The sequence below is a fragment of the Oncorhynchus clarkii genome, chromosome 25, assembly GCF_045791955.1.
Source record: "Oncorhynchus clarkii lewisi isolate Uvic-CL-2024 chromosome 25, UVic_Ocla_1.0, whole genome shotgun sequence".
In the NCBI taxonomy this organism is placed as follows: Eukaryota; Metazoa; Chordata; class Actinopteri; order Salmoniformes; family Salmonidae; genus Oncorhynchus; species Oncorhynchus clarkii.
Window position 1 is genome coordinate 22048143 of NC_092171.1, and position 120974 is coordinate 22169116.

At 44.4% G+C, this 120974-nt stretch overlaps 4 protein-coding genes and 1 pseudogene across 4 annotated transcripts; 2 read left to right on the top strand and 3 right to left on the bottom strand.

Moving 5' to 3' along the window:
- Positions 1-13261: 13261 nt before the first annotated feature.
- LOC139384037 (homeobox protein six1b-like) lies at positions 13262-15478 on the bottom strand. Its single transcript, XM_071128669.1, has 2 exons — positions 14718-15478; positions 13262-13985 (listed from the first exon to the last, which is right to left on the bottom strand). Exons 1-2 carry the CDS (start codon positions 15275-15277, stop codon positions 13691-13693), a joined length of 855 nt encoding a protein of 284 aa, XP_070984770.1. The 5' UTR covers positions 15278-15478; the 3' UTR covers positions 13262-13690.
- Positions 15479-21704: 6226 nt separating this feature from the next.
- On the bottom strand, positions 21705-28816 carry LOC139383826 (homeobox protein SIX4-like). The gene is made up of 3 exons (XM_071128402.1): positions 27901-28816; positions 25405-26084; positions 21705-24361 (listed from the first exon to the last, which is right to left on the bottom strand). Exons 1-3 carry the CDS (start codon positions 28626-28628, stop codon positions 23733-23735), a joined length of 2037 nt encoding a protein of 678 aa, XP_070984503.1. The 5' UTR covers positions 28629-28816; the 3' UTR covers positions 21705-23732.
- Positions 27722-89273, top strand: LOC139383827 (MNAT1 component of CDK activating kinase). The gene is made up of 9 exons (XM_071128403.1): positions 27722-29084; positions 29483-29573; positions 34050-34202; positions 34488-34561; positions 35027-35130; positions 35315-35455; positions 39300-39428; positions 51036-51157; positions 88892-89273. Exons 2-9 carry the CDS (start codon positions 29485-29487, stop codon positions 89010-89012), a joined length of 933 nt encoding a protein of 310 aa, XP_070984504.1. The 5' UTR covers positions 27722-29084; positions 29483-29484; the 3' UTR covers positions 89013-89273.
- Positions 89274-90153: 880 nt separating this feature from the next.
- On the bottom strand, positions 90154-91200 carry LOC139383591 (tRNA (guanine(37)-N(1))-methyltransferase-like; annotated as a pseudogene).
- Positions 91201-91698: 498 nt separating this feature from the next.
- On the top strand, positions 91699-106266 carry LOC139383387 (solute carrier family 38 member 6). Its single transcript, XM_071127912.1, has 16 exons — positions 91699-91999; positions 93464-93594; positions 93739-93812; positions 94144-94196; positions 94400-94439; positions 98444-98522; positions 100555-100640; positions 100735-100793; positions 100877-100942; positions 101456-101512; positions 102467-102546; positions 103225-103325; positions 103583-103707; positions 103925-104069; positions 104294-104388; positions 104631-106266. Exons 1-16 carry the CDS (start codon positions 91907-91909, stop codon positions 104712-104714), a joined length of 1368 nt encoding a protein of 455 aa, XP_070984013.1. The 5' UTR covers positions 91699-91906; the 3' UTR covers positions 104715-106266.
- Positions 106267-120974: the final 14708 nt, after the last annotated feature.

Below are 120974 nucleotides of genomic sequence, written 5' to 3' on the forward strand. Positions count from 1 at the left end.
TTACAAACATTTCTAAAAACCTGTTTTTGTTTTGTCATTATGTGTGTAGTTTGTGTGTAGTTTGATGAGGGGGGAAAACAATTTAATCCATTTTAGAATAAGGCTGTAACATAACAAGGGGTCTGAATACTTTCTGAATGCACTGTATAACAGACATGACCTCATCCATAACTTAAGGCTGGTCTGACGTCCAATCAGGTTATCCTCCTGCAACAATGCTGTTATTTAGATCAAACATACAGTTAGGTTGACTTATTACATCTGCTAAGGTTCAAAGTTCAAGATCAGGGATTATACTTAATTTTACCAAAAAAACTGCATTTACATATATTTAAAGTGCTCCAGTTTATTCTCTTACTCTTCACATCCACTAAAATTACCACACACAAGGCATGATAGACATGAATCATTTTGATGATATAACTTGAGTATGTGACATCAAGTTTAGAATTAAGGGCATATATAAACTGCAAAATGCCAGTTTAGATTCCATGATTCATTAAAGAATGCATAAATGTATCTTTTGAAACGGAGAGTAGAACAACAAAGGCTCGTGTGAAATATTATCACCCACTAGATGGAGACTGTGACTATAAAGATGCATCAAAGAGAACATGCTTTGTTCCAGTAACAGTAGCCTAACAGTGACATCACTGATTCAGGTTCAGATTCAGAAAACTTTAATGTCCTTAGAGAGTCAATTCATTTTGCAGCGGTCATAAAACCATATCACATATAAACATTTCAAATAAATAGCAACGGATATTTTCAAGCAAATAGGCAGGGTACGTGCAGTTTCATAGCGCAAGTGTTAAGTGCAATTAGTCCAACATTTTGTTGAATTGCAGAATTGCATTCGGAATAAAAGAGTACTTGGCCCTATTTTTTTAACCTTAGGTAGGCTGTACCTGTGTCCAGAGGGAAGGAGCTGGAATTCGGAGTGGAGTGGATGGGAAGAGTGACCGCTATTGTATTTGCCTTCTGGTGGGCTCTGCCCAAGTAGAGAGATGACAGTTCTTGCTGTTGCTGCCCATGATTTTCCCACAAGTCCTGACTATCTTGCCCAACCTATTTTTCTGTGCAACCTTGATATTCCCAAACCAGCAGGTCAAGCAGTAGGACAGAATGCTCTCAATGAATGATATACAAGAGAACCAGGATGATTAGAACAACTGATGTGTGATGTCTCTTGACTGTCTGTTTTATAAAGGGTTACCTTGTTGTTTGAAATTAGTAGGTGTCCTTAACTAATTTCCAGTATTCTCTGTATTATTTATTATTTGTTCCCACTGGGCACAGATGTAATTTCAACGTCAATTCTACGTTGGTTCAAGGTCATTTCATTGAAATGACATGGAGACAACGTTGATTCAACCAGTGTGTGCCCAGTGGGTTGTTTTTTTAGCACTATTTTTCTGTCAATAAAGTCTCTGTCAATAAAGCATGGATTTCAGAAAAAAAGGGTGTGTCAATCACTGTGTCATCATGGTGTGTCACTGAGCTCACACTTGTGCACATCTTGATGAGTACACGACTCCACTCATCTTGAATTAAACACTATGTATGTGTATGTTAAGTATGGGACAGGCCACATGAGCTCTCCAGGTTTTAGGTCCATGTCCAGTAAAAACGTCTTATCTTGCAGTAAATCAACATTGCCACATGGTGGCGAAAAAGACCGGTGTTATATGTCCTAACTCAGTCAGGGATGAGCAACTCCAGCCTCGCTCAAAGGCTGCAGTGCCTGCTGGTTCTTTCTTCCCCATTACACTTTATTTTATTATTATTTATTTTTTTTTTAATTTTACCCCTTTTTCTCCCCAATTTCGTAGTATCCAATTGTTGTAGTAGCTACTATCTTGTCTCATCGCTACAACTCCCGTACGAGCTCGGGAGAGACGAAGGTTGAAAGTCATGCGTCCTCCGATACACAACCAACCAAGCCGCTGCTTCTTTAACACAGCGCACATCCAACCCGGAAGCCAGCCGCACCAATGCGCCGGAGGAAACACCGTGCACCTGGCCACTTTGGTTAGCACACTCTGCGCCCAGCCCGCCACAGGAGTCGCTGGTGCGCGATGAGACAAGGACACCCCTACCGACCAAGCCCTCCCTAACCCGGGCGACGCTAGGCCAATTGTGCGTCGCCCCACGGACCTCCCGGTCGCGGCCGGTTACGACAGAGCCTGGGCATGACCCAGGGACTCTGATGGCACAGCTGGCGCTGCAGTACAGCACCCTTAACCACTGCGCCACCCGGGAGGCCCCCCCATTACACTTTATTGATCCATTCATGTCACTTATTGTTCAGAAAGTGCACACACATGGTTTTCCAGTCATTGATTTGAAGGAAATAACCAAAACCAGCAGACTCTGTGGCGCCCAAGGATTAGAGTTGCCCAAAATCATAGTTTGAAACAATTTTTACCCCTTTTTCATGATATCCAATTGGTAGTTAGTCTTGTCCCTTCGCACAACTCTCCTACTGACTGGGGAGAAGCGAAGGTCAAGAGCCTTGCGTCCTCCAAAACACAAGCTGCACTTGCTTCTTGACACACTGCTCGCTTAACCCGGAAGCCAGCCGCACCAATGTGTTGGAGGAAACACCGTCTAGCTGGCAACCGGAAGTCCGCTTGCAGGCATCCGGCCTGCCACAAGGAGTGGCTAGAGCGCAATGGGACAAGGAAATCCCAGCTGGCCAAACCCTCCACTAACCCGGACAATTCTGAGCCAATTGCGCGCCACCTCATGGATCTCCCGGTCACAGCCGGCTGTGTCACAGCCTGGGATCGAACCCGGATCTGTAGTGACACCTCAAGTGCTGCGATGCAGTGCCTTAGACCCCTGCACCACTCGGGAGGCCTGCCATTGCAGATTTAGTCTATTTTGTCTATTACCCTCTTGGCGCCAACCAGCTGTATGGGGCCATATTGGGCATGATTCACATGGCCATATCTCATAAATAATTGGTACATACAGCCCAATGATGGCTCAAAATGTTTGAGGGGGTCTGGAAAACACAGTTTTCATGGCTAGTGTAAACACTCTAAAAGTTATAGAAATGTGGCAGGAATCCTGCCCTGTACACCTCACTTTCTGTGAAATCCCATAGGAATGCATTATGTCCAGCAAAGCGAATGGTAACACATTTTAACAAAATAGTTTTATGATGAGACCTTTCAGCCTTTACACAAAGTAAGTAACATTCAAAATAAAGATGTCAAGCTATAGTGCCATTGCAGATTGAACCTATTGTACTCTAAATTACTAGTTTTCCAAAATGACTTCCAGCTCCATAGGGCCATGTTGGGCAGGATTCACATATCTCCATAAATAGTTGGTACATAGAGCCCAATGAGGGCTTAAAATGTTTGAGGGAGATCTAGAGAATACAATAAAATGGCCCTAGTCAGCCATATGTATGTATCCTTAAAGATTTTGTAGAAAAGTGGCAAAAAAGTGCCCAGAAACCTACCTAAATTCTGATTCTTGAACACACTTTCATCCTAATTTTCAGCATTTTACATTTAAACACTTTTAGAAAAAAAAGAAAGAAAAAAACGGTGAAATGGGTGTTCCCTAAAGTCTACTAATTACAATGATATATAATATTATATTCTGTATTTTGTCAATTTCTAGAAATATGACAAGAAACCTTCCCTGTATTTACTTCCTTGTACTTAGAATGTTGAAAAAGGAACCACAGACAAAGCCATTCCTATTTAAGCAATCATTGGGCTGTATGTACCAATTATTTATGGATATATGGAGCTACGAATCCTGTACAATTAGAACCAATGTAGCTGGTTGATGATGATTTTGGAAAACTGGTCCTTTAGAGTATAATTGGTGAAATCTGCAATGGCGCTACAGCTAGACATCTGTATTTGGACTTTTACTAACTTTGTGTAGCCTGAAAGGTCTCATCATAAAATTCTGTCAAAATGGGTTACCTGGGACCTCCCGAGTGGCGCAGCGGTCTAAAGCACTGCATCGCAGTGCTAGAGCCTTCACCCAGGCTATGTCGCAGCCAGCCATGACCCATGAGGTGGCGCACAATTGGCCCGGCCTCTTCCAGGTTAGGGGAGGGTTTGGCTGGCCGGGATGTCCTTGTCCCATTGTGCTCTAGCGACTCCTTGTGGTGGGCCAGGCGCATGCACGCTGACTTCAGTCTCCAGCTGTACGGTGTTTCCTCTGACACATTGGTGCGGCTGGCTTCTGGGTTAAACGAGCAGTGTGTCAAGAAGCAGCGTGGCTTGGCGGGATTGTGTTTCAGAGGACGCATGACTCTCACGGGAGTTACAGCGATGGGACAAGACTGTACCTACCAATTGGGGAGAAAAATGGGTACAAAGTATTGGGTTACCTGCCTCTCTGCTGGACATAATGCATTCCTATGTGATTTTACAGAAAGTGACGTGTACTGGGCAAATTTCCTGTCACATTTCTTAAAATTGGCACAAAACAGAAAATCACGTTATGTATCATTGCAATCAGTAGACACTCATATAATTTCTTAGAGCATTTACATGTAAACTATTGGAAATAGCCATTAAAACATTTACGGAAAACAATAATTTGGCACTCATTTTCACCACCGTTCTACTTAACAGGATACATACATATGGCATATTTTGGCAATTTTGTTGTGTTTTCCAGACCCCCATACAACATTTTAAGCCATTATTGGGTTCTATATACCAATTATCTATGGAAATGTGGCCAAGTGAATCGTGTCCAATATGGCCCCATGCCGCTTGTTGGGGGCCATATTGGAAATAGCCACCATAGGGGTAGTGGACAAAAACTGTGAGGGCAATATAGCCACAAATAACGTACGTCTTTAGACATGCCGTAGCTGTGTGTGAAATTTGGTGGCTCTATCACAAAATGCACCATTACTTTTACGTAGCAGCTCGACTATGCTCAAAATGATCTCAAGACAAGCCCCATGAAGGTCTTAAGAGTATTTTATGATCAGAATTATCGTCTACATTATCTGCTGGGTTTATTTAGTGGGTAGTTAATATTACAAAGTCATTTTGATATTGTTTGGAATGATTTTACCCTATTTTCTTCTCACAGGAAATCCAAATGGCAGCGGTATGATTAAAATGGCCACCCTGGTTGACTGACAGGCTTCCAGACTGCCGCCAAATGTTTGAAATGTTCCTTATAGTATTTAGTATTAGTGTACCAAGATTGATAATTGTATTATAAAATGCATGACTATTTCACCTGCTGGTGGACTAATCCATGTAATCTTATTCATGCACTATAAGATCAGCACTCCTACTCTGAGACGCTTTATTCATATGGGCCCTGCAATTCAAATTTAAAATTTAGTTATGAATATGAGGCAAAAGTACAAAATGTCACCTTTAGCTGGACGTAGTTTTATGCTAGTTTTCTTAATTGAGCTTAGCCCCCCCTTTCATAAGTATTTGGACATCAGTTTAAAATAAATGTATGTACTACAAAGCTTAGTATTTGGTTGCAAATCCCTTGCCAAAATAACTGCACCAAGCCTGGCTGCAACCCATTTACTTTACTGAGGGCTTGTGACGTATATGATTATCATGTCATGATATTAGATCTCGTAGCAACACCTAGCTTCACAAATCATGATGTTGAAAGATGGAACTGTTTCAAGACTACCAGATTGTCCCGAGAAGCACATAACACAAAGGAGCGAGTCAGGGCTACCTCATCTGTGTGTCTCTGTCTTTTGTGTGGATTACTGTGTGGATTACTGTCTGCATGTCTGTATAGGGTAAAGCAGGTGTGTTTGCATATGCCTTTGTGTCGATGTCTGAAGTCATGCATCACTGCATGATAGTACTCTATGTCAATAAATATGGTGCTTTACTATCGAGCAGCACACTACAGTAGATTATGATTATTATTGAGTGAATTATTGAGTTTTAATGTATGACTGCTTAGCCTATATCACTGTATGCACTGTATCATGGTAGTGGGTGTGAATATCAATGTGTAAATAAGTGTGTTGAGAAGTGCAAGTGCTCCAGTTGGGGTTCTATATTTAAACACTTTGGTCTCTAGTTTCTGCAGCTGTCACCAAGTTTAAGCTCAGCACCTTTAGCTTTTCTCAGACTGCTCTTGAGTTAGAGTTATACACCTGCCAAACCTTTAAGAGAGAGTGACAGTGAGGGACTCTCTCTTACCCTTGAGGCGGTGGCGGTGCCCCCTCAGCAGAACATCCCTGTTGAACATGTCATCCCCCTGTGCACAAGTGACTCCCATCACACACAGCTGCTGCCGCGAACCACCAGTTCTGTCAGCTAGTTGTACCCAGCTTTAAGTCATTGAATAAAGTTGCATTAATACCACTTAGTTACATGCAGTGTGATCGATTAATTAATGTATCTGTCTGCAGAACATGCATGTAAGCCTACTCAATTCTCTGACTCTCAACTACATATTGGAACTGGTTATTGTAAGTAGGTAATTCATTTGACCAGGGACAATAGCTAGACATTCTAGTAAGAGCGGTGTCTAACACATACCGTAGACAACTCTTTCTTACCTGATCACTGTAGTCACCTTTCAGGGAAGGGTAGAATAATGCACCCGGATGAGGATGAGGATGAGGATGAGGAAAAGTGGCGCGGGTGTTTACAGAGCGTTCACATTTTATTGGACTTAAGTTTCTTTGGAATGTGAATGAGATTGTCTTCAGGTGAACACAACATAATCCTGCGCACACAATGTGTATTCATTTGTAATCTATTTTATTTATGTTGAGATGTTTATTTTTCATTTAAGGCTAATCTAATAGATTTAGCAGCATCCTTCTCAAACTTGGGAGTGGCTTTACTGTCTGGGGCGTTGGTAAAACAAATGTAAACACCGCACCTGTTGTTTGCGCATCAGCATTTGTTTCACAGCCATTAGAAATCTTGACCCAATGCCCGTGCTTGCCTAGGAGTCATATTAACAACGTTTCCTTATTATCTACCCATCAGGGCTGTGGTGTAGGATGTAATGCTGTGTCTGTTTACCCCTCATTGGTTCTCTATTGGCACACACACACACACACACACACACACACACACACACACACACACACACACACACACACACACACACACACATGTTGATTTTACTATCCAAGTGGAGAACAATTGCTTTTTCATTGAAAATCATATTGTCCCTAACTCTAACATTAAACCTACACCTAACCCTTAACCCTTAACACTAACACTAATCTTAACCCTAAACCCTAACCTTAACCTCAAACCCTAACCGTAAAACTAACCCTAATCCTACCCCTAACCCTAATTGTAACTCTAATTGTAAACCTAACCCTAATCCTAAAACAGGACCTTTCCTTTTGGAGACAGGTGAAATGTCCCCACTTGTCAAATTGACCTTGTTTTCCTAAAAGGATAAAGGATAGTAAAGTTAAACCACACACACACACACACACAAAGCCTAGGTCAATTACATTTTCATTCGGTTGGTTTTATGGTTAGGCTTGGCTAGGTCATGATGACAGCAACAGTTCCTTTCTGCTGTTCTCCACTGTGCCACAGATATGCTGTAGTGCATACCCAAAGGAGTGACATTGTCTGCTTTTGAGCCTTTGAGCACATAACAAATATCTGCATCTAGTGGTAGACCTATAAACCAATGCTCTGTAAGGGTGGTCTTCAGTCCCTCTGGCTGCTGTAAGTGGTGTGGAGGGGGGGGGGGGGGGGGGGGGTAACCCATGGAGAGCGCTGTAATTACCCATGGCCACTGTCACAATGCAGCGAATGCACAGGACATCACAACCAGGACATTTTTAACCCCTTCTCATCCCTCTGCCTTTATGTCCCTATCAATGAGGATGAGCTGTTGGTTACATTGGTGAAGTGTATTATACTCCCAACCGTATACCTAGCCATGCCTGATCATATATGTATCCCTCTACCTAAGGTGGCATGCTGTCAATAGCAATCTAGCAATGTTGTCTGCCTTTAAAGATGCTCATAAGGATTCCGTCTTCTGTTACAGGTTGAGAGGTCCATGTTCCATCTGTGAGGTCAGGGAAGGGTGCAGAGTAGCTTGCCACAGATATCAGGAGAGTAGCAAGACAGATGAGGTGGGAGTGGTCAGAGGTAAGAGGGGAATGCATACATTTATCTCTGTTCTTGAAAGAGGTCTTTCTCTCTCGTGCATGTACACAATCACACACCCACAAACACACACAGAAACACACAGTAGGTTAACATAATATTTTATCTCTCTCTCTCTTCTGGACTCACTTAACTAGAGCATAACCAGTGAACCTCTTATGAATGACGAGCCACAAAGGCATTCCCACAAGAGAGGCTTACTGGCGATATAGGACAGGAATGAGAAGTTTATATTCCTTAGTGCACGCATATCTGCGGCATAGGGGTCCTGTGTCCAAAGTACTGGTAACGGTTTCCATCCCCCTCTCTATCCTTTTCCTTCCCTCTCCCACCTCCCTCCCATTCCCTCTCTCCCTCTGTCATCTGCAAGCTAAAATAGCCTGAGCAGATTTTTCTTCTCCCTTTTGTTCCTTCTCAGGGAGATGTTTGGCACACAGACGATCGTGTTCCAACTTTCATTTCCTTAAATATTTTTTGGAGGACCCAACAAGGGTATTTTATCCTGTGCTGGCATATGGGAATGAGGGGCGAGGGGAGCGGGGAACTGGATGGAATCTAGATTTCTGGGACTTGTCTCTCTCATGTCACCAAACAAACACAAACTACATTTTGCACCGGAATCTGGGGGGGAGGAAGGGGTGTGATTTAGGGCTGGGGGCGTCACATAAGCTGTTTGTGAACCCCTGGGGTAGGTGCGTGACGTCCCATGGGACAGTGGGGTATATTTCATTATCCCATATCCCATAACACTTCCTCCTGTTGTGTCTGCCTGTGCCCCTTACGCCCCTGGGGCCATTGCATGCAGCCAGGTAACATTAGCTCCATCAGGTCTCTCTAGGGATGGATGGTTTACTAAGGATAGTAATATTTGTAGTATTTATATTGTGGAATAATGTTATTGCTTTTTAGTTTCATGCTTTTCTTTAGTTTAGTTTAGATTAATGTGTGGTGCATGTGTATATGTACATGTATTTGTATGTGTGTGCGTATACCTTCTCTGAGGCACATCACAGTAGTGCGCTCCAACTAGAATTGGCACAGGATAACAAGAGCTGTCAACTTGTGGAAATATTCAGTTCCAACATCCCAGACTGAAGTCACTTTCTTGTGTTCAAAATTTAATATTAGAAAAAAATATCTACGTATCGCTTTTCCTACTAAGGTCCCAAAATACCGATATCTGATTCTGAGAAACCTAGCTTTCTCTGTGAGGGTTGGTTACATGAGCCCAGGCCTTCCAGCTATATTTCTCTTTACAAGCTTTTTTCAAAGGCGTCAGAATCGAGTTCCATCTTGTCCTCCACCTTTTCTATTTGTAAAGATATTAAAATTCCCATTCATTGTCTGCTCTACTTGACACATTTCATTTGACACACAACATGCTATCTTACACAATAATAGCTTGGGTTCATAGTCTGTGCTCCTCCTTGTCTTTGAACTCTGGGTCATGCATCACTCAGCATAGTGAGATAGAGATAAATATTTCTTTCACCAACGCTACTAGGAGCTTCCTGTTGTACCAGAGGCTTCCTGCTGGACCACTCTGAGAAGAGACTTTCTATGGCGCTCACTGTTTGCATTGAACAACACACACGCAATATTTACCTAGAAACACTACGGAGAACAGCTGTTTAAAGGTTATAGCACTGTATTATAGTACACACTTTCTCTCTCTCTTACACACACACAAACACACATGTTTGTTCTACTATCCTTGTGGGGACCAAACAATTGATTCCCATTCAAAATACCATAACCCCTAACCATAACCTTAACCCCGACCTTAACCCCAAACCCCTAAACCTAACCCTAACTCTAATTCTAACTCTAACTTGCAATTGTAACCCTAACCCTAAACCTATCTCCTACGCCTAAAATAGCCTTTTTCCTTGTGTGGAACAGCAAAATGCCCCCACTTTGTCCTTGCTTTACTGTCTTTGTGGAGATGTCTGGTCCCCACAAGGAATGTAAAACCAAAAACACACAAACACACACACACACAGTTTTAGTCTGCCTCTGGGGCAGGCCAGGCCAGGCTAGAGCGTTGTCAGATCCATGCATCATTGGTAAGAAAATCTCCCCACAAGCCCGTCAACCCCCGCCCCACCTCCCTCTCTGCGGCAGACCTGAAAAGATCCTTTTGTCCCTCATCACCCCCCTTCTACCCCCATCTCCCCAAGCCCACACCCCTCATACAGTCTGTGGTTATGGATACCTGGGATTGTCTCACATGATGCTCCCATGTGGGGGTAAGGTTATACCTGCAGGCACTAGACCTGAGAAAGCCAACCCGAGACCAAGTTCCTTACCTTTGGCTTTTGTCCTCATTGTATATGATTGTTTTACTCACTCTGAGTTCTTACCAAAAAAATACATACCAGACCCCTCTCCCATGCTCTATAGCAGACTGTGTACATTAGTTTACTCGTCTTGATGTTTATTTACACCTGAAAAGGCCTTTCCTGACATTGATTTAATGGGACTGCAAGTTATATCCACGAAAAACAAAATGCCCTTGTGACTTCTCTACTGTCCATTAGCAGCTGTTGTTACTGACACCAGTCAGCTCACAGTAGACCTGATGCCACATCTCATCCAGGCCTAGTGCAAAAGGAGCCCAGTGGCTAAGGCTGAGGCCAAGGCTACTCCTCATAAACATGCTGCACTGCTGCACTTGTGGAATTCTCTGTGTGCCAGGTAGAGTAGACTGACATTTTCTGTGTGTCTGTCTTAACTGTCCAGTGTAAATGCACAGTGTGTTCAGTTGGAATCGGAAGTGTGGGATTCAGGCGTAATTAAAAGCCTTGTCCGAGTTTCCGCAAGGGATTGAATTGATATTCTATTTATACCCCCTGTAGAGGTGACATTGATGGCTGCATTCCTGTATGGTACATAGTAATCTCCTGTGTATCTGTCCTTTACCGGACATATTGCCCTTAGACTTAACTTGCATGTCTGCTTTGGTCCCTTTGTTATTACCTGTTAGCCAATTACCTGTTAGTTTTTCTCTGCCTGCAGCCACATGGGAGATTTCTTGTAATTTGGTCTGAAGTACCTATTTTGTTAGTCAAAGGTTTGCTGCACATTGCTTGTGGGTGGGAGGTAGAGTGCAGAATATTCCAAACCTATTTTTGAGTCACTTAAACTTTTTTAAGACATAAACTTGTTTATGTGTCTCCTGTGAATCAAATACACTGGGGTTCCTGATTTTTTTGGAGTTCAAACGAGGTCCAAACGTTCCTTCTTATAAGATTTAAAGGATACATGTACATACAGGGAATCCTGAGGCATTGTGTCAAGTTGCCTTTTGTAGTAGGGTAGACCTAGGGCTAGTATAACATATAATGGGGCACACTCTTTTCATGCCACTGATAAAAAATAGATTTTTGTAGCAGGTTAAGAGAGCATTTTTGCTAACCCTAATCCTTTTCCTAACCTTAACCTCAGTCTCCTACCCTGCTACATGATTTTTCCTAACCTGCTGCGTAAGATCTCCTAACCTGCTACAAAAAAGTATCTTCCATATCGAAGTGGCATGAAAAAGAGTGTTTCTCAACATATTATTGGAAAACTACTCAAAATCTAACAACCGCATCACTTCACAATATGAAATGCATAGCTGTAAGTGGTAAATATTCACTCCACTGTAGAATGCATTTGTTAATCATAACTGAGAAACAGTCCCAAATGACAACTTCCTCCGGGATGCAGACTGCCCCGGGCCAGGGTTCCTCATGCTACAGAGGGGCATAGACCTGCAATCTTCACAATCAGGCTCTAAAGCTAGCAACAACTGGTTCAGATTAGGCTCAGGAAATCCTTGGTGCTCTATGTTCAAAACAATTCACCCTGACATAAGCCGAATGGGTAGGGGGTGGGGGACGGAGGAGGTTACCAGAATCTTTTCTAGTGCAAGTGAGAAAATCAGTTTCAAAATATGAGCAGATATTTGGTTCAGGCAGTAGGCTATAAATGTTATTGTCCATTGACGATTGCCATATGGGCTAACTCACGCTACTTTAGACCCTAGTAATACCCTATACAAATCAGCCTTGCAGCAATGATTCTTAATATTATTCTAGTAGTGTTATTATTAGTATATTATTAGTATTATTGTTAGACAAATATAGTAACATGCTAATAACTAATAACAACAACAAAATTCAGATTAAGCTACTGTTGTTATTCTTGTTGGTGATGGTGGTGTTATAATTAACCATTCAATTTCCACAATTATTATAGGACATTTAGACTATAACAAGAGTGATACCAGGGTTATACCAGGGTTCAATATTAATTGTATTGTAATTCTAACATTTGTGCATGATGTTGAACATATCTGTGTAAGAATGAAATATTACAAAAATATACATGTATTTGTTCTTCTTAATAGGCCACAGATTCATGTAAGATCATCGCGTGAGCGCGCCTTTCACAGATGGTGTGGCTTTCCGGTGGCCCAGAACCGACAGAACAAACACTTGGAGAGAGCAAAGTAAACACTGCAACACAGACGTAATGATCCGCAGCGCGAGAACTAGGCTTCGCCTTAGGCAAAACATGGCTTTAAATATCCTCAACAAAACTTCTCTGTTGTGCATACCTCATGTCATGGCCCTTTTTACCGATTAGATTTTGGGCCCACATTTTAGACGTTCCCTATCCAGATGTTTTCTAACGTTAGTTATTCTGGATTGCTCATGTGTTTGGTTTCAACGCCTTTAGCATCTCTGAAATCCCACGACATTGAGTAAAAATTAAAGCAACAATTTCCACAAAATATGAAATATGTAGTTTTGGTCCGGAGAGTTGAACAGAGAACTTCATCCAGAGTGACACACACCAATTCCTCACTATCTCACCCATGTAGTCAGTGATCAGTGGCAAGTGACATTGACGCCTAAGTAACAGCATTTGCTTTTCGAATAACTCCGTCTACAAAAGTTTAACATATATATTTTTTTTTATTGTTTCCTGCCATGGCTGTGCGTAACTGTAGAGGCCTCAAGGCTACAAAATGGAGGAAAACCTAACCAATATGTTTTGATTTATTTTAGCCCATATTTTTTTGCATGCCCTAAATATATTTGAGGAATTAATTAATATATAGTATATGAATATATAATACTATTTATTTTATTGAGTGGATATACAAATAACACACATGAAACAAATGTGACGTCTTTTTGGTTTTATTGGAAACTCATTATTATGATTCTAATGAAAACGTTGTTTCTTAGTTTCCATAGCAGGAAGGTGCTATACATTTAATCCGAACAAAAATATCATAAATTAAGCAAAGGGCAGTCCAGTTTAAGTGTCTCGTTGACTTAAGAGTTCGTAAAAGGGGGTTGATTGTATATTAACGGGCAGGAGGGTACCTCCTAAATCGGATAAGCGCATAAAGGAATTGCGTTATAGTTGTAACCAAATTTAACGACAGACAAAAGTCAGTCTAGTTATAAGTTACCACAGTTTAATTTCATATATGTAGGCCTATTCAATCTGGTAGAGTTATCAGTCTTTTCAAAGATAGTATCAGTTTGCCTTTAGGAGCCTAGATCCACAAGGCTCGACGTTAGAGGTCCCAGCAACGAGTCTTGGAGTTGGTGCGGGTGTCCGTGCATTCCATGCAGCGGCTGTGCGCCACCGAGGCCGGTCATAGGGTAAGAGGAGACGCCGGGGTGACTCATATTTCCCTGGAGCAAAAGCAAAGAGTTCTGATCAGGGCTTTGTGGTGGAGAGAACTCATCTTCCGAGCTGGACATGAGCGACTTGCCGCCGTCGAGGGGAGACAGCTGGTTCTGTTTGTTGTTACCGGAGTTATTGTTTTCGCTGTTCTCTCTGAGAAGGGAAGATATGTCAAAATTAGTGATGAAGGCCTTTTGGACACAGGTTTACAGAATCTATAGTCGTATAGGCTAAAAACAAGCCATACATTTCAATAATAAGACAACAACAATCCAATACAATATTGGTTTAAACTTTAGGAGAAAGCAATTTACAAAATATTAAATCCGTTTGAATTATTTGTACATTTCAATTGCGAAATGTAAACTTTTGGTCACATACTTTTAATTATTTAATTAGAATAATATATCTTATCATACTGATTCCATATATTGACGACTTAAACGCGTGACCTGTAGCTCCAATTGTATATGTAACATTATCTAAATAGCTATAACTTCTTCAGATGCCAGAAATGTTTAGAACACTATCGAAATAATGATAGTCAATAGGCTGTCATTGGTTCCATTGCATTTCATTTCATTCCATTTGCAGGCCATAGGCTTTGTTTAGGGTTATCACACTAAATGTTGGAAATGTAATTTACTGTGGATAAATTCTAACTTACAATGGACAAATCATTCAGCATACATTTACTCTAATATTATTTGGGCCATCTAAAAATCAGCAGAAGGACATGTCACTGGAAATGAATTAGAAAGTTGGGAATTTATTCAACGATATTCCACCTGGGAGATTACGCATGTGATGATGTTCCGTTTATTATATTCTACTATTATCGTATAGGCCTATATGGCAACATTTTACTTTTTGATTTAAGCATACCTTTCTTTAGCTTCTGCGGCTCTGTCTCTCTGGCGTCTGTTTTTGAACCAATTGCTGACCTGCGTAGTGGTCAGTCCCGTGGCCTCGGCCAGCTCCCTTTTCTCTCGCGGGGAGGGATAGGGGTTATGCGTGTACCACTCTCTCAGAACACCCCTTGACTTCTCCTTAAAGCAATAACTGGTCTCCTCGCCGTCCCAGATCGTGCGGGGCAGAGGGAATTTCCTGCGGACCCTATACTTCCCCACCGCTCCAAGCGGTCGGCCTCGCAATTTCTCCGCCTCCACGTAGTGCGCTTTCAGCCACAGCTGCTGCAGCTTGGGATGGTTGTGCGGGGAAAACTGGTGGCTCTCCAGGATCTTATATAGCTCTCTGAAGTTCCCTCGGTGGAAGGCGACCACCGCCTTTGCTTTCAGTACACTTTCATTCTTGTGGAGGTGGTCACACGCTGGGAGAGACCAGAGAAAACGACCGAGCCTCTCCAGATTCCCTCCTTGTTGCAGGACCTCGCAGACGCAGGCTACTTGCTCCTGGGTAAACCCAAACGAAGGTAGTATTGACATGATGTCCGGTCCCCAGCCCAATCCAGAAGGATGATGAGAGTCAAAATATTCTTCACTGTTATTCTGTTCCAGAACCCTGTACAATCCGCCCGGGCAATATCCACTCAACCCCTGATGCGCACGGGAGATTCGGATGTTGATTGTTGGGACAATTTGTTCCTGTTGGAGATATGTCAGGCTTAAAGAGAGCGCTGCGCGATTCGTTGATTGGCTCTTCCACTGCCCTATACCCTGGCAGCCGAGCAGAACTGAGTTTGCAGCTCCGTTTCCTCCCTGGAGGGAATACGTCAGGGGCTGAAATTGGAGCCCCCCCCCCCACCCTGTACTCCTCTCCAGCGTTAGCGGAGGGAGCAGAGGTACCTAAATGCTAATCAATTATTACAGACCGCTTAAAGGGCATTTTTATCATGTCCTCGCCATGTTTTTGGAGAGTTTCAGACAGGGCTTGAAGTTAAGTAAGAGATCGATGGATATAGCTGAAGTAATTTATTGCATCACCATGCATGATTCATTATTGTCACTGTCAACCCCCCTCATCTTGCATTCGCGTTCATAGCACGCAGATTGTGTAATTCCCTGCTATTTTTCATAGTCTATTAATTATAAGTAGTTTATTTTATGAGGTGATATAATTTTAGAACTTCTTATGCTAGTTATACGTGTCATGAGTGCCTGCCACAAAGGTTGGGGCTTTCAGATAGGAAAGATAGGTAAAGAAACATCCCACTGGGCAAAAACTGGTTGAACCAACGTTGTTTCTATGTCATTTAACCCCCAAAATCTTTGTGATGACGTTGAATCAACGTGGAACACTTATTGGAGTTGCAAAAAGTCATCAACTTACAGGCATTTTAACTTAGATCCAATGACATGGTGAAAGTTTTTTGTTGATTTCAAGTTGAATTCACGTTAGTTGAAAACAACCAAATGTACATAATACCTAGACGTTGAAATGGCATCTATGCCCAGTGGGGTGCAACATTGTAAATATATTGTAAATAAACTGGCATGGGTTTAAAGCACCAATGCTATCCTATTTCAAAAATAACTTAGGATAGTTATTTGAAAGGCCTCTGTATGTAAATATTGCATGATGGTCTATTGATTAAAGAAACCTATAGGCCTATACCTTATAATGTAGAATATTAGCCTTATTACACGTTATTTCACTGAGTTTACAACGGACATTCTCCAAAAATAATAATGTGGTATAGATTATGGAATACATTTCATCTCCTTTTATTTAACGTTCAAATAATAGCCCTAATAAACCCAACGTTATGCTATTCAGTTTGTACATCAGTATTAAAGTAGGCTATTGCATTATATTTTACTGGTGTGACTCGACTCCTCTCTATGCACCAATGCATATGCCTACCTGACTGGCTGAACCTAAAAATGTGTTAGCACATTGATGGAAATGTACATTGATAAAATATGTATTTGAGGTTTTTTGCAACTTGTCTAATTCTTTCAATTTCCAAAAGCCTTGCCTACATCATTAGGCTCATATGTAATCATTAGGATATTCTGTTATATCTGTTTTTTTTATGTTGTTTCGTTACAATTCGCATTAGTCAATTTTAGACTGGCCTACCATATTGCACTAATTGTTAATTTATTATGGTGTGAAAATTTGATATTTCTATGAAATGATGTATTCCGGGCTCTCCCAAGGTTATTTTCTTGGAAATCGTCTTTCCCCTGCTGTCCTCAATGTTGTGGCGTGAAACATAACACCTATCCATTAGTACATTAGTGATGTGAGTCACAGGCTCTTGGTCGTTGAGTCGTTATTTTGAAGGAAAGATCAAATTCCTTATCTTTCCCAGGTTTTGCAACGTGACTCTCGGGCAACACGTTGAGAACTAGACACCCGAAAGGAGCATTTCGAGGGCAGCCAATATTATTTCTGCTGTCCTTTAGGCTACATATTTAACCAATATGTGATATTGCTAATGAAATATAGTCTAATTTACTGGTAACATATTTGGTATTCCATACACCACTGCCAGTTAAGGTTTAATCGAGCGTTGGTTTTATCAATTGTTTTTGTGGTCGCAGACACCTGCAAAAACAAACTGTAGGCTACCTCGTGCTTCATCAGTCTGGAAATAATGCCTATTACCATAAAGATTATAATATTGACTTAGGTGGACTTTTTGTAAATGAACCTTCCATCATACAATCTATTTAACAAGGGTATGTATGCAATGAATGAAGTTTAAGACTCAAATCTTTGCTGAGAACGTTTTATGATCTCAACATAACTGCCTCCTGATGAATTTACGGCCAGATATAATTGCTAGACCTTCCCAGGTGTACTGATTATAAAGGAAAACAAAATCAAACGAGCATCCCAAGTAGCCTAACGTCGGTTAAGAGATGTGCATTCTGCCATGCAAATCAGACAGTACAATAAGTTATGAATTAATGTGGGATAGGCTACAATCGAAAACAAAGGGCCCATCATTTTGCATTTAAAAAAAGGTGCATAATATGCGGTTGGCCTGCCGGTTCTCGACATTAGGCCTACCTATGGGGTGCGCTCCGCTCAGTTCTCTAACCCCATGCACCAGCAAATGAGCCACTCGCAGGTTTCTCTAATATCTCTACCACATTGCGCCGCGCCTCCTCCTTTAACCGGAGAAGCCAGGGGGACGTGCTCGATCTCAGGTCGTGATTATTTCAAGATGTGGACACCCCTCCAATGCCCATGAGAAACGATGACGACTGGCCACGTCTCTGCACACAACGAGAGGGAGAAAGAAACCGAGCCACAAAAACATAAAGCACTTCATAAAAACGTCACCATATTTCATATCAAACCGTCTATATGTGGCGTTTTGTGAGTGAAGCCTTTTCTTCATTAAAAGGGGAGAGAGTAAAATTATGAAAGTCCAGCAAAGCCGGTTTAACACAAACAATAGGCTAGCAGATGGGTTTCGCTAAATCAAAACTGCTATTTCAGCTGTTGAGTGGAACAATGCTGATACTGTTCAAATTGGCTGAAAAATATGGACTGTATGCAGTCCAGTGGCTTCCCTTAAGATATCCAGCCTACTTGGATAAATCAAAATAGTTCGAGACATAGACATATAGCCCAGGCCTAATAATTGCTGTAAAACGTTTTTCAATTAAAAAGTGGGCCTATGATATTTGCCACCCCGTACAATTCGTTGCATAGGCCTATATATATTCAAACTATGCAAAGTATGCAACAAGCATTCTTAAACAAACATGTATTTTGTTAGGTTACATCAAATCTGTTTTAGATTGTCTATATTTTTCTAACCCAATATAGGCTTAGGCAAATGTCGTGTCTGTATAAACGACAATCTTGTATTATTGTTATTTTTTAAATATATAATTGATCATTTAACTCACTCACCTGTGACGAAAATATGTGATTCATTAATTTCCACGACTCGGATTTGATTTATATTCTGTTAGTTTGTAATGGCCTATAGGCTCAGCCCAACATAGGGCCTATATAGTAAAAATACAAGCCTATTCATCACTTTTAGTGCAATACTCCGAATTAGTTACTGCTTTCTCAAAACACAACCGTTGACATGAATTAGTAAATCAAATTGCAGCCGCAATTATCATCGTAACATAGGATCCTATCATGTTAGAAAATTAGGCATTTTTTAAGAGCACTGCGGTCACCCCCAATCAAAATCATTACGGCTCACTTTCCTCGCATTGCCAACGCATAGGCTACGAAAGGTTATTATACAGCAGGTCAGTAAACACGCTTGTTAAAATATAATTCGATTAAGAGGCTTAAACCGTAGGCCTGTACGAGTTCTATGTATTAAAATAACCACAATGTTTTGTCGTGTTGTCCTTATTTTCTAAACCATTTGAAACCATTGGTTTCAGACAACGTGTAAGGTTATTGTCAGGGAGGGGGCGCCAGCTTATAAACGACAATCCAATTGCCTTATGCACAGATCGAGATGTGATATATTCACAATGCCTAAAACGAAGCCTCCGTTGAATTAGGCTACTTGGAGAGTAGCTTATCTTCAGTGTTAATGTGCTAAATTATATTTTAAATGAATTTAAAATGTCTGTGAGTGTTGGAAACACAACTAATAAAACATATATTGGGCAGGTGACATTCGGCATGGCGAAAGAAGCTGTCATGCTTTAATGGCTTTGAGACGAAGTCTAACTCCTCAATAGTCATATGAGTCTTATCTGCGTCGCTCCTGTTACAAAGTGGTGTGTTTCTCTGGGAAATACCATCTGACCCGTGTGGTGTGGAGATGATGCGGCCTCCCAGCTGTTGCCTCTCTCTCAACATATTACTGTTCAGTGGCGAACAACGTGTGTGTGTGTGTATGTGTGTGTGTGTGTGTGTGTGTGTGTGTGTATGTGTGTGTGTGAGTGAGGGGGAGAAAGAGAGAGATATAGAGATGGATGGAAACACACGGGCACGTGTAATCAGGGGACGTTTACTAGTGCACGTTTGGACCGTTTTCACGCATATGTTATTCGTTGCCCTTATAGTGCAGAACCGACCATTAAATCGCCCCAGGTCGCACCTTTCCCCTTCTCTTTGATTGTGGATGATGGACTGAACATGTGCAGATATTTTCTCACGCCTGATAACTCTATTATCGGAGGTCGAAGTTAAAAACGGCGTTGTAGTTTTGATGGTGAAAACAACTAGCCTAACCTCTGTCATTCCCAATGGATTTTACGCACAGACACATCTCACATCGTAAACGCCGTAGAATGCCCGTTTTCACCAGTGATGCATAATTTTACATATATTTACTAACTTTACTTTCATTTCTTTACTTCTCTCTTTCGGAATCAACAAATGAATCTCAGTGGGGAAAGTATTGGTGGTGGGTGGGTCTGTTGGAGCTGTGCGGCACCCAGCGACCCCTGGCCTCTCATTAGTGAGTGGGACGTGGATCAGCGCAGTACCGCGCTCCCCAGGTCATGTTACATATGGCTTGCAGTCTGCTGCACCGCATTAAATGTCATCTTTGAAACTATCCAAGAGATCAGAGGTCACCGTTTTTAATAAGGCCTCGGTTCTGGGGGGTTTCCCTTCTTTTACTGCTCGCCCTTGCATGTTTTACAGTGCACGTTTTAAATTGCGGAAAAAATGATAGGCCTACATTTTTTCTTCTACTTTTTGGTAACATTGTGTCGTTGGATTGGAGTGTACTTGATCGTAAACGATAGCTGCTGGATGCATTTTATACAAACAAGTGTGTAATTTTAAAAGTGAAATATTTATGGAAAAATAAAATATGCAATACATCTAACAAGGTTGCCTTGTAGGCTACTGTAATTAAAATAAAATAGCAATATTACAAACAGATGTGACATGTTCTTCAAAATAATGTTTAGTCTTCCATAAAATGGACTGAGTGTGGTGTTCATTTTTTTCCTATTCTACAGGCACAATAAAAATGTGCAATTTCGAGCTTTCTGGGGGCCCCACCCCGTGAGACCAACAGAACATGGGCTCCCATTGCCAATGGGACATTGTTCAGGGCTTCAACAAAGCCTTCTTCAATATTACAGGAGGTGTTACCTGATACCTAACAATCAGCTAATCCAATGCCTGTGGCAAGGTCACCTGTGCACAGGTAACCATACACCAGCAACCTGCCTCTCCAGCTCCTTTTCTCCCACTCTCTCCCCCGTCTCTGTCCGGGCCTCATCACCATTGAGTGAGCAGAGACAAACACCTTCTGTTTATTTGGGTCATCTGCATAGAACCCATAAAAAGGATCCACAAAGAGCACAAGGCCAATAGTTCGGTCTCTAAACCACTATAATTTGCCCATCTACCCATCCACAACCCCCCCCCCCCCCATCTTACTTAGCCTTACTTGGGATCCGATGGAGTGAATCAGAATTGGGTGGAAGATCATGTAAAATTCCTCTAAGCCATGTGAGCAGTTCAGGCTTTCTCTGTACAGACACACAGTGCTTGTGAGTGACAGCACTTCAGACTCATTCGTCCACTTGTGGGTTGGCTGAGTGAGCCAGGCAGGGCTTGCTCTGGGTTAGCCCAGGGAGAGGGCCCTGGGACAGGGTGTTTTGGAGCTGTAGACCCCCCACCCCTAAGAGCAGTACCTCTGGAAATCTCATTGCTGTTTATTTGAATTACGGGGGCTGAGATGAGAAAAGGAGGGCTAATGAACTCCAGGTTGCCAGGCATGTGCAAATGATCACTGCAGGTTTGCAGAGCGAGGTTGTAGGCTTGTTGGATTAGGGCACAACTGTTATACCCCTATCCTCACAGAGTTTGGCTTTTTAAGTCTTTTAAATATATAGAAGATGTATGCTTCCTGTCTCGAGAATTTAGGTCCACTGTAGACATAACATTAAACACGAACCCAACTCACGTTTAATCAAAAATGAATCGAGAAAAAAATTGAAAAAAGTGTAACAGTTTTATATTTTTATAAATATAAACTTTTAATGAAGTATGTAGATTTAAAAAAATACATCCAGATTATTTGAGATTACAAATGTACAGTTCAAGATCAAATACAAAACAATCTGTTTTACCACGTGCCTATGGCTCATTTTTCATATGTGACATCAGAGCAAGTAGACAAAGTTGTTCTGTAATGTCATCTTTATGTCAGTTTGCAGTCTGTTCATAGCACTACTCTGAATGGGGGTTTAGGTCATGGAACCTGACAAAGAAAAATGTACTGGCCACTCTATGTATGGATCTGTGTCTTACTGTCTTACTGTTATGTGTAAATGACATCTGCTGGTCATGACATATAATGGTTTTGTGTTGTGTGTCTGTGTGCTCCACATGTATTTGTTGACTAATGATGTCCACTTACTATCTACATTAATATAACAGGATATGTCTTCCTTATGCCCCTATCTGACAAAACCAGGAAATTACCCAAGGTGGAATAGCTAAGCTTTATCAGAAACCCATTAATGCATTGCATGTGTCACACTCTGCACCTACACATCAATCATAAAGTGTAGAGAACGTGTTAGCCACAGTCAATCGTATTTAAAAATAACAATTAAAAGTAAAAGGCACTAGTAGTAAGACATTCTAATATTGTTAACTCAGTTTGCCATGCAAAGGGACACAATAGAAATCCCTCTCCATATAAAACACATCAGACTGCATGTGGTTCTCCTCCATCAAACACAATACCCCCCTCCCAGTTTCTCATACAAACACACGAACAGGCACGCCGGTCTTACTTTGTAGAAAAATATTTTGGATGTATTTTTTCACAGAGACAGTTTAGGAGACATTTAGAAATGAATGATGGGACATACTGTTGCCAAACAGCATATAGAGGTTTTACTATGTTCATTTAGACACAGACTGGACTGTGTAACAGCCCTTTTAGGCCCCCACCCTGTCTCCAATAATGGTGGAAGCTTGAAATATATGAAGCTTGAAATATGTTTTACACATTATAACAAATGTCACAGTATTGATTTGCTAATGTTTCCCCCAGAGGACAAAGTATGTTCTTTGAAGCTACAATCTTATGTTTTGATGCTATAGTGCAAATTGGGAGAGGTCAGTGAATAATAATAATTGGGGGGGGGGGGGTCTTATATTTGTCCTGTTACACATGTGTGTAATGGAAATGTGGTTCTTGCATATCCCAACTCCCCAGAGACACCCACAGGGAGTGGGGTCACGACCAGGGTCACCATTGTCCAGCGCCCCTGGGGTTAAGTGCCTTGCTCAAAGGCATAGAGACAGAATTTTCACATTGTCAGCCCCAGGATTCGAACCGGATTGGTTATTTGCCCAACGCTCTAACCTTGAGGCTACCTGCCACCCATTTGAAGCCTGACATTTTACGAGGCAGAAATGTACAGTAATTTCTTATTGAAGGACTAAATTGCATAAATCCGCAACTGCTGTGTACAGTGGTTTCCTGTTATTCGTATGTGGTTTCATGTGTGGTTTTCAGTGCAGCGTTAGTGGTTTTAATGAACCTTTTCACAGAGACGCTACCCCTGCCCCTACTAAATTACCTTTTTGGTTTCACCCAGATGATGCACTTAGTTTGGAGGAACATCCTGGTCACATGACCAGGGCCATTCCAACACCTGTTCTGCAGATTAAGTCCACTCAACAGGAAGTAGCAGGTGTTGTCTTTAAAAAAATGCACACTTAAAATGTGGTTCAAATGCATGCAAGGGACTTCGAAAATAACAGCTAGTCATGCCTTTCTGCAAGGCATAGAGGAAAGATCGGGGGATTTTAAAATATTTAATTAGGATGACTTCATGGTGCCAATCCAAGGGGTTTGTATCTGAATAGAGTTTATTGTAAGGTAAAATGAACACAACATTAGCAAATAATTTAACAGTTAGAGGAAATGAATGGTAAAAAAAAAAAGAGTAAAAAGATTCACCACATCACTGCTTGGGCAGATATGAGTGCTTATGAAAGGTCATAGGTTACAGGTTAAACGTCAACCATGTCCTCGTCCATCTGCACTGTCTGTAATTTGGCCAGCTCCTTCTCCTCCCCCGGCTCCATTTCCCCACACATGACCCGCACCATCTCATTCACCCCACCGCCACTAGCGTCCACCTTACTCTCCGACACAGACATGTAGTTGTTGTTCATGCCAGGGCCCAGAAGGTGTGAGGAGGGGACATGTTGTGGGTTGTGGCCCCTGAGGTACTCCCCAGGCTGGAGTTGGTGTCCGTTAGGGTCTGTTTGGGCCATCAGAGGGGTGCTGACGGTGAGGCTGGTGTAGACCTCAGGCTCTGGACTGGAGGAGCTGACGGTGGTTACGTCAGAGGAGGAGCCCCGGCTGGAGGGGACCTCCTCTGAGGTTAGTGGGTCTGAGGAGTAGCTGAGCTGCCCACTGGGGTCCAGGTGAAGGCCATGGTGGTAGGAGTACACCCCTCCACCCCCACAACCCTCCAGGGGCTCCTTCTTGATGGAGGTCTGTCCAGCGTTGCCCATGCTGTAGAGCACCGTGCTGGGGTGCATGGGGGCCATGGCCAGCTTGTCCTGATGGTGCTGGTGGTGGTAGGAGTCCTCACTAGAAGAACTGACTGCTACATTGTTCATTTGGATTGTACCTGGGATATTCAAATGACAGATTATTAGACTAAACATTTTATACCTCCATCTAACAGTACTTTATATTCTAATCTCTGAACCACTATAACATCCTTGACTATAACATAGTTCTGTAAATCTTTGGCTTCACTTTTACTGTCCCTCACTCTTACTCTAACTTGCAACATAATTCCATCTGAAATCTCTGCTGTGTCTCTCTCACAACTCCTGGTTTTGGAAGCTGGCCCTGTGAGACCCAGGAGAGTCGTATTGCTGTAAAAGCCTGCTAGGGGCCAACAAGAAGGCTTTTTTCTTTCCATTTTACTTTCCTGTTGTCCTGGTATGAGTTCTCTGCTTTTTGTCAAATTAAGTGCTGTAATGACTCTCTCCTCGTTAGTACGTTTTTTCAGTCCTGTGATTGTCTTAAACAGATTATCCTCCTCTCTCCCCCTGAGGTCAGGAGGGTGCAGTGATGATGACTGATGATGACTTCAGAACCTGTGTTCCATTCATCTCTATAATTTTCCAGGACCACCATATATCACCACACAAGAAAATATGGATGTGTGTGTGTGTGTGTCTGTGTGTGGCCTTTGCATCCAGCCCCAACTCATTGCAGTGTAGTAAAAAGCATCTGCTAAGACAGCTCAGACATATTGAATGCATAACAAAGCTGGTGACTACACCCATTTCCATTTCAACCCAGGACTCAATTTTTTTTTTAAGGGGAGCAGGGTTAAGTTGCTCTAATATTTTAGATGTTTGAAAGGTTAGGGTCAACCACCATTTTACTGTAATGCACTCTCTCTTTCTCTATTAGCAGTTGGAAGAGCACCTAAAATGCTATAATACTATATATAGAACAGTCATTAGTTGTCACCAATACCTCGGAAACTGCTACCAGCAAAACTTCAATGTGGATTTTTTGTTTTAAATGTAGAATAGAATAAAATACAACATTGTTGTCCATTGGTTAGAAGGGAAATGTGTCTTCTGCCTTTCCCAACACCCCCTGATACACACACACCACCACATAGACAGATATGAGGTAAAGTCAACCCACCTTGTGAGAGTGATGAGGAGTCAGAGGGGAGCTGCAGAGGAGGAAGACCCAAGTTGCTGTTGAGCAGTGACGTCCCTTCGCCGTTGGATACGCCGCTAGGCACGTGGACCAGACTGTAACCGCCCAGCTGGAGCGCCCCTGAAGACGAGCTGAACGTGAGGACAGACGAGCCGCCGTTTTGAGCTGCCATGCTGTAAACCCCCTCCAGCTTCACCTCTGCTCCATTTACACAGCCAGAATAGGAGGTGTAGTCCACACTGGAGCCTGCCAGCCCCTTCTCCTGGCCTGCCTGCATCTGCATGTCCACACCAGAGCCCCCCATCAAGACCCCCCCAGAGGGCCGCAGGGAGTTGAAGGCCAAGGGCTGGATGCCCAGGTTGAGCCCATTGAACAGGATGTTGCTGGGGGCCTGGAGGTAAGACGAGCCACCGTTATGGAAGACAGTGGAGGGGTTACTTGTCACTAGGTTTCCGTTGAAGAGCACCTCACTGCTGGATCCAGGGGGTATCTTGATGTCTCCAATCTGTTGGATGATTACACCACTGTCCAGAGACCCTGTCTGCAGGGGGAGGACCCCATGGGTCATCGTCCCTTCAGATGAATTGGAGAGGGGGCGTGGAGAGAGCTCCCCCTGCCCTTTACTAGACTCATCCTCTGTGCTGTGGTTGCCATCAGATTCACTGTGGAAAAAATGCAGGGGGGAGAAGAGAGTGAGACATTGAAAGCAGCTCAGGGACTGTCTGAAGAAAATATGTCCTCTTCTTAACTCTTGGTAGACTTTAATGATGGAATTGCGTGAGGAAGAATTGAGCTCAGCGAAGTAAGTTGTCCTACTGGTTTGACTTATGTTGTTGTCATTGGTGAGTGCACAGGTTGAGTCTTACTACTGACAGAGTGAGTGAGAGACAGATTTTGAAACCGAAATAACCATAGAAAGACATTATTTGCATACAAAGAAATATGGCTGATATGTCAAAGCAACTTTGTCCATACCTCAACTCTCTTAGCCTATGAAAACAATGATACAACCACATTACACAGGCTATATCATTTTATTGGCACACAATATTTGTGGGCAGTGGTGATCAATGGAGATCTCTCAAACATGGCTTTAATGAGGAAAGTCGACTACCAAACGTTTTACCCCATGGAGAGTAAATTGGATTATAGCCCTCCTTTAGTTATACTCATTCAGGTCTACCATTTGGCGTAATAAATTCCGGGGTGACAAATGCAAGCGGTCGCAGCGTGACAACACATGGTCAAATACCTTTATTTGTATTTTCTTATGTGATCATTGGCATATAACGTCTTTTTATTTTATGTTTGCATAGCTTCACTTTTTAAATTAATAATGTTAGTCAAATATTAGGAAATCGAACAATGCCATCTGAATCGTATTTTTCATCATGAGCGAGTGACTGAAAAAGCTGCATTTCACTTGCTACAAAAAAGACGTGCTCTCTGAACTAAAGAGAAACGTATTCTTCATCGTCCTGAGGCCTGCATGCCAATTATTGAAGAAGCATAAATCCTATTCATCTTCTCCATAAATTAGCTCAGGCTTATAATCACTTATTTTGTCACTCAAAGCACAATAATGTTTAGTCAGTGGCAATATAATTATTGGCCCCCACAAACTGGAATGAAGTGGATTGCAAAAAACAAATGCCTTTGATCAATTTATAGCATTATTTTGGGGAAGTTTGTGGTGAGAGAGAGAGTACCCACTGGGCACAGACCTCAATTCAAAGTCTATTCCACGCTGGTTCAATGTAATTCCGTTGAAATTACGTGAAAACAACGTTGATTCAACCAATGTCTGCAGGGTGGGTAAGAGGTCACCTTCACCAGGTGCGCGCGAGAAGAAAACATAAAAAGAAGGGAATAATATCTGTCTGTCTGGGGGATTTTCTAATGAAGGGGAGGTGTTCTAATTCCCCTGGTTTGATAAGAGGGAAAGAAACTTGCCAAAGTGATTTATGTGGTGAGAATTGGATTCAGTTAATTGTGAACCCTAACATATGAACGGAGACTATTCATATGTATAGGCTACATCTATAAAAGCAACTTATTTATAACACAATCTAGAGTATAAAAGTTAAATTTGGAATAGAGTAGGCTTATGTTGGACTGGGGTCCATGCTCTTAGTGCCCTAACACGCAAATGAAACCTGATCTGGATGGCAACAGCCTCATATTTCAAAACATTAGCGGCGTGTAAGCTACCCTGCACAATTTTTTTTGTGCCTATATTATAATGTTAATGATTTACGCTGTCAACTCGCACACCAAGCTCCATGAGCGACTACCATGCAATCGTCAGAGGCTTCAGTCAGGTGTGCATGTACCATACAAGGCAAGCCTGCTCGACCTTGCCAGCAATAATCTCTCAAAATGACTCCTGGTAATGAATTTCTGAGTTTAATTTCTTAAACTATTATGCACACTGTGCCATTTGCGTAAAATCAAGCAATCAACGGATTATTGTCTCACCTTTTTGATTGTGCTTCGGACGGGTTTCTGTCCCTCTGTCTCCTGTTTTTGAACCAGTTGCTGACCTGCGTCAAGGAGAGTCCCGTGATTTTAGCGAGGTTTCTTTTCTCGGCTGGAGAGGGATATCTATTCTGCTTGTATAGATCCTTCAGCGCGTTGCGGGACCTCTCTTTGAAGCAGTATACTGTCTCTTCCCCGTCCCAGATAGTCCGGGGTAGTGGGTACTTTCTCCGCAGGCGATATTTATCCACGGCGCCCAGGGGTCTCCCCCGCGCTTTCTCTGCCTCGGTGTACCGTGCCTTATACCAGAGGTCTTGCAGCGAGGAGTGATTGAATGGACTGAAGTTGTGGTTCTCCAAAACACTGTAGAGCTCCTGGTACCGAGCTTGATGAAAAGCGACAAGAGCTTGGGCTTTCAGGATGCTTTCGTTGCCACGTAGCAGGTCACTCTGTGGTAAGGACCATAAAAACCTGGCCAGCCGGTCCACATTGCCTCCCTGCTGCAAAGCCTCGCAGACACACGCCACTTGCTCCGGGGAGAATGCCAGCGAGGAAGCCGCGCTCACCAGAAGTTCACTGTGGACTGCATCAGTGTTCGAAGTTGCGCGCTCCATAGACAACTCCGCGGTTTCCAGCGCTAGAAGCTTGATGCAATCTCGCTTGTCCGTCTTCACATTTTCCTTCTTTATGTTATTTGAAATTGTGACTTCTCCTGAAGAAGAAGACATTTTTCAAGCCTTCCTTGTAAGTCACTCCTCCCTGGTTTCGGCAAGCCTTCAGCCGATCAGGTTACCCCCTCGCCATGCGAACACGATCGAATGTCTGGCAGCAGCTGTAAATGGATAGCTCTCCCCTTTAGTTCCAATGTGTTTTTTACTCTGCGGGAACTGTAGCAAGAAGGGGCATTGGGGTCTGTCTGAGAGTCACCCAATTGGCTACGACGGGCTATACCAGGGAGGAGCAACCACGATCCAGAGACGAGTGTTTGGTTTGCATCTGTCACTCAGAGATGACGTACAGTATTTCAGAGGCTTACCTGTACAAGGTGAAGGTGTTTGGGATTTTGTTATGGGAGCGGAAAAGACTATCCATCTTGCCTGCATTATGGCATATTATTTTTTGATTGCACCAACTGAGCTATGTGACAATGGACTGCCCCTTTTAGAGAAAGAAAGACATTTTCGGTGAGATGAAAGCCTACCCTTGCCATTTTGCCTTCAATTCCACCTTCGATTAATGTAAAAAAAGTGAACTGATGAAAGTTAGGCTAATGAGTTACATTTTTTAAATACCGGTAGGCCTAAACATTGTGGAATTCTAAAATGTTCGTGTGTGTGAGTTTTTTCTTGTAATCATTGGACAATAACAATATTTATCACTATGTTGCATTTGTCCACTTTGTGCGATGCACTTTTGAGGAACCATTAACTAGGAAGCGTTCTTACCAGCGACGTTCTTATCGGGACTATTTGAAGGTGACACATTTGACCGCTTGAGTGAACTGTCAGGAAAGATTGCTAACTTATTAGCTAGCTGGCTAGTTCATTTTAGTTCTGTTTTCTCTAATTTCTGTGCTTTGTAGAGATGGACGATCAAGGGTGTCCGAGATGCAAGACAACGAAATACAGGAATCCTTCCCTGAAACTGATGGTGAATGTTTGTGGCCACACGCTGTGAGTAACGTTATCCATTCATGCTAACTAGCTAGCAAGCCCAGCAGTGTCCTGAGCGAGCTAGCTTCACAGATATAGCTGCAGGTTTTCAACCCGTTAAATATGTTATTTAGCCAGACCACTACAACAAGGAATATAAAATGTAATGTTAGCTAGTAGTACTTCTGCTATGTGACGTTAGCTAGTCGACTAAACTCAACTCGTGGAGTTTAATCTGTTGGCGTTACTATGTAGCTAGCAAAGCTGAAAGTGAAGAACTATGACCTTTTAGGTGCACGATGTTTGTTGTTTTTCATCCCTTTCTATCTGCAACATAAACACTTCCCCTTGTCTCAGCGCTTGATTACAAGTTGTACAGAATGCACAAGTAAATGTTTTCGTCTCTGGCTTAACACCCGTGCCAATATATCCTCAAAAAACCGTCTTCTCGGGCATTAATCACTTAAATAGACAACGCTGGCTTGTTGTTTTATTGCAAGAACATGTGATACTGAAACGTAACCATATAGCTATCAACTCAGGTTGATGTACTGCCTCAGTCTCTATGGAAGTAAAATAAAAAGATAGCAAGAAAGCTGTCCTCAATCCTCTGTTTGTAAGCCCAGACATCCTCCCAGTCTCCCTGATGAAGGAGAGGAGACGGGTTGATTTTTATGGGTGTTGTTATGCAGTGACAGTGGGTGAGGAAAATGCTGGTGTCTGTTGGCGCATATGCTTGACCCTGTTTGTTTATTATCCGTACCATCAGGAAGTGGCTGTGCTTCGTCATCAAGTCAGCACACTCATAACTCAGGGCTTCTGTTTTATCTGGATGCAGATTCACACTGGGAGAAAATTTAAATAACTTTGCAATAAAGCAATTTAGAGGATCACCCTTCCCTAGCTCTGTTCACCTTGATCTTAAGAACTGTTTACCAGATTATTTGGGTGCTGCTAGGAAACTGCAACCACACACATTGGTAATTGTTTTTGACTGTCCTGACTACTGGTCATTTGATAACTCATGATTTCAAGGTTTGGTGTGCTATTGTTGATGCACAATATTTACGCTATCTTGGAACCCAGAACCAAATTTGATCTGTCACAAAAGAGCCTAAACTTGACAAAAGTTTAATAGACAATGTGTTGATTATGATTCACTATGTTTGAATGAAATTGAAGAAACAAAAATATCCTGTGCCGACCAGTTTATCTTCCTGTCTGTCCGTTGGTCTGACTGATGGTTTGTCAAACTGTGGCAAGGTCTTATCTGCACTGGGGAGAGAGTCTTGCTGACAACGCTATGAAGCCATTCCGGTGTAGGCCGTCCCACACGCTATATGTAACCGCTCCACCCTGTGTCTAAATTTAAATCCCACAGCAGCACATTTAGTGTCCCCGTCGCCAGTAACACTGGCCTTATGTTATTTATTACCTACACACCATGATGCAGGGCCTATGTCCTTTGGCATTTGGAAGCAGGGACTGGGCACAGCACAGATGACGGTGGGCCAGGTACATTAGGGTGGGTATGTAGAGATTGAGGAAGGAGTGATAGGGACACTTCTGCAGGTGGAGGCTAGGTTCTTGTGTGTCTGTCAGTCACCTACCCATTAGAGGGCAGATCGGTGTAGTTTATTTGAAAACTAATTTAGGAAGTTTTACTCTTTCCCATGCTTGATAATGTACATTGTAATTTATGAAATTCCTCTTCCCATTTAGTTTTAAGAGCCAATCAAGTGTCCCAGTGTTTTCTGGCTGTGGCTCTGCAGGTGGTGGGTGTCACAGGCAGGAAAGGGGCGTCACAGCAGGTTAGCAGTATTTGATGATTACTACAGGTGATTACTACACAAAGGGATCTCCTGTCTGGGCCTAGGCCCAGTCCAGAGCATGGAGAGGGCTTCATGGGAGAAGCGGGTGAACCAGCCCCTATGTGGCTGTGTTGTACTTACCTTCTCTACTGTAGAGGAGGAGGGAGGCAGGCAATGTCACTGGCCCTTGGGTTGTGGTGGTGGTGGTGGTGGGGGGGGGGGGGGGGGGGGGGTTGTTTTTGCCCTGCCAGGCCCCTGTTTACCTCCCCCTGACCTGCTGACAGCTGCAGATGGGAGAGATATGAGCCAGGAGCTCTGAACAGGACAGGTGAGGGCTGGGGGTGCAGGGCTCACTCACCACTTTGCTGCAGTGAGAATAGCCTTGGGAGAGAAGGAGAGAGAGCATATGCCAGAGAAACTGTGTATGATGCTAGACATATGGTCTCTCCCTTGCCCTTATGCCCAGAAGCAGGAGAAAGGCACAATCAGAAAGAGGGTCCTATACAGATGGCTAGCCTAAAGATGGCAAGTTCACTTTGAAAGTCTCCTCCCTTCAATCTTCTCATAGCTTCACCTCTTCGCTCTAGAATTACACAGGATTTCCCCTGTGGAGGGTCTGTTGTGTGGTCCATTTATGGGGCAGGGGGCAAGCTATGCCCCACTCCTGGCCCTGCCTGATGAATGGGCTCTTTGTGGGCCTGTGGAAACAAGCAGCACCCCCCCCCCCCCTTCTACCTCCATATGGCCAGGCCTATACATCTCCTGTAGCCTGGGGCCACAGTGAACATCTGCCCCCACTGGGCTGCACTTGATCAGAAGGCTCTCTCATGGTCCCGGGGACCAACCACGTATAGGATAACTTTTGTTTCATCTATGTTTTTGTGCTAAATCCAGTGGTTGTTGAACACTAGGCCTGTTTGTGAATGTTTTGTGAGCTCTGTTCTATACTAGAGGGTGTTTTGGTGTTAATTATCTTTTGGCAGGTTTGCTTTGATTGATCCATATCTGATATGTAAACAGGCAAAGCCCTGTAGTTTCTGCAGTTTCTCCCATAACTGCTTTTTAATTGAGAATCTTGCTGATGAGGTGACAAGGGTTTACTGCAACTTGGCCTGAAGGACTTGCGTTCTAAAGAAGTTTTGAAAGCAATGTGACTTTGGAAACAAATAAAAAAACATGGAGACACAAGATTCCCTCCAGAATTTCATCACATTGAATAAGCAACAACATTTTGGGGTGAAAACGGCAGTAGTAACCCTAGATGTGGCCATTTGGAAACCAGATGTTGGGGCTTGCTTTTGAAGGTGGGCAACTAGGAGCAGGAAGCCTACAGAAGGTGAATTCCAGTAGAATAAAGCTTCTCAGAGACTTAATTAAGAGTGGACTGTGCAAATGTTTATTCAGCCCCCCTGCTCGCCTCTCCTGCCGCCTACTTAGGGAAGAATTAGGGCCTTTTCCATTGTCTTCATGGATAAACGCCTACCTGCTCAAAGGTGTGATTGATTAGTAAATGTTGCTCGGTCCAAAGTTGGCTGTGGTCGTTGCCAAGGCTGTGTTGTCCTGATGGTTTGTGGAGGATCGAACCTGCTGCATTCGAATGCTTTCCTTTTGGTCGAAATTGACTTAATGATGAGATGGGATTTGTGTATCATGCAACAATAGTAGTCAAGTGGTTAGACTTTCTTTATCGATGCAGTTCATAATGCCTTATGATGTATTCAAATCAAATCAAATTTTATTTATTTGTCACATACACATGGTTAGCAGATGTTAATGCGAGTGTAGCGAAATGCTTGTGCTTCTAGTTCCGACAATGCAGTAATAACCAACAAGTAATCTAACAATTCCAAAACTACTGTCTTATACACACAAGTGTAAGGGAATAAAGAATATGTAGCCTAATGTAATTTAGCCTAAATCTACTATAACTGTTTTGCAATTGTTTTGATTTAATTCATATTAGGTCAATTGCTAGAGCACTTTCAAGGTCATTTTAAAAATGATTATAATCCTGACAATGTTGAAAGAACCCAGAGCCTTTCAGGGAACTTCAGGATCAGTGGAATTTGAAATGGTTTAGTGATGAGAGGAGCTGTGGGTACATTGCTGAACTAGATTCTATATTCTATGCAACGTGGCATGCTGACTATGAGTTCCTTTGAAATGAAAAAAACAACAACTGTTTTTCCAGTGCAGACACAGTCAATGGCAGGGGTGTCAGATTAATTTCCGTGTTTGTGTGTGTGTGTGTGTGTGTGTGTGTGTGTGTGTGTGTGTGGGGGGGGGTAAATCAACATTCCATTCATGATTCCTACTGTAAAAATACAAGATGGCCATTATCATGTGCTGTGAGGCTGATAACTCAGACAGACAAAATATACAATTTAAATATACCACCAGGCCTTTGCTAAGGAAAAGTGCATTAGACATGCACATACAGTAGGCAGTAGTTGACATGCATGCTCCATATAATATAGTTTCCTCTACAGCTGTGTGTGTTTGCCACAGGGTTTCCCAAACTTGGGACTCCAAGGGGTGCACGTTTGTTTTTTTGCCCTAGCACTACACAAGCTATTCAAATAATCAATTCATCATTAAGCTTTGATAATTTGAATCAGCTGCGTAATCGAGGACCAAGTATGGGGAAAGGCTGGTTTACTATGTCTGTGTCTCTGTCTCCTCTCAGATGTGAGAGCTGTGTGGACATGCTGTTTGTGCGCGGCTCGGGGAACTGTGTGCAGTGCGACACGCCCCTGAGGAAGAGTAACTTCCGTGTGCAGCTCTTTGAAGACCCTGCCGTCGACAAGGAGGTGGAGATCCGTAAGAAGGTGCTCAAGATGTGAGTGAGGGGCACGGGGGAGAAGGGTGTGTCTCTGTGTGTTCAGCCCACTCCTCCCTCTCCCTAAGCTGCCTTTGTCATTGTCATTATGCTGTTTGTTTTGTAGACAATGGGCCCCCCAGGGTTTGCTCGAATAGGAAACCTCTGCCATACTTTTTCCTCTCAGCCCCTCCTATTCCATCCATCCCTCATCTTTATTTCTTTAGCTCTGCTGTTTCAATGCAATGTCTGTAAACAAGCATTAAGCCTAATGCATATAATAACTCTTCGCTTTCTCCCTCACAGTTACAACAAGAGAGACTTTGACTTCTCCAACTTGAGAGAATACAATGACTACTTGGAGCGAGTGGAGGAGATCGGTGAGAGGAGGCGGGGGGAGAGAGGGAAGGATGCAGCCTGATTGATCTGGCCTTGCCTCTGGATGTTGATGTTTTACAGGCTTCAGTGCCAGGGTCAGAGACACACCAGTCTCTCTGTGCCAATTGTCAGAGATTTCTGTCAGATGGTGTTTGCACTGTGACAATGTGTTGGACCTCTCCTACTGTCCCCTATGCTTACATCGTCAGAAACATGGCTAATTACTTTTAGAGAAATGCACTGGCAAACCCTATGTTTCTATTGTTTATTTTAAATAGGGATATATACAATTTCAACATTAAACCTTAATTCAATGTGTTTTGATTAAATAAGTATCTAGTCAGATGCTTTGCAACATCATAATTCAGCTTGTGCCAAATCCGATTTCCAGTATCAGTCCTAAATCATTTGAAGTGAAGTCCATGCTAGTATGTTGATAGAGGGCTGCCCTGCTCCCTTCTCTCCAGTCTATAACCTGACCAACAACCTAGAGGTGGAGGGGACCAAACAGATCATGGAGGCTTACCAGAGAGAGAATAGAGACATCATTCAGAAGAACAAGGCCAAGCTGGTGGGTACCTGTAACCCCACACTGACTCACTCTGCTTTGCCTGGTGAAACGCATCGCTTATGCATTATTCTGTTGTGCTAAATGGTCAAGCTTCCTCTCTCAACCCCTGTCTCCTCCTCTGCAATACTCTGTCTACTATGATATTGATTGTTTTCTCTCCTACTCCTCTCCCTCTCTTTGTCAGACTCGAGAGCAGGAGGAGTTGGAGGAGCTGCTGCTGTTGGAGCAGCAGGGGAATGAGCAGCGCAGGCTGGAGACTCTGCAGGAAGAACAGAGACAGTTACAGGCCAAGAGGAAGAGCAAGCAGGCTCTACTGGATGAACTGGTGAGAGACACACACACACTAATAAACACAGATTGCCACATAGCACCACACATGCAAATAGAGAAAACAATCAGGTGACATACAGTACCAGTTAAAAGTTTGGACACACCTACTCATTCAAGGTTTTTTTTTAAGACATTAAAACTATGAAATAACACACATGGAATCATGTAGTAACCACTTATTTTTTTAAACAATATATTTTAGATTCTTCAAAGTAGCCACCCTTTGCCCTGAGGACAGCTTTGCACACGCTTGGCATTTTCTCAACCAGCTTCACCTGGAATGCTTTTCCAACCGTCTTGAAGGAGTTCCCACATATGCTGAGCACTTGTTGGCTGCTTTTCCTTCACTCTGCGGTCCAACTCATCCCAAACCATCTCAATTAGGTTGAGGTCGGGTGATTGTGAAGGCCAGGTAATCTGATGCAGCACTCCATCACTCACCTTCTTGGTCAAATAGCCCTTATACAGTCTGGAGGTGTGTTGGGTCATTGTCCTGTTGAAAAACAAATGATAGAGCAAACCAGATGGGATGGCGTATCGCTGCAGAATCCTGTGGTCGCCATGCTGGTTAAGTGTGCCTTGAATTCTAAATAAATCACTGACAGTGTCACCAGCAAAGCACCATCACACCTCCTCCATGCTTCACAGTAGGAAACACACATGTGAAGATCATCCATTCACCTACTCTGCATCTCACAAAGACACGGCGGTTGGAACCAAAAATCTCACATTTGGACTCATCAGACCAAAGGACAGATTTCCACCGGTCTAATGTCCATTGCTTGCGTTTCTTGGCCCAAGCAAGTCTCTTCTTCTTATTGGTGTCCTTTAGTAGTGTTTCTTTGCAGCAATTTGACCATGAAGGCCTGATTCACGTAGTCTCCTTTGAACAGTTGATGTTGAGATGGGTCTGTTACTTGAACTCTGAAGCATTTATTTGGGCTGCAATCTGAGGCTGGTAACTCTAATGAACTTATCCTCTGCAGCAGAGAACTCTGGGTCTTCCTTTCCTGTGGCGGTCCTCATGAGAGCTAGTTTCATCATACTACTTGGTGTTTGCGACTGCACTTGAAGAAACTTTCAAAGTTCTGAAAATGTTCAGTTTTGAATGACCTTCATGTCTTAAAGTTATGATTGACTGTTGTTTCTCTTTGCTTATTTGAGCTGTTCTTGCCATAATATGGACTTGGTCTTTTACCAAATAGGGCTCTTATGTAGAGGTCGACCGATTCAGATTTTTCAACGCCGATACCAATTATTGGAGGACCAAAAAAAGCAGATACTGATTAATCGGCTGATTTTTATTTTTTTATTTGTAATAATGACAATTACAACTATACTGAATGAACACTTATTTTAACTTAATATAATACATCAATAAAATCAATTTAGCCTCAAATAAATAATGAAACATGTTCAATTTGGTTTAAATAATGCAAAAACAAAGTGTTGGAGAAGAAAGTAAAAGTGCAATATGTGCCATGTAAGAAAGCTAAGTTTCAGTTCCTTGCTCAGAACATGAGAACATATGAAAGCTGGTGGTTCCTTTTAACATGAGTCTTCAATATTCCCAGGTAAGAAGTTTTAGGTTGTAGTTATTATAGGAATTATAGGACTATTTCCCTCTATACCATTTGTATTTCATTAACATTTGACTATTGGATGTTCTTATAGGCACTTTAGTATTGTCAGTGTAACAGTATAGCTTCCATCCCTCTCCTCGCTCCTACCTGGGCTCGAACCAGGAACACATCGACAACAGCCACACTCGAAGCAGCGTTACCCATGCAGAGCAAGGGAAACAACCACAGGCTCAGAGCGAGTGACTTTTGAAACGCTATTAGCGCGCGCTAACTAGCTAGCCATTTCACATCGGTTACACCAGCCTCATCTCAGGGGTTGATAGGCTTGAAGTCATAAACAGCGCAATGCTTGACGCACAATGAAGAGCTGCTGGCAAAACGCACTAAAGTGCTGTTTGAATGAATGTTTACGCGCCTGTTTCTGCCTACCACCGCTAAGTCAGATACTTAGATACTTGTATGCTCAGTCAGATTATATGCAACGCAGGACACGCTAGATAATATCTAGTAATATCATCAACCATGTGTAGTTAACTAGTGATTATGATTGATTGTTTTTTATAAGATAAGTTTAATGCTAGCTAGCAACTTACCTTGGCATTCACGTAACAGGCAGTGTCCTCGTGGAGTGCAAAGTAATCAGGTGGTTAGAGCGGTGGACTAGTTAACTGTAAGGTTGCAAGATTGAATCCCTGAGCTGACAAGGTAAAATTCTGTTGTTCTGCCCCTGAACGAGGCAGTTAACCTCTTGGATCTCCCCATCCCGGATCCGGTATCAGGAATACAGACTCAAGCTCATTACCATAACGCAACGTTAACTATTCATAAAAATCGCAAATGAAATGAAATAAATGTGCCATCTCTCAAGCTTAGCCTTTTGTAAACAACACTGTCATCTCAGATTTTCAAAATATGCTTCTCAACCATAGGAAAACAATAATTTGTGTAAAAGTAGCTAGCTAGCGTAGCATTTAGCGTTAGCATTAGCGTTAGCATCCAGCACGCAACATTTCAACAAAAACATAAAAGCCTTCAAATAAAATAATTTACCTTTGAAGAACTTCTGATGTTTTCAATGAGGATACTCTCAGTTAGATAGCAGATGCTCAGTTTTTCCAAAAAGATTCTTTGTGTATTGGAAATAGCTCCGTTTTATACATCACATTTGGCTACCAAAAAAAACCGAAAATTCAGTCCTCAAAACGCGAACTTTTTTCCAAATTAACTCCATAATATCGACTGAAAACATGGCAAACGTTGTTTAGAATCAATCCTCAAGGTGTTTTTCACATATCTCTTCATTGATATATCGTTCTTGGACGCATGGTTTCTCCCCTCAATCAAATGGAAAAGTACAAGCAGCTGGCAATTGCGCACCGAATTCCACGCAGGACACCAGGCGGACACTTGGAAAATGTAGTCTCTTATGGTCAATCTTCCAATGATATGCCTACAAATACGTCACAATGCTGCTAAGACCTTGGGGGAACGACAGAAAGTGTAGGCTCATTCCTTGCGCAATCACAGCCATATAAGGAGACAATGGAAAACAGAGCTTCAGAAATTCTGCTAGTTTCCTGGTTGACGCATCATCTTGGTTTCGCCTGTAGAATGAGTTCTGGGGCACTTACAGACAATATCTTTGCAGATTCTGAAACTTCAGAGTGTTTTCTTTCAAAAACTGCATAGTCGAGCATCTTTTCGTGACAAAATATCGCGCTTAAAACGGGAACGTTTTTTATCCAAAAATTAAATAGCGCCCCTAGAGATCCAAGAGGTTAACCCACCGTTCCTAGGCCGTCATTGAAAATAAGAATGTGTGTTTAACTGACTTGCCTAGTTAAATAAAGGTGTAAAAAAAAAAAAAAAAAAAAAAAAAAAATCTGTGTCCAAAAATACCCATTTCCGATTGTTATGAACACTTGAAATTGGCCCTAATTAAATCGGCCAATACGATTTAATTGGTCGACCTCTAATCTTATGTATACCACCCCTACCTTGTCACAACACAATTGTTTGGCTCAAACACATTAAGAAGGAAAGAAATTCCACAAATGAACTCTTAACAAGGCACTCCTGTTAATTGAAATGCACATCTCATTTACAGGTGCCAGTCTTTGAAGCTCCTCCCATCTTTTACTTGGCTTAAATACAGGTTTTGCTTGAGGCTAGATCATGGCTGGTCAGTGGTTTTTGAAAATGCGCACACACACAAATACAGGTATGAATATGTCATATTTCTATGTTCCCCTCCAGGAGCGCTCTCATGTCCCCGCCACCATCCTGCTGGCCCAACACAAGGACCGGGCCGCCCAGCTGGAGACCCAGATTGAGAAGCAGAAACAGGTGGTCAAAACCACCATCTTCTCCACCGGCATCCCTATGGTGAGTACCGCACGCCACATGTAAACACGCTGACTGTCCTGACTGTGAAGGATGCTTTAAGCCTACCGCATAGTTAGCATACAAACAGCACCCACACAGAAATGCTAATGAATGTCCAGCATGCACCCTGGGTCGGCCTATTTTAGCTAGCTTTAAAGCATGATAAGGTCATACGAACACTCTGCCTGCATGATTTCACTCAATAGTAACGCATGGTTAGCATACTTAAACAGAGCCCAATGCTGGCTAGCTTAATGGGGCACACACACTGCCATTTAGGTAAATGCTAATTCATTGTTAGCATATTACAGTGGTGGTCAGTTTAGATTTAGCTTAATGCTAATGGTTGAGGAGCCCCTGAAGTAGAGTGTTGCTTCAGTGCACTGTGTCCAATCCCTTAGTGCGCTTCTCTGCCTGGTGTGGGAACAAGCCCTCATCTCATCCATAGTTTCATCACATTCCTACCTGCAGCTCTCAGAGACAGAATGAGGGCTCTGGCTAGGTGTTTTGTTGAGTTGTCAGCTTTGTTGTTCAGGGTAGCTGTTGAGGCCTCCTTCCATTTGGCAACGGCTATGTTTTCCTTCACACTAGTTTATTTTCATTATACCATGACGAGATAAAGCGATATCCCCACACCTTTCTCTCCACAAGCCCATATGGGAGGTGTGGCTGACTTCCCAGGGTGCAATGTTGCGTGGGAGAATTCTTGTCTTAGTGCTCAACTAGTCCCAAATCCGTGACAGAATTGTGAAGTCTCTCTCTGTCCAGCTGTCTTTCTCCACACACACTCGCATACCTATACACTAGTTTTGTTTGCAGAATCTAGAAACCTTTTATTCTGTCTCATCAGCCCAGCTAGCATGGGTAATCCTCTGGGCAATATATTTGTACCATGAGTTTATTTGATATCCATTTAAACCCAAAGACATGACCACCATCCAGTCTTCCTCCACCGTTGGAAAATGAGTTGCTCCAGTATGGCTGGCTTCAGGAGGATGTGGTTCTCTCTGACTGACTGGATATGCAGCATTAAGTGCTACTTGCTGATGGAGAGAAGGTTGTAAGATGCTGTTGCTCTTGGCTCGGACCCTGGCTTTTTACAGTCACTTTTACCCCTCTTTCTCCTCCCTCTGACTCGGGGTGGGGTAGAGCAGTTGCCAGGCACATCTGGACGCCGTGAGGCTTCAGTTCGGCTTCAGTTCGGCTTCAGTGTGGTTTTGGTTTCCCCTCACCTCAGTCCAGAAGACTGCTGTTTGACTTGGTGGTGTTTCAAGATGTCACAGTTGATTCCTGGAGAACGCCGGCTTATTTTCTCTTCATTTTTGGTGTCCTGTTGAAGTAGGATTCAAAAGAGATAAGGTGCAGAGTTATGTTGCTGTCATTTGAGAGCGAGAGAGCAAGAGAATTAACAGAAATGATCTTGCCATTAATCAATTATAGGCACCACATGGTTGTAAGAAGGGCGCTTCTCGCTCCTCTTAACTATCATATCCTGGAGATAGAAGCAGACACCCCTCTGGGGGTGTGGAAGCAGGGGGTTTGGCCTCCCACTGAAGAGTCTCTCCTGGCAGGCAGGCCAAGGTGAGCTGTCAGTATAGATAGGAGAGGAACCCGGTGTGGTCTTCTCTTGCAAGGATCGGCGAGTTGTGCATTCCGAAATGTCGTTCTGCACACAACTGTTGTATGGTGCCGTTATTTTACTGTTTGTGTCACGCCTGTTAGCTTGCAAAATTCTTGACATTCTCCTTCGACCTCCCTCATCAACGAGCTATCGCGCACATGACTGCTGCTGACTGGATGTTTTTTTTGTTTGTCGCACCATTCTCAGTAAACCCTAGACACTGTTGTAGTTGAAAAGCCAAGGAGGGCAGATGTTTCTGAGGTACTGGATCCAGCGCACTTGGCACCGACGATCATACCACTCTCGAAGTCGCTTAGGTCACTCATTTTGCCCATTCTAACGCTCAATCAAACAGTTACTGAATGGCTCGATGCCTGTCTGCCTGCTTTTATATAGCAAGCCACGGCCACGTAGGAACGCTGTATTTCTGTGAATGGGGTGGTGTACCTAATAAACTGGCCGGGTGTAGTTCCTCAGTAAGCAATTTAAATCTTTACGATAATCACCAATCCTTGGTGTGAAAGAACAATGGAAGTTATTGGCCTACTGCTGCATTGACCTATAGGCTATGAGTTCCATTTGCTAATTTCTTTAGCTGCCAATGGATCACGGTGTATCAATGTGTCCATATGGCAGAGGCTGGTGATTTCGCATAGTTGACTTTAACATTAATTTAGATTCAGATTTTTATGATTAGCACATGACAATTATTGAGCAAATGAAAACCGTTTTTGAAATTAAACTGTTTCACAAAAATGCACATGAAAAACATAACTGGCACGCAGAACGGTAGAAATGTCAGGATAAATTGTTAACTTTCACAAACTTTAAACTCACGTTCCGCCTATGAAGTCCTTAGAAAATAATTGCCTCCACGTTTCCATGGTTGGATTTAGTTTTTGTCTACTTTGAAGCAAGGTAAGACATTCCTCATAATATGAGAAATACATTCAGATTTCAAACAATTAAGTATGTTTTCAAAATGCATACGGCCTCCAGCTCACATTGTAAAGTGGTGACGCGCTGATAGCCTGTTGCCTGCACTTGAATGGTGATTGGGAGGCACGCTTCAATTACCAGTTGAGAAATAAAAATGGTAGCTATTTTTAATCATGCACTAAAACTGTTTTTAACATGCGATTGCCTTTAGAATTGTTGCGCAATGAATGGGTTGATTAAAAGCACGTTTTACTACAGCAGCAACCAGCAGAGGAGCAGCAGGAGAAGTCCCACAATAGATGGGCTCTGTTTGCTCTGCACATGTGATAGTTGTGCGGGATAAAGACCGATGGGCATGACGGTCAAATGTATTTCCATTCACTGGTATTTCCATCAATGAATAAAGAGCCTTTTTTTTTTTTGCAACAAAAATCTAAAATATCATGGTTTGGCCAGCATTATATATATTTGCAGCTTAAAAATAAAAATGCGGCCAAAAGCCGGCAACTGTAGGTTAATGGAAACCCTGCTTTACACACATGCACCCACACTCAAACAATCATCATATATGCTGCTGCTACTCTGTTCTTATCATACAGTGCATTTGGAAAGTATTCAGCCCACTTGACCTTTTCTGTATTTTGTTACAGCCTTATTAAAAAATTGATTGAGGGTGAAAACAACCATTTAATCTACACACACTAACCCATAATGACAAAGCAAAGACATTTAGACATTTTTGCAAAAAAAAAAAAAAACTTTATCACATTTCCATGAGTATTCAGACCCTTTACTCAGTACTTTGTTGAAGCACCTTTGGCAGTGATTATAGCCTCGAGTCTTGTTGCGTATGATGCTACAAGCTTGGCACACCTGTATTTGGGGAGTTTCTCCCATTATTCTCTGTAGATCCTTTCAAGCTCTGTCAGGTTGGATGGGGAGTGTCGCTGCACAGCTATTTTCAGGTCTCTCCAGAGATGTTCGATCAGGTTCAAGTCCAGGCTCTGGCTGGGCCACTCAAGGACATTGAGACTTGTCCCGTAGCCATTTTTGCGTTGTCTTGACTGTGTGCTTTCGGTCGTTGTCCTTTTGGAAGGTGAATTTTCACCCCAATCTGATAACCTGCTCCAGAGCACTCAGGACTTCAATCAAGGATCTCTCTGTACTTTTCTCCGTTCATCTTTCCCTTAATCCTGACAAGTCTCCCAGTCCCTGCTGCTGAAAAACATCCCAACAGCATGATGCCACCACCATGCTTCACCGTAGTGATCGTCCCAGGTTTCCTCCAGATGTTACGCTTGCATTCAGGCCAAAGAGTTCAATCTTGGTTTCATCAGACCATATAATCTTGTTTCTTACTGTCTGAGAGTCCTTTCGGTGCCTTTTGGCAAACTCCAAACGGGCTGTCGTGTCTTTTTACCCGAGGAGTGGCTTCTGAACGGCCACTTACCATAAAAGCCTGATTTGGTGGAGTGCTGCAGAGATCGTTGTCCTTCTGGAAGGTTCTCCCATCTCCACAGAGGAGCTCTGTCAGTGACCATTGGGTTCTGGTCACCTTCCTGACAACCCCTTTTTAACCTTAATTTAACTAGGCAAGTCAGTTAAGAACAAATTCTTATTTACAATGACAGCCAAACCTGGACGATGCTGGGCCAGTAGTGCGCTGCCCTATGGGACTCCCAATCACAGCCGGCTGTGACGCAGCCCTTCTCCGATTTCTCAGTTTGGCTTGGCGGCCAGCTGTAGGAAGCGTCTTGGTGGTTCCAAACTATTTCCATTTAAGAATGATGGAGGCCACTGTGTTCTTGGGGAGCTTCAATTTTTTTCGTACCCTTCCTCCAGATCTGTGCCTCGACACGATCCTGTCTTGGAGCTCTACGGACAATTCCTTCAACCTCATGGCTTGTTTTTTGTTCTGACATGCACTGTCAACTGTGGGACCTTATATAGACAGGTGTGTGCCTTTCCAAATCATGTCCAATCAGTTGAATTTACTACAGGTGGACTCCAATCAAGTTGTAGAAACATCTCAAGGATGATCAATTGAAACAGAAACCTGAGCTCAATTTCCAGTCCCATAGCAAAGGGTCTGAATACTTATGTAAATAAGGTATTTCTGTTTTTTTATTTTTAACAAACTTTAAATTTCTAAAAACCTAAGGCTGTAATGTAACAACGTGGAAAATGTAAAGGGGTCTGAATACTTTCCAAATGCACTGTATATCCTGATGCCTCGTCACTTTACCCCTATACCTACACTGTCTACCTTTATCACTCCAGTATCTTTGTAAACATGGCATTGGAACTGACCCTGTATATAGCTTACTTCCTCATGTTTATTTCTTGTATGTTTTTGTTCTACCTTACGGTATTTTTAGTATTACATTGTTATTGCTTACTGCATTTTTGGGGTCAGAGCTTGCTAGAAAGGCATTTCACTGTACTTGTGCACATGAACTTGAATGGTCCAAAGTCAGTCTGGGTAATCCCTGACTTTGTAGCACTCCACTGAACAAAGAGACTCTCCCTCCCTGCCTTGATGTCTCTCAAACACACACACACATCCGTGTACTCCACACACACACGTTACCCAGCCTGGGCAAACATCCTTCGAAGACCAAAGTGAAGCGTGTTCTCTTTTTAAAGTAGACATCTGTTGAAATCAAAAGAAATTGGATGTGTGGGAGGTAACCCTTCCATGCTGAAACTAGCTATTGATGATGGCTCTCTCCCTCTTTTTGTTGTAGTCTGATAGCTATAGTCTGCCATAGCCAAGCTTGTTTGTGAAATTAAACCTTGGTTAAATTGTGTTACATTAGTTCAATTATCCACTGGTTCATGGAAGTAGCCTAGGTAACTTTGTGTGTGTAGATGTCTGTTAAGTGTTGTGTTGCAGCTGTCTCACACACAGACCGACTAGAACAGTCTTCCATGCCTGCTTGCTGTTGACCTGTAGATAATCTCCACCGTGGTCCAGCTTTCAGCGTCATCTTAAATAAAACGTCCCACTGCCACAGGGGTGAGATGCACCCCTCGTGGCCAGCAGAGCAGCTGACATGCCTGACAAGGCTGACGTGTGCTCTTGATGAGAGCGCGAGAGCAAAACTAATACTTGGTCAAATGCATGTGGGAAGTTTATCCCTTAACACAGATGTGTACCTTGCTAAAATTCTCAGGGTCCTCTTATACTTGACTGGGCCTTAGTGAACACACATTCGGTGTGTTGCGCTGGCCTGTTTTTCATTGGTAGTGTGCTGTCCTCTGCAGTGACCTTTGTTGGGTAGTCATGCTCCTCATTCAAGGCCAAGCCAAGCTCTGTCTGGCAGACTGGCTCAACCTGTTCTACTATGGAGGCAGTCTGCTACAGCTACACCACACAGCTACTTTCCCCTCACTCTTTCTCTTTCACTCTTGAGTCTTAATCACGCGCTCCATTTCTTCTCTCAATGCTGTGATATGTTCCTCCTCTTGCTGCTCCACTTAGCCATTGCTCAGATGTCATATTTAGCTTTTAAACACTTCCATTATGTGTATTAACACGGGTCTCTAAACGTGTGGTTGTATATGTTAGTAGTATGTTTCCCTTTATACCCCACCAACGTGATTGACATTCATTTTGACTAGTGTGTCATTCCCATCTCAAAGCCTGGCTTGTTTTATGTGGGAGAGGGCTCGATCCTTCACCTTGCTCTTATATTCCATTGTTGGCACTGAGTCCCATGGCTGCGGGGCGGGGATGTGTGGGCTGGGGGTTTGGGAGATTACTTTTGGGGTAAAGGATAGTAGCCCCCCCCCCCCCCCCCGATTGGCACCATCTGTGGGCATTCATTCACACTTGTGCCCCTGCCTCTGGTTTGGCCTTGTTTTGCTTGGCCCCAGAACCCTACAGGCAGGCCGGCCCAGCCCAGAGGATAGTTGTCAGCTTTAAGGGCTTTGCGCTGATGCAGCTGCTGCCTGCAGGATGGTTATATTTAACCCTCCGAGGGAAGGGGAGGCACTGCAAAGGCAGGAGCGTTTACACTTGCTACTTGTGCTCAGTGGGCCAGAGGGGGCCACAAAGCTTTTTATCCACACAGAAGCACCATCCGTGACCGGGTAGGGGTGGCAGAGAGGGTGAGGGAGGCAGGAGGATCACACGTGGGAGGATTTGACCCTCTCGCTCGCTGGTGCAGTTCATCCTAACTCTGGTCATTAGACTTATCCCCAATACAATTCCACACAGTGGCCGTCTTACTCCCGCCACCTCACTCTGTTGTGATTGCAGCAATTATCACTGGGCCATTAGTGAATGGAGCCCCCTGTGGCTCTGCCTGGGTTACATAGAGCTCAGTTGAAGTTAGGCTACCCGTGGGGGGGTTGTCTCCAGCGATCTTGGGACGTCCCGCAGAGCTCCATAGTTGGGGTGATAGAGCGGGGCTGCTTACGAGAGCAAGTGTACTGTGTGTGGCGTAGGTAGTGGCTCCCTGGGGGTAGAGTGTGTGTGATTAGATCTCGTGCCTGGATGTTAATTAGGCTTGGCCTTGAACACTGACTAAGTAGCTCCCATGTTTGAATGTGGGTTGCTTTTCTACAATCATATGCTGGCTACAATGGCTGGCTAATTCAGTATCTTGAGAGTTGAATAAAGATGGTGTGATCTTAAACCTGATGTAGGCCTGACGTGGACCGTACCGGAGTAGGGATAACTAGAAGGGAGTAGTGAGGGACACTGTGATTTCCTCAAGTTATCCTCCCCTGCTGTTTTATTAAGATGGATGGTCCCAAGAGTTTTACTATAGTGTCACAGGGGACTTTTTGGGAATCTTAAACACACACGCAATTACACACTTTTTCCTTGGGTTTTAAGATTGGCCTCTTAATATTGTTTGCAGATGTTTGTTTTGGCCCTGTGGTAGTGGTGCTCTCGCTCTCTCTCTCGGACAGTCACGTGGGCCACGGGAGCCTAGATCTCCGAGTTGTTCTGCTGTGTTGACAGTGAGCGCTCGGAAAACAACCATTTAGACTGATCCACACAGCTTTTAATAGAACGTGATGAGTTTCTGCCACACATGCGGGAGAGATACGATCATTGGGACTTAACTGTTGTTTTTGTTTTACTCATTTGAATATTTAAATGCAGTTGTGATGCTACCTGTCATGTATGTGGTCATCATTCTCGATGTCTGGCAGTTGTAAACCAGTCAACACTTTGTTTAGGTATTGTTTTTCAATCCCATTGTACAATCTGCAGGCAGCTAGTGAATGAATTGGATGTTGACAATACTGATGTTGTGATGCAAACACATTTAACAGGGGAGCTCTGTGTGTGGTGTAGGGGTGAGCGATACAGTATGTGTGTGTTCCTGCCAGTTTTCAAGGTGCCTTTGGACAGGAATGCAACAAACTTCTCTGGACTGCTCTAGTTTGTCTGTCTGTCAAATTAGATTTACTGCCCTTTCACCATCTGTGACTCTTTCTCTTCTCACTTTCTGTCTCGCTTTCTCTCTCTCACCCCACCATCACTCTAGTCTGTCTGGGTGATTGGTGCAGGGGAGAGTAGGAGTAATACAGTGCTGAAAGAAAGACTGAAAGAAGATTGATGGAGAGCGGGGAGAGAGAGTGGCCGGTCTGGGTTTGATTAGCTTGTGTTGGGGCTGAAGTGTTGTAGGGATGAATGGGAGGGAAGAGTCTGCCTGGGTCACTGGCCCCACAGGGTTAAAGGTTTGAGTGGCAGCAGCAGAGAAATGTGTGCGTGGGAGGAGGAGAGAATTTTTGTTTTGTGGAGTGAATGTTTGACTGTCAATAACCAGATTTCCATCCAACCGTTTCATGTGGATGAATAACCTGACACATAAAGTCATGACAGGGCTGATGGAAACAGGAAATGATGGTGCAATTTCATAAATGTCGATAGACAATTTGTTCGTTTGACATGGGAACTTCTTGTTTCAGAAAAATGAATAGAGGTGATAATGCCAATATTGAGAATCACATCAGGCTGTTGTAGGCCTACCACCACGACAAGGAAAAGCAGTATGTTGAATAAGCAGATTAAATAAGTTATGAACTTCACATGCTAGTAAAGTGCACAGTGATCATGCAAATTGCCCATACGCTAAATATGGAGGGTAGGCTCTTATTTGATTGCTTGTGACATCACTCTGTTTCTCGATCAGTGCTTGGCTGCCAATTATCAAATAAAATGATCTTGCTCTTTTCCATATCTCATATAACACCCTGTGCACTTTATCAGCTAACTAGTTTGCTATTAATCAGACCAGTTGTTGTGACAAACCATCAGTGGAGTTGGAAATGCAATTAAACACATTTTCGTCATGGGAACTTGACTGCCAAAGTGCTTAAAAAAAAAATGTACGCTGCGTCATCACGCACAGGCCATTTTATCTGCAAAACAAGTCAGTTTGATGGAAACACACCTGGTCGGAAAATGAGCATATTGTTTTTATGCAGACTTTAGAATATTTTTCTGAAAATCTGTCGCCAGTTGGATAGAAACCTATGTTTGTTTTATTTGTTAGTGGCAATATCTTGATTTTTATCACATAATATTCAGATATTTTATATGGCCCCACACCACTGAATCATTGTTTTGAGCTGTGTGTCACACCGGACTGTGTTGCTTGTGTCGGCCCCAGCTTTGTTCATTCTATTGTGCATGATTGCCTGGCCAGCAGCATGCGTTAGAACAGCAGTCGGAGGCCAGGGGCCACATGTTACTAGTTCAGTTGGTTTTCATCAGCTCCCCTTTCACTGTAATGTTTATGCTCTTTGTCTCCCTGTTTCTCTCTCATACTTTTTGTCACTCTGTTTCTCTCTCATACTTTTTATCACTTTCTCTCTCTCATACTTTTTATCACTGTTTCTCTCGCTCTCGTACTTTCTATCACTCTGTTTCTCGTACTTTCTATCACTCTGTTTCTCTCATACTTTTTATCACTCTGTTTCTCTCATACTTTTTATCACTCTGTTTCTCTCTCCTTTTTATCACTCTGTTTCTCGCTCTCATACTTTTTATCACTCTGTTTCTCTCGCTCTCATACTTTTTATCACTGTTTCTCTCTACTTTTATCACTCTGTTTCTCTCTCTACTTTTTATCACTCTGTTTCTCTCTCTCTACTTTTATCACTCTGTTTCTCTCTACTTTTTATCACTCTGTTTCTCTCGCTCTCATACTTTTTATCACTCTGTTTCTCTGTTTCTCTCTCTACTTTTTATCACTCTGTTTCTCTCTCTCTACTTTTTATCACTCTGTTTCTCTCTCTACTTTTTATCACTCTGTTTCTCTCGCTCTCTACTTTTTATCACTGTTTCTCTCGCTCTCTACTTTTTATCACTGTTTCTCTCGCTCTCATACTTTTTATCACTCTGTTTATCTCTACTTTTTATCACTCTGTTTCTCTCATACTTTTTATCACTTTCTCGCTCTCATACTTTTTATCACTCTGTTTCTCTTACTTTTTATCACTCTGTTTCTCTCATACTTTTTATCACTCTGTTTCTCTCATACTTTTTATCACTCTGTTTCTCTCTCTACTTTTTATCACTCTGTTTCTCTCGCTCTCATACTTTTTATCACTGTTTCTCTCTCTACTTTTTATCACTCTGTTTCTCTCGCTCTCTACTTTTTATCACTCTTTCTCTCGCTCTCTACTTTTTATCACTCTGTTTCTCTCGCTCATACTTTTTATCACTCTGTTTCTCTCGCTCTCATACTTTTTATCACTCTGTTTCTCGCTCTCATACTTTTTATCACTCTTTCTCTCTCTACTTTTTATCACTCTGTTTCTCTCTCATACTTTTTATCACTCTGTTTCTCTCGCTCTCATACTTTTTATCACTCTGTTTCTCTCGCTCTCATACTTTTTATCACTCTGTTTCTCGCTCTCATACTTTTTATCACTCTGTTTCTCTCGCTCTCATACTTTTTATCACTCTGTTTCTCGCTCTCGTACTTTTTATCACTCTGTTTCTCGCTCCCTTCCTATATTTTTGTTTAAACATTATCTATGGTTTTTTAAAATTATCTTTGTTTCATTGTCATCCAAACTCATCCATTACCCTTCTTCCAGTCTAAATGCTTTAAAGCTAGACTGAAACTCAGTAGAGAACATGGCCGACCGGAAAGTCCCTCTGACTAATGGCACAGGCTGAGATCGAACAATGCTGCAACGTCCTGAAGAAGGATCATGTTTCTTGCTCAATGGCCACAGTCAAGGGCATTTTGACTGCGAGGCAAGGCAGACATTTGAAACCCCTTTCAACCTTCATGGATTGGAAGAGAATATGCAGATATCAAATCTGTTTCACAGCATATTTTCTGATTGGAGGATACACGACAGATTAATGTGGGTCGTTTGGCGTGCCGGAGAGCTTACCAAATGGCAGGGATGTCATTCAGGTAATTTGGTTGGCCACCCACCGTGCCATGATGGTGTTTCTGGATGAATCCACTTAAAGCTCCCGTTGATTGGAGTCACACAGACAGACGGACGGATGGATGGACAGACGGACGGACGGTTACTGCTCTCCTCCATGACTTTGCCTCCCTCCTGTAAAGTTAATTTATCATGAATCACCGGAGCCTTCTGGGCAGTCTGTGTTCTGTATTTCTCATCATTACTTACCTTGTTCTCCACAGGATTTATTCTGGGTATTTATAGTATTTACTTTGGTTCAGAACTATTTTTGAGTAGCTCTCTCTTGCTTTGTACAATTCGAGCTCTAGCATAAGCACAGGCTTTCCCTATCCAAATCACCATCAGAGGGTTTAACTTAGGGTAGGTTATTTTCACTATTGAGAAAAATAGCTTTGTTCACTGCTTAACTCTTGCTGTCTACTTTGGGGGCCGTTTTGGACTTGGTCAATGCTGTTCGATCTAGCATGCCTTTTTACGACGACATAGGTTGCCGACCACCGGTTGTTTCCTTAAGGATTTGGGTAGCATATTTGTTCTACAACTGCTAAATCTCTTTGTGGTGATTTATTAGTGATGTTCACACCGGCAAACATGTTTGACTGTAATGTGCCACTTCTCCTGTGCTACAGGGTCAGACTGTGTCGCTGCTGACCGTGAACCGGTTAGAAGAGGTTCTGTACCACTACCAGCCCATCCACATGCACACATACGGACCCCCCGTCCCTGAGCTGGAGCAGCTGGGGCGACTCGGGTAAGAACCCATCCTGTAACACACACAGCTCTGCACAACTGGCAAAGTTAGCTGCTGCACAAAATAATCTGGAGATGGCAGTGGTTTGATAAATAACTACAGGGGAAAGCACCACATTGCAAGGCCTTGCTTATATTGTTCAGTGAACAGTAGTGTAATCAGCACCTCCAAAGGTTGACCAGCTTAGTATAAGGCCTGGCCTAGTTTGCACAGCATATCTGATGTGGTACAGTAAGGCATTTAACTGGGAGTGAGGCTGCTCTGGATTTCTGTTTTTTTTTCTTCTCTGAAGTTGCCCTTGATTAGCTGTGAGAGGTGGGGGGAGGGCAAGGTTTAAAGGGGAACAGCCAACCAGTTCCCCTGCACCAGCCCTCTGCCCCTTCCCTCTCACTGCTTCTCCTGGACCTTGTTGTCTGTCAGCAAAAACAATTTGATTTGATTTGACTTGACTAAGGCCCTCCCACCTGCCAAGAGCCCTGATCTAATTGGTGGAAAGTGGCACATGGAGACGAATTAGAGCGCTCAGTGGTGTAAGGAGGTGACTGTTATTGTGACAGTGAAGCTAAAACTTAATTTGGCTCTACTCCAGCATTTTGTATTTGAGATAAAATTTCTCATATGAGGCGACAGTACAGAATGTCACCTTTTTTATTTGATGGTACACTACCATTCACAAGTTTGGGATCACTTAGAAATGTCCTTGTTTTTGAAATAATCACTTTTTTGTCCCTTTTTTAAAATAACATCAAATTGATCAGAAATAGAGTGTAGACTTTGTTAATGTTGTAAATGACTATTGTAGCTGGAAATGGCTGATTTTTAATGGGATATCTACATAGGTGTACAGAGGCCCATTATCAGCAACCATCACTCCTGTGTTCCAATGGCACGTTGTGTTAACTAATCCAAGTTGATCATTTTAAAAGGCTAATTGATCATTAGAAAGCCCTTTTGCAATTATGTTAGCACAGCTGAAAACTGTTCTGATTTTTAAAGAAGCAATAAAACTGGCCTTCTTTAGACTAGTTGAGTATCTGGAGCATCAGCATTTGTGGGTTCGATTACAGGCTCAAAATGGCCAGAAACAAATACTTTTCTTCTGAAACTCGTCAGTCTATTATTTTTCTGAGAAATTAAGGCTATTCCATGCGAGAAAGATCTTGTACAACACTGTGTACTACTCCCTTCACAGAACAGCGCAAACCGGCTCTAACCAGAATAGAATGAGGAGTGGGAGGCCCCGGTGCACAACTGAGCAAGAGGACAAGTACATTAGTGTCTAGTTTGAGAAACAGACGTCTCACAGGTCCTCAACTGGCAGCTTCATTAAATAGTACCCGTCTCAATGTCAACAGTGAAGACGTGACTCTGGGATTCTGGCCTTAGCATGACCAAAAATCTCAAATTTGTATTCTTCAGACCAAAGAACAGATTTCCGCCTGTCTAATGTCTATTGCTTGTGTGTCTTAGCCCAAGCAAGTCTCTTCTTCTTATTGGTGTCCTTTAGTAGTGGTTTCTTTGCACCAATTCCACCACGAAGGCCTGATTTACACAGTCTCCTCTGAACAGTTGATGTTGAGATGTGTCTGTTACTTGAACTGTGTTAAGCATTTATTGGGGCTGCAATTTCTGAGGCTGGTTAACTCTAATGAACTTATCCTTTGCAGCAGAGAACTCTGGGTCTTCCTTTCCTGTGGCGGTCCTCATGAGAGCATGTTTAATCATACCACTTGATGGTTTGTGCGACTGCACTTGAAGAAACTTTCAAAGTTCTTGAAATGTTCCGGATTGACTGACCTTCATGTCTTAAAGTAATGCTGGACTTTCGTTTCTCTTTGCTTATTTGAGCTGTTCTTGCTATAATATGGACTTGGTCTTTTACCAAATAAGCTATCTTCTGTATACCACCCCTACCATGTCATAGCACAACTCTTGACAATGCACACCTGTTAGTTGAAATGCATTCCAGGTGACTACCTCATGAAGCTGGTTGAGAGAATGCCAAGAGTGTGCAAAGCCGTCAAGGCAAAGGATTGCTATTTTGAAGAATCTCAAATATAAATATATATTTTGATTTGTTTAACACTTTTTGGGGGGATTTCTACATGATTCCATATGTGTTATTTCATAGTTTTGATGTCTTCACTAATATTCTACAACATAAGAAGAACCCTTGTTTGAGTAGGTGTGTCCAAACTTCTTACTGCTACTGTGTATGTTTTAGAAATGAAAACACTGTGTCTAGTCCCCCCCCATTTCAAGGTGTCATATTTTTATCTAAAAAATAGTGAATTCGTTATTTTCAGCCACACTCGTTGCTGACCAGTGTATAAAATTGAGCACACAGCCATGCAATCGCCATAGACAAACATTGGCAGTAGAATGGCCTTTACTCAAGAGCTCAGTGACTTTCAACGTGGCACCGTCATAGGATGCCAACTTTCCAACAAGTCTAATCGTTACATTTCTGCCCTGCTAGAGCTGCCCCGGTCAACTGTAAAAGCTGTTATTGTGCTGTGAAAACGTCTAGGAGCAACAATGGCTCACCTGTGAAGTGGTAAGCCACCCAACCGCACAGAACGGGACTGCCGTATATAGAAATTGTCTGTCCTCGGTTGCAACACTCACTACCGAGTTCCAAACTGCCTCTGGAAGCAACGTCAGCACAAGAACTGTTTGTCAGGAGCTTCATGAAATGGGTTTCCATTGCTGAGGAGCTACACACAAGCCTATCATCATCATGCGCAATGCCCAGCGTCAGCTGCAGTGGTGTAAAGCTCGCCGCCATTGGACTCTGGAGCAGTGGTAACGTGTTCTATATAGTGATTAATCATGCTTCACCGTCTGGCATTCCGACCGACGAATCTGGGTATGGTGCCTCAAGTTTTTCACTCATCATTAGAAACATATTTTACTCTTATTTATACTGAAAAATATATAGACGCAACAAGATTTCAACAGTTTTACTGAGTTACAGTTTATATAAGGAAATCAGTCAATTGAAATAAATTCATTAGGCCCTAATCTATGGATTTCACATGACTGTGCAGGGGCGCAGCCATGGGTGGGCCTGGGAGGTCATAGGCCCATCCACTTGTGAGCCAGGCCCACGCACTGGGGAGCCTGGCCTTACCAATCAGAATGAGTTTTCCCCTATAAAAGGGCTTTATTACATACAGAAATGCTCCTCAGTTTCACCGGCTGTCTGGGTGGCTGGTCTCAGACGATCCCACAGGTGACAGGGGAGCCTGGCCTTACCAATCAGAATGAGTTGTGGAGGTCCTGGGCTGGCGGGGTTACATGTGGCCTGCGGTTGTGAGGCTGGTTGTACTAACTGACGACAAATTCTCTAAAATGACATTGGAGCTGGCTTATGGTAGAGAAATGCACATTAAATTGTCTGGCAAATGCTCTGGTGAACATTGCTGCAGTCAGCATTCCAATTGCACGCTTCTTCAACTTCAGACGTGTTGAGGAAGTGTGTCACATTGTTTACCATTACATTTTTATTGCGCAGAACATGATCTGAAATGCAACCAAAACAAACTGTAAATCCAACAAGTTTGTAAAGTAAGAAGCTTTAAGTAGTCATTGCTTGCTAGGAATATGGGACCAAATACTAAACATCTGACTACTTGACTACACATATACTGAGTGTACAAAACCATTGACACCTTACTAATATTGAGGTGCACCTCACTTTGCCCTCAGAACTGTCTCAATTTCTCAGGGCATGGACTCTACAAGGTGTCAAGTGTTTTACAAGGATGCTGGCCCATGTTGACTCCAATGCTTCCCACAGTTGTCAAGTTGGCTGGATGTCCTTTGGATGGTGGACCATTCTTGATAGACATGGGAAACTGATGAGTGTGAGAAACCCAGCCATGTTGCAGTTCTTGACACAAACCGGTGTGCCTGACACCTACTACCATACCCTGTTCAAAGGCACTTTATTTAGGCTTTATTGGCATGGGAAACATATGCTAAAATTGCCAAAGCAAGTGAAGTAGATAATAAACAAAAATGAACAGTGAACATTACACTCACAGACGTTCCAAAAGAGTAAAGACATTTAAAATGTCATTATGTCTATATGCAGTGTTGTAACGATGTGCAAATAGTTGAAGTACAAAAGGTAAAATAAATCAACAGAAATATAGGTTGTATTTACAATAGTGTTTGTTTGTCACTGGTTTCCCTTGTGGCAACAGGTCTCAAATCTTGCTGCTGCGATGGCACACTGTGTTATTTCACCCAGTAATTATGGGAGTTTATCAAAATAGTTTTTTTCCCAGTTCTTTGTGGATCTGTGTAATCTGAGGGAAATATGTGTCACTATGGTCATACATTTAGCAGGAGGTTAGGAAGTGCAGCTCAGTTTCCACCTCATTTTGTGGGCAGTGTACACATAGCCTGTCTTCTCTTGAAAGCCAGGTCTGCCTACGTCGGTCTTTCTCAATAGCAAGGCTATGTACATAGTCAAAACTTTCTTAAGTTTGGGTCAGTCACAGTGGTCAGGTATCCTGCCGCTGTGTACTCTCTGTTTAGAGCCAAATAGCGTTCTAGTTTTCTTGTTAATTCTTTCCAATGTGTCAAGTATTTCTCTCTTTGTTTTCTCATGATTTGTTTGGCCTAATTGTGTTGCTTTCCTAGGGCTCTGTGGGGTTTGTTTGTGAACAGAGCCCCAGGACCAGCTTGCTTAGTGGACTCTTCTCCAGGTTCATCTCTCTGTAGGTGATTGCTTTGTTATGGAAGGTTTGGGAGAATCTTCCTTTTAGGTCATTGTAGAATTTAACGTCTCTTTTCTGGATTTTGATAATTAGCGTGTATCTGCCTAATTCTGCTCTGCATGCATTATTTGGTGTTTTACGTTGTACACAGAAGATATTTTTGTGGAATTCTACATGCAGAGTTTCAATTTTGTGTTTGTCCCATTTTGTGAATTCTTGGTTGGTGAGCAGACCCCAGACCTCACAACCATAAAGGGCAATGGGTTCTGTAACTGATTCAAGTATTTTTAGCCAGATCCTAATTGGTATGTCATATTTTATGTTCCTTTTGATGGCATACAAGGCCCTTGTCTCTCAGCTCATTCACAGCTTTGTGGAAGTTACCTGTGGCGCTGATGTTTAGGCCAAGGTATGTATAGTTTTTTTGTTTTTTGTGTGTGCTCTAGAGCAACGGTGTCTAGATGGAATTTGTATTTGTGGTTCTGGCAACTGGACCTTTTTTTGGATCATCATTGTTTTTGTCTTACTGAGATTTACTGTCAGGGCCCAGGTCTGACAATCTGTGCAGAAGATCTAGGTGCTGCTATAGGCCCTCCTTGCTTGGGGTACGAGCACCAGATCAGCGAACAGTAGACATTTGGCTTCAGAATCTAGTAGGGTGAGGCTGGGTCCTGCAGACTGTTCTTGTGCCCTCGCCAATTCGTTGATATATATGTTGAAGAGGGTGGGGCTTAAGCTGCATCCCTGTCTCACCCCACGACCCTGTGGAAAGAATGTTTTTTTTTTTTGTGTGCCAATTTTAACCTCACTTGTTGTTTGTACATGGATTTTATAGTACATTGTTTTCACTGAGGAAATGTACGAGTCTGTTAATGATAATGCATAGGATTTTCCCCAAGGTTGCTGTTAACTCATATCCCATGGTAGTTATTAGGGTCAAATTTGTCTCCACTTTTGTGGCGTGATCAGTCCTTGGTTCCAAATATTGAGGAAGATGCCAGAGCTGAGGATGATGTTAGAGTTTAAGTATAGCCAATTTAAATTGGCCTTATTGGGTTGGAGGGTTTGTATTTTGTCCTGTAGTTCACTCAATGTAATTGGAGAATCCAGTGGGTTCTGGTAGTCTTTAATAGTTAAATCTAAGATGTGTATTTGATCATGTATATGGTTTTTCTGTTTGTTCTTTGTTATAGGGCCAAAAAGATTGGAGAAGTGGTTTACCCATACATCTCCGTTTTAGATAACTCTGTGTTGTTATCCAATTTTCCCAGAAGTGGTTAGTGTATGGTTTCTTCAATTACACTGAGCTGATTTCTGAGGTGCTGTTATTTCTTTTTCCGTAGTGTATTTCTGTTGTTTTTGTGATTCATTTTAGTGAAGGTGTGGACTCAGGTTTTCTGGGTCTCTGTTTTTGGTTGGATAGGTTTCTCATGGTCTTTCTTAGGTTTTTGCATTCTTCATCAAACCATTTTTTTTTAAATTTCACCTTTATTTAACCAGGGAGGCCTGTTGAGAAGAAGTTCTCATTTACAACTGTGACCTGGCCAAGATGGAGCAAAGCATTGAGACACAAACAACAGAGTTACACATGGGATAAACAAACGTACAGTCAATAACACAATAGAAAAATCTATATACAGTGTGTGCAAATGTAGTAAGATTAGGGAGGTAAGGCAATAAATAGGCCATAGTTGCGAAATTTAATTAGAATTTAGCATTAATACTGGAGTGATAGATGTGCAGAAGATGATGTGCAAGAAAAGATACTGGGGTGCAAAAAAATAAATAACACTATGGGGATGAGGGAGTTGGGTGGGCTATTTACAGATAGGCTGTGTACAGGTGCAATGATCGGTAAGCTGCTCTGACAGCTGATGCTTAAAGTTAGTGAGGGAGATATAAGTCTCTAGCTTCAGTGATTTTTGCAATTCGTTCCAGTCATTGGCAGCAGAGAACTGTAAGGAAAGGCAGCCAAAGGAAGAGCTGGCTTTGGGGATGACCAGTGAAATATACCTCCTGGAGCGTGTGTTATGGGTGGGTGTTGCTATTGTGACCAGTGAGCTGAGATTAGGCAGGGCTTTACCAAGCAAAAACTTATAGATGACCTGGAGCCAGTGGGTTTGGCGACGAATATGAAGCCAACGAGAGCATACAGGTCGCAGTGCTGGGTAGTGTATGGGGCTTTGGTAACAAAACGGATGGCACTGTGGTAGACACCATCCAATTTGCTGAGTAGAGTGTTGGAGGCTATTTTGTAAATGACATCGCCAAAGTCCAGGCTCGGTAGGATAGTCAGTTTTATGAGGGTATGTTTAGAAGCCTAAGTGAAGGAGGCTTTGTTGCGAAATAGGAAGCCGATTCTAGATTTAATTTTGGATTGGAGATGCTTAATGTGAGTCTGGAAGCAGAGTTTACAGTCTAACCAGATGCCTAGGTATTTGTTGTCCACATATTCAATAAGAACTTGCCAAAACAGCAGTAGAAAAGGCATATTGACATTAGAGAGAGGCATAAAGCAATCACAGGCCAGGAGAGCTATGACAACAATGGGTGTATATAGCGATGAATGTGCAGAGCGGGTTGGTTAGGACATACACAACCTGAGTTCGAGGTTGGGGCCGACAGGTAAACAATATGAGGTACCGTGTTATTGAAAAGAGCAGCAATAGGTGAGTCAGGGTGCTGTTCGGTAGTCACTACTACGCTAGGCGAACAGGGGACACAGCGTTCAGAAATCTAGTGGGCCGGGGCGAGCAAATGGTTAATTTGGCAACATCGTAACAGAATAGCCTGTTGAGACCACATCGGGCGATCACGTTGGCAGTCCAGTCGTGATGGATCGGCGGGGCTCCGTGTCGACCACATCGGGCGATCACGTCGGCAGTCCAGTCGTGATGGATTGGCGGGGCTTCGTGTCGACCACATCGGGCGATCACGTCGGCAGTCCAGTCGTGATGGATTGGCGGGGCTCCGTGTCGACCACATCGGGCGATCACGTCGGCAGTCCAGTCGTGATGGATTGGCGGGGCTCCGTGTCGACCACATCGGGCGATCACGTCGGCAGTCCAGTCGTGATGGATTGGCGGGGCTCCGTGTCGACAATAAAGGGTCCAGGCCAATTGGCAAACAAGGTATTGTAGACCTAGAATTAGCTGGTATATGGGCCAAGCTCGAGGCTAGCTCAAGGTTAACTGGTGCTTGCTTCGGGACAGCGGCGTTAGATAACAGTAGCCACTTGATTGCAGCTAGCTTGCTGCGACGATCTGGTGTAATGATCCAGAGCTGCAGGAATCCAGTGATGTGGTTTATGAGAAGCAATCCGATAGGCTCTGGGTTGATATCGCGCTGTGCAGACTGGCAGGTATTGTCCGAGCTTAGGCTGGCTGGTGACCGAGAAAAAGGTGAAGACCACTAGCCGTGGCTAACAGACTTGTAGCTAGATAGCTGGCTAGCTCCTGATGGAGGTTCCAGTTATAAGGAATAGAAATAGCAGGTCCATACCACATTGGGTGAGACGGGTTGCAGGAAAGTATATTTAGTTCATAGATAGGTGAGATTAAGAGAGAGACGAGAAAAAAAAACGGTCTATTTACATGGGATAAGACAAAGACACACACGCATCCGATTGCTACGCCGTCTTGGATACGCCATTGTGTCGTTCATTTTCTTCGGTTTTCTTTTTTTTTTTTTTTTTGATAGGGAAGCTGAGAGGTCAAATATACTGTTTAGGTTTTCTACTGCCAAGTTTACACCTTCATTATTACAGTGGAATATTTTGTCTAGGAAGTTCTCTAAAAGGTAATTAATTTGTTGTTGCTTTATTGTTTTTGGTAGATTTCCACACTACATTCCTTCCATCTATAGCATTTCTTGATATTATTCAGTTCCTTTTGGCTCATGATTGATTATTGCTTTGTTCCAAGTAAACTGATTTTGCTTTGATCTGATAGGGGTGTCAGTGGGCTGACTGTGAAAGCTCTAAGAGACTCTGGGTTGAGGTCAGTGATAAAGTAGTCTACATTACTACTTCCAAAGATGCGCTAAAGGTTTACCTACCATATGTGTCCCCTCGAAGCCTACCATTGACTATGTACATACCCAGTGTGCGACAGAGCTGCAGGAGGTTCTACCCATTTTTATTGGTTATGTTGTTGTACATTTTTATTGGTTATGTTGTTGTGCTAGGGGGTGAATATGGAGGTGGGAATGCTGTTGCCTCCAGGCAGATGTTTATCCCCTTGTGTGCTGAGTGTGTCGGGTTCCTGTCCAGTTCTGGCATTTAGGTTGTCACAGGCTTGTCCCTGGGCCTGGAAGTGATAGCTTCTCCATCCTGGAGGGAGAAATCAGTCTTTAATAAAGTATGGGGATTCTAGTGGGTGATGTAGGTAGCACACAGGATGACATTTTGAGATAATTTCCTTTTGAATTTCTAGCCAAATGTTAAATGGTCCTGTTTTGATTAATTTAACAGAGTGAGCAGGTCTGTTCTATACCGAATCCCCTTCCCTGTTTCACACCTGGTAGTTTGGTGGATGGGACTGCTAGCTTTCTGTAACTTAAGAGGGCAACCAGTGAGTCGTCTCCTCCTATACCATGTTTCTTGTAGGATGACACTGTCTCTATTTCAGATTTTTTTGGTGAGGTCCAGGTTCCTGCTCTTTAGGTCAAAGGCAGATGACCTCAGGCCTTGGATATTCCAGGATGAGATGGTGAAGGCTTTGTGTTCTATAAAGTGTCCAATGTTGTTAGTCGTGTGGTTTGACCTCAGACCAGTAAGTGTGAGCAGAGCAGAGCCTGCTGAGCATTGGCTTGGGCTAGTGTAAGAGTGGGGTTTGGGCCTGTTTGCCTGCTTACGGCCTGGGCATATGTGACTTCTATGTTGAGGCCCTCTTTGCGGGAGTGGGGGGCATGGGGTGGGCAGGAGGGACATAGGTCTGATCTGAGGGAGCCTAAATGGGGTGTGGGCATGGTTGACTTGGAGGTGTGTTGATTGGTGGGGGTGTGGATGTGGCTGGTGGTGCTGTGGTCTGGATGTAGGTCCGGGGGGGGTGGGTCGTCCCACAGGTCTGGGAATGTCTTGCTGGTCTGTGCGATGTGTCTATTGATCTGTTGCTCCTGGTTGAAGTGTTAGGGCTGCGTTTTAGGGCGATGTCCTTTTAGGGTGAAGGTGGGCACTGCTGCCTTGTATAGGTGGACCTGGTCATAAAGACTGTTCTAGTCCAGAGTGGAGTGGTGGGTAAACATTTGGTTTTGAGACACAGTCATGGGAAATAATTGCGTTTACCCGCTCTATGGTAGGCTTAAAAATCCGTCTTTAACCTGTCTCCTCCCCTTCATCTACACTGATTGAAGTGGATTTAACAAGTGACATCCAATAAGCGATCATAGCTTTCACATGGATTCACCTGGTTAGTCTGTCATAGAAAGAGCAGGTGTTCTTAATTTTTTTGTGTACTCAGAGAAATTGAATTTGTCCAAGTACTTATGACACCTTCATATGGACTAGATACAGTTGCCAAATACATTTAAACTCAGTTTTTCACTATTCCTGACATTTAATCCTAGTAAAAATGCCATGTCTTAGGTCAGTTAGGATCACCACTTTATTTTAAGAATGTGAAATGTCTGAATAATAATAGAGAATGATTTATTTAAACTTATTTCTTTCATCACATTCCTAGTGGGTCAGAAGTTTACAAACACTCAATTAGTATTTGGTAGCATTGCCTTTAAAATGTTTAACTTGGGTCAAACGTTTTGGGTAGTAGCCTTCCACAAATTGGGTGAATTTTGTCTCATTCCTCCTGACAGAGCTGGTGTAACAGAGTCAGGTTTGTAGGCCTCCTTGCTTGCACACGCCTTTTCAGTTCTGCCCACAATTTCTATGGGATTGAGGTCAGGGCTTTGTGATGGCCACTCCAATACCTTGACTTTGTTGTCCTTAAGCCATCTTGACTTTGTTGTCCTTAAGCCATTTTGCCACAACTTTAGAAGTATGCTTGGGGTCGTTGTCCATTTAGAAGACCCATTTGCAACCAAGCTTTAACTTCCTGACTGATGTCTTGACATGTTGCTTCAATATATCCACATAATTTTTCTCCCTCATGAAGCATCTATTTTGTGAAGTGCACCAGTCCTGTTTTACTGTGGATATAGATACTTTTGTACCTGTTTCCTCCAGCATCTTCATAAAGTCCTTTGCTGTTGTTCTGGGATTGATTTGCACTTTCGCACCAAAGTACATTCATCTCTAGGAGACAGACCGCGTCTCCTTCCTGAGCTTTGGGCTTTGTCCCATGCATAATTGCGTACTATTGCTTGTACAGTTGAATGTGGTACCTTCAGGCGTTTGGAAATTGCTCCCAAGGATGTACCAGGCTTGTGGAGGTCTACAATTATTTTCTGATGTCTTGGCTGATTTCTTTAGATTTTCCAATGATGTCAAGCAAAGAGGCACTGAGTTTGAAGGTAGGCCTTGAAATACAACCACAGGTACACCTCCAATTGACTCAAATTATGTCAATTAGCCTACCAAAAGCTTCTAAAGCCATGACATAATTTTCTGGAATTTTCCAAGCTGTTTAAAGGCACAGTCAACTTGGTGTAGGTAAACTTCTGACACACTAGAATAGTGATTTAAGTGAAATAAGCAGTCTGTAAACAATTGTTGGAAAAATGACTTGCACAATGTAGATATCTACATATCCTAACCGACTTGTCAAAACTATAGTTTGTTAACAAGAAATATGTGTAGTGGTTGAAAGACAAGTTTTAATGACTCCGTAAGTGTATGTAAACTTCCGACTTCAACTCTACTGAAAGTGCTTTCATTTCTAAATGGCAAAACAGATATGTATGAAAATACCCTCAAATAAAATTAAATTTTGTACTGTCGCCTCATATTTAACGTTTGATCTCAAATCCAAAATCCTGAATTATAGAGCCAAATTAAAAGCTTTAGCTTCACTGTCCAAATAAATACACTGATGGAGTGTATCTACCTCATATTACCATCATTCAGCAGAGATTACATTTCATGTGGCCTCCAGATGATAGTCTTGCAAGGAAGAATTTCAGACCCTTGTGAGGGATGATTATCTTGCCGTTTCCATAGATTTTTGAAATAATTTTTATTTTAGTGATGTACCGATATGACATTTTTGGCCGATTCTGATATTTTCCTTACCAAAAAAAAAAGATCTGTGTAATTTAGAACTTTTGCGGCCTTTTAAGCATTCGACTACAGTTAAATAATTTACACATGGACGCAGCGGTCTAAGGCACTGCATCTCAGTGCAAGAGGCGTCACTTCAGTCCCTGGTACGAATCCAGGCTGTATCACATCCGACCTTGATTGGTAGTCCCATAGGGTGGTGCACAATTGGCCCAGCGTTGTCCGGGCCGTCATTGTAAATAATAATTTGTTCTTAACTGACTTGCCTAGTTAAATAAAGGTTACACACACACCACACTGACCAAAAATGTATTTTGTTGGCTTTTACGCATTTCGCCATTACCAGTAAGACCTAATCGAAACCTATTTCTTTCACCTACTTGCTGTGTTTCGTTGTTAATTTGTTCAGTCGTTTCATTCTCAACCAGGATTTCTATGGAACGCCGATTTGGGTTTTTGCGTGTCAAAAAAGATGCACGTCAAATAACACTATGACGTGTGAAATAAGCTTGTTGACCAATCAGGACATGAATATGACTGCACGTCACATAATAATTTAACACGTTCATAAATTTTTTAACGTAATTATTACACATTGATTACACTCACTTGTATTTCATATGTCACAACGATTCATCGATACGTATGCTATGATGCTGGTAAAGTTGTCTCCCGCACCTACATTGCTGGTCAAAAAAAAGCTACCTAGCTCATGGATGCAAACAATGTTCTTGCCCAAAAACATAGCAAAACGACAATCTGTTTCAGTAGCTAGGTGTCAACATCTAAAATAACCCTAATTTATAACACAGTTCTTATTTGATTAATGGTGGTTGGACCCATCTATGTGAAGCTAACCACAATAAGAATTAGCCACAATAGTGGACTTTGCGGCTAGCCTTCAAATTAAAAATGACACAATTCTACTATTTTATTTTGAAGGCAAACCGCAAATTCCTCTTGTGCCTAATCCTTATTGTGGCTAGCTTCACAACATATAACCCAGTGTAGCGAAATGCTTGTGCTTCTAGTTCCGACAATGCAGTAATATCCAACGAGTAATCTAATCTAACAATTTCTCAACTACTACCTTATACACACAAGTGTAAAGGAATGAATAAGAATATGTACATAAAAAATATATATGAACGAGGGATGGTATAGAATGGCATAGGCAAGATGCAGTGGATGGTATAGAGGCTTATAACGTTAGCTTTGGGCAACAGGGTTAAGTAGCTGGCTAGCTATTTATTTTCATGAACTGAAGTTCAATTTCCATTGGCGAACAAGTGGCGACCTAGCTAATACTTACTCACAAGGATTCCTAAATCATTGCTAAGAACTAATGAAAATGACTGCTGTTTCTACTAGTCATTTCAGGCTGGTTGTATTGGTGCTAGTTAGGTACCACGATAAAGCTAGCTACCCCAGACTTTGCGGTCAAACAAATGATGCTTTATTACCAACGTGGGTTTGTAAACACATCGTTCGTGGCCAGTGTTTGCTTGTTATCAGACTTTTTTTAATAAAACATTTTTTAAAATGTATACAGCTTTGACAGTGCTACTGTATCTTTTTTTGACACGCAAAGACACAAACGGCGTTCCATAGTATGTTTGTCGTGAAGCTAATAGCAGTGATGCTATTTCTGTGTAACTCCGGTAGGAGTCGCTGAAAAATAGCACACTTGGTCGTGTATAGCGGTGCTTGACCAGTCTGTGAAAGCCAACATCACCCACAACAGAGAACGGATGATTGTCAAGGGCAATGAATTCCATTGTCTTGGTGTTAATGGATTTCGCCTTTGAGTTGTCTCACTGAAATGTTCTTACTCTTTCAAATGACTGCTCGACTTGTTGACTGCTCGATCCACACCACAGAACTTGTGGGCTAGGTTAGGAATGCTGTGTTGCAAGTGTAGCGCAACATTTTACTTGGCGTCATGTACGCACGTTGTTGGCATTTTTAGCTAATATCGGCCGATTCCGATATGGTCAACGATATATCGTGAATCCCTATTTTATATGTAATAAAAATGCCCTATTGATTTTAAGTTCCTCAATCATTTCACATTTCCCTAATGAAGTCCTGAGCCACCTAATTGAAGTGAAACCTTCCTTAAAGGATTGCAGGAGGCTTTAGTAGAATAACGGGGACTTTTTTTACACTACCGTTCAAAACTTTGCAGTACTTAGAAATGTCCTTGTTTTTGAAAGAAAAGCACTTTTTTATTATTTTTGTCCATTTTAAAATAACATTAAATTGATCAGAAATACAGTGTAGATATTGCTAATGTTGTAAATGACTATTCTAGCTGGAACCTAGAAGGCCAGCATCCCGGAGTCGCCTCTTCACTGTTGACGTTGAGACGGGTGTTTTGTGGTTACTATTTTTTTTGTTTTGTTTTGAATTTTACCCCTTTTTCTCCCCAATTTCATAGTATCCAATTGTTGTAGTAGCTACTATCTTGTCTCATCGCTACAACTCCCGTACGGGCTCGGGAGAGACGAAGGTTGAAAGTCATGCGTCCTCCGATACACAACCAACCAAGCCGCTGCTTCTTTAACACAGCGCACATCCAACCCGGAAGCCAGCCGCACCAATGCGCCGGAGGAAACACCGTGCACCTTGGCTAGCGTACACTGCGCCCAGCCCGCCACAGAAGTCGCTGGTGCGCGATGAGACAAGGACACCCCTACCGACCAAGCCCTCCCTAACCCGGGCGACGCTAGGCCAATTGTGCGTCGCCCCACGGACCTCCCGGTCGCGGCCGGTTACGACAGAGCCTGGGCGCGAACCCAGGACTCTGATGGCACAGCTGGCGCTGCAGTACAGCGCCCTTAACCACTGCGCCACCCGGGAGGCGATTTGTGGTTACTATTTAATGAAGCTGCCAGTTGAGGACTTGAGGCGTCTGTTACTCAAACTAGACACTCTAATGTACTTGTCCTCTTGCTCCGTTGAGCACCGGGGCCTCCCACTCTTTCTATTCTGGTTAGGGCCAGTTTGTTCTGTGAAGGGAGTAGTACACAGCGTTGTACGAGATCTTCAGTTTCTTGGCATTTTCTCGTGTGGAATGGCCTTCATTTCTCAACATGAATAGACTGATGAGCCTGTAATCGAACCCAGAAATGCTGATGCTCCAGATACTCAACTAGTCTAAAGAAGGCCAGTTTTATTGCGTCTTTAAATTCAGCACAACAGTTTTCAGCTGTGCTAACATAATTGTAAAAGGGCTTTCTAATTAATGATCAATTAGCCTTTTAAAATGATCAACTTGGATTAGCTAACACAACGTGCCATTGGAACACAGGAGTGAGGGTTGCTGATAATCAGTCTCTGTACGCCTATGTAGATATCCCATTGATTTCCAGCTACAATTGCCATTTACAACATTAACAATGCCTACACTGTATTTCTGATCAATTTGATGTTATTTTAAATGGACAAAACTGTGCTTTTCTTTCAAAAACAAGGACATTTCTAAGTGACCCCAAACTTTTGAACGGTAGTGTACATTATATATGCAGTGTAATGCTGAGGTTTTTGTTCTTTTGGCCAGGCTGATCAATATGCAGATGAAACACACCGTTAAGAGGGGGGGTGTGTGTGTCTGGTGTCAGCAGTTCAGGGGTCCTGCAGGACCAAGGCTGGCGGGGAAGGGCTCTGCCACTGAGATAAATGAGGCTCCTCTCAATGAGGAACCCCAGTCCCTCTGGCGTAGGCAGCCATACAGACTACTGTACAAATAAACCACAACTCCCATGATGCAGTGGGCTCTGTTAGCTTGAGCTGGAATGCTGATGACACTTCTGCATTGTTGGCAGTTTTGTGATTCAGCTAAGTTCAGAGTTTATGCACCCGTGCATGGACACACACACACGCACGCCAAAGTCTGACAGACACACACCAAAAACTTGCATAGTGACACACACACACACGTACACGTCCTAGTCTGCATTTCTGGCCACAACAGATATGGTTGAAAGGTGTGTGGAGAACAGTGGGAGGTTATGGAGAGGTTGGAAGCGAGTTCTCCAGTGCTGCGTTGGGCCAGAGCGTCAGTCTTTTGACCTACAATATGAAGGGGATATGAATAGGGAAGGAGGGACTGTCCTAGGGTGTTATCTTTAACAGGGCTGTTTCTCTTGGTCAGGGCCCATGGTGACAGCAGCACTGCTGCTAATTTGTCTTGGACAGGGGAATCTGGGGGGGAGAGGAGAGTTGGGCGATCAGCCGTGCACACCCCTTGTGGCCTCTAGGGCCCGGCTCTGCACAGTATGTCCTACACCCACTTGAGGACTGAGTGCGCTCGCTCTCGCTCTCTGTCGCGCTCTCTGTCGCTCTCGCTCTCTGTCGCGCTCTCTGTCGCTCTCGCTCTCTGTCGCTCTCGCTCTCTGTCGCTCTCGCTCTGTCTGTCGCGCTCGCTCGCTCTCTCTGTCTGTCGCGCTCGCTCGCTCTCTCTGTCTGTCGCGCTCGCTCGCTCTCTCTCTGTCTGTCGCGCTCGCTCGCTCTCTCTCTGTCTGTCGCGCTCGCTCGCTCTCTCTCTGTCTGTCGCGCTCGCTCGCTCTCTCTCTGTCTGTCGCGCTCGCTCGCTCTCTCTCTGTCTGTCGCGCTCGCTCGCTCTCTCTCTGTCTGTCGCGCTCGCTCGCTCTCTGTCTGTCGCGCTCGCTCGCTCTCTCTCTGTCTGTCGCGCTCGCTCGCTCTCTCTCTGTCTGTCGCGCTCGCTCGCTCTCTCTCTGTCTGTCGCGCTCGCTCGCTCTCTCTCTGTCTGTCGCGCTCGCTCGCTCTGTCTGTCGCGCTCGCTCGCTCTGTCTGTCGCGCTCTCGCTCTGTCTGTCGCGCTCTCGCTCTGTCTGTCGCGCTCGCTCTGTCTGTCGCGCTCGCTCGCGCTCGCTCTGTCTGTCGCGCTCGCTCGCTCTCGCTCTGTCTGTCGCGCTCGCTCGCTCTCGCTCTGTCTGTCGCGCTCGCTCGCTCTCGCTCTGTCTGTCGCGCTCGCTCGCTCTCGCTCTGTCTGTCGCGCTCGCTCGCTCTCGCTCTGTCTGTCGCGCTCGCTCGCTCTCGCTCTGTCTGTCGCGCTCGCTCGCTCTCGCTCTGTCTGTCGCGCTCGCTCGCTCTCGCTCTGTCTGTCGCGCTCGCTCGCTCTCGCTCTGTCTGTCGCGCTCGCTCGCTCGCTCTGTCTGTCGCGCTCGCTCGCTCGCTCTGTCTGTCGCGCTCGCTCGCTCGCTCTGTCTGTCGCGCTCGCTCGCTCGCTCTGTCTGTCGCGCTCGCTCGCTCGCTCTGTCTGTCGCGCTCGCTCGCTCGCTCTGTCTGTCGCGCTCGCTCGCTCGCTCTGTCTGTCGCGCTCGCTCGCTCGCTCTGTCTGTCGCGCGCGCTCGCTCGCTCGCTCTGTCTGTCGCGCTAGCTCGCTCGCTCTGTCTGTCGCGCTCGCTCGCTGTCGCGCTCGCTCGCTCGCTCTGTCTGTCGCGCTCGCTCGCTCGCTCTGTCTGTCGCGCTAGCTCGCTCGCTCGCTCTGTCTGTCGCGCTAGCTCGCTCGCTCGCTCTGTCTGTCGCGCTAGCTCGCTCGCTCTGTCTGTCGCGCTCGCTCGCTCGCTCTGTCTGTCGCGCTCGCTCGCTCTCGCTCTCTGTCGCTCTCGCTCTCTGTCGCTCTCGCTCTCTGTCGCTCTCGCTCTCTGTCGCTCTCGCTCTGTCTGTCGCGCTCGCTCGCTCTCTCTGTCTGTCGCGCTCGCTCGCTCTCTCTCTGTCTGTCGCGCTCGCTCGCTCTCTCTCTGTCTGTCGCGCTCGCTCGCTCTCTCTCTGTCTGTCGCGCTCGCTCGCTCTCTCTCTGTCTGTCGCGCTCGCTCGCTCTCTCTCTGTCTGTCGCGCTCGCTCGCTCTCTGTCTGTCGCGCTCGCTCGCTCTCTCTCTGTCTGTCGCGCTCGCTCGCTCTCTCTCTGTCTGTCGCGCTCGCTCGCTCTCTCTCTGTCTGTCGCGCTCGCTCGCTCTCTCTCTGTCTGTCGCGCTCGCTCGCTCTCTCTCTGTCTGTCGCGCTCGCTCGCTCTCTCTCTGTCTGTCGCGCTCGCTCGCTCTGTCTGTCCCGCTCTCGCTCTGTCTGTCGCGCTCTCGCTCTGTCTGTCGCGCTCGCTCTGTCTGTCGCGCTCGCTCGCGCTCGCTCTGTCTGTCGCGCTCGCTCGCTCTCGCTCTGTCTGTCGCGCTCGCTCGCTCTCGCTCTGTCTGTCGCGCTCGCTCGCTCTCGCTCTGTCTGTCGCGCTCGCTCGCTCTCGCTCTGTCTGTCGCGCTCGCTCGCTCTCGCTCTGTCTGTCGCGCTCGCTCGCTCTCGCTCTGTCTGTCGCGCTCGCTCGCTCTCGCTCTGTCTGTCGCGCTCGCTCGCTCTCGCTCTGTCTGTCGCGCTCGCTCGCTCTCGCTCTGTCTGTCGCGCTCGCTCGCTCTCGCTCTGTCTGTCGCGCTCGCTCGCTCTCGCTCTGTCTGTCGCGCTCGCTCGCTCTCGCTCTGTCTGTCGCGCTCGCTCGCTCTCGCTCTGTCTGTCGCGCTCGCTCGCTCTCGCTCTGTCTGTCGCGCTCGCTCGCTCTCGCTCTGTCTGTCGCGCTCGCTCGCTCGCTCTGTCTGTCGCGCTCGCTCGCTCGCTCTGTCTGTCGCGCTCGCTCGCTCGCTCTGTCTGTCGCGCTCGCTCGCTCGCTCTGTCTGTCGCGCTCGCTCGCTCGCTCTGTCTGTCGCGCTCGCTCGCTCGCTCTGTCTGTCGCGCTCGCTCGCTCGCTCTGTCTGTCGCGCGCGCTCGCTCGCTCGCTCTGTCTGTCGCGCTCGCTCGCTCGCTCTGTCTGTCGCGCTCGCTCGCTCGCTCTGTCTGTCGCGCTCGCTCGCTCGCTCTGTCTGTCGCGCTAGCTCGCTCGCTCGCTCTGTCTGTCGCGCTAGCTCGCTCGCTCGCTCTGTCTGTCGCGCTAGCTCGCTCGCTCGCTCTGTCTGTCGCGCTAGCTCGCTCGCTCTGTCTGTCGCGCTCGCTCGCTCTGTCTGTCGCGCTCGCTCGCTCGCTCTGTCTGTCGCGCTAGCTCGCTCGCTCTCGCTCTGTCTGTCGCACTCGCTCGCTCGCTCTCGCTCTGTCTGTCGCTCTCGCTCTGTCTGTCGCGCTCGCTCTGTCTGTCGCGCTCGCTCGCTCGCTCTCGCTCTGTCTGTCGCGCTCGCTCGCTCGCTCTCGCTCTGTCTGTCGCGCTCGCTCGCTCTCGCTCTGTCTGTCGCGCTCGCTCGCTCTCGCTCTGTCTGTCGCGCTCGCTCGCTCTCGCTCTGTCTGTCGCGCTCGCTCGCTCTCGCTCTGTCTGTCGCGCTCGCTCGCTCTCGCTCTGTCTGTCGCGCTCGCTCTGTCTGTCGCGCTCGCTCGCTCTCGCTCTGTCTGTCGCGCTCGCTCGCTCTCGCTCTGTCTGTCTGTCGCGCTCGCTCGCTCTCGCTCTGTCTGTCGCGCTCGCTCGCTCTCGCTCTGTCTGTCGCGCTCGCTCGCTCTCGCTCGGTCTGTCGCGCTCGCTCGCTCTCGCTCTGTCTGTCGCGCTCGCTCGCTCTCGCTCTGTCTGTCGCGCTCGCTCGCTCTCGCTCTGTCTGTCGCGCTCGCTCGCTCTCGCTCTGTCTGTCGCGCTCGCTCGCTCTCGCTCTGTCTGTCGCGCTCGCTCGCTCTCGCTCGGTCTGTCGCGCTCGCTCGGTCTGTCGCGCTCGCTCGCTCTCGCTCGGTCTGTCGCGCTCGCTCTCGCTCGGTCTGTCGCGCTCGCTCGCTCTCGCTCGGTCTGTCTGTCGCGCTCGCTCGCTCGCTCTGTCTGTCGCGCTCGCTCGCTCTGTCTGTCGCGCTCGCTCGCTCTGTCTGTCGCGCTCGCTCGCTCGCTCTGTCTGTCGCGCTCGCTCGCTCGCTCTGTCTGTCGCGCTCGCTCGCTCGCTCTGTCTGTCGCGCTCGCTCGCTCGCTCTGTCTGTCGCGCTCGCTCGCTCGCTCTGTCTGTCGCGCTCGCTCGCTCGCTCTGTCTGTCGCGCTCGCTCGCTCGCTCTGTCTGTCGCGCTCGCTCGCTGTCGCGCTCGCTCTGTCTGTCGCGCGCTCGCTCGCTCGCTCTGTCTGTCGCGCGCGCTCGCTCGCTCGCTCTGTCTGTCGCGCTAGCTCGCTCGCTCTGTCTGTCGCGCTCGCTCGCTGTCGCGCTCGCTCGCTCGCTCTGTCTGTCGCGCTCGCTCGCTCTGTCTGTCGCGCTAGCTCGCTCGCTCTCGCTCTGTCTGTCGCGCTCGCTCGCTCGCTCTCGCTCTGTCTGTCTCGCTCGCTCGCTCTCGCTCTGTCTGTCGCGCTCGCTCGCTCGCTCTCGCTCTGTCTGTCGCTCTGTCTGTCGCGCTCGCTCGCTCTCGCTCTGTCTGTCGCGCTCGCTCGCTCTCGCTCTGTCTGTCGCGCTCGCTCGCTCTCGCTCTGTCTGTCTGTCGCGCTCGCTCGCTCTCGCTCTGTCTGTCGCGCTCGCTCGCTCTCGCTCTGTCTGTCGCGCTCGCTCGCTCTCGCTCGGTCTGTCGCGCTCGCTCGCTCTCGCTCTGTCTGTCGCGCTCGCTCGCTCTCGCTCTGTCTGTCGCGCTCGCTCGCTCTCGCTCTGTCTGTCGCGCTCGCTCGCTCTGTCTGTCGCGCTCGCTCGCTCTCGCTCGGTCTGTCGCGCTCGCTCGGTCTGTCGCGCTCGCTCGCTCTCGCTCGGTCTGTCGCGCTCGCTCGGTCTGTCGCGCTCGCTCGCTCTCGCTCGGTCTGTCGCGCTCGCTCGCTCTCGCTCGGTCTGTCGCGCTCGCTCTCGCTCGGTCTGTCGCGCTCGCTCGCTCTCGCTCGGTCTGTCGCGCTCGCTCGCTCTCGCTCGGTCTGTCGCTCTCGCTCGGTCTGTCGCGCTCGCTCGCTCTCGCTCGGTCTGTCGCTGTCTGTCGCTCGCTCTGTCTGTCTCTCTGCACTCTCTTGCACTCTGTACCTGAATAAATATGGGCTGAGCTCTTATTAAAGGCAGCTGCTACACTAATGGGGTAGAGAGAAGGCTGCATGTTCAGACAACAGGGGCCCCCGAAAGTGTCCATTCAGCTTCCACCCCCCCAACACACATACAATCTCAGAAACACAGTCTGTATGTGCATGTCTTTGTGCATGTGTCTCTGTGTGTGATTTAAAAACCACAGAAGAGAGGAGGCCCCCTATAGTGTGAAGACATTTTATGAAAAGGAAGCGTCACACATTCTGTTTCACTGATTGGCACATGCATTAATTTATTCCGCACCGAAAATACCTTTTGCTGTGCATTACCATAACAGATTATAATGTGAATTTTCCTACACTGTGATCTGGACCACTGAAGGTGTGGTTTACTGTAGTCTTAGAACTGAGGGTGTTCAGGACAGGTGTGGCTGGGTCAATACTGGCCTCTCCTGGCATGCCAAGCCGCCTCAGCCCAGTCTAACTTCCAGTGACATGGTTGGGAACTGATTACTGAGGTTTCACCACTTGACTCCACACACCACAGAGGGATGCCATTGTTCTATCTGTGCTTCTGCTGTCTGTGGATGAAAAGAGAACCTGAATGATGGTACATTTGTATATTATGAACATATGTTACTGTTTTGGAAGTCATGTACGGTTTGTGTGTTTTGTTAGGGAAGGTTTGTTTTGGTCTTGTTGTGTGTCTTTGAGAAATGGAAAGAGGGAGCATGTTTATGTGTGCTTGTCTTTGATCTGTGTGTGTGTGTGTGTGTGTGTGTGTGTGTCTTCTAGTGCACTTCTTAAGCTCTGACTGTAGGCGATGACAGACCCAAGTTGTCTGCCGCTCTAGAGAGAAAGGGGAGAAAATCTTGGACAATGACTAATCGCGTGGGGGGGAAATATGGAGAAGGAGAAATTGGCAGCACCACACTCAAACATTCTACTAAAACCTCAAGTGCTGACAATGAAAGCTAGAGAGAGCAGTTGTTTGTGTTGGCACAGGTTGCCCTGAAATTAGTCCATCTCTGTGACAGGGGTTGCTCAACGCGCCACTTTAATTACCAATGTAGATAGTATTTAGAAGTTTTACCCCCGCCCCTCTTCCCTCCCAGCTCTACCTAATTGGTGGAAAAAGTGAGGTTTTCGTCGTGGAGAGGTTGGTTGTCAGGCGGCCGTCTCTCCTCACCTGGTTGGGGTGAAGGGGAGCAGATGAGGGAGGGGGAGGGGGGAGCTGGATGTTTAGTCTGGAGCTCCTCTCCAGGGGACCCAGAGCTAAGCTGAGCTGCAGACCAGGAAGTAGTGATCCTGAGCCATGGAGGCACCTGAGACTCACTGGAGTCTGGCTGAAGGGTTCAAGCTCTCTGACGGATGGATGGAGGGGATTGATTGGTACATATAGAGAAAAGGACGCTTTGTTGTTAAGCTACCATAAGCTATGTTTCCATTCACTTTTGTCGACATTTAGAAAGTTTGCATAGAAAATAGATTTGACATTTGCCTGCAAGAGTGTGTGTCCATTTGACATTTTTGTGTTGATTTTAAAAACAGCTGGACATAATGACGTCAAACCAAAAAAAGATATAATTCTGGCAAAAACCTACAATGTCAAATAAAAATAAACTTTTTCCATTACCCATTTTGGAAAATTGTTCATTAATAAGTTGGCAACAGCATGCATGCCCTCAGACTATCTGTTTCATGTCTCAGGTAAGCCGCAAAAGCCAGCATGGACAGCATGCAAGAATTGACAAATATTTGACATTCTAATAATTGTCATGTGCCAATGTATCGCGACGGTTCATGCCACGCTGGCTGGGCCATATGGCCTAAAAATCACATCTCTTTTATTTTTTTCAAAGTTATATCTGATTCATCATATGTATCTGCATTTCAAACAGTCAGAAATAATTTCATGAATTCAGGGCTTGTAAAATTATCCCTAGGCTTAAATATAAGCCTCCCACAACCATAACACCCACTAATTATTTATTTTTACCAAAATAGTTTAACTTGATTTTTTTGTTGTTGCAATAATCACTGATCACCCTTTTTGTTGCAAATGTAACCAGAACCATGTACATCCATTAATAATGACCAACGTCTTGTAGCAGACATTCAATAAAATGAACACAGGTCTCATCAACAGTCTCTCAAGCACAAGTCCACATGCTAGTGAGAAGTCAGCTAATCTATTTGCTTGTGAACAAGGTAGAACAATTGAATTGTTATGCATATACAGTGGGGCAAAAAAGTATTTAGTCAGCCACCAATTGTGCAAGTTCTCCCACTTAAAAAGATGAGAGGCCTGTAATTTTCATCATAGGTACACTTCAACTATGACAGACAAAATTAGAAAAGAAAATCCAGAAAATCACATTGTAGGATTTTTAATGAATTTATTTGCAAATTATGGTGGAAAATAAATATTTGGTCAACCGTGAAGCACGGGGGTGGCAGCATCATGTTGTGGGGGTGCTTTGCTGCAGGAGGGACTGGTGCACTTCACAAAATGGATAGCTTCATAAGGAAGGAAAATTGTGTGGCTATATTGAAGCAACATCTCAAGACATCAGTTAAAGTTAAAGCTTGGTCGCAAATGGGTCTTCTAAATGGACAATGACCCCAAGCATACTTCCAAAGTTGTGGCAAAATGGCTTAAGGACAACAAAGTCAATGTATTGGAGTGTCCATCACAAAGCACTGACCTCAACCCTATAGAACATTTGTGGGCAAAACTGAAAAAGCGTGTGCGAGCAAGGAGGCCTACAAACCTGACTCAGTTACACCAGCTCTGTCAGGAGGAATGGGCCAAAATTCACCCAACTTATTTTGGGTAGCTTGTGGAAGGCTACCCAAAATGTTTGACCCAAGTTAAACAATTTAAAGGCAATGCTACCAAATACTAATTGAGTGTATGTAAACTTCTGACCCACTGGGAATGTGATGAAAGAACTAAAATCTTAAATAAATCATTCTCTACTATTATTCTGACATTTCACATTCTTAAAATGAACTTGTGATCCTAACTGACCTAAAACAGGGAATTTTTACTAGGATTAAATGTCAGGAATTGTGAAAAACTGAGTTAACTTCTTAGCACACCCATCCCGTTAGCGGGATCATTTTCGTCAACATCCGCTGAATTGCAGAGCGCCAAATTAAATTACAAAAAATATTTAATTTTCATGAAATCACAAGTGCAATATAGCAAAACACAGTTTGGCTTGTTGTTAATCCACCTGGCGTGTCAGATTTCAAAAAAGCTTTACAGCTAAAGCAAACCAAGCGTTTATGTAAGGACATCTCTCTCAGCAGACAAAACATAACAAACAGCTAGCAGCCAAGTAGTTTGGTCAGAAAAGCAGTAAATTAAATCGCTTCCCTTTGATCTTCGGATGTTTGCACTCACGAGACTCCCAGTTACACAATATATGTTCCTTTTGTTCCATAAAGATTATTTTATATCCAAAATACAGGCTCTAGCGGTCATGACGGGGCAGACAAATTCCAAATAGTATCCGCAAAGTTCGTAGAAACATTTCAATCGTTTTTATAATCAATCCTCAGGTTGTTTTTACAATAAATAACCGCTAATATTTTAACCGGACCGTAGCTTTTTCAATAGGGGAGAGAGTGAAAATTTCTGTTCCAAGCTGTTGGCGCATGCAAAACTCTGCTGGCACCCAGCCATCCACTGACGTGATGTGATTGTTCTCGCTCATTTTTCAGAATAAAGGCTGAAACTATGTCTAAAGACCGTTCACACCATGTGGAAGCCATAGGGAAAGGAATCTGGTTGATATCCCTTTAAATGGAGGGAAGGCATGCAATGGAACAGGGAGCTTTCAAAATAAGAGGCACTTCCTAGTTGAATTTTCCTCAGGTTTTGCCTGCAATATCAGTTCTGTTATACCCACAGACAATATTTTGACAGTTTTGGAAACTTTAGAGTTTTCTATCCTAATCTGACAATTATATGTATATTCTAGCTTCTGGGCCTGAGAAATAGCCTGTTTAATTTGGATACGTTTTTCATCCAAACATCCAAATACTGCCCCTTACACTCAACAGGTTAAAATCTATTTGGCTAAGGTGTATGTAAACTTCTGACTTCAATTGTATGCGTTTCGGCTAGACAGAGCAGCTACATCTGGTAAGAAGAGGGGTGGGGGTGTTTGTCTATTTGTCAATAACTGCTGGCATGCGATGTCTAATTAAAAAACTTTTGCGGTATTGCTCGCCTTGGGTAGAATACCTCATGATAAGCTGTAGACCACACTATCTACCAAGAGTTCTTATCTATATTATTTGGAGCCATCTATTTACCACCACAAACCAATGCTGGTACTAAGACCGCACTCAACGAGCTGCATAAGGCCATAAGCAAACAAGAAAAGGCTCATCCAGAAGTGGCGCTCCTAGTGGTCGGGGACTTTAATGCACGCAAACTTTTATCTGTTTTTCCTAATTTCTATCAACATGTCACAAGTTCAACCAGAGGAAAAAAACTATAGACCACCTTAACTCCACGCACAGAGATGCATACAAAGCTCGACCTCCTTTTGGCTAATCTGACCATAATTCTATCCATGATTCCAATTTACAAGCAAAAACTAAAGCCGGAAGCACCAGTGACTTGCTTAATAAGGAATTGTTCAGATGACGTGGATGCTACGCTACAGGACTGTTTTGTTAGCACAGACTGGAATATGTTCCGGGATTCATCCAATGGCATTGGAGTATACTACCTCAGTCAACCGCTTCAACAATAAGTGCATCGACGACGTCATCCCCACAGTGTACCGTACATACATGCATTTCCCAACCAGAAGCCATGGAGCTGCCAGTTTCAAGGAGCGGGAGACTATTCCAGACGCATATAAGAAATCCTGCTATGCCCTCAGACTAACCATCAAACAGGCATAGCGTCAATATAGGACTACGATTGAATCCTACTACACCGGCTCTGATGCTCGTCTGATGTGTCAGGGCTTGAAAACTATTACAGACTACAAAGGGAAACGCAGCCGTGAGCTGCCCAGTGACAAGAGCCTACCAGACTAGCTAAATGCCTTTATGTTCGCTTTGAGGAAAGCAACACTGAAGCATGCATGAGAGCTCCAGCTGTTCCCGACGACTGTGGGATCACGCTCTCCATAGCCGATGTGAGCAAGCCCTTTAAACAGGTCAACATTAACAAAGCCGCGGGCCAGACGGATTACCAGGATGTATACTCAAAGCATGAGCGGACCAACTGGCAAGTGTCTTCACTGACATTTTCAACCTCTCCCTGACCGAGTCTGTAATATCTATGTTTCAAGCAGACCACCATAGTCCCTCTGCCCAAGAAAGAGAAGGTAACCTGCCTAAATGATTACCACCCCGTAGCACTCAAGTCCGTAGCCAGAAACCCTAAATCCACTCCAATTTGCATACCGCCCCAACAGATCCTAATGTGAGAATGCTCTTCACTGACTACAGCTCAGCTTTCAATATATAATAATATAATAATAATAATAATAGTGCCCACAAAGCTCATCGCTAAGGACCCTGGGAATAAACACCCGCTGCAACTGGATCCTGGACTTCCTGACGGGCTGCCCCAAGGTGGTAAGGGTATGCAACAACACATCTGCCAAGATGATCCTCAACACGGGCCCCTCCTACTCCCTGTTCACTCATGACTGCACGGCCAGGCACGACTCCCAACACCATCAAGTTTGCCGATGACACAACAGTGGTAGATCTGATCACTGACAAGATAGCCTATAGGGAGGAGACAACCTCTCCCTCAATGTGATCAAGACAAAGGAGATGTTTGTGGACTATAGGAAAAGGAGGGCTGAGCATGCCCCCATTCTCATCTACAGAGCTGCAGTGGAGCAGGTTGAGAACTTCAAGTTCCTTGGTGTCCACTTCACCAACAAACTAACATGGTCCAAGCACACCTCGACATGGTGTGCTTGGTGTCATGAAGAAGGCACGACAACTTTTCCCCCTACAGGAGACTGAACAGATTTGGCATGGGTCCTCAGATCCTCAAAGTTCTACAGTTCCACCATCAAGATCATCCTGACCATTTGCATCACCGCCTGGTATGGCAACTGCTCAGTATTTGATGGTAAGGTGCTACAGAGGGTAGTGCTTACGGCCCAGTACATCCCAGGAGCCAAGCTTCTTGACATCCAAGACTCACCTAAGTCATAGACTGTTCTCTCTGCTACCAGACGGCAAGTGGTACCGGAGCAGCAAGTCTCGGATCAAAAGGCTCCTTAACAGCTTCTACCCCCAAGCCATAAGATCGCTGAACAACTAAGCTAATCAAATGGTCACCCGGACTATTTACATTTGTTTATATTTGTTTTTACACTGCTGCTACTCGTTGTTTATTATCTATGCATAGTCACTTTATAAATTACCTCGACTAACCTGTACCCCCACACATTGACTCCATACCGGTCTCGTTATTATGCAAATGTGTGCTACTTTTTGATTGATTGGATTTTTAAAATGTTAGTTTATTTGAACTATTTCTTGAACTGCATTGTGGGTTAAGGGCTTTTAAGTAAGCAGTTCACAGTTACCTGTTGTATTCGGGCATGTGACAAATACAATTTGAATTGATTAGATTTTTAACCACTTATTTTTGTCACTAAACAGTCTCTATATAGTCTTTCATAATTGTGTTTGACTGGTACCAGGGGACCTTCAGACGAGTCAAACTAACCGATATGTATGTGTCCATGAGAGTCTCAACTTTACACAAAGGGGTCTCATTCGTGGCATTCGGCTGCACCAACTTCAGACGATTTCCAATTACGCTTGCTAGGGTCGTAGAGCAAAACGCAGAACACCATCGTGTTTGTGATAGTTGGCCAAATCGTTCGGACGCTATAGACGATTTTGTGAGAATGTCTCATGGTCTGACAAACACCGCTCTAGCTCTGTCACTTTTCACAGCATTTTCTAGCTTAAACAGAGATTTTTATGGGGATTTTTGTTTTATATACTAGATTTATATTAGATTTCCGCAGGGGCGCGGACATCGACCTTGGGGGTTAATTGTCCTCCTGTGTCTCTCTCTTAATTTTCTTTCTCTCTCTCCCCCCCTTCCACTCTCTCACCACCCACCCTCTCCACTTCCCTCACTAGGAGTCAGTAAATCTTAGTCACTGTGGCTCCCGTGCGTCTCGCTCTCTGAGTGTGTGGAGAGCAGCAGGCGTGTGCTTGGCTGAGGACCACTCCAGAGGGACTGTTTACACAAAATTGCCTGAAATGGCTTTTCCATACGGCCACGGCTCTCTGATCACAGCTGAGATCAAATCCACTTGATGGGCCTGGGGCCTGGGAGGGAGAGGGGGTTGGGAGGGGTTGAGGTCTTCACAGGGTCCTGGGGGGCTGCCTGGGACAGAGGAGAGTGATGGCACCTCACAGTGAAGGCCTCGCATACTGGACACACACACACACACACACACACACACACACACACTGTAGCGTTGATGATTGAGTTATGGGGCTGGATGAAGGCGAGAAAGGCTCTGTCTAGTATGATCTGATGAACCCAAGGTCTTTAATCTGGTTTTTACTGCAATTACATAACCTTCCTTAATTTATTCAAGCTTTTGTGGGGGCGATTGAAATGTATAACGTAACAACAATGAATCATAAAGATGTATGTTATAGGATACTTTTGTGTAACAAATATGGTATACCTTCTGTTTCTCAAAAGCTCAGGCTGAAAGTGTCACTTTTGCTGGCAGCTAGCTGGGTAAAGCAAACCATTGCAAGATACTGCTTCTCTGGATGCTCTATCCACACCCTCTCAGAGCAGTGAGCACTGCTCACTGTGAAAGCTGTAGCTCACAGATTTGACATTTACACAGCCAAAAGATACTGCAGGAAGTATATGAGAGTATGGGAGCCAGATCTTTAATGCAGGGTTGACTGGCAAACCCACAGTATGAGCTGTTATCAGCTGCATCACACTCAGCTCTGAGTCAGTCAACTCTCATCTCTGATTTTCTATTATAGCTACTCTCGCGTGGCCAGGCGCTGTATTTTCGTGGGGCAAGCCTGGAAATATGGGGAAGGGGAGTGGTGGTGGTTCTCTCCGTTACAGGGGTAGCTGTGCTACTCCCAGGGTATTGTGTGAATGTTGTATAGTACAGAATCCACTCATTATCCTGACCTGCACTCACAGAGAATATTCTTTGTCCTAGGAAACGGAAGCAAAACAAGCATAGCTCTGTATAAACTGGATTTATTGTTGTCTCTTAATGTGATCTGTGCAAATATTGATTGAGTGTGAGTCATTAGGCCAGTGGATTGGAGGAGGAGGCTTCTCTGCTGACAGTAGAAAGCTCTTTAGCTTTATGGGTTTGTTTGTAAAAACAGCAGAAAGCAAGGGAGTCGCCACGCCAGTCCTCCACTGGGTGTTCCTGGGATCTGTCTGTGGGTTTGAATGGAGAGAGGGCTGTTTTCTGTTTTTCTTATTAGGGCCCCTTGCCAGCCTCTTCCCCAGGCAGGCGGGTGGTGTTCCCATACACACAACAGGCCAGCCCCAGTGATGGAGACTAGGGAAGCTAGCTAGCTGTCTGCTGCCTCCTTTGTTTATTTGTGGCGCTGGTTAGAGACTGCAGGGTCAACTCCCAGAAGAACGAGAGAGAGCGGCGATGTCTCCTTACTATTTATACATTCCCCTAATACAGTGGGGAGAACAAGTATTTGATACACTGCCGATTTGGCAGGTTTTCCTACTTACAAAGCAGAGCTGGAATTCTTACTGGTTGGTAGGTGATCAAATACTTATGTCATGCAATAAAATGCAAATTAATTACTTAAATCATACATGTGATTTTCTGGATTTTTGGTTTAGATTCCGTCTCTCACAGTTGAAGTGTACCTATGATAAAAATTACAGACCTCTACATGCTTTGTAAGTAGGAAACACTGCCAATTTTGCAGGTTATCAAATACTTGTTCTCCCCACTATATGCAGAGGTGTGTAAGGCAGGCTCCTCTCACCCTAGCTATAGGCATACACACACACACACATATTGGCACAGTGGATTGCTGTGTGTCTCCTCCTTCCCTCCCAGGTTTCAGTGATGTACAGGGAGATTAGCTGGCTCATTTTTCCCTCTTAAGAGCTAGGGAAAGAAAACAAACTCCCGTCATCTGGTGCTGTGTTGTGGGGACTTGCCTCACACAGCTAATTGTAGTAGGTACCTTTCCATTATGATGTTTGAATCTCCCTCCCACCCTCTAATTGAAATTATCTTGCCACTCCCTATAGCTTGAGGGTCTGTGGAAACTGATACCAGTGTTTCAGAACCCAACTGGGCGAAGGTTTTTCTTCCGCAGTGTACCAGTGTTCTATTCACAATTTGCTACATATGACAATCAACACTCCCGTGTGGTGTGTTTTGTGGGTGTGTCCCGCGCTAACAACCATTTGGTGAAGAGCATATGCCCTTCCATTATGGGCCCATTTGGTTAACGAGGACCCTGATTGTATTCTCCCTGCTCTCCAGGGGATAGATGCTCAGTACCTGCCTGGCATCTCACTGCCCTAACGTGGATTCCTGTGTCAAGTGGCTAGTTAGTGGTGGGTTTCCATGCCATGGCTGAAGTACAGAGTTTGGGCTGTCCTTTTGCTCTGTCAGGCAGCCTCTACCGCCCCCACCAGGCCAGACATGGAAAGAACAGGTCTGTGACACAGACAGTCCTGGAGGAGCGGTGACAGGTGACGCTTTGTGAAGGAAGTATAGTTAAGTTTTAGGCGTCTACTTAAGCCTCTGTTCTTTGTAATGCCTTAAAATCACAGACACAAAAATGTCATTCATACTCTTTCTGTGATTAATGTAAACCGGCCTTATAGGTTCTGCTTGCCGGTTGTCAATCACAAATGAGTGTGTATTTCTGTAAGTGTTAATGTCAAGTGTCATACAATGCTTGTGTTAACACCCTGAAAGTGGCCCTCCTTAACTAAGTGTTACTGATGCCCCTTATGGCTCTCTGAGAGACACCCTCTGTCAGTGGAGTTGACCTGCAAGTGATGATAAGATACGTGATAAAGGATAAGGAGTCGATGACCAAGCGTGTGTGTGTGTGATGTCCCAGACCAATTCTCCAGTGTACAACAGGGTTTTGGGCCGTGCCATATCATCCAAATGGTTCAGGATATAATCTCACACTCCCATGTCCTGAAGGAAACTCCATCCCAGGGAGATGAGACTGGCCTCTGGACCCTGATGATGAAAGGCTGCTGTTGACATATTTAGTTTACCTGTAAGAGTGCTCTATGTTCGTCTCCACTGCAGGGTTTTTTGTTCCTGGGTGGCTGGGTGTGTTTTAGCTAGCATACCTTCTAGTAAATTCTGCAGAGAGGAAGTATATTGCTAGTAAGGTTTTGGGAAAGATATGCAGGTCACTGTACCCTGTAACATAGAGACACCCACACACAGCGGTGCTCTTGTTTTTAGGGCAGTGGGGGGTGTGCGTGTGTGTGTGTGTGTGTGTAAGTGGAGCTGTGAGTGTGTGTAAGTGGAGCTGTGAGTGTAACTGGAGCTGGCTAAGGAATGCAGGGGTGTTTCTGGAGGAGCAGTTGGGGTGGGGAGGGTGATTAGGGGGTTGACAGCTGAGTGCTGACCCGTCTATAATGACAAATCATCCGGCAGGTGTGTGGCTCTGCACCCCCACCCCCTCATTCCCAGGCCAGGATTTCCAACCCCTGCTGGATCGAAGCGCTAAAGGAAGACTTCCGGACATGAGGCCTGCTGTCCAAGAGGCTCATGACTGGCCTTTCAGAAGTATGAAACAGGTCTTTGTGGAGAGCTCTAGCCAGGACCTCCCAAACACTGACCTTAATAACCCTTTACTGTCACCACACACCTCAGCCCTGATATCTTACACAAAACCCTCCACCACCTTCAACCAGAAGGCTGTAGTCTTGGATAGTTGAAAGTTAATTGAGTTTTGACATTGCTAAATATTTTTCTCTCTCACTGTGTACAGAGTAGAATTGTCCCATAGTGCGGTTGTGATGGGAGTTAAGATGCTCCGTCTCTACCATGGCCACGAGTGATGGGAAGTAAACACTTCTCTTTGATCTTTTGTGCTGCAAAAACAACTGCATTCCCAGGATCAGAGAGTGTGGTCTGGGAGCAGACAGGTGCTGAGCTGCAGCCTGGTCTGGGGTCAGTGACCAGACCGTTGTGAAAGTAAAGTGCAGTAGCAGGAGGAGGGAGACGAAGACGTACTGTAACAACAGCTGGCTACCACTACTGCTTCAGTGATTCATGGTTTTCTGATAGGGGCCTCTATTATACATTCACAGTGGAGTTCATTTATACTGATGCACTATTGTAGATGAGCACAACCCACTCAGACCTACATACAGGGATGTTTTCATAGAGGAATACAACCAAGCAACCTGCTGTAATCCCACAGTGTCAATCAGCAATGTTTTAATAAGGCTGGTCCAAATGAATGAATATATTGTCTCTTGTGTATGTGGTTTGTGAGAGCACCACCAACTGTTGGCCATCTATAGACAAGTGTGGTTGTGGCAGCATTATATCTTTGTCTCTTTTCTTTACATCATGGCTGGGTTTCCCCACAGCCAACACATGGAGTCTAGACGAGGGCCTCGATCCAGCCACTCTGCCAGTCCCTCACATAAGGTAGCTGCTCCAAAGCAGGCCGTTTTCACTCAGCCTTAGTCCTGCAGCTATTTCACTGAAGTCTAACACCCTCCCTGTCTTCCACACACACACACTTGCACAACAGAAAGAGAAGCCACACATTTTCAGATGATAACCACGCGGAACCTTCCGGGAACATTTCGGCACTTATCTTTTCACTTTGAATTAGAGATGTGCCTCCGTGTAGTTTTCCAGGCAACAGGAGCAGGGAATACTTTTGAGGTTCCAACCGGAAATCCAAGACGATTATTAGCGTTAGCAGGAGACATTTCCCAGGTATTCACCGTTCCATGCCAGAGGAAAAAAGCTGTTCGCTCCAACAGTTTGGAGGCATTTGGCTCTCGGAAAGGGGTGGATGGTAGCATGAACACTGAAAACCGAATTCTAGAGTAATATTGTTATTACGCCCTTGTGGTAATACACTGATTCAAGGTGTTCATGTTTTTAGATTTAACAGTAGGATCATTAGTTTTCCATTTCTAGGCCGTGTAGGACAATGTATACTGAAGAAAAATATAAACGCAACATGCAAGAATTTCATTTTACTGAGTTACAGTTCATATGAGGAAATCGGTCAATTGGAATACATTAATTAGGCCCTAATCTGTGGATTTCACATGACTGGGAATAAAGATATGAATCTGGTCACAGATAATGAAAGAAAAAAAAACAAATTGGCCTCAGGATCTCTTCACAGTATTTTCGTGCATTCAAATTGCCATCGATAAAAGGCAATTGGGTTTGTTGACCGTAGCTTATACCTGCCCATTCCATAACCCCACCGCCACCATGAGGCACAAAGTTGACATCAGCAAACCGCTCGCCCACACGACGCCTTACACATGGTTTGCGGTTGTGAAGCGGGTTGGACATCCTACCAAATTCTCTAGAATGACAAGATATGAACATTCAATTCTCTGGAAACAGTGTGACAGAACTCCACATTTTAGAATGGCTTTTTATTGTCCCCAGCACAAGGTGCACCTGTGCAAAGATCATGCAATTTAATCAGCTTCTTGATATGCCACACCTGTCAGGTGGGAGGATTTTCTTGGTAAAGGAGAAACGCTCACTAACAGGGATGTAAACATATTTGTGCACCAAATATGAGAGACATGAGCTTTTTATGCGCATGGAGCATTTGAGGTCTTTTATTTCAGGTCATGAAACATGGGACCAATACTTCATATTTTTGTTCAGTGTAGTATAACAAAGAGCTGGGCGTGCTATAGGATCCATACGTTATCATGGGTTTTTGTATGGACTAAAGAACCAACTAAGATCATGCTGACAAATGTCATTCTGTCATCTCTATCGCCTGCATTAGTCTATTCCCGCCCCCCTAAGCGACATAATGGACCAGTCCAAAGTGACCCATATTTACCCAATAACAGGAGGCTTTGAAAAGGCCCAGATCAGGTTGCAGCTAATGCTCCAGTGGGGCCCGGAGAGTGAAAGATGTTACCGGCCGAAACGGCTTGGGTTTCAGGGGCCTGTGAACAAAAGGCAGCCAGTCCTCTGGGAGAAAGAGAATGAGGAGTGTGGGGTGGGGGAGAGGTGTAAGCCTAACTTTGTCTCAGAAGGTGAAGTACAGACACAGTATAGTGGAATAGTAGCAGCAAAGCTGGTTCAGTGCACCATGTATACTGTTGAGTGTCTCATTCATTCAGTGTATGTCTATTGCTGTGTACCAATTACTAAACTTCACTGTCTGTTTGCAAATGTTTTATGAAGCACCCATGTAAAATATGTGTCTGTCTGTCTGTCTGTCTGGAAGTGTGTGTGTAAAGTAGAGCTTGGAGAGGAGATTTAATGGAGCTGAACTGAACTAACGTGTGGCGTTAGGGGGGAGCAGAAGGCAGACTGACTGGTTTAGTTTAACGGCTTTAGACTAGTGGACTCGCTGGTGATGATACTCAAAGGTGATTTCACTCTACATCCTCCCACTCTCTCTCTCACTCTCTCTCTCTCTCTCTCTCTCTCCTCCCACCATTATTCTCCCTCCCTCCCTCTTTCGCTCTCCCTCCTTAGGGGCAGGCTGGTATAAAGTTACACAGAGCTCTCAGCTTTCTTGGAAGGAATGACCACACGAGTAGCTTGGGGATTAGATTAGCAGGAAGAGCAGACTTAGCCAGGCTGGAAATAGACCACTTTTTCACTGTTAAAAGGGCCCAGTACAATATAATCAATAGTCAGCACTCATCTGCTGTGGGGAGAGGAGCAGGAAGCCATCGGAGAAGGCATCAAGTGCTCTGTGAAGGACAGGCTACAGGAGCTAAGGCTAAATGAAGTTATTATTAATCACTGGGATGCCTGTTTTGGACTTGTGTGTTGTTTCTCTAGTGGGTGAAGAGTGGTCTTTATGTACAAAACCCGATCCGTCCTTCTCTTCTTACGTCTGGAACTTAACCACTGATGGCTAGAATTCATTTTCTGTTCATGTCAATGCATAACACATTAGTAAATGCCATATTGACCATAATGACCATGCATACGTTATGCTCAGCAGTTGGTTTTTAGATATTAGTATTTTTTTTCATATACTGTGTATCATGTCAAATGTTAAGTACACACAGGTACACATGTAAACTGCCAAAAAGAAATGCTCCATAAACACATACTCCAACACACACCACCTCCCTCCCACTCCAACAGTCTCTCTCCGAGCCTCCCCACGTGTTGGGTTACTCTGTAAAGCAGACCGAACCAGAGCAGAAATCAGAGGGCTGTCTGTGTGCTCACTTCCTATTTCACTTTCCCTGGCTCTCAGGGACAGGAGGCACAAAGCTTAACTCGTGTGGGGGCTCTGTATTTGGGCTGTGAGTGTGGCAGAGGGGTGAGTGTGTGTGCTGTCTGTTGCTTTGGGTCTCAGTGGCTTGAGGACTATGTTAGCTTAGTAGTCAGACTGTAGAACCCAGTGAGGGAGGCCCAGTCGTGTGGGGGTGGGAGGTCGCTCCCTTGGTGCCCACTGAGCTGACTGACAGCCTAGGACTGAGTGTGTGAGGAGGAAGGGAGGTAGAGTCAGGAAGAGCACCCCTGTCACCACAGAGACCAGGGGACAAGGTACAGTAGACAGCTCAGCTGTTTTTCCATCTACAGCTCAGAGTGAAAATGAACAGTGACTCGCCATCCTCTGGTGGGCTAGGGCAACATCTGCATGCACTTAAAAATAAAAGACACCTATAATACTATAATGGTGGCAGGGTGGAGGGGCGCCGAGGCACAAGGTGTTTGTGAGTGTGCACTGTGTGGGGTTGACGGGCGGTTTACTCCTGCCTTCATATGGTGCTGAGGGAATTCTGTAGGGCTAGAAAAACCTTGGGTGCGGGCCAAGTGTCTGAGGAAAAATCAACCAATGCTCAAGAAATGCTTCACATCAACTGCATCAATGCCTTTGCATCCAAGCTTTGGATGTGTTGACTGGGTGATTCGTTTTTAAAGGCCTCACCACCTCTAAAGACAGACTGTGAAGATTTTATCTTCACATCACATATACATCAGTTAGTAGAAGTGATGCTAATATAGGGATGATGAAGGAGAGGGGACAGACTAATATACTGTGTCTTCGGAAAGTATTCAGACCCCTTGACTTTTTCAAAATGTTGTTACGTTACAAGCTTATTCTAAAATGTATTAAATTGTTTTTTTTCCCCCTTATGAATCTTCACACACTACCCCATAACCACAAAGCAAAAACTGTTTTTTTTAAGACATTTTTGCAAATCTATTAATATTAAAAATCATCACATTTATAAGTATTCAGACCCTTTACATAGTACTTTGTTGAAGCATATTTGGCAGCGATTACAGCCTCGAGTCTTCTTGGGTATGACGCTACAAGCTTGTCACCCATGGATTTGGGGAGTTTCTCCCATTATTCTCTGTAGATCCTTTCAAGCTCTGTCAGGTTGGATGGGGAGTGTCTCTGCACAGCTATTTTCAGGTCTCTCCAGAGATGTTCGATCAGGTTCAAGTCCAGGCTCTGGCTGGGCCACTCAAGGACATTGAGACTTGTCCCGTAGCCATTTTTGCGATTGTCTTGGCTGTGTGCTTAGGGTCATTGTCCTGTTGGAAGGTGAACCTTCACCCTAGTCTGATGTCCTGAGTACTCTGGAAGCAGGTTTTCATCAAGGATATCTCTACTTTTCTCCGTTCATCTTTCCCCAATCCTGACAAGTCTCCCAGTCCTTGCCGCTGAAAAACATCCCAACAGCATGATGCTGCCACCACCATGCTTCACCGTAGGGATGGTGCCAGGTTTCCTCCAGACGTGATGCTTGGCATTCAGGCCAAAGAGTTTAATCTTGGTTTCATCAGATCTGAGAATCTTGTTTCTCATGGTCAGTCTTTAGGTGCCTTTTGGCAACCTCCAAGCGGGCTGTCATGTGCCTTTTACTGAGGAGTGGTTTCCATCTGGCCACTCTACTGTAAAAGCTTGATTGGTAGAGTGCTGCAGAGATGGTTGTCCTTCTGGAAGGTTCTCCAATCTCCACAGAGGAACTCTGGAGCTCTATCAGAGTGACCATTGGGTTCTTGGTAAATGCCCTGACCAAGGCCCTCTTCCCTGATTGCTCAGTTTGGCATGGCAGCCAGCAAGTGTATGGTGGTTCCAAACTTCTTCTTTTTAAGAATGATGGAGGCCATTGTACCCTTCCCCAGGTCTGGCCTTGACACAATCCTGTCTCGGAGCTCTACTCTATTCCTTCGACCTGATTACTTGGTTTTTGCTCTGACATGCACTGTCAACTGTGGTACCTTTATATAGACAGGTGTGTGCCTTTCCAAATCATGTCCAATCAATTGAATTTACTACAGGTGGACTCCAAGTTGTAGAAACATCTCAAGGATGATCAATGGAAACAGGATGCACCTGAGCTCAATTTCGAGTCTCATAGCAAAGGGTCTAAATACTTATTTACATAAGGTAGATGTTTTTAAAAATGTTAATACATTTGTAAAAATGTCTAAAAACCTGTTTTCCCTTTGTCATTATGGGTTATTGTGTGTAAAATAATGAGGGGGAAAAATTAATTTAATACATTTTGGTATCGGACTGTAACGTAACAAAATGTGGAAGAATTCAAGGGGTCTGAATACTTTCCAAATGCACTGTAGGTGCTGACACTGCTTTGTTACAAAATTATATTTTACTGGTATGGTTCTTCTCTCTTTCTGTTGGTAGGTATTTGAACCACGTGCGTACTGCCCAGCCCCAGGACATGGCTGGAGGATACAACTCAGGACTGGCGTGTCATCGAGCCATCCAGGATGCCTTCAGTGGGCTCTTCCATCCACTGGGTTGACTCCTCAAAAACAGAGAGGAGCTCAGAAATATGAGGCTGTCAATATAAACTCTTGTCTAAGGACTCAAATCACCACCCTGCTCTACATTGGGGAGGGAGCCATAGACCGCTATGGAAGGTGGTCTAAAGTCAGACCAGGATGTATATGTTGCTATTTTTGTATGATCTTATTTTCATTTTTATTAAAATAAATATTTAAAAAAACAAGCCAGTTGTGGTCTGAACCATGTCGTTTGTTGGATAATAAAGCTTTTGAAACAATGCCTTATTGTTTGACCAGGATAATGGACCAGTCAAGACGTTACCATGATTTAGATCATGACCGCCTCATTGACACTTTAAAATTAAAATGTGAACACCATTCACAGATCAAAAACGAAATGTATAATTTTAATGTCTCAGAATGACTTCCTTGGTCAAATATATTCAATCTTTCGTCTCCCCAGACTTCTGTCTCTTTGGCGCTGGTTCTTCTATGGTTTCTGAGGAGAGAAGAAAGAGTATTTTCATTTTCAGTTTTTCAGAGTGAATGAATCATGCATGTGTGAGTACTGTGTGAATGAAAGCTCACCTGCCTGTGTGTATTCTTACTGCTGAAGAGCACCTCTTTGGGGATAGTGAAGGTCACAGACATCATCTCCTTATTGGGGGCAACATTCCTCACCAGATGCACAGAGCACCGCCCCTCTAGGGACAACCCCAGGCTGGCTGAGGCCCTTTCCACCATGTCTCTCTGAGGGTCTTACTCCTTAGAGAACACATAGCAGTGCACTTGCGGCAGTTTCACATCACATGTACACTGGCTGTCCCCTTCAGCAGGCAGGCAGACAGGGGTCTTATAACCCCTCCCCTTCTATTAATACAACATCAAATGTATTTATTTAGCCCTTCTTACATCAGCTGATATCTCAAAGTGCTGTACAGAAACCCAGCCTAAAACCCCAAACAGCAAGCAATGCAGGTGTAGAAGCACGGTGGCTAGAAAAAACTCCCTAAAAAGGCCAAAACCTAGGAAGAAACCTAGAGGAACCAGTCTATGAGGGGTGGCCAGTCCTCTTATGGCTATGCCGGGTGGAGATAACATAAGCATAATCAATTATTATAATACATCAAACATTTGGTACAGCCCTGATCATGACCCCTATGTGAACCCCTGACAGTTCCAATACACACAGGAGAAATAAAACTCATATGTCACACCGTTCTCACGCACCTATAGCAGAGGGAGAGCGAAGATAAGGAATGAATGCAATGCGCATGCCTCTGATTTCATGACAAACTATGTTTAATCAAAATCACAATTTTATTGGACTTACTTTGGCCACCATATTCTCCTCTCCAACCATCACCATCTTGAAGAAGCGGTAGGTGGAGTCGATGGTGTTGGTCTTATTGACCACACAGGTCACCCAAGGGTTCTTATCCATTATGACTTGGCCTGGAAATTGATTTGCAACAGCAGACAGCATCATGCCAGTAAAACAAAATGAATCAGCACTATCGTTTTCCTCACACACGCACTTAATGTATTTCATCGGTAGCTAATTGACCACTCAGGAAACACAATCTTGGGAGGGTGGTCAGGGATTGAAGAAAGCATCACTTGTAAAATACACAATGACCTGTCAACAGCATCTCTGATACCCATGCTTGTGTCTGTCTTCTGACAGATAGTACTACTTATATTGTGATGCTGAACAGTACAGTATGTTTGTGGCACTCTCACCTATGAGGTTTCTGTAGGGAAGCTGGTGCTCCCGCAGGTTCATATGTGCAATGTGACCCACTCGACTAAACCCTGAGTGAAATCCTGTCCCTCTGGAAGCAGAGTGCACAGAACCTCCTCACTCTTCAGGTTATCATAGGTCAGCCGTAGCTTGTTGCACCTGTAGCTCTTGAGGTACTCCAAATGACCGCAACACCTCGGCCTCTGCGTCGCTGAATGAGTTGGGTGAGGAGACACTGGCAGGGTCCAGCAGCAAGAGCCTGTCATTATCGCTGCCTTCGACCGCCAAAAACGCTTTAACATGCCTGGGCGCTGGAGGGCTATTTCTTTCGGGCTCTTTACCAATTTATTCAGGACTTATTTTGTCACACACAGGGCTGGGACAACAACTGTCTGGGCTTCTTTATCCAAACAAGTCAGACCTCGGACCTCTGGAGGAGCTGTGTATAGGCTGGGCTCCATCGCGCTGTATTGTTGCTGCACAGGCATCTGATTCTGGAACTCACAGGACAAGTTGATGCTCGGGACCGCAGAACACTGGGTCCGATATCGATAGCGGGATTGCAAGCTGTTTTAAATTTGTAGTAGTGAGAATATTCTAGGAATACTCCTGCAATGACAAATCGTAGAAGAGGTCTCTTTGAAATATTACCTGCCCTAAGCATCTACATTAGGAAAATGAAAAACAGACAATATACGTAAAATAAAAAGCGGATAATTGACACATAACACTGAACGATTACTGTTTGATATTGCATGGAAAGATTACTTTATTCAGTACAAATGTAAACATTGAAACGCATTCATCACCTCAATATCGGCTCTGCATAACGCGCACATGTTTATGTCATCATTAGTGGACTTGTTTGCAGCCACATGATTCGTCAGATGGAACTGTCGATCTCTGATTTGATAAAAATGTTGTGCGACCTATAAAGGCGACGAATACATGCGGAAGCGTTTTCATGTCATATGACCAACTCAAATCAACTGTCAGAAGTTGCAAACACAGCTAGAACGTTTCTAATAGTGGCGCATATTTTGTTGGTTAAAGGAAGCGTTTGCCGTGAACAGCCACCACAAACTGCACAGATGAGGTATCTATTGTATTGGTTGTTGAAAGTAACATTATACTAACGCCTTGCTCTTGGGTAAGTCACCTGGAGACATGAGTATCAATGGGGAAGGCACCACCGTCCACTCTGACCATTGGGCCGCTGCGGATGACATGGGCTGCGAGACCAACCCTCTCCTGGGAAATGTAAGTAAGCACTCCGCTCTAGCCGGGTATTAAGAGGCATACGTTAAATAACCTTCTGCTCACTCAGACAATGGCAGTCTGAGTTTCAGTAACGTTACTTTTGGCAACCGGTTTACAATCCCAATCTAGCCTACTACAACTGGTCTCTAGTAGGGAGTCTATATTATGTTAGAAAGTGAAACGGTCAAATAGAAGGCAGGACCCAGCTAGTGAACATGAATCACATGCTCAATCTGTACAATTCTATCTCACATGACACTTTAGTTCACTTGCATTGTCTCCCTCAGCACTTTGGAAATCATGCACATTCTCTTAGGCTGTTTGGCATTGCAAAGTCCACATTTCACAATGATTTGGCCTCAGGGAGGTACTGAACACATCCCATTAGAATGATTTGTTAAAAGTTATTCTTCTTGAGCCAGCAGATAGTGACTGGTAGGCTACATATTTCTTTGGCAGTTTTTGTCTGTTAAATTTGGCATCTTCACACATCCCACTGTAAAGTGAACCTTAGAGTTCATGACAAAGAAAATAATGTCCCCTAATAAGGTCAAGCATTGCAACACTAGTCTTTAAAATGATTGATTGGACTGGTTACTCATTATGGTGATTGATTGCTGTGAAACAAATTAACTTACACGGGAATTGGAGCACCTCAGACATTTTACTACGGCTTCTCTGCTAGCACCTATATCGCCTCATGTTTAGCCCTCTAGTCACTTTTTAATAATGTGTTCATATTTTGCCTTACTCATCTCATATGTATATGATGTATTCTGTATTCTACTGTATTTTAGTCTATGCCGCTCTGACATTGCTTGTCCAAATATTTATATTTTCTTAATCCCATTCCTTTACTTAGATTTGTGTGTGTTGTAGGTTGTGAAATTGTCAGATATTACTTTACTGTCGGAGCTAGAAACTCAAGCATTTTGCTACACCCGCAATAACATCTGCTAAACACGTGACCAGTAACATTTGATTTTATGTAATTATAGTGCATTTCCTGTCCACCACTGCTGTAACCTTGGCTATATCAGCTCCAAAAATGTGTATGTTAATCCAGACTCATACTCCTGTTTGCTGTGACACTGACACCCAGGGTTGTGGCTGGATCTCTCCAGGGTATTCCCTAATAGAGAGGCCATGCCGAGCCAGGCATCACCCTTAATATACACAGCTCAGGCAGCTCAAATCCACTCATCCCTCATTCCATTCCCACATCCTACATTTCATTATAGGGCAGTGATCCTCATCATCATTACACCAGTGTATCTCAGAAGGGTTTCCCCTAAGTAGTAGTCAGTCCGTGTCCCTTTCTTGATTATGTTTTGTATCAGAAATGGTGCTTTCAAGTAAAAGTAAGCTATTGTGTAGTGAGTTGTATATTGATTTGTGATTGACTGGGCTCTCCTTATGTCTCCCCCCCCCCCCCCCCCTCTCGCTCTTCCGCTACCCCTCCAGAGAGCAGAGGAGCCAAGGGCTAAAGGGGCCTCCTTTACCTCCTCGGTCTTCAACCTGATGAATGCCATCATGGGCAGTGGCATCCTGGGCCTGGCCTACGCTATGGCCAACACAGGCATAGTGGGCTTTTGGTGAGTAGGACACATCCAGGCATATTTTTAAGAAGAAATTGCGCTGCCTCTTAAATCCTTTGTGTGCTCAGCTTTCCCATACAATCTCTACAACTGTATCTCTATGTATGTCACTGTGATGTGAATGTGGCTCCATGTCTGCAGTATCCTCTTGCTGCTAGTGTCCAGTCTGGCAGCTTACTCTATACACCTCCTACTGAAGCTGTGTGATCAAACCGGTGAGCTGGCCTTCAGATCTCATGTCAAACGTCTGTATGATATAGCGTGATTAGGCTGACAATGTAATGTCAATCTAGATCATTCCATCTTATCTCTTAGACAAGCTAAAATAAACCCACATGATCAGTCAGGTGATGGCACACCTCTAATTCAGTCATCTTGAGTATGTTACTACCAGTATTGTCTCCTGAGAGTTGGTTTAGATGAGATGTCAATGGGAATTAGAATTATAGTACACTTCCATATAGTTCCTGTTTAAGATTAGGTGTGAACTGTAGAGAATGTACACTGTTTGTTTATGGTGGATTGATGGGTTTCTGTCACCCATAGGTATCACCTCATATGAAGACCTAGGCGGCAGAGCCTTGCAGAAGCCAGGCAAAGTGAGTCCGAATAACAAATCATAAGTCACAAATAAATATTATTCACTGTTTCCATCAAGGAGGAAGTAAGACATGAAGCTTGACTTGTATGCCTAGTATAGTACTACACAGTTGTGGAACGTTATGAACTCTGATATTTCACTTTTGTACCTGCGTAGGAAATAATCTATCATTCAAGTAACCCCCTTTTAAATTATTTGTAGGTTCTTGTTGGAGTCAGTATTCTCATCCAAAACATTGGAGGTAAGGTCAGCTTTGTTTCTTTGCTCTTAAGTTCCTCAATTCTGCATCCTGCAGTTGTAACATTTGAAATGAGGTAGCACCATTGAGAAGTAACATTTTACGGTGAGGCAGACCTGGTTTAGCCTCAATGATGTCACAGTATCATGTGTCACTGGCGGGAGTGAGGAGGTTGTAACGCTGGACACGTTTCCTGTAACTGTATGAGGTTCTGGGTTCAATCCCCGGCATCTCCACTCCTTTTAGGGCTCCTGAGTGGCGCAGCGGTCTAAGGCACGGCATCTCGACCTGGCCAAGGCTTTCGACTCTGTCAATCACAACATTCTTATTGGCAGACTCGACAGCCTTGGTTTCTCAAATGATTGCCTCGCCTGGTTTACCAACTACTTCACTGATAGAGTTCAGTGTGTCAAATTGGAGGGCCTGTTGTCTGGACCTCTGACAATCTCTATGGGTGTGCCACAGGGTTCAATTCTCGGGCCGACTCTTTTCTGTATACATCAATGATGTTGCTCTTGCTGCTGGTGAGTCTCTGATCCACCTCTACGCAGACTACACCATTCTGTATACTTCTGACCCCTCCTTGGACACTGTGTTAACTAACCTCCAGACGAGCTTCAATGCCAATACAACTCTCCTTCAGTGACCTCCAACTGCTCTTAAACGCAAGTAAAACTAAATGCATGCTCTTCAACCGATCGCTGCCCGCACCTGCTCGCCCGTCCAGCATCACTACTCTGGACTGCTCTGACTTGGAATACGTGGACAACTACAAATACCTGGGTGTCTGGTTAGACTGTAAACTCTCCTTCCAGACTCACATTAAACATCTCCAATCCAAAATTTAATCTAGAATCAGCTTCCTATATCGCAACAAAGCATCCTTCACTCATGCTGCCAAACATACCCTCGTAAAACTGACCATCCTACCGATCCTCGACTTCGGTGATGTCATCTATAAAATAGCCTCCAACACTCTACTCAACAAACTGGATGCAGTCTATCACAGTGCCATCCGTTTTGTCACCAAAGCCCCATACACTACCCACCATTGCGACCTGTACACTCTCGTTGGTTGGCCCTCGCTTCATACTCGTCGCCAAACCCACTGGCTACAGGTAATCTACAAGTTTCTGCTAGGTAAAGCCCCGCCTTATCTCAGCTCACTGGTCACCATAGCAGCACCCACTCGTAGCACTCGCTCCAGCAGGTATATCTCACTGGTCACCCCCAAAGCCAATTCCTCCTTTGGTCGTCTTTCCTTCCAGTTCTCTGCTGCCCATGACTGGAACGAATTGCAAAAATCTCTGAAGCTGGAGACTCACATCTCCCTCACTAGCTTTAAGCACCAGCTGTCAGGCTAAGTACAGGTGCAGTGATCTGTAAACTGCTCTATCTGTAAACAGCCCATCTATCTATCTACCTACCTCATCCCTATACTGGTATTTATTTATTTATTTTGTTCCTTTGCACCCCAGTATCTCTACCTGCACATTCATCTTCTGCCGATCTACCATTCCAGTGTTTAATTGCTATATTGTAATTACTTCGCCACCATGGCCTATTTATTTCCTTAATTTACCTCATTTGCACTAACTGTATATAGACTTTTTGTTTTCTTTTGTTCTACTGTATTATTGACTGTATGTTTTGTTTATTCTATGTGTAATTCTGTGTTGTTGTATGTGTCGAATTGCTACGCTTTATCTTGGCCAGGTCGCAGTTGCAAATGAGAACTTGTTCTCAACTAGCCTACCTGGTTAAATAAAGGTGAAATAAAATACATTTAAAACATCTCGGTGCAAGAGGCATCAATGACAGTCATTGTAAATAAGAATTTGTTCTTAATTTGTTCTTAACTGACTTGCCTAGTTCAGTAAATGTCAAATGAAATAATAGTAAATAAACTGTTCATTTGACTAAACTGTGTTTACTGCAGTCTTACTGGGCCTCCTGCTGGAAACCAAAGGGCCCTGCACCACAACCCTTCCTGGTGTGGCCATTGGCCCGAGTCCCTGATAACCTTTAACCTCAAGGCACTGTCTCCTCTGGCGCCTTCCATATGGGTCTGAAACATACTAATTGATCTCAGATGGTGACCCTCATAGTCCCACCCCTCAGTGATGAGACCTAATGGGAGCCCCCACTTATACCTCCCCCTCCCTTCCTCAGCACTACTTTTCACACAGATGGGAGCCTAGGTGCTCTCTCTTGCCCAGTCATTAGCAGCAGGGCTGAGTGGATTATTATTGCAGTGCCCTTTAAAATGTTTGTGGTTGTCCCAGCATGGGGCAGTCCTTGAGAGAGGGCCTATGCACTGCCATGCCCCCCCCCCCTGTGTCTGTCCTTTTGTAAGGGGTGCAATTAGCTCACTCTGGGTAAACACTTATCTACCCTGCCAAAAGCTGATGGGCCTATCAACCTTAATTACTACATGGCCTACGGCAGTGGCTCCCAACTAGGGGTACTTGGTCTATCCACGGGGGTACTTGAGAAGACTCATGAGATCATAGGCCTACTGGTAAAATATACATGAGGGGGTACTTCAGGGTTACTCCAGGCAGAGTAAAATTCAGTTGGTGGTACAGTAACTGAAAGGGTTGGGAACCACTGGCCTAGGACTCTCTCAGACCCCCGCCCACTAGCTTAATGAAATGAAAGTGCCTCTGTCTTGTGCTAAATACACCTTCCCACTGTGTCCACAGGGTACATACTGTACATACACCAATACATTACACAGTACACCAACTCTCCTTTTTTTGTTGTTGAGAAAGACCATAATTCAATAGCTTTTGATTGAAAGAATATCATTTTTTGCTCATGGCCTTATGTTTAGAGATGAAAGTATATTCCCCACTACCAATGTGTCTGGCTTGTGGAAGACGTTGTCTACTTACTGTATATGACTGCATGACTCTAAACAATTCCATCATGTTTCCCATGTCTGTATGGACATGCAAATCTATTTTTATGCCTGGTCATAAGGAAGGTCGGGTTTCTGTGGTCCATACGTCAGAATAAACTCCAGACTAGGTGTTATGTACTGTATTTACCATAGTGTCTGTGAGCTGAACTGAGCGTGTGAGCAAGGAATATCCCACACTGTAGCCATACCACTGGGCTATTATGTCTGAGGAAGGGAGATTCCTGGCACCCCCATAGTAAAGCATGCCAACACTGTAACTGCACTTCATCAAGGCCAGGGCAGAGACAAGTTGGCATCTGATGCTGGGGTTACCTCAAATCCTATGAGTCCAAGATAGGCGCCTAATGATTATCTGTACGTGTGGCTGTCTGTGTGGGCAGTAGTGTTGGAAGCGTTTTCTAATGAAAACAATTAGTGGATCAGTAGGGATAAGGGTACAGGTTAGTTTAGTTTAAAGGAGACAGGAAGTCCAGCCCAGGGCAGTCTGGTCCAGGCAGCTGGCCCTGGCCCTCCCTCGTTCCCCAATCTAATACCCATAACGCTGCCTCCCTTAACCATAGCAACTGACTAACACTCTCTCACTTACCCTGACCTAAGCACTTCTCACCTCACGTCATTTGCTCCCTCTGTCCCGCTCTCTCATATTAGGGGTGGGCAGTCTGACCCACATGAAGTGACCTAAAGCCTGGCCTATGATTGGCTGTCAGAAGAGTTTGGGTGGGAGGGAGGGGGCGGCTCATGAAACTCATACAATATCCTGTTTCCTAGGAAGCAGGAGGGAGGAGGAGAAATACCTGGATTAGTGTCAGGGATCATTATTGTTAGTATTCCTTCCCTCTCCATTCTTGCTGCCCTGACGGGGCTTCTGCAGTGGAAACATCTGCATAGTATCTACAATTTGGGCTTAGCTGGGTGATCCCCGGAGTCTGCTGCCCCACCTCTGTCAGCTTGGAGAGGTGTGGACTAATATTCTTAACCTTTGTCTGACCTGTGTTTGGTTGGAACAGCATATTTGACTATTTGCTCGTGTGTGAACAATATGGTTTTAACTATAATGAGCGTCTCTGATATTCCTCCCCAGCCATGTCGTCATACATGTTCATCTTGAAAACAGAGCTTCCTGCAGCCATTGCCAGCTTCCTGAGCCCAGAGACCACTGGGTATGCATACACTTCCTGCATTTTCAATTCAAATGAGCTTTTATTCAAACAAACTAGTTACCAAGACATTCCTCCTGTGGTTTTATCTGCCTTATCACTAACAGTTATTTCTGTCCATATGGTGCATTAATCACATTTTACTGACACAGGTAAAATGCCATTTAGAGCAGATTTGGATCAAATAACTGACATAAGACTAAGGATTCTAACCACAAGGCAGCTAAACCTGGAATTAACTACTCATACCTAGCCAGGCATCAGATTCAGCTAAGATCACATGAAGAATGTGGAGGAAATATGTCACCAAACCACAATACACTGTCTAGCAGGGCTTGGAGGAAAGCCTCAGTGGTGTTGTGTAACGTGGAGCAGCAGTGGAGGAACTGTACCTCTGACTGACTGAGAACCATTCCTCAGACTCCATCAGTGTCCTGTCCTTCATTGAGGCCTGGCTGGAAGACGTACCCCTTCCCCTCCCTACCTCCTGAGAACAGCCCACAGGGATGTCCAAGGCCTAGAATGTAACTTCTATCACTTTATTATCAGCCACACTGAGCTGAGCGATAGCTGTGGCTGGTCTCAGCCCAATCCGTCAACATCTGACTCTTCCCCGCACAGCTGCTTTGTATTAGAGGCACTCCCTCGCCCCAAATCTCTTGCATATGTTCCCTGGAATCAGAGCGATACAACGGGATATCAGTTTTGCCATTTTAATTACGGCCGTGCTGAGGGAAACAAAACTGTGCTGTTGATGAGTGGCTTTGGGATGTTAACACGCTCATATTGAAGCCCATTAAATGCTAAATACTCCAGTTGATTTATATTAAATAGCATACCCCAAGTTGATTTATATTAAAAAGCATTTCCATTTGCAGCCTCTTATCTTGGTATCCCAGAGTGAAAGGCAGTCAGTTGTAGTCTATTTTGGAGCTTTCGAGTCGTGTCTGTAGTGAATTATGTACTGCCTACAGTAAGTCAATGAGCCCTTGTTAAAGGCCACTGACGAAGCCAGGCACGGTCATGGACAGCTGGGATGCGTTTCTGCTGCATTGACCAGATTTATGCTAATCTCCAACACTTGGTGGAGATGGACTCATTGGCAGAGCTAGTCAAAACTCAGTCCCATCCTGCAGCTTGTTATACCACATTTCACAGGCATTTCAACAATCTTTTTTTCCCCCTCTCCATTGAGTAATCTAACCAGGGTTGATCCACATCCTCCAGATAGCCAGTGGCGATATGGGCTTCCCTTTGGTAGAAGCAGAGGAAAGGTTCTGAACTGAACAGTAGTGTAACCTGATTGTCCTAGGAAGGGTTTAGGTTTGAGCTGAGACAGGCGTTTGGGTCAGAGTGGTTGTTTACATGGCATCCTGTTAAAGAATGTCCAGTCCGTGCAGACAGAGAAGACTGGGCCACTATGGTAACCCAGGAGCCGTGAAACTGCCAAACGAGTCACTTGGTGTTGATGTGGTCAGAGCAGGTGCTGCTGATACTGGGAGCCCCATAAACAGCCCTGGAGCCAGTCCCACATGACCCCACACTGCGTCTCTTCCCTCCCAACACACAACAGCCAGAGCCACCGCTCACTCCCATCCCGATCGACCCCAGCGGAGCCAGCATGCCTTCCACATGTCACCCTTTTGCCCCCCCCCCCCCCCTCGCTCTCCCTCCCACCACCCGCTTTCTGAATAAATTGCCAAGGCTATCCCTCAGCAAAGGAAAATATTATTCGCCCTCAGGAAAAAAAAACAGCGACTGAAATCATGCCCCATCTGAGAGAACGTTTGCATGTGAATTACATAATTGTTATGGTTTGTGAGAGTTAAAGCCTTTAATGTATACCACATGATGAGACTGTCTCGCTGTATTTGAGCATGAAATGGAGACAATTTTTTTTGTTCGGGGTTCCAGGGGAGATTCCCCATTAGTGTCTTCATCATAAGACTGGGGGGGGGGGGGGGGGGGGGGTTCTGAAGATATCAATATTCTCTTTCCCCCTCTCCCTTCATCCTCTCTGACCATCTCTCTGTAGGGGGGCCTGGTATGAAGATGGCAAAACGTTGCTGATTCTGATGACGGTGTGTGTGGTTCTACCTCTGGCTCTGCTGCCCAAGATTGGTGAGTAGCCTGGTTTAGTCTCGTCATCTGGCACTCTTGCCCCTGAATCTTTGATAGCTGTGTATATCACCATTCCTCTCCTTCCACCCTCTAGGTTTCTTGGGCTACACCAGTAGCCTTGCATTCCTCTTCATTCTCTTCTTTACAGTTGTGGTGAGTTCAGTTCAAATCTTATGCTTGTAAAAGACTTGTTTCTTTTCCTCCATAATCCATCTGACCTGTTGCCTTTTTCCCAGGTTGTGGTCAAGAAATCGTCCATCCCTTGCCCCCTCCCAAGCAATGTGACCCTGAGCATCAACCAGGTAACAACCACAATGCAAACTGCCCTGGCCACACACACCAAATACTGTTGGTCACATTGACCTGAAGGCTGTGAGCTTTACTGCAGGCCTGGTTCAGGGCCATAGGATTAGGCCATAGGACACAATCCTGGAGATTGAATTTCTGAATGGGAGGCTTTGGTGGCTGACTGAGCTAGTTATGTATGACAAAGACCAGGGAACACTGCACTGTGATTGGTGCCAGTCCTGGAGGGGAGGAAGTACCTATGACCTCGCCAGTGCAAGGAAGTGACCGTTGACCTTGTTGGATATAAGCGCAGCACTATTGCTTCCTTGTACACAGTCACGGCTTTGGGTCCATTTTTAAATGGCTGCTATTTACGTTTCTCCACAGCCATGACTGGAATTTAATCTACCGCAACAACGCTCACATGTTTAGCCACCGTTTACAACTGGTCTCATTTTAAAAAAGAAAAAAAAGAATGGAATAGCTTTAACCTTGCTCCATTTTCTCTGTTCATAACATTTTTCCAGGTATCCAATTCCTCGGAATCGGAATGTACGCCCAAACTCTTTGTCATCTCCAGTAAGGTATGTATGCATTGGTTGAAAAGTTGTCTTCATCAACCATGGATATGTAGTCCATAAAACACACAGAAGCTATATAATAATTGGTAATTAATAATAATAATAATAATAATAATAATGATGACAGTTGCAGAAGCAGTCCTATGGCTCTTTTAGCGCTTCAGTAAATGGCACTGTCTGTCTCTAGTTCTTAGTTGGTCACTGGTGACATTTCCCAGTCATTAAGAGTGCAGCATTGTGCAGTGTTTGGAATAACACCTGTGTGACATTACCACACTTCAGTTTAGCTAGTAATGTCTACTATTATTGCTTCAACTACTCGATCCGCACACACACACACACACACACTGCTGCTCCCCCTCCCTGGGTTACCGTATAAACCGCTCCCCCTCCCTGGGTTACCGTATAAACCGCTCCCCCCTCCCTGGGTTACCGTATAAACCGCTCCCCCCTCACTGGGTTACTGTATAAACTGCTCCCCCCTCCCTGGATTACCGTATAAACTGCTCCCCCCTCCCTGGGTTACCGTATAAACCGCTCCCCCCTCCCTGGGTTACCGTATAAACTGCTCCCCCCTCCCTGGGTTACTGTATAAACTGCTCCCCCCTCCCTGGGTTACCGTATAAACTGCTCCCCCCTCCCTGAGTTACCGTATAAACCGCTCCCCCCTCCCTGGGTTACCGTATAAACCGCTCCCCCCTCCCTGGGTTACTGTATAAACCGCTCCCCCCTCCCTGGGTTACCGTATAAACCGCTCCCCCCTCCCTGGGTTACCGTATAAACCGCTCCCTCCTCCCTGGGTTACCGTATAAACCGCTCCCCCCTCCCTGGGTTACCGTATAAACCGCTCCCCCCTCCCTGGGTTACCGTATAAACTGCTCCCCCTCCCTGGGTTACCGTATAAACTGCTAAGGCCTAAATGACTGCAGTGTGGTGAATGATTGGTGTGTGTTTCAGAGTGCTTACACCATCCCCACCCTGGCTTTCTCCTTCCTCTGCCACACTGCCGTGTTGCCCATCTACAGTGAGATGGACCGGTCAGTATCCTGCCTGACACATCCCATACACATCGTACTGTATATACCTGTGTATTCACTTCACTTCACTTCACCTGTGTATTCACACTGCCGTGTTGCCCATCTACAGTGAGATGGACCGGTCAGTACCCTGCCTGACACATCCCATACACATCATACTGTATAAACCTGTGTATTCGATGTCCTTACGACAACCCTCGGCCTGCATGGGGTCGCTCTCTGTCTTGTTGTTAATCGAGCATAATAACCTTCTGCCGCCGTTTATCCTCATCCTTCCTCACTAAATGTATATATTTCTGGACATGGGATGTGAAAGTGACATCCACTTCCGCTTTACTTCCGTATTGTCTTCCATGCTTTTTTGAACTGGCTTTACAATTATATAGTCATTCATGAAAATGCGGTCATTTTTATTTATGAATGTATGTAGATTTATTTACTTCTACCAGATGCATTTTAGGAAGTTTTTGCTCTTGAATACCATCGTGCCAAGTTTCTGTCTATTAAAGAGCATTCCGAAAAACTACAAGGCTGAGTGGGCAGTCATTTCCTGTTTACGTTCACAGCATATTGCTATGGAAATTATCATGGCCTCTGCAGTTATCATGTATGTATTGTGGGGCCTTTTCAAATGTATGCATACTGAAATAATCAATCACTCTCCTGATGTGTGTTTAGGCCCAGTAAGAAGAGGATGCAGAATGTGACCAATGTTAGCATCTCTCTGAGCTTCCTGCTCTACCTGATCTCTGCTTTGTTTGGCTACCTCACCTTCTACAGTAAGCGGACAGTGACACCTCACAGAGAGAGCGCTGGTTGAAACTATTCTATCCATGTTGTCTCCCCCTCCTTCCAAAATGTTGGACCAGTCCTTCACTCAAATCAAATGTTATTGGTTGTGTACACATATTTAGCAGATGTTATTGCGGGTGTTGCACAATGCTTGTGTTCCTAGCAGTAATATCTAACAATACACCCATCTAAAAAGTTATGGAATTAAGAAATATTAGGACAAGCTCTGCTATATCTCTGACAGGCCACGTAGACTCAGAGCTCTTGATAAGCTATGACACGTACCTGCCGCGTGATGTCTTGGTGATGGCTGTGCGTCTGGCCATCCTGCTGGCTGTGCTGCTTACTGTACCCCTCATCCATTTCCCTGTAAGTACTGTACCCCTTTTAGACTACTGCTCTGCGTCTGCTTGTTTGCTTACACTCTCATACTTCCATATGAGTAGTTGGGACATTCTATCTGCTAAATGACCAAGAATGTACATGTCTGTCCCATAGAAAGTTATGACTTGCCTCCAATCACAGTACCATATTTTAATGAGTCCAGTTGTATGATTGCTCTAAACCTGTGCTGTCTGCCCTAAAGGCCCGGAAGGCAATGTCAGTGCTGTTTTGTGGAGATAGGCCTCTCTCCTGGGTGTATCATATCTTCTCCACTCTCTTGATCCTGACTGTGGTGATACTGCTGGCCATCCTTGTCCCTGACATCAGGAATGTGTTTGGAGTTGTGGGTAGGTGTTTAGTCATTTAACTAATGGGGTTTTCTTTGAGGGGAGGGGGGATTATTATTGTACCATTTGCATTCATACGTTAGGTCCTTATCAGATAAAAGGGTTTCAAATGGTTGGTTGATGTTCTCTTGTTTAGGGTGACTGTCTTTTTAATCTATAGTTAGATTTGGGTGTTAAGTATATTGTGTATGTTCTTTTACCGCCTGTGCCTCTGCATCCTCCAGGCTCGACCACGTCGACCTGCCTGTTGTTTGTGTTCCCGGGGATCTTCTACCTCCGGCTCAGCAACCAGCCACTCAAGTCTCTGGAGTCTGTCGGGGTAAGTGCACACTTCCCCAATTCATCCTCATACTGGAGTTGTTTAGCTTCAACTCATAGAAAATAGGAATTTGTAATGGCTGGAAACTCAAGAAAACACCACTATTGAATTTCTATAGCCATCTACTCATAGTTATTCTACAATAACACCTGGCAATGTAATGATTATGACTACCTGTGGTTGTTTGTATATAATACTGTATTTAATACTAAAGTGATGTCACCCCCCCCCCCCCCCCCCAGGCTGTATGTCTGCTGATCTTCGGCCTGTTTGTGGGACTGCTCAGTCTGTGTGTCATCGTGGTCACCTGGGCACAGAACCCCTGAACAGGACCACAGAACTAGACCACCCACAGCTCTGCTCCATAGAGCCTAAAGGGAGAATTATGCCAAATAAATACTATTAGGCAGCACAACAGAACTCCATGACCACAAAAGATGTATGACCACAGGTCAGTGGCATGACCACAAGATCACTGCATCACTTCACCCAGACTCTGAAAGCATTCGACTGCCCACCACCCCCATACAATCAGTACTGCTCTTGTGTTTTTATGTTAACTGTACCTTTTAGCTATGGTGCTTCCAAAGCTTCAGTTGCCTTTTTTACTTCTGGACAATGTGTACACTTGACAATACATCTTGAATGTGGGATGACGTATTAGTGTCGGTGAAGTTATTCTATTCATACTGTTATTTTTAAACTGCTTTTAAACTCCCTCATTGACAAGATTAAGAAATCTTTTATTGGGGCTGACCATGCTGAAGACCGGCCAATCACCAGACAACAGAGGTGTCATGCTCATAGGGGGCACAAGGGCATGTGCAGATCTGTCAAATTTTTCAGATGTTAGGTTAATGACAACTTAATTTTTAAGCCCATGTTTTACCCTAATTCTTTGTCAAATACTGCTGACAGATCTTTTTTTAGAGGGGGCACATTGAGTGGACCAGGCAAAGAGGCACCCCAATTCTCCCTAGTAAGTGGTTCCTTCCAAGGTGAACCATGGAGCAAAGTATAGAGCCAGTGATGGGTAGGACTTGCAGGTGGTATGTTAATAAGTTAATTTGACAAGTGATGTAGCCTATTGACTCCTTGATGAATAAATAAAATACATTTTGTTTCTGCTGTAATACTAGCCACATAACAATTTTATGAAGTTAGCTTAAACTAGCAAGCTAGATGGGTTCCCAATCTACCAACCACAATTTGCTTGGTAGCTAGTTATCAGTCAAATTAGAGTATCTTATCTAACCATTTTAGCTGGAATGCCTGCTGGCAAGGTTGCTAGACTTTCTAAATGTACTGAATAAGACTCACATTCCTTTCAATCTTTTACCCAGGTTTTGGCAAAGATGCAGAGAAGCATATTTAGTTTCTTTAAAAAAGCACCACAGGTCAGGAGGATACAGACAGCTCAAGACAGATAAATACTTGGTTTAAATGTAATCTGGCACCTTATGATAATGATCATATGTGCCTATGTGATCGTATCTACTGGTGTAATATCCTAGGCATGTTAGTGCAGCATATCGAGATGTGTGATATACAACAGTCAGAATGACACATCAAAATTACAATCGACAACCGGTAAATGACACCAGGTCATCATACCATACCTCTGTATGCTTACATAACCCATGCAGAAAAATAGGCATATCCTCATGTACTTTGTGCCCCCTCTAAAATGATGGGTGCATGACACCCCTGGACCGTTGTAACTCTACATTACTAGTAGCATCACTTGAAGCTGTGGAAGACCATGAACTGCCAGATCCCTAAATTAGACAGATTCTTGTTCGTAAATGAAAGTGCTATAGAAAATAAATACACTGCTCAAAAAAATAAAGGGAACACTAAAATAGCACATCCTAGATCTGAATGAATGAAATATTCTTATGAAATACTTTTTTCTTTACATAGTTGAATGTGCTGACAACAAAATCACACAAATTATCAATGGAAATCAAATGTATCAACCCATGGAGGTCTGGATTTGGAGTCACACTCAAAATTAAAGTGGAAAACCACACTACAGGCTGATCCAACTTTGATGTAATGTCCTTAAAACAAGTCAAAATGAGGCTCAGTAGTGTGTGTGTGGCCTCCACGTGCCTGTATGACCTCCCTACAGCTGCACTACCTGAGCCACTTGTGTGGGTTGTAGACTCCATCTCATGCTACCACTAGAGTGAAAGCACCGCCAGCATTCAAAAGTGACCAAAACATCAGCCAGGAAGCATAGGAACTGAGAAGTGGTCTGTGGTCACCACCTGCAGAACCACTCCTTTATTGGGGGTGTCTTGCTAATTGCCTATAATTTCCACCTGTTCTATTCCATTTGCACAACAGCATGTGAAATGTATTGTCAATCAGTGTTGCCTCCTAAGTGGACAGTTTGATTTCACAGAAGTGTGATTGACTTGGAGTTACATTGTGTTGTTTAAGTGTTCCCTTTATTTTTTTGAGCAGTGTATATTAGTTTACATGGTCTCTCTCTGTCAATGTCATTTTCAGTTACTTAATGCTCTGATGTGTTGAGTGAATATACTATACACTCCTTGACTGCACCTCAGGTATCAATCGTAGAAAAGTTATCCTGCTGTCTTACTTCGACCTGGTTTTAAAACATAAAAAATGCTAATCATGGTTTATCATCTGTATTACATGATACATTTATTGTAAAATAAAAGGGAAACATTGTGACTTGTGTAATTGACTTTGGAATTTTAATTGAGTACTGCTGCAATCTTTTTTACTGTGGAATAATAATCACTCTACCATGTATTTGCATGCATTGTATTGACGTTGGGACAATCTCTGCAGTGTAGCGTTTGGGGTCTGTAGCTAATGAAAGCCAAATGCCCAGTACGTTTCCAATCATGATGCTGTTTAGATTGTCTCTCGGCACCCTCTGGAACCTCTGGCCGCTGCACTGCTGCTTCTAATCTGAGGAATGGAGTACTCTGGTTCCCAGGCCTAGCAGGAGTCCGCCCACTCCTCACACATATGGGAGATCTGCTATCGTCAGGGGAGGGAGGACATGGTGTGTCATTGCTGGAGTATTCTGGTAGAGATTTGCTAGTTTAGCTCACATGTGGTTTAGTTCTGGTCTACCTCAGCAGTGAGGAGTCCAGTGTCTTTCCTATGACAGGCTTTGCACCCCAGAGGAAGGATCTCCTAGTTTGGCTTTATAGAAACCAAGGGCAGAATCTCAATTGCATACACCTTACCACCGCCTCAAAACTCATTGGAGAAGGTAAGAGGGGCGGGACCCCTGGCTTTCTCATCCAATGGGTTTTGAGAAGGAAGTGAGTATGCAATTGATCTTTTCATCTCTCATCTGCCCCATAACTACACATATTTCCACAGTGAACTGATCAAACAAAAGTAATCCTTTGTCTGCTTGTCTGACGACTTTGGTTGCAAAGAGAGGCTCTTCTGTAACGCTTTGCAGCAGAAACACAGGCTTGTTAAACAGTAACAGATATGAGTTGTACAGATCATAGCTATCTGTCACCACTGTTGTCTGTTGGTCAGGACACAGGTTTTCACAGAAATGGTGATAATCAGGAACATCACTACACTGATGGCCATGTCTTATGTTCCCAAAGGAACCAGTATAGAGTAAATTGCCAATATTCCTCAATCACTGAACAGAAGCACCATCTAGTGTTTGACCAAGCTCACAGCAACCTCGACTCCACCTCTACCACTGCTTGTTGACATTGTGTGCTTTGTATACGTAGACTTTGGTAGAGAGATGTAACCAAATGCGGCAGTTTTCTCCAAGCGTTTCCCTGAGTTTGAGCTGTATGTTAATGCAGACCAGAGATGTTTTGATGGAGGGTTCATGCATGTGTCCTCAGTGTTTTTGTTTTGCTTAATGGACTTAACGGAGGAGAGTTGGAGTGGGGAGGAGGGAAAACGGGGCTTAAATTAAACCTCTGTTGGCAGCCGCAGCTTGCCCCATAATTTTTTAGAGCTGTCAGTTTTATTTTTTCATGTTTTTTCTTCTGTTGTTGGAGATCGGGACGTGAGGTACCACCAATTCTTATTCCATGTCCCTACTCAAATAAAATAAAAATGTATTTGTCACATACACATGGTTAGCAGATTAATGTGAGTGAAGCGAAATGTTTGTGCTTCTAGTTCCGACAACGCAGTAATAACCAACGAGTAATATAACCTAAGAATTCACAACTACCTTATACGCACAAGTGTAAAGGGATGGAAAAATATGTACATAAAGATATTTGAATGAGTGATGGTACAGAACGGCATAGGCAAGATGCAGTAGATGGTATCGAGTACAGTATATACATATAAGATGAGTAATGTAGGGTATGTAAACATTATATTAAGTGGCATTGTATAAAGTGGCTAGTGATACATTTTTTACATACATTTTTCCAATATTAAAGTGGCTGGAGTTGTCAGTATGTTGGCAGCAGCCACTCAATGTTAGTGGTGGCTGTTTAACAGTGTGATGGCCTTGAGATAGAAGCTGTTTTTCAGTTCTCGGTCCCTGCTTTGATGCACCTCGCCTTCTGGATGATAGCGGGGTGAACAGGCAGTGGCTTGGGTGGTTGTTGTCCTTGATGATCTTTATGGCCTTCCTGTGACATCGGGTGGTGTAGGTGTCCTGGAGGGCAGGTAGTTTGCCCCCGGTGATGCGTTGTGCAGACCTCACTACCCTCTGGAGAGCCTTTCGGTTGTGGGCGGAGCAGTTTCCGTACCAGGCGGTGATACAGCCCGACAGGATGCTCTCGATTGTGCATCTGTAAAAGTTTGAGTGCTTTTGGTGACAAGCCAAATTTCTTCAGCCTCCTGAGGTTGAAGAGGCGTTGCTGCGCCTTCTTCACCACGCTGTCTGTGTGGGTGGACCAATTCAGTTGGTCCGTGATGTGTACGCCGAGGAACTTAACTTACGACCCTCTCCACTACTGTCCCGTCGATGTGGATAGGGGGGTGCTCCCTCTGCTGTTTCCTGAAGTCCAAGATCATCTCCTTTGTTTTGTTGACGTTGAGTGTGAGGTTATTTTCCTGACACCATACTCCGAGGGCCTTCACCTCCTCCCTGTAGGCCGTTTCGTCGTTGTTGGTAATCAAGCCTACCACTGTAGTGTTGTCTGCAAACTTGATGATTGAGTTGGAGGTGTGCATGGCCACGCAGTGGTGGGTGAACAGTGAGAACAGGAGAGGGCTCAGAACGCACCCTTCTGGGGCCCCAGTGTTGAGGATCAGTAGGGTGGAGATGTTGTTACCTACACTCACCACCTGGGGGCGGACCATCAGGAAGTCCAGTACCCAGTTGCACAGGGCGGGGTCGAGACCCAGGGTCTCGAGCTTGACGAGTTTGATGACGAGTTTGGATGGTACTATGGTGTGAAATGCTGAGCTTTAGTCGATGAACAGCATTCTCACATAGGTATTCCTCTTGTCCAGATGGGTTAGGGCAGTGTGGTTGCGATTGCATCGTCTGTGGACCTATTGGGGCGGTAAGCAAATTGGAGTGGGTCTAAGGTGTCAGGTAGGGTGGAGGTGATATGGTCCTTGACTAGTCGTTTAGCTCAGTTACCTTAGCTTTCTTGGGACCCGGAACAATGGTGGCCCTCTTGAAGCATGTGGGAACAGCAGACTGGGATAAGGATTGATTGAATATGTCCGTAAACACACCAGCCAGCTGGTCTGCGCATGTTCTGAGGCTGGGGATGCCGTCTGGGCCTGCAGCCTTGCGAGGGTTAACACGTTTAAATGTTTTACTCACGTTGGCTGCAGTGAAGGAGAGTCCGCAGGTTTTGGTAGCGGGCCGTGTCAGTGGCACTGTATTGTCCTCAAAGCGGGCAAAGAAGTTGTTTAGTCTGTCTGGGAGCAAGACATCCTGGTCTGCGACGGGTCTGGTTTTATTTTTGTAATCCGTGATTGACTGTAGACCCTGCCACATACCTCTTGTGTCTAAGCTGTTGAATTGCGACTCTACTTTGTCTCTATACTGACGCTTAGCTTGTTTGATTGCCTTGCGGAGGGAATAGCTACACTGTTTGTATTCGGTCATGTTTCCGGTCTCCTTGCCCTGGTTAAAAGCAGTGGTTCTCGATTTCAGTTTCGTGCGAATGCTGCCATCAATCCACGGTTTCTGGTTTGGGATTGTTTTAATAGTTGCTGTGGGTACGACATCGCCGATGCACTTGCTACTAAACTCGCTCACCGAAATCAGCGCATTCATCAATGTTGTTGTTTGACGCAATGCGGAACATATCCCAGTCCAAGTGATCAAAGCAATCTTGAAGCGTGGAATCCGATTGGTTGGACCAGCGTTGAACAGACCTGAGCGCGGGAGCTTCCTGTTTTAGTCTCTGTCTATAGGCAGGGAAGACCAAAATAGTCGTGGTCAGCTTTTCTGAAAGGAGGGCGGGGGAGGGCCTTATATGCGTAACAATGATCCAGGGTTTAAACCAGCCCTGGTAGCACAATCGATATGCTGATAGATTTTAGGGAGTCTTGTTTTCAGATTAGCCTTGTTAAAATCCCCAGCTACAATGAATGCAGCCTTAGGATATGTGGTTTCCAGTTTACATAGAGTCAAATAAAGTTAGTTCAGGGCCCTCGATGTGTCTGCGTGGGGGGGGAATATATGCGGCTGTGACTATAATCGAAGAGAATTCTCTTGGTAGATAATGCGGTCGACATTTGATTGTGAGGAATTCTAAGTCAGGTAAACAGAAGGACTTGATGTATGTTGTTATGTGCACACCTTCTGTTTGTGTGTGTGTGTGCATGCATATTTTAAATACATATTTTCAAAAGTCTAAGAATTCCAGTTCAATGTATTCCTATTCTGAGAACTGAGTAACGATACAGAGTAAACCCACAGGGACCCAGTATAATGTCCTGTAGTCCTCCCAGGAGGAAGAGACAGGTCCTGGCCAGACAGATGAATGGTCAGACAGTCCAGGTTTCCTTAGGTAGTCCTGGTGTAACAGAGTGTGTGGTAGTAGCCAGGATGATCAGTGGTTGGCTCTGAGAGCGTGGACATGAGGGTGAGCAGAACCTCTGCTTGAGTGCCACACTTCCTGGTCATTCCTGCAACAGATGAGGAGCGGTCACTATAGGCTCACTGCAGTGGCTTAGTTACAGTGCCAGATCTACTACATCTGGCACTGTAGTAGATCTAAGTCCTGTAAGACATCTTCTTACTGTTCACCTTTACAACCTATTCAAAGCCAGCACTGAGAAGAAGTCTTGTAATACTTTCTGATATTATACTTTCTCCTAGTGGCGGTGTGAGTTTTCATTATTCTAACATTATGGTTGTGGAATGTCACGCAGACATGAGAACAGTCTGAATCTACTTGTAAATACTATAATAGATCTCTACATAATGTAATTTGACTGTCACCACAGCTTGTGTTTTCGTAACCACCGTGTCATCCTGCTGCCTCTAACCCCTCCTCCTTGCTTCTCTGCATCCCCCAGACCATTTTCAACCCCAATCGATTTACATGGTATATCACTAACCATGCTTTTCACGTCAAACTAAGAACATTCCTCACTCTGAGGACTCTTTTAAGTCCACAGATGTCCCTTCATTCACACCACTCCAGTCATATTAGGGCATTTCCATGTAAAAAGACCCATGCGCACCAACATGTGAAGTTCATAGCATTATATCAAATGAAAGCTAAGAGACTTGTTTTTAGACTTCCACATTTTGTTGTGTTATAAAGTGGGATTAACATGGATGTAACTGTCATTTTCTGTCAACGATCTACACAAAATACTCTAATGTCAAAGTGGAAGAAAATGTTAACATTGTTTTTAAATGAATGAAAACTAAAACACTATATCTTGATTAGATAAGTATTCAACCCCCTGAGTCAATACATGTTAGAATCTCCTTTGGCAGTTACTACAGCTGGGAGTCTTTTTTGGGTAAGTCTCTAAGAGCTTTACACACCTGGATTGTACAATATTTGCCCATAATTATTTTTAAAAATTCTTTAAGTTGGTTGTTGATCATTGGAAGACAGCCATTTCAGGTCTTGCCATAGATTTTCGAGGCGATAACTGTAATTAAGCTACTCAGGAATATTCAATGATAGTCTTGGTAAGCAACTCCACTGTATATGTGGCCTTGTGTTTTAGATTATTATCCTGCTGAAAGGTGAATTTGTCTCCCAGTGTCTGTTGGAAAGCAGACTGAACCAGGTTTTCCTCTAGGACTTTGCCTGTGCTTAGCTCTATTCTGTTTATTTTTATCCCCCAAAAAACTCCCTTCTCCTTACATCATGTTATGAATATGCTTGTCATCAGTATCATGCTGCCACCACCATACTTGAAAAGAGTGGTACTCAGCAGTGGCGTCATTTTACCTAAACCTAGGGTAATACAATTTGAAGAACAGCAAAAATAAGCTAAATTTACTCCAGCCATTATCAACTTGGCTACTGTAGCTTCAGTCACCTCAGTTTATAGGTGACTTAAAATTCTACAAACACATGCCATACAGCAATTAGCTGGTAGACACTAGCTCAGCACCGGGATTAAAAACTGTAGTTTAGTTTCATGTCATGTCAAACAGCCGACGGGTTAATTCTGTTAATATTTTGGCATGTTTTTTTTACATTTAGGACATTATACAACATTTATAAAGCAAACATGATCCCTTGGGTCTAGCACAGCAAATACTTCAATTGTTTAAGCATATGTTGCAGAACAGTGATTGCAGAATTTTCTTTTTGTTAGGCATCAGACATGGAGTTGACAAGTCACTGACAGGGGTTGACAACATACTCAAAACAGACATATTTTTGCCTCCAAATGAAAGTTTAATACAAACATTTGTAAAATATGGAAAATTATTAATTTGAAAATCCCCCATAAAAACAACGATTCTGTCATCTTTCAGCAATCTGAAGGAGTTGAAGACAAAAAAATAAAAATATTCAGTTTCTTTATGACTCTAAAACCTTATTAAATGTAACATATTTGAACCTAAATTAATTTTCTATTTTAATCTATCAGCCTGCATGCCATCTGGTGCCTTTGCCCCTACTCCAGATTACCGATCCCTGCCTGCCTTGACCTGTCGTTTGCATGCCCTGTTGTTGTAATAAACATTATTACTTCAACACAGTCTGCACTTGGGTCTTACCTGAAACGTGATAGTACGAACTGGCCATTACTGACCCAGCAGACTTGGACCAGCTCCGCAACGCCATCTCATCCCATGGAGCCCTCATTGGTAGACACGAGGAGTTGTTTCGTGGTCTGATGGAAAGGTTCCTGGTTGTGGCCGAACGTCATGACCTAGCATTGGACGCTTTGCGGGAGCAATTCCATGGGTTGTTTACCAGGCAGCCTACCACGACGGCAACCTCCCAGCCCCTCAGTAACCCGGCTGGTTGCAGCGCCGTCACACCGGTTTCCCGGAAACCCGCTTATCTCCCAGTGCTGGAGATTGGAGATTTCAGAACCTGCCGGGCCTTTCTCTCCCAGTGCTCCCTCGTTTTCGAGCTGCAGCTTTCTACGTTCCCCTCGGACCGCTCAAAGATAGTGTACATTATTATGTCCGGGAGGGCACTCGCACTATCCGGCAGGGCACTCGCCTGGGTCACAGCAGTGTGGGAGCAATAATCCGCCGTCTGCCTCAGTCTGGAGGTATTCGTGATGAAGGTGAGAAAGGTGTTCGAGGCTCCGGTGTCCGGGAGAGAGGCTGCCCAGAAGTTACTCCAGCTTCGGCAGGACTCCTTCAGTGTGGCAGACTATGAACCCAGAAGTTACTCCAGCTTTGGCAGGACTCCCTGAGTGTGGCAGACATGTGGTGGATATCTGCACACTAGCAACGTAGGGTGCCTGGAACCCGGAAGCGCTGTTCCTGCACGGATTATCGGAGGAAGTAAAGGAAGAGCTTGCAGCCCGGGAACTACTAACGGATCTCGACTCACTCATCGCTTTAACCATTAGGATCGATCAGCGGCTACGGGAACGTAGGAGAGGTCTGATTGCGGTCCCAAACGCTCCCTCAAGGATCCCACCTTGCATCTAATGAACTCCGGAATTCCCCGGCGTCTTTGTCCCCGAGAGTTCCTCCAAGAGCCTCCGAAGCCTGACGATTTGCCTCTTCCCTAGCTGATACAGCTCGGCAGGGCTAGGCTGTCTCCAGGCAAACACATATGCAGACTTAACACTCAAAATCGTCTGTATTGTGATACTACTGTCATTATGTGTTTACCTGTCCCTTCAAGAGACCTAACTTATTGGTAGGACACCGGAGGATAATTTTCTTAAGGATAATTTTGCTTCTCCTTCTACTCGCCCCCCTCTCCATGCCACCCTGCTGTGGGGCGACCAGTCCAAGTCTCTCCAGATACTCATTGACTCGGGGGCCAATATGAGTCTTATGGACGTTACCCTAGCATCCGAGCTGGGCATCCCCACTCAACCCCTCTCCATTCCCATGAATGTTAGAGCACTGGACGGGCGCTCTATAGGCCAGGTCACCCACCATACCACCCCCATCAACCTATGAGTGTCGGGGAACCACAGCGAGACCATCCAATTCCCGCTAATTGAGTCCTGTGGTATTGGGATTCTCTTGGCTCCAGCGACACAATCCCTTGATTGACTGGTCTACTGGTGCCATCGTGGGCTAGATCCCATTCTGCCATGCCCATTGCCTGAAATCAGCGCTGCCTGCCGAGGGACGTCTTCCTGGGGGATTGGAAATTGCCCTGAACCTCTTCGCCATTCCCAAGGAGTACCAGGACCTCCGGGAGGGGTTCAGTAAGGCCCGGGCCACTTCACCTCCAAAACACAGACCGGTACCCAAGGAGGTTAAGCCGGTTGAGCTGACACACCGCTATAGTCTGGCACCTACACCCCCGGAAGCCGAGACCTTTCCCCCCTGCTCCAAAATCAATAGCCCATCTGCTGTTTGTCCTCTGTTACCCCGTACCCTCCGTATACGTCCTACTTTTCATGTCTATATCTAAACCCATGTCTCACAGCCCTTTGTCTCCTGTTTCCAGGCCCACCCCTCTCCCCCGTCTCATGGACGGCCAAACAGCGTACAGGGTGAGACGTCTCGGGGCAGATTCCAGTACCTGGTTAACTGGGAGGGTTATGGCCCGGAGGAGAGGTGCTATGTCTCCGCTAGGGACATCCTGGACCCAGGCTTCATCTCGGAATTCCAATGCTGACACCGCGCTCAACCAGGTATGTGTCCAGGTAGGATGCCAGGTGGCGTCCCTAGAGGGGGTGGGGGGTAAATGTCACGCCCTGATCTGTTTCACCTGTTATTGTGCTTGTGTCCACCCCCATCCAGGTGTCGCCCGTCTTTCCCACTTATCCCCTGGGTATTTATACCTGTGTTTTCTGTCTGTCTGTGCCAGTTCGTCTTGTTTGTTAAGTCAACTAGCGTTTTGTTTCTCAGCTCCTGCTTTTCGAAAGTCTCTCTCTTCTCACCCTCCTGGTTTTGACCATTGCCTGTCCTGACTCTGAGCCCACCTACCTGACCACTCTGCCTGCCTGCCGTCTGGTCCCTTTGCCCCTACTCCGGATTACCAACCCCTGCCTGCCTTGACCTGTCGTTTGCCTGTGCTGTTGTTGGAATAAACATTGTTACTTCAACACAGAATTTCCTGGATTTCTGCATACATTTGACATGATCTTCATCTAAGTCACAACAATAGACAAACTCAGTGTGCTTAAACTAATAATACACAAATTATTGTATTTTTATTGTCTATATTGAATACAGCATTTAAACATTCACAGTGTAGGTTGAAAAAAATATGTGAACCCCTAGGCTAATGACTTCTCCAAAAGCTAATTGGAGTCAGGAGTCAACTAACCTGGAGTCGAATCAATGAGACGAGATTGGAGATTTTGGTTAGAGCTGCTCTACCGAATAAAAAACATTCACAAAAAGAGTTTGCTATTCACAAGAAGCATTGCCGAATGTGAACCATGCCTCGAATGAACTGCAAAAATCACTGAAGCTGGAGATTTCCATCTCCCTCACTAGCTTAAAGAACCAGCTGTCAGAGCAGCTCACAGATCACTGCACCTGTTCATAGCCCATCTGTATACAGCCCATCTATCTACCTCATCCCCATACTGTATTTATTTATTTTGCTCCTTTTGCACCACAGTATCTCTACTTGCACATCCATATTTTGCACATCAACCATTCCAGGGTTTAATTGCCATATTGTAATTACTTCGCCACCATGGCCTATTTAGTCCCTTATTTGACCTAATTTGCACTAACTGTATATAGACTGTTTTCTTTTTTTCTACTGTATTATTGACTGTATGTTTTGTTCATTCCATGTGTAACTCTGTTGTTGTATGTGTCGAACTGTTATGCTTTATCTTGGCCAGGTCGCAGTTGCAAATGAGAACTTGTTCTCAACTAGCTTACCTGGTTAAATAAAGGTGAAAAAAACAAACAAGAGATCTCATAAAACGTAAGATTAAGAATTGTTGGAAAGGGTTACAAAAGTATCTCTAAAAGAAAGTCCACGGTAAGACAAATTGTCTATAAATTGAGAAATTTCAGCACTGTTGCTACTCTACCTAGGAGTGGCCATCCTGCAAAGATGACTGCAAGAGCACAGCGCAGAATGCTCAATGAGGTTAAGAAGAATCCTAGAGTGTTAGCTAAAGACTTACTGAAATCTCTGGAAGATGCTAACATCTCTGTTGAAGAGTCTACAATACGTAAAACACTAAAGAAGAATGGTGTTCATGGGAGGACACCATGGAAGAAGCCACTGCTGTCCCCCAAAAATATTTTCAGGTCTCTCCAGAAATGTTTGATTCAAGTCTTTGTCCTGTTGGAAGGTGAACCTTCGCCCCAGTCTGAGGTCCTGAGTGCTCTGGAGCAGGTTTTCATCAAGGATCTCTCTATACTTTGCTTCGTTCATCTTTCCCTCGATCCTGACCAGTCTCCCAGTCCCTGCCGCTGAAAAACTTCCCCACAGCATGATGCTGCCACCACCATGCTTCACCGTATGGATGGTGCCAGGTTTCCTCCAGACGTGATGATTGGCTTTCAGGCCAAAGAATTCAGTCTTTCATCTTTCATCAGACCAGAGAATCTTGTTTCTCATGGTCTGAGTCCTTTAGGAGCTCTGTGACCATCGGGTTCTTAGCCACCTCCCTGACCAAGGCCCTTCTCCCCGATTATTCAGTTTGGCCGTGCAGCCAGCTCTAGGAAGAGTCTTGGTGGTTCCAAACTTCTTCCATTTAAGAATAATGGAGGCCACTGTGTTCTTGGTGACCTTCAATGCTGCAGAAATGTTTTGGTACCCTTCCCCAGGTCTGTGCCCTGACACAATCCTGTCTTGGAGCTCTACGGACAATTCCTTCGACCTCATGGCTTAATTTCTAAAAACCTGTTTTCGCTTTGTCATTATGGGGTATTGTGTAGATTGATGAGGATTTTTTTTTATTTTTATCAATTTTAGAATAAGGCTGTAACATAACAAAATGTGGAAAAAGTCAAGGGGTCTGCATACTTTTTGAATGTACTGAACCCTGCCAGTTCGCTCTTTGCCACTAACGTGGTCCTAAAGCCAGCCACTAATCCCGCTAAACTGCAATTGCCTTATTAAATTGGGATTGGAATGATTTTAGTAGCCTATTTTAAATTGTTGGTGTTGAGCTAGTGTATGGCAACTACCATACTCTGACATACCCAATTTACACTCCTGGTACTCAGTGATGTGTTGTTGTTTTGAATTTGCCACAAGCAACGCTTTTTAGGCTATTCAGGACAAAAGTTAATTTCTTTGCCACATTTTTTGCATTATTTTAGTGCCTTATTGCAAACAGGATGTATGTTTTCTAATATTTTCATTCTGTACATGCTCCTTCTTGTCACTGTCATTTAGCTTAGTTTTGTGGAGTAATCCATCCTCAGTTTTTTAAAATTGTCATTCTGTTACCAAAAACCCACATTTAAGTAGAATAATGAAAGTTCACAGAAGTAACAATTAAAAGTAGACCTACAAATGAGTTAGTGTTTTTCTTGATAACAAATTTGTTTATTAATTATTAAAGCTACAATATGTAACTTTTTGCAAGACCTGACCGAATTCACATAGAAATGGTCAGTTATAGATCTTTCATTCCCATTAAAGGCAAGTCTAAGAAGTCTGTTCTATGTGCGCTATTTCTATGCTTCCTGTTCTTAAGTTTTGTTTTTGCTTCTTTTGGTTTTGTACACCAGCTTCAAACAGCTGAAAATTGGGTCGCGTCCATATATGCAGAACAAAATACTAAATGACTGGGTCGCGTCTCTGCCAACTGAACCGATAGAACGAATGACCAGCCGGCTTGGGTAGCAACCCTAGATTTGTGTCATGACTATATCTTGTGGAAGGATGAAATAGTATGAATAAATTCATCAAAATAAAGTTAATGAAAATATGTCAATCATTATTTGAATATGTTGGTAACCCGTTGTATAAAAGTGATAATGCCCTCGAAGCTAGTGTTTGGAGGATATATCCTCCAAACACCTGGGTACAGTTTAATTAACTGTATGTACTGTACTGAACATATCTACTTGACTGTACTCTACTGTTCTGTACAGTACTGAACTCTTGGTTAAAATAGACGTCTATGATTGGTTCAGATTTGGTCCGGTATGGACCAATCAAATTTGGTCACACACGCACATTACTATACTCATGATGACTTTTTGAGGACCATCAATTAATTCCCATTCAAAATCCTATGTTCCTTAACCCCTAACCCGTAAGCCTGAAATAGCCTTTTTACAAGTGAGGATTGGCAAAATGTCCTCACTTCTCTGAAATTTTGTTGGTTTACTATTCTTGTGAGAGCTTCTGGTACTCACAAGTATAGTAAAACGTGTATACACTCTCTCTCTCTCTCTCTCTCTCTCTGGGTTGAAGAGTTAACACTCAGTTAAATGTATGTAAAGCTGGCAGCAGGCTCCCGCAGTGTAATTGATGGAAGATTCAGGGCCACAGACCTTTTCAAAACAGCCTCTTTGTCAAGTGAGTGACATACACCGATCACAAAAGCATACGTGAAAGGTTAAGCTGAAAGAAGCTAACATTACTTTTTCACATTGCAACAGGCAGTTTCTTGTAAAGATCTTGAAAACACACCATTGTATTGTCTTTGTGGCTGACAGGCTGTGTGTATAACCCTTATTATAATGACAAGAATGGAGCAGGGCCTTCTCTTTACTGGGTGTCAGGGGTCTGCTCGATAAAGTGCCCTCCAGTTCCACTTCCCCTAGTTGTCCTCTCAAGTGCTTTATCAATCCCTGCAACAGAAAGACAACGCTGAGTTCATCGCTCAACACCAACCAAATGTCAACAGAATGCATTTGTGAAGCCTTGGCAGTAGAATTGGGTTCCATGCTGATCACTTTTCTCTTTCTCACTACAGTCATAGTTGACACAATAGCAGAAAAATAATGTTGAATAGACTGATTCAAGCAATGCTGTCACCATAGAAAAATAGGACCAGATTAGATAATTATACATAACTGCACAGAAACATTACAAGAGGAGAGCACAATGAGCTGTTTACTACATTTAGAGCAGAATGGTAGTCTCCAACAGCCCTTAGCTGACTTGTACAGAGGGCTGGGTAGGTGGGGAAGTTCGTCTGGAAAGGGGGCCACAATAGTGAGCAACACAGTATGGGGCTTTGAGCAGGCTCTGTTTTTGGGAAGTGGGGGGTGCATTTGCCTTTCCCCCGATCCCCTTAGCACTTCGCTGAGCCCTTAACGCGGCCCTGACGCCTCACTGGCAGAAGCCACGCTGCCCCACATCTGGAGCCAATTACCCAGGAGGGGCTTTGACATAGCCCCCCACCTTCCCACACTGGATGGCCCAGTCTCACACACACATTCCTCTGCTTTTCACAACATTCTCTCACTCGCTCTCATTTATCCCTTCGTTCCCTTCCTCTAAGTCTCTCTGTCTCCCAGTCTATATTTCTATATCCTGTCTTCTCTCACCCCCTAACTTATCTTTTTACATCTACTATGGTACTATTCACACACAATCTGCGTGTCTCTCTATATTAAACTTGAAATAGGAAAAACAGAACTCACTCTCTGTCCCTACTCCAAAAAGGGTGAAAGTAGTGGTAAAGTGAGCTAGTGAGGTCTCATGCACCCTGACTGGCACAAACTTTCTCTTTCTCGCTGTCTCTATCTCTCCATGCCTTTTTCCCTTGCCCTCAACCTGTACCAATTAAGGTGTCACGTTTCCCAGCGGCAGAGTGCTGGTATGAAATATGGACGTGTGAATAAAAGGGACACTTCGCACCAAATCAGCTTTTACGACTGTGATTTATGGCCTGCTGGTTCTCCCCTCATTTCATCTAAAGGACTGCTGTTTTTATTTTGCTGGGGGAGAGGTAAACTGAGGGGCTCAAAAGCTAGTGGAGGGCAAACATACATTGACTTAGTTCTGCAAAGAATAAATAGTATGTTCTCACAATAACAAATAAGTGGTTACTGTCATTCAACATTGACATGCCCCAAATTGCATTCAACCATCTTGGCTTATCATTTTGCAATTGTT

Bases quoted from the DNA above. Each gene is read 5' to 3' on its own strand.
- LOC139384037 (XM_071128669.1), bottom strand. From the start codon at position 15,277: ATGTCAATACTACCTTCGTTTGGGTTTACCCAGGAGCAAGTAGCCTGC. The intron at 13,986-14,717 runs GTATGCTTAAAT...TTCCCTTCTCAG, and splicing joins GCCGCAGAAGCTAAAGAAAG to AGAGAACAGCGAAAACAATA.
- LOC139383826 (XM_071128402.1), bottom strand. From the start codon at position 28,628: ATGTCTTCTTCTTCAGGAGAAGTCACAATTTCAAATAACATAAAGAAG. The intron at 26,085-27,900 runs GTGAGACAATAA...TTTTTTCCACAG, and splicing joins TCCGAAGCACAATCAAAAAG to TGAATCTGATGGCAACCACA. The intron at 24,362-25,404 runs GTGGGTTGACTT...TGAATATCCCAG, and splicing joins CTCCTCATCACTCTCACAAG to GTACAATCCAAATGAACAAT.
- LOC139383827 (XM_071128403.1), top strand. From the start codon at position 29,485: ATGGACGATCAAGGGTGTCCGAGATGCAAGACAACGAAATACAGGAAT. The intron at 34,562-35,026 runs GTGAGAGGAGGC...CCTTCTCTCCAG, and splicing joins GGAGCGAGTGGAGGAGATCG to TCTATAACCTGACCAACAAC. The intron at 35,131-35,314 runs GTGGGTACCTGT...TCTCTTTGTCAG, and splicing joins AGAAGAACAAGGCCAAGCTG to ACTCGAGAGCAGGAGGAGTT.
- LOC139383387 (XM_071127912.1), top strand. From the start codon at position 91,907: ATGAGTATCAATGGGGAAGGCACCACCGTCCACTCTGACCATTGGGCC. The intron at 100,943-101,455 runs GTAACAACCACA...ACATTTTTCCAG, and splicing joins TGACCCTGAGCATCAACCAG to GTATCCAATTCCTCGGAATC. The intron at 104,389-104,630 runs GTAAGTGCACAC...CCCCCCCCCCAG, and splicing joins AGTCTCTGGAGTCTGTCGGG to GCTGTATGTCTGCTGATCTT.